This window comes from Pagrus pagrus (genome assembly GCF_965226575.1).
Source record: "Pagrus pagrus genome assembly, chromosome: 11".
NCBI lineage: Eukaryota > Metazoa > Chordata > Actinopteri > Spariformes > Sparidae > Pagrus > Pagrus pagrus.
This window is the reverse complement of record NC_140195.1, coordinates 16,379,023-16,505,309: the sequence shown is the minus strand read 5'-3', so window position 1 is coordinate 16,505,309 and position 126,287 is coordinate 16,379,023. Positions and strand designations below refer to the sequence as shown.

General features: G+C 41.7%; 6 protein-coding genes across 17 annotated transcripts; 3 read left to right on the top strand and 3 right to left on the bottom strand.

The window, feature by feature from the left end:
• The first annotated feature begins 2,228 nt into the window (after positions 1-2,228).
• tac3a (tachykinin precursor 3a) lies at positions 2,229-4,025 on the top strand. 5 transcript variants are annotated; one of them, XM_084365709.1, is made up of 7 exons: positions 2,229-2,359; positions 2,760-2,875; positions 2,976-3,072; positions 3,323-3,352; positions 3,456-3,509; positions 3,642-3,708; positions 3,943-4,025. In XM_084365709.1, exons 2-7 carry the CDS (start codon positions 2,774-2,776, stop codon positions 3,959-3,961), a joined length of 369 nt encoding a protein of 122 aa, XP_084221835.1. In that variant the 5' UTR covers positions 2,229-2,359; positions 2,760-2,773; the 3' UTR covers positions 3,962-4,025. The 5 variants fall into 5 exon arrangements, with proteins under 5 accessions (XP_084221835.1, XP_084221833.1, XP_084221836.1 ...); XM_084365708.1 differs by having other exon boundaries at positions 2,233-2,359; positions 2,973-3,072; XM_084365707.1 differs by having other exon boundaries at positions 3,456-3,708.
• Positions 4,026-4,622: 597 nt separating this feature from the next.
• c1galt1la (core 1 synthase, glycoprotein-N-acetylgalactosamine 3-beta-galactosyltransferase 1, like a) lies at positions 4,623-14,347 on the bottom strand. 6 transcript variants are annotated; one of them, XM_084365700.1, is made up of 6 exons: positions 14,193-14,255; positions 12,522-12,570; positions 10,095-10,385; positions 8,819-9,067; positions 7,337-8,001; positions 4,623-5,378 (listed from the first exon to the last, which is right to left on the bottom strand). In XM_084365700.1, exons 4-6 carry the CDS (start codon positions 9,027-9,029, stop codon positions 5,043-5,045), a joined length of 1,212 nt encoding a protein of 403 aa, XP_084221826.1. In that variant the 5' UTR covers positions 9,030-9,067; positions 10,095-10,385; positions 12,522-12,570; positions 14,193-14,255; the 3' UTR covers positions 4,623-5,042. The 6 variants fall into 6 exon arrangements, with proteins under 6 accessions (XP_084221826.1, XP_084221828.1, XP_084221827.1 ...); XM_084365702.1 differs by lacking the exon at positions 10,095-10,385 and having other exon boundaries at positions 12,518-12,570; XM_084365701.1 differs by lacking the exon at positions 10,095-10,385.
• On the top strand, positions 14,332-32,698 carry b4galnt1a (beta-1,4-N-acetyl-galactosaminyl transferase 1a). 2 transcript variants are annotated; one of them, XM_084365699.1, is made up of 11 exons: positions 14,332-14,488; positions 23,095-23,312; positions 23,394-23,576; positions 25,110-25,216; positions 25,352-25,389; positions 25,502-25,682; positions 26,765-26,857; positions 26,953-27,140; positions 27,235-27,375; positions 28,586-28,823; positions 28,914-32,698. In XM_084365699.1, exons 1-11 carry the CDS (start codon positions 14,405-14,407, stop codon positions 29,123-29,125), a joined length of 1,683 nt encoding a protein of 560 aa, XP_084221825.1. In that variant the 5' UTR covers positions 14,332-14,404; the 3' UTR covers positions 29,126-32,698. The 2 variants fall into 2 exon arrangements, with proteins under 2 accessions (XP_084221825.1, XP_084221824.1); XM_084365698.1 differs by lacking the exon at positions 14,332-14,488 and adding an exon at positions 18,305-18,564.
• Positions 32,699-36,518: 3,820 nt separating this feature from the next.
• Positions 36,519-43,131, bottom strand: slc26a10 (solute carrier family 26 member 10). The gene is made up of 18 exons (XM_084365620.1): positions 42,821-43,131; positions 41,702-41,812; positions 41,430-41,587; positions 41,013-41,177; positions 40,775-40,927; positions 40,601-40,683; positions 40,363-40,510; positions 40,046-40,159; positions 39,374-39,451; positions 39,182-39,277; positions 38,980-39,086; positions 38,677-38,746; positions 38,345-38,527; positions 38,203-38,257; positions 37,605-37,693; positions 37,458-37,512; positions 37,227-37,333; positions 36,519-37,123 (listed from the first exon to the last, which is right to left on the bottom strand). Exons 1-18 carry the CDS (start codon positions 43,083-43,085, stop codon positions 37,085-37,087), a joined length of 2,076 nt encoding a protein of 691 aa, XP_084221746.1. The 5' UTR covers positions 43,086-43,131; the 3' UTR covers positions 36,519-37,084.
• Positions 43,132-66,158: 23,027 nt separating this feature from the next.
• On the top strand, positions 66,159-68,708 carry sp5l (Sp5 transcription factor-like). 2 transcript variants are annotated; one of them, XM_084366473.1, is made up of 2 exons: positions 66,159-66,347; positions 66,889-68,708. In XM_084366473.1, the coding sequence occupies exon 2, from the start codon at positions 66,982-66,984 to the stop codon at positions 67,924-67,926; it is 945 nt and encodes a 314-aa protein (XP_084222599.1). In that variant the 5' UTR covers positions 66,159-66,347; positions 66,889-66,981; the 3' UTR covers positions 67,927-68,708. The 2 variants fall into 2 exon arrangements, with proteins under 2 accessions (XP_084222599.1, XP_084222598.1); XM_084366472.1 differs by having other exon boundaries at positions 66,159-66,501.
• Positions 68,709-69,659: 951 nt separating this feature from the next.
• arhgef25a (Rho guanine nucleotide exchange factor (GEF) 25a) lies at positions 69,660-126,021 on the bottom strand (the record flags this gene model as incomplete). The annotated part of the gene is given in 20 exon segments (XM_084366642.1): positions 69,660-71,527; positions 73,622-73,756; positions 73,947-74,176; positions 75,180-75,360; positions 75,569-75,760; positions 75,885-75,962; positions 76,073-76,123; positions 76,572-76,664; positions 78,278-78,367; positions 79,819-79,888; positions 80,117-80,220; positions 80,591-80,657; positions 82,433-82,557; positions 86,162-86,272; positions 86,744-87,051; positions 123,137-123,275; positions 125,720-125,818; positions 125,820-125,906; positions 125,909-125,997; positions 126,000-126,021. Coding segments are annotated over 20 exon segments (2,397 nt in total). The 3' UTR covers positions 69,660-71,401.
• Positions 126,022-126,287: the final 266 nt, after the last annotated feature.

Here is a 126,287-nt window from a genome sequence, read left to right as displayed (position 1 = left end):
CCCCACAACTTCACGGTGCCCCTTTAACATGACGCTGATCTGTGTCTTATTACGTGTGTCCTCTCTCATTCTAGTCCACTTATTGCCACCATGTGCTCCCTGCTGTTAGTGAGCCAACCGTGAACATCCCGCTGACCTGTCAGGACGAGAGACCGTCCAATCACCTTCACAGCTGTCTGCAGGTCTGAGAAGAGCTCATACATCACGAGAGCGCAACAGTTTTCATTGAGTCAGGTGCCGGGAATAATTGACATCCGAATGCAATAGAGCAGAGGCTGCATGTGGCCACCTTCATGTGGTCGTCCATCCAGCCCTGCAGCACATGGGAACCTAATAACCATTAGCCTTTCAGTTGGATGAGAAACTTCTCCTGCCTTTGCATGTTGTGGGTAAACAGCCCCTGGCACTCTTTCTCTGTGCTCTCTGTTATTCAACAAACCGGGTCGCTTTGATTACCAAGGGGGATAAAAGAAACCCTCATCAATAATGTAAAAATTCAATTAATGACTTCCCCCACTTCTGTCAGATCTCCCATCCCGGACCCCTGCACTGCTGCGATCCCCTCTCCTCACCCCCGCGCTACTACATAAAGTAACAGGACAAATATGGAAATGGGAAATCATTACTAAAACACAGCAGTGTTAACCTTTTGTGAAATGCACTACTTGCCTGGTGCTTTGTTGTTAGTGTCGCCTATATGAGGCCTCAGTCCCAGAGGACCACAGCCACTGATCTCTGCAGCAGTTACCCCTGCATGCCTCTTTTCCCGGCTATGATCTCAAACCTTGCTTTGCTGAAATATTCATGCTTGTTTGCATTCCGAATGTGCGCACAAACGCCAACACAAGTGTAATTGCTTGTGTAATTGCAAGGAAATGATAGGTTTGGTATATGCACTAATTTTGAGTAATTTTCAGCCGCTTATGGTTTAGGGAAAAGACTTTTTCATGAAGATCTCTCATTAATACTTTGGTATAACGACATTAATTTGGAGCTGAATCTATAGGAAATGTTAAAGTTTACTTCACTACAATAACAGAGCAACTAAATCATGTAGCGCTGCTTAGAGGTGTCACACAATCTGTGCTTATACAAGTTACAAGACAGACATTTCATCTCAGCACCTGTCAGAGCCGTTTAAGAGAGAATACAGCAGCCGTGGAAAGTGACCGTCTGAATCACGTGTTGCTCGTTGTGTCACGACTGGTGTGAGGATGTGTCTGTCCAAACAACACATGTGTGGATTTGAGTCAGTTCAGTGGCTGCACTGATAATATTCAATTCGCATTTAACTGTGTGTGCAACAAAAGCACCAGGTATTAAAGCTGCACTATGTAGTTCTGCAGATGAATTTTTATCAGAAGAGAAAGATCTAAACAAACTAGACTCTCTTCTTTTTTCGCGACTGCATAAACTGAATAAACAAACTGACCTTAAAGGACCCTGCCACCCTTCCAGCTTCAAACAGTGTTCTGGGGACCTTATTTTCCTCTGAGAACAGCTTGTTTATTCAGTTTTGAGTTTGTATTATTAACTCATTCATATTGTAAATATTAATAGTTTGAATTTCTTCTCTAAAGCTACATAATGCCCCTTTAAACTGTGCTCTTGAATATTGTCAAAAATGTAATGTGATTTTAATTTAAATTCATAAAGCATGGTGGGAATTAACACCACCCTCCATTAACTGACAAAAAACCTGCCCAGAGGTAGATTTGTTTTCATGCCACATTGTCTGTATAAATGTGCAGCCTGTTGGGCAGTCAATTAAAAACACACAGCTGTTTAGCCTATCTAGTCACATAAATCACAGTCTTCTAGAGTGACATGCAGAGGCAGCTGTTATCTTTATAATTACTTCCTAAAAAGATTAGTATGTTGACAGTGATCATGTCGAGCAGTCAATGGAGTGGAAAGGCACCTAGAGGAACATGTGAGCAGAGTGATGGATAAATGGCTCTGCCGCAAATAAATAAATAAAAATAAAATAGAAATATTTCCCCAAACTCCCAAATATGTTCAGGGATGGGCTTGAGTACACGAACCTATGTCCTCGTGACGTCTTTTTTTGATGATGAGTGTGCGTGCGTGTTTGGTGGAGGGGCAACAGCTCATCACCATCAATGAGCAGGCTACGCAGCATTCAGCGCAACGTGATATAAGACCCGATACCCCACCTACGCCTCGGTTGCTGATTGGCGTTACGCAGGTATCCAGCGATTATTTATTACCCCAAAGCGTGGACGGATCATTTATCCTGACTGGATCTCGCTGCAGGATCTATCCGCTCCCACTTTACTCTGCACCAGGGCGCGCGCTGCTGACTCTTTGACCACATTATCTGCTCGACAGAAAACAGGTAAAGGAAAAAAAAAACTGTAAATGCTTAAGTGAAATGTTAAATCTGTATTCTGTTTTCAGCAGTTATTTTTTCCTGTTAGGAGGAAGGGAATATATGGTTTACCATGACTTTTTGGAGAGGAAACATGAGGGGACTGAAATAATTTTCGTTTTTTTTTAAAATATACATCTTTCTTTACTTGATGCGTGCATGAGAATCAAAACAGTAATTACATAATTACATTAAAAATAACTCTTACAAAGTGTATCTTTGTAAACCTTACACCGCGCGCTTTTACGCGCCAATTACGCAGCGGCTTTTGCGCATTAAGCACAATTGATTCCTCGATAAAAAGGCAATATTCAGCGATGTTTTGCCAACCCTAATAAAACAGGATGCCTGTCACTATCTCCCACAGGTGGTGCTGAAAAAATGAGGAGACATTTGCTGCTGGTGACTCTGTTCCTCATCATGAAACTTCGATACAGCGAGTCCAGATGCGAGGAGCCCGGATCGCGCAGATCAACTTCAGAAGTAGGTTTCCTGGCGCGTGATGAGCAAGCTGATATTCCGACCTGCCTACTTTTAACAGAAACTGATTTTTTTTTTTTCTTGCTTCTCATAATTGCAGCAGAGCACAGGTTTGGACACCCTCAAGCGGACCATTCTGAAGAGGTATAGCGATTTGGATTATGACAGCTTTGTGGGTCTGATGGGCAGAAGAAATGCGGGTGAGTCTTCTTCCGAATGATGAACGTTGTCCACTGGACACATTCATGAGTTAATTGTAATAATAACAATATAAGTATTAATGTTAATGATAATAAAGTGAAGAAACACAAAATGGCAATATACAGTGTGGTGTTAATTCTGGCTCTTTATTATATTTAATCATCTGGATTCTTATTTTCTCAAATGCTCCTTTAACTTCTGTTTCACAAAGCTGTTTCTCCCCCTTTGATTTCATTTCATGTCCATCAGATGCAGATCCTGTACAGTCACCGCAAAAAAGTAAGACCTCTGTGATTTAGTAATGATGTGAAGTGGCTGCTTTCTTTTTTATTTGAAATCATTATAAAACACACAATTTAAAGGTTTCCATTCTTGTCATCAGGGGAAATGCATGACATTTTTGTTGGTCTCATGGGGAGGAGAAACTCAGAGCCCGGTGAGTGTTCGACTGACAAAAGTCAAATATTCTCAACAGCCCTGCTGGCATTCAGACTGAAGCTTTTCTCTGGTGCTCATCACACAGACAATATATCTTTATGGGAATATCTTGTGATGTGTGCTCTCACAGATAATGGTCCCTGGAGGAGAGAGTACCCAGAGAGGAGAGGCATTTTTTTCAACAAGTGCAGGCTGAGGTGAGTGCCTCTTCTTTTTCACTCAGTTCAATGAAACATGACAGTCTTTTGAAAAAATAAAGTTAACACTTTACCTTTCAAATAAAGGATAAAACCATATCAGACAGAAGAGCTTCAAGTTGTGAAGCACTGCTGACTTTGACGATTTTTTTTGGTGTGTTAAAGACTTGATTTCACACATTGAAATTGAGTGTAGGTTTGACTTCAATCCATGTCTGATGTGTTTTGTTGCAGGTTTCTTCAGGGGCTGTAGACGTAAATACTGAAGCAACTCTTACATCTCGCATCAATGACAGAAGATCACAGCGAACACAAACAATGAACCAAACGTCTGATGGAGACGACTTAATGATTCACAATGTAAACCTGCCAGCTGGCTCATGAAAGTGACCATAAAACTACACAGATTGTATTTGTTTTATCTGAAGACAAAGCATAATTAGAAGTGACAGCTTAATATATTCTATTTCTTTATCATGTTGTTCTTTTTCCTCAACGTTCAAAATAAACATAATTTTTTATACATAATTTACTCATTTTTCAAACGTCGGTGCATTTTCCTCAAGTTGTTTGCGAGGGATTCTTCAAGATCAGAGAGTGATGATCAGTCACCTGCTGCAATGTTTATTGTTGAGTTACATAAAATGACTAGACAAGAGGGATTCAGCGCAGTGTTTGTATAATGCTGTTCATCAGAGGCTACAGTGTTCTCAGACAGAAGCGCAGGGGGGGTTCAGGCAAGCGCTTCCACATCAGAGCATCTCATATCACTCCAAGTCAAAAAAGAAAAGAGATTTTCACAGAACAGTTGTTGCTTTTCTTAATGGAACAAACATCGTATCACTGCTGGCTGTGGATTGAGAGTACGAGGAGAGGATTCAAAAGGAAAAATGCAAACAAAGACACAAAAAACATTTCAAGTCATTTTGTTGTTCATTTCAGCCAAAAATGTTTCAAAATGATTAAAATACAGAAAAGGAACACCAGAAAAATCTGATTTAACAAAGGAAATGTATGACACGCTGCCATCTTTTGCCGGTTCATTTAAAAAATTAAAAAATAATTAACTAAAATCATTAAAAAACACATTTCCATACATCTTCTGCTGTATCACTGACTCAGATCAGGTACTTGTGCAGTACTTTAAAATGATATTCCATCTTCTTTTCTTCCTGAATCATGCCAAGCAAATGATATTAACATTTAGCCACCTACACTGAACTCTTACAGTGTCATGCTGGTTGGGATGTACTGTGATTGAATCAAGAAAGCCCCGTCATAAACTCTCTGGCACATTGAACCCCAGCTGAGACACAGAGTCAGCGGTGCCTGTTTTATGTGACTGCAGTCCTGTTCTCAGTGACGCCAGAGTTCACACCGTCTTCCCCTCCTCTCTCTGAGACCGTCTTTACTTTAGTTTGGTTTCCACCGACAACGAAGGCTGAAGTTGTGTGACTTCTTCCATCCGTCACCTCCTGAACCCTTTTAATTCCCGGCGTCACGGCGGTGTGTGTGAGAGGGCGGAGGCTCAGAGCCCGACTTAAGGGGGGTCGGTAGCGTGGCCTGTAGCCGTACGCTCTCAGGTGGTAGGTGAAGTACTCCAGAGTGTACATCAGCTCTGCTTCGACATAATGGAAAGACACTGCCAGGTCAGAGCAGCACTGCGAACCCTGAGGAAGAATAGCACACACACACCACACGTGCAAACACACACATACACGTTAGAAAAAAGATTTAAAGAAACATGTATTACAACGACATAATAACGCGCTAAAATGGTGTTAGATGTAGCATTTTAGCATTAGTAAGTATGAGCCATCGAAAGAAAAAAACTAATTGTGAAAAACAGTGACAGCCTCTATCATCCACCACCACACTATTTAGCTTTTAAGAGCTCACTTTATCTATTTGTTAAAGAAAAAAACACTAATGTGCTGCATGGGATTAATTCAAGTAGGAACATTTTGTGTGTGTAAAGGATTATGAGCCATGATGAGGAGCCGAATAATTACTAGTATCAAGTCACTGTAAAGAAAAACCTGAAACTGTTCCAGTCTCGTGTAAAAATGCTACATGTAGCATCTCTCATGTGTTTGTGTTTGCTGTTAGCATTTGTAGAAAGGATAAGGCTGGCATTATTCTAGAAATCCAATCAAAAACTGAATCCAACAATATGTTATTCTATTCTTAGGTAGATTAATAGTTAGTCCTACGGTTCACAAATATAAAGTTTAATTCAAAGACAAAAAGAGGACGGCAAGTTATTTCCAAAAACAGCTCAGAACTGAGGTTTTTTAGCAAACACCATCAGTGACTTAAGAGATAACAGGTGTCATCTCAGAGACCGCCTCTGCAAGCGCTGGTTCAAGTGCGCCAATGTTAGCTTCCAACTAGCTTGTCAGCTAAGATCCTCCGGCTCATTCACTTTTGGGTTCATCACGTGTTGTAAACTTACAAGAGTTTGCAGAATGTTGGTTATAATGTCGAAAATGTCTTGGCACCAGCTCAGCTAAACCTGATCTCTCTTCAAACCGCCATCATAAAAACCTGTCCATGCTCATCTTTATGAAAGCTGCTCCCTGGTGCAACAGTCTGTCTCATTTGTGTCTTTAAGATTTATGGACAAGGGGTCCATGGCACGGAGCTTTAACCTATCATGATTTATTTTTTTTAAAAAGTGGGAACAAATCATTGTTGGTTTTGGTGTTTTTGTTTCTGATCACAATAGTAAGAATATAGAATATCACCAGCCTTATACAAATTTCCATTTTAACAGTCTCATAAAAACAACCTAATTACTTTGATATTAAAAGTACATTTGTTTGTTTTCCTCTCAAAGACGGAGGACAAAGCAGCTCCATACACTGGCAGTCAGTGTGTGACACGATCAGTAATGGACGCTTCTCATTTTAATTGCAAAGTACAATGAAGTAGTTGCATCACCAGCGACAAATTGACCAATTTTCCTTTTGTTGACCGGACATTGTGTCTGCTGCAATCATCTACTTTAAAATGAACTCGTTTCATCGTTTTATGCAGGGGTCAGGTACGCAATTTGAAAGTGCCAGATAATCACATATTGATTTAATAATAATATAATAATAATACTGTTTTATTTATTTATGTTGTTCGTTATTATCCCCATGATGAGTCATTTATAACAACATATACATTTTGTTTTATTCCCCAAAAGCTTATTTTGCTTTTACTACTAATTTACTGTACACTACGCACCGTCAGATAGAAAATAGGTCATTATTGTACATTTCAAAATAAAAGAATAATTCTCTCGGTTGAAGTGCAGATGTACGCTAATGTTATTAAAGGATCTCCAACTAACAGGTTCACCCCCTCTGTAGTATGTCTTCCTAACCTGACTTGCCCCTTTCTAATAAGGCTAATCCAGTCTTAGTAAGTCAGTCTTACCAAGGAGCCATTAACCACATTGTGATAATAAATACAGAGTCTTTGGGTTCTGGACTGTTGGTTGGACAAAAGAAGCCATCTGAAGACATCGCTGTGGGATCTGGGAAATTGCGATGATCATTTTTCACAATTTATTTTTTACTTTTGATAGACTATTAGTATTTACTTGAGTAATCATGAAAACAGAAGTGAAGACACTTGCCTCAACAATAGGGTAGTAACAATAGCTCCAGTACCAGAAGCTCTTAGGGAACTTGAAAGTTAGATGGTGCTCTGGCACAAACGGGTTAAAAGTTTCTCGATGCAGAGTGTCTCTGGAGTCCCCCGCCAGAACGCCCATCTTCTCCAAACACTGTCCCATCGCTAGGTCCTCGACGGAGGTGGTATGAGTGCAGACTTTGGTTCGAAAACCTTCCACAAATCTCTTGAGAGCCTCTTTGCTGAGCACATAGCCCGCCCCTCCGCTCATGTAGCCTTGCTTGGTGTAAGGCTTGAAGCGTCTGCCGAAGTAGACGGGCTCTTCAGGGGTGTGGTTGGACAGAATCCAGCGCAGGTTGTCCACCACCACGAAAGTGTCGTCGTCTGCTTTTAGGAACCAATCTGCTTCGTTCACATGGTGCTCGTAGACGTAATGGAAGGCTCGAATGGTCTTCCAGTAGAGCTGATCACGGCCTTCCTTCGTGCCCAGGCCCACAGTGGGGAAGTCTGGGTCCTCCTCAGAGCTCATGAACACCACCACGTTGCAGTGGCGACTCCAGGTGGCCCTGACATGGCGAGCTCTGCTCTGCAGGTTGTACGGCCCAGTCATCACCCAACAGAGAACACGTACTTTCTGGTATAACTGGTCTGCCACCCGGCTGTCTTCATCTAGGAGGAGGGCAGCAAACAGTGCAATACATACCAATGTCAACTGGTGTGAAGTGAAGCTATCGTATGTGAAGTTATACCAGGGATGTCACACATGAGAACGACTTCTTATCCAATCAGTTTACTCGACATTCTTCCTGTGTTTTATGCCTTTCACTACATTTTGCTACATGAATAACAAATAATAATACAATAAATAAGTTATGTTTCAGTCAATGCTGGGATTTATAAAGTGACAGTTCACCCCAAAATAAAAATATATACTTTCTGTCTTACCTGTAGTGTTGTGTGGCCAGCTAAATTGTTTTGGTGTGAGTTGCTGAGTTTAAGATATCGGCTGAAGAGATGTCTTCTTCTCTTGAATATAATGCAACTAGATGGCATACGGCTTGAGGTGCTCAAAGGGCCAAAAAAATACACCTGATATATTCTTCCCAGTTTCATGCAGGGACTATTTCTTTCTACCTAACAACGTCGTGAATGTACTCATGGACGATCCTCCTGTACAATGATACGTTTAACACATATAGTTTAGGTAGAAAGAATATAGTGCCTATATAACACTGCTCACAACAAGGTCTGTGGATTATTCTGCGCAAACAGGTCATGATTTCTGGAGAGAGACCACCACAAGCTTAGTGCCATCTAGTTCCATTACATTTGAAAGCAGGCAGAAAACCTCCAAAACTCAGCAACTCACACAAAAACAAACCGGATGGATATATAGCACTGCAGGCAAGTGGGAAAAAAATGTGTCACCCCATACATACTAAATGATTTGATCTGTATAGGACCAGAGTGAAAGAGTGTAAATCACCTGCATGTTGAGGGTGGAGTTGGTTGATGAGAGCAGCTCCCTCCTTCTTCCAGCTGGTCGGGCTCTCCCCAACCACTGTGGCTTTTTCCTGAGCCTCCGACAGAACCGGGTAGCTCCTCTCAAACCACACCTGGCGCAGGAAGAAGTAGATGCTGCAGGCCCCCACCAGGAAGCCCAGTGAGAAGGCCCATCTGGAGCTGGAGCTCTTCATGGTGACACTGTCTACATCACTGGGATATCACAGCGCATCTACAGGGGGAAACAACACACCAGGGTGGATTAGATGGGTTGAAATGTGCCTGTAAATTTCTCTCTTCTGTTGGTGATCGTTGCATTAAATGGGTTATTCTGAGCAGATCGTATGTAGCAGCACACTGAATTGTGTCATGTTACAATGAAAAGCTTTTAAAAGATGAGTGTTGTTCGAACTCCAAGTACCTTCAATATTACTTTTCACAAATCATCGTGTCAGAAAAGGCAATGAACTCCAACAGTGTTTGCAAGGCAGGACATGTTTATGGCCCGTGCATTAAAAATGAAAAGATGCTTTAAATCATGTTGGATTACACACTGGAAGCATCTCCACGGAGTCTAATGACCTCCTCTCAAAGTCTCTGGCACATTCAGCCTCAAATAAAAACTTTAACGGTTGTTATTGCTACACAGTTAGAGAGGAAAATCTGAAAGCACAGCCAAAAGCTGGAAATCAACTGAGAAGCTTTGTTCCCAACATGACGAGAACTTGAATGTGACTGACTTCCTCTAAATCTTGTTTGCGGCTTTTTTTGAAGAAGCTCCAGATTTGTCATGCATCATCATGCATGTCTCCTTATCTTGTTCAGCTGGTTTTAAATACACCAACTGAAGTGAACTGTGATTGTGGTTGTTTTCAGTGGACGTGGACTTCACACTTGACTCAGTGTCACTGTGCGTCACTGACCAAAACGGTTTCACTCGAGTCTGTTGCCTCACAGATGAGGTGAAAGACCCCAAACCTGAGACTTGTGTTAACGATTAACATGTCGAGAGTCGCTTGTCGGGGGGAAAAACAAACACACGTACTCTCCCTTCCTTATCCTGACGATAAATAAAAACGGGCATCAATCCATTTACCCTAATCGAGGCGTTTAATCCGTTTTGCCACAAACACATGACTCACATTGAAATGAGGCCGTGAGCTTTACGCGTGCTGTCATCACACAAAGAAGCAGTGACACAACGTGTTTTATCTCACATCTACACCCGTGTGTGACTGTGTGTGTGTGTGAGTCTTTACCTTCGCCGTGGGACCAGTCGGTCATTTGGGGGCGTGATGTGCTTGCAGCGAAACACTTCCTGGACCTGAAGAACCGCACGGGCCGGATACACCTGTCAGTCATGTCGTCACGGCATTTATTTACTGTTTGTTTGTTTTTTCTTGTCCCTGAATGAGATGGTCGGTCGAGCGGAGAGAGACGGAGCCGCTGCACGGATCTACATTCTTCAGCATCACGAGCTAAGCTGAGCAAATGCGACCTGTCATTGGCTGGCAGCCGGTGACGTGTTGAGGAAGCACGCTTCACACGTCCTGAAATGCATTAAGGGTAATTAACAGTCGCGGTTTGTTTGTTTGTTTGTTTGTTTGTTTGTTTGTTTGTTTGTTTTGTTTTGAAATTGTATGGTATTTATTATTGTTGGATTATTATTTTTTTTTATTTAAAGATGCTGAGAGGAAGCGACATAAAGTGAAGTGGAGCTGCTGCTCTACCATTCCTGGCCACTGGGTGTCGCCCTAACAAAGCCTACAAAGTGAACAAGCTTTCCTCACAGCTTTATTCATATGCAGTGGTGGAAAGTAACTAAGTACATTTACTCGAGTACTACACTTTTTGACGTACTTCAGTCTATGCTACTTTATACTTCTACCACATTTTAGAGGTAAATATTGTACTTTTAACCCAACTACATGTATTGTATGACAACTGCTTACTTTGCAGATTTAGCATAATAATTAGGGATGCACGATATATATCAAACAGATAAATTATCGGCCCAATAATGGAAAATTAACATGATCAGTTATCAGCAAATAAAGAAATTAAAGCCGACTAATCTAGCTGATAATACAAAGTGCAGCATCAACACACAGTAGGTGGTGGAATGCACCTTTAAAGTTGTTTTGAGAGCAGCCGATAACAGCAGAGGAGAAGAATAACAAACATGCTGTTGTTGCGCTCATATGGCCGAACTGCCGCACCTGTGTATAGCCACGCAATGTAGACAAGAGCCAGACATGTCGTCACTTGTGTGGACGCTTTTTTACAAGAACACAACACATAGCTGCCAAAGCGTGAGAGTCGGCAGCTATGCAACACGAGGAGAAAAGTCTTACCACAGCTATAAATAAACCACCTTTGCTCACTACATCTTAGCCTGTCTCACACTCAGGCGTGCATATACTACAGGTAGCAATCAATTTTTAAAAATGTTTGTAATAATGTTAGTTTCTATTATCTTTTTTTTTTCTTTTTCTTTTTTCAATCGGTAGAGTCAGCTGAAAAAAAATCCATATTGTGCATCCGTAATAATGAAATAATAATAATTCACACACATTTATATAGCACCATTAAAAACAGAGTTTACATAGTACTTTGACAAGCAAGCAAAAGCAGGAAACCCCCCAAAGACAATATTACGGAATAAACTATCAACAGTCAAGCCAAACACCATGAGGCCTCGATGAGTTAAACGGAACAGAAAATGTAAACACAAAAAATCTATGAGTCATTGCAAGTAAAAGGAATAAAAGTAATAAAACAGGCAAACTCACAGAAAGAGAAAAAGGAAAAAAAGTAACGCATAAAAGAAGAGAGTCAATAAAGGACGATAAGGAGGCAACATCACGGCGAAGAACAGAGAAAACCATTAAGGGCAGTAAAAACAATAAAATGACAGTAAACAGGTTTTAACATTATGCTCAGGTTGGAGTTGTACAAAGCTGTATTGGATTTTACATGAGGCTGCATGACGTGTACAAAGAAGTGGAAAGTAACTAAGTACTTTGACTTAAGTATTGTAAGCTATTTAAAGGGGCAATATGTAGTGAGAGAAGAAATTTGACTCGCCTAACTGAAAAAACAAGCTGTTCTCAGAGGAAAACATGCCCAGAACAGTGTGTTTATTTAGTTTATTCAGCCATGTGTCAGGGTGTGTGCTATGGCAGTGTTTTCTGTTCTTGTTTTTCTAGTTATTTTCTCTCTACCTGTTTCCCCCTCCTTTTTCCTCACTTGCTACTTCCCTGTGTGTGTGTGTCTGTGTTCGTGGGTGTGGCCTACTGGTTCCTGCTGCAGCAGAGAGACACACCTGTTCAGCATCAGTCTCATCACCTGCCGCTACGTGACCCTGGTCTCTTCACTACTCCAGCACCAGATTATTTCGTCTCCCTCATGTGGTACTCAGCTAGCGCTACCTCCTGTGAGTCTCGTTTTTTTTGTGTCATTGTGTATGCAACCTTGTTTCTCCTCGACCTCTCCAGTAATCAAGTCCCAGCTCCATTGCCACCAGCACCTCTGCTACCTGCCAACACTCAACTATCTCCAGAGCCTCCACCAAAGCCTCAGCCTACGGCACTGTGAGTCTCCGCCACTACACCAGCTGAACCACCTGCCAGAGCCATGTTCACTGCCTTCTACCAGAGCATCTATAATAAAATCCTTTTACCTACTTCCTGTCTTGGTGTCCGCTTTTGGGTCCTACTGCCAACCTAAAACAAACTGTAACATCAAGAAAAAGAGTTTGTTTATTTAGTTTTTTAAGGACATAAAAAAGTAAATGAAGATCTTTCTCTTCCAATTAAAATTTCCTCCCCAAAACGACATGGTGCGCCTTTAAAGCTGCACCACGCAACTCATGCAGCATGCGTTTGTGATGTACTTTAACACCATTATATTCCTAAACAGAGCAAAACAGGCTTGTATTTTTGAATTATGGTGGGGTGAGAACAAAAAGAGCACATTGCCCATCAAGTAATTCAGTTTTAATAATATTTGACTATATAACAAAATTGTTAGTAAGTTACATAGTGCATTACAATTCAGAGGCAAGTATTGTACTTTTTAAATCCACTACTTTGCAGATTTAGCATAATACAATAAAATGTCAACAAATAATGATGCAATATTGTAGATTAAGATGAAACTTTATTGACCCAGGAAAACATGCACAAGTTACCCAACAGCTAAACTACATAAAAGTAGTTGAATCACCTTTTTACCAACCTAAATATTAAAGCATTGAGCACATTAATGCATCAAAAGTTATAATCCAATAACATAACATTACATATATTCTAAAATGTGCCATTATTCACAATGAATACTTTAACTTTTGATACTAAATATATTTTGATGCAAGTAATTTGACTTAAGATGTTGAAGTTGAAAAACTGCCTCATGAGGGAACAAAGATAGCTTCATTTAATTTGAAACACCTGTTGGTTTCGTCGATCATACTTATATTTTACCAGAGAATATAACTCATTTCATTTAAGCAGGAATTCAGACCCACTAATGCTCATTTGGGTTCAAGATGTTTGCCTGAACTGTTTCTTCCTTGTCTTAAAGGGTAATTTCACATTTGGCTCCAAAGGCAGCAGCATGTAGTCTGATAAATTGCCTCCCATGATGTCACTCATTTGCTAAGTAGCATTGTGGGTAGTGTAGGCGCCAGTTTTGAAAAGCAGTCCACTGGTCTCGCAAGTACTGTTGGACTCATTATGAAGAGTTTAAAAACAAAATTATCAAAATCGGTTCAGTAGAACCAGAGATAGAACCGACAGAACATGGTGCCTACATTACCCACAATGCAACTTAACCACTGAGTGACATCACTGGAGGCAATTTATTAGATAACATGCAGTCACAGTTCCCTTTAATTTAAAGTTGCTGTGCCTATAATTATCATCTTTCAAATTAATCTAAAGATGCCCTCCTCCAGACACATTTCTAAGACAAACAAAATTACTTAAATTGGAGTTTTGACCAATTAGATTTTCCCACAGAAAGATTTGCTCATTTCTAACGTAGAAACTGCTTCACAAGATGCCTCCTACTTCACTGAAACGTCCATTGTTTCCACATCAGTTGTGTGGGTTGCATATTGGACCACATCCATCTTTCAAACAAGTGGTGATGTCACAAAATCATGCCTTTAGGTACACACTTGATCAAACATCTAACAAGCAAAACACGTTTTAGGGCATTTGGGAGGACTGTAAACCTGCCCAGTTAAAAGTCTCACAATCACACAAACGCGGATGGAGATGTTGAGGTCTAAAAAAAATTCCCATATTAGGAGATTGCAGCATACCGACCTGGTGTCATGTGATGATACGTACCTGACTTGTACGTGTACAACTGCATGTGACAAATAAATATTTGAATCTTGAATCTGATCAAACACGCACCACGTTAGAGGCTACTGATGAGGTCATCAACCCTCTACGGGAATGCAAACACAACTCGAAAGAGCACAATTGCGCTCCTGTGCCACCCATGGAAGTAGGCTGCTTTGACCAATAACGCGCGTTTGGCGAGGAGTGTCTCTCACATGCGCACACAAACGCCTCCTCAGAATCAGACTCAGCTGTCACACGAAGTTGTTGGAAATATTTATCCCAAGAAAACAGCAACAGTAAGAATTTTTCTGTCTTTTTTTCTGTCTTTACTCGTCCTTTTAGCGCATGGAAAACACTGCTTGCACCACGTTTTTCCTTCATGATCTTGACACATGTATCAAAAAGGCAGACGTGTGCGCGCGTCACTGCGTAATCTCCATATGTGCTTTTGGAAGAAAGTGATTCTTCAAAGTGTCTAACTTACTTAACTTCCACTATTTTAAAAACACTCCATGTTTTCAGAAGTCTTTAATTTAAAAAGGGTTAAAGTTTGCATAAATGTTTGGAAAATCACCTGACCGGAACTAATACGAATAGCCATGTACTCAGTGATGTAACGCCCGTATTTTAAAAGAATACCCTGGAGAAGAAAGCAATATAGAAGTCACTCTGTGTGACCATCCGGGAGAAAAACGTACCTGTTGCTCTTGAGATGTTTGATGCAGTAACAGAAGAATAAACATGAAGAGTTGAAGTTGTAAGTAGACCCACAACCAGAGCAAATATACCAAACAAACAACAGTTGAGTACTCAGTCAGACCTCCTGCTTCTAGTTAGATATACCCATAATTTGTCATGGTCATGTCATTTTTGTCTGATTGTGTGTGTTTTATATTTTTGTATGTGTTTCCTGGTCTTGTGTTGTCTTTTTCCCTTTTTTCCCAGTGTTCTGCTTTCCCTCCACAGCTGCTCTGCATCTTCCTCTTTAGCCTTTCCCTCCTTCCAGTGTTTTTCTGTCCACCTTCGCCTAACCCTCATCCCCCATTGGTGTTGTTTGTATTGAAGCCTGCGTGCTCCATTTTGTCTTTGTCAGTTTGTCTGTTTCTTCTCCTGTGAGTCACCTAAGCCTGCTCTATTGTTTATGTTCATGTTCTGGCTAAGGCCACTTTGTCAAAATGAGTGTAGCCTATTGCTGTTCAGTGCTGCTGAGGTCTCCTGGAGCAGACGCCCCTGGTTTCCTTTCTGCATACTGTCGCCCCCAGACATTTTTTGAAGGGGCGACCAGAAGGGACAACTGAAAACCTTGGGGTGGCTATGCAGTGTTGTTTTTTTATCATTAATTAATTGTAAATGAGAAATAGCCCTCTATGTACTAAAAGTATCAGAAATAAATAAATAAATATCAGATAGACGCATATGCAACTTGCAGGGGAGAGGCTGTGGACAAATAAAAGGTCGAGTAACAAAAGATTGTCTTTTCGTATTATTTAATAGAATGGTTAAACAGAAAAATAGAGAATATCAGAGTCAGCACTGTGCACACCAGAGTGTACTTGGCAAGTCTGACAAAGAGGTCAAGAAAAAGTCACACTTTGTAGAATAAAGTGATGAATCAGACCAAAGGGAGAGCTAGGGAGGAATATGAGAGGGCCTTGACAATACCACACGACCTACAGTGAACTGATAAGTGTCCTGAGAACGGAATATTAACCGTTAACGAATGAACCACGGTCACCAGCTCACCCCAGGTCAGATCGTAACTTACACAAGGACATGTTCAGGTGATGGCTAGGAAGGTTAGGGTTAAAGGAGTAATGATATGTAAGGTGTAACGATATTACAAATCTTGTCCGCATCACTTTTGAAAAGCATAATTAGTTCAAAATGTTATTTAGAAAATAGCACGCACCACGAAATATTAACAAACACATTTAGATTAAATTAATGTTGTTTTCCTGCTATAAGTATCTGCTCTGAGCTCATACAGTGGCTTCAGTACTTTGCCAAAAATTGCAGATGTTGAAGACCATTTAAAAAATTATGTCCCCACCACTTTTCAACACAAAGTGATGGCCTTGAGTACAGTGCTGGATTAGACTTTAGGAACATCTATATGGATAACTGGCCCTTCCTTTTGAATAATTTGCCCTTGAAAATTGCTTGAAAAGTCCTTGAATTGTATCATTCAAAAGTGTACCAGCCTTGCTTGTGACAACATTTCTGTACCTACTATAAGTTGTCTTAACATTATCTTATCCACTATGTTCCCCATCACTTTCCAGCTTCTACAGTTGTGTGTTTACACTGCATTTGATCTCTTTATGATTTGTGTAACAACATTCTACATCTTATGATGAAATTAAATCAGCAGAGTGAAGTGCTGGATGTCAGAGCGTCATTATGGCAACAGTCACCTTTGGCTCACGCCATCAAATCACAAAATACTTTTTCTCAAAACCCTGTATCAAGCAAGGTCACAGGAAAGCGCTGACGCCAGACTACTATTTAAAGAAGCCGTGTTGCATTTGCAAGGGAAAGCGTCTATCTTGGCTCAATGATGCAAATCTTAACAGCGCTGCAGAGTAACCACTCAGTAAGTGTCACCTGCGACAAACTCAAACTCTGCGGGACATTTAAAATGTTGAGGCTACCTTTCGCCACAACAGAACATTCGGGACATATGTGAAGACGGCTCAGAGCAATTGTCTTGCTTGGCAACATTGCAAGGGAAAGCTTTAGAAAGGCAAGGAAAGTGGCAATGAGATAGAGCTCAGCCTATCTATCACTGGCTCACTGGCACAGAGTGGATACATTTTCAAATGCTGGCTTGGTTGTTTTTTGTGTGTATGGGGAAAACTGAAGATGTTACCCAGTATATTGCTTTGGTCATAACACATTATGACCATAGAACAAATGCATTAATTTAAGTTGCATTTAAAATACCCTCTCTGTCGTATCTGAAGTACTCTCTGAGTATAACTTCAATATCATACTAACTTGTTCCCTGGTCACTCGATATTTAACTTGTTAGTGGTGTGAAGATTGATGAAATGTCAAGCCAGACTACTGAGGAGCTTGGTGAAAACTGTAGGTGGGTGGTGTAGAGGTTGGTTGCATTCTGGCACTGAAATGCCAGCTGACAGCAGAAAAGGCTCTACTTCTTATGGAAACTTAACATGGACAATTTCTGGAGCCCAATTTTTGTAAACTTTTACAGAGAAGTAATCGAAAGCATTCAGAAAGGCTCTACAGCGGGCGATTAAAACCGCCAAGAACATTATTGGCACCCATCTATAGAGCATCAGTGATATTGGTGAGGTGGGGTGTCTGTACAGAGCCCAAAGGATTGTAAAGGAAAACACCCACCGCAGCCACAGTCTCTTCACCCTGCTGCCATCTGGCAAAAGATACAGAGGTAACCGCTGCCGTACCACCAGGCTGCAGAGCGGCTTCTTCCCTTACCCCTAGAATCCAATGGGACTGTCATGGCCGTGATACGGTCACCAGAGTTGATCGCAGATGTTTTAGACAATGCTCGTGTTTCCACCGGCTGCGCCACAACACGTTTCAGTAGCTGAGCTGAGTCATTATTTGATGGAAGCAGACCACAGCCACATCAATATGCACAGAGTGGATTGAGCCAGGCAGAAAGGGTGTTGAACAGCATAGTGCATCCTGTCACAATTGAATGACAACATCTGAACCATCTGAACATTCACAACAGTTATATTTGAACAACAACTGTTGTTTCAAGTCACTCTTTCCAGCATGTTTCAAATAATTTTCAAATAACAGCACATCAGGCTATAAACACATCTGAAGCATAAATTATGAATAACCATAGTATTGTTCAGTAATGTGAGTGCGGCTGTAACATGCGTACAGTGGTGGACAGTAACGAAGTAAATTTACTTGAGTACTGTACTTAAGTACAGTTTTTGAGTATCTGTACTTTACTTGAGTATTATTTTTGGGGGATACTTTTACTTTCACTCCACTACATTTTAAAGACAAATATTGTACTTTTTACTCCACTACATTTCTATTGATGCTCTCGTTACTCGCTACTTTTGAGCTTACGTCAGCTGATGATTTTTTATTTTTTTGCAAAATTCAGAGAAAATAAACTGTTTCTGCTGATTTGCGTATGGTTTGTCTTAGTCGTATTGCCGTACCTGTACTGCGTCATGCCATACGAAGAAATGGAGGAAGAAACTGGAGAAACACGGGGGAAACTCCCACCGAGCACCCGTGGCCTTATCTCAAACCCATGTTTGATTCGTTTCAGTTTAAATGTTTGTTGTGCTTATCGCGAACAAATTATATCACGGCCGACAAATACTCGTCCTCCAACCTGAAAAAGCACGTCGCGGTATGTAAAGTTGTTACTAACGTTAGCTAGCTTAATGTTGGTTAAATTGCAGATGCACATTTTAAACGTAATTGTATGTGCTTGTAGTATCATAGTTGCCATTTTAAACGGTTTAAAAATATGGCAACTGTTGCAGTGCAGTTGACTGATTGAGTTGACTTTCTGTTCATGTTTTTTATACAATTCATATCAAAGAGTCCAAGTTAGGGGTTAGGTGTGTGTGTGTGTGTGTGTGTGTGTGTGTGTGAGAGAGATAGAGATAGAGTGGGTGTGTGTGAGAGAGAGAGAGATAGAGTGGGTGTGTGTGAGAGAGATAAAGTGTGTGTGTGTGTGAGAGAGATAAAGTGTGTGTGTGTGTGTGTGTGTGTGTGTGTGTGTGAGAGAGAGAGTGTGTGTGTGTGTGTGTGTGTGTGTGTGTGAGAGAGAGTGTGTGTGTGTGTGTGTGTGTGTGTGTGTGTGTGTGTGTTAGAGAGAGATAGAGTGTGTGTGTGTGTGTGTGTGTGTGTGTGTGTGAGAGAGAGAGATAAAGTGGGTATGGCGGTAGAATCGTGTCATAATGCGTGCGCACCTATCAACTGAACAAGCAGCGCCTGACGTGTAATGTAGTTTCCTCATTGACTTATAATGGTCCCCCGTTCACACGCACGTTCACGCGTATGACTGCTGCACGCCGGTAATCACACGACGCGTAGTGACTACGCGTAACATTCATGCGTTTTTATGCGAACGCACGCACGCACGCACGCATGAAGATAATTGAACATTTTTGTCACACGCTCACATGTAGGCGGAAATGACGTGCGCAAACTATGTCACGCGTAACAAGATGCTGCGTGCGTATGAAGCAGCATGCGCACGTCTGTCTGTCACTGTTTGACAAATGTTGTCACGCGTTCACACACGCGTGCGGTCGCAGTTTCTGATGTGCGACCGGAAGTTGATCTGCACCGTGCGCAACACACCGCGTACTTTGACGCCTCGCGTAGTTGGCCTTTTCATTTTATTGAAGTGTCGTCAACCAGGGGAGGCAGCAGTGAGCCAGACACTGCTGCCAGCATCTCAAAAGAAGAATGAGAAGGAGAAGTGTTTTTTTTGTTATATATATATATATATATATATATATATATATATGTATGTATAAAAAACGCTGCTGCTCGAGTCCTCGGTGGGACCAGGACGGTGGATCATTGATAAAAGTGCGTGCTTCCCCCGCCCCTCCCAACAAAAGTCCTGGGAGTGTGTTGCAGCTGTTCAGGTGCACAAACCTAACGCACCTCTCCAGCGGTCCCAGCAGTTCTCAATGAACTGATCACCTGCGGGGGGCGTGGTTAACTTACAAATGTTTGTCATTGATTTTGTGTCTTATGTGAGAAACAAAGTAAAAGAAACAGCAACAGAACTCTTTCTCTGTCTTCATGGAACAAATGAATCATGTCATGTAAAAGTCTGTATGTCTGTATCTCGTATTGGATCGACGGCTCCATCTACTGGATGAACATGGAACACAGAACAACTACGCGAGGCGTCCAAGTACGCGGTGTGTTGCGCACGGTGCAGATCAACTATGAAGGTATATCAATGTCAAAACAACCAGAGAGATGCGCAGCAACGGGTGTGTGCACGCATGAGAATTTTGTTATGCGTGCGTGCGTTGTTACGTGCAGACTGTATTTCACGCGTAACAAGAAGCTGCGTGCGTACGAAGCAGCGTGCGCACGTCTGTCTGTCACTGTTTGACAAATGTTGTCACGCGTTCACACACGCGTGCGGTCGCAGTTTCTGATGTGCGACCGGAAGTTGATCTATGGCGGTAGAATCGTGTCATAATGCGTGCGCACCTATCAACTGAACGTGTCACACGCGCGTGCTTTGACGCCTGCGCAGCAAGCAGCGCCTGACGTGTAATGTAGTTTCCTCATTGACTTATAATGGTCCCCCGTTCACACGCACGTTCACGCGTATGACTGCTGCACGCCGGTAATCACACTACGCGTAGTGACTACGCGTAACATTCATGCGTTTTTATGCGAACGCACGCACGCATGAAGATAATTGAACATTTTTGTCACACGCTCACATGTAGGCGGAAATGACGTGCGCAAACTATGTCACGCGTAATAAGATGCTGCGTGCGTATGAAGCAGCGTGCGCACGTCTGTCTGTCACTGTTTGACAAATGTTGTCACGCGTTCACACACGCGTGCGGTCGCAGTTTCTGATGTGCGACCGGAAGTTGATCTGCACCGTGCGCAACACACCGCGTACGTGAACGCCTCGCGTAGTTGGCCTTTTCATTTTATTGAAGTGTCGTCAACCAGGGGAGGCAGCAGTGAGCCAGACACTGCTGCCAGCATCTCAAAAGAAGAATGAGAAGGAGGAGAAGTGTTTTTTTTGTTTTATATATATATATATATATATATATATATATATATATATATATATATATATGTATGTATAAAAAACGCTGCTGCTCGAGTCCTCAGTGGGACCAGGACGGTGGATCATTGATAAAAGTGCGTGCTTCCCCCGCCCCTCCCAACAAAAGTCCTGGGAGTGTGTTGCAGCTGTTCAGGTGCACAAACCTAACGCACCTCTCCAGCGGTCCCAGCAGTTCTCAATGAACTGATCACCTGCGGGGGGCGTGGTTAACTTACAAATGTTTGTCATTGATTTTGTGTCTTATGTGAGAAACAAAGTAAAGAAACAGCAACAGAACTCTTTCTCTGTCTTCATGGAACAAATGAATCATGTCATGTAAAAGTCTGTATGTCTGTATCTCGTATTGGATCGATTGCTCCATCTACTGGATGAACATGGAACACAGAACAACCACGCGAGGCGTCCAAGTACGCGTTGTGTTGCGCACGGTGCAGATCAACTTCCGGTCGCACATCAGAAACTGCGACCGCACGCGTGTGTGAACGCGTGACAACATTTGTCAAACAGTGACAGACAGACGTGCGCACGCTGCTTCGTACGCACGCAGCTTCTTGTTACGCGTGAAATACAGTCTGCACGTAACAACGCACGCACGCACGCACGCATAACAAAATTCTCATGCGTGCACACACCCGTTGCTGCGCATCTCTCTGGTTGTTTTGACATTGATATACCTTCATAGTGTGTGTGTGTGAGAGAGAGATAGAGTGTGTGTGAGAGAGAGAGTGTGTGTGTGTGTGTGTGTGTGTGTGTGTGTGTGTTAGAGAGAGATAGAGTGTGTGTGTGTGTGTGTGTGTGTGTGTGTGTGTGTGTGTGAGAGAGAGAGAGAGAGTGTGTGTGTGTGTGTGAGAGAGAGAGAGTGTGTGTGTGTGTGAGAGAGAGAGAGAGAGAGAGAGAGAGTGTGTGTGTGTGAGAGAGAGAGAGTGGGTGTGTGTGTGTGAGTGTGTGTGTGTGTGTGTGTGTGTCTGAGAGAGAGAGTGTGTGTGTGTGTGTGTGTGTGTGTGTATGTGCGTGTGTGTGTGTGTGTGTGTGTGTGTGTGTGTGTGAAAGGGAGAGAGTGTGTGTGTGTGTGAGAGAGAGAGAGTAGCATAGAGTGAGTATAGTATATATTTCATGTGTTGGTGAATGCAGCTGAGTCTGTGTTTTGAGGCTTCTTGTCTTTATTTGTTTATTTTTGAGCTATAAACTGTCTGTAGCAGAATCGCATCAGTGTATTGTATAATGACATTAAGCTACTTTCCTTTCCTGTATTTCCTGAGATATTTTTTTAATACTTTTACTTAAGTAATTTTTTAAGCAAATACTTTAGTACTTTTACTTAAGTAATATTTTGACTAAGCTACTTTTACTTGTATTGGAGTAATATTTGACAAGGAGTATCTGTACTTTTACTCAAGTAGTGAAGTTGTGTACTCTGTCCACCTCTGCATGCGTAACACATAACACACCTGCTTCAAGCTTACTTTCAGAGGTGGGTGGTGTGGTTGATGACGTGGTAGCGCTGCTGCTGCATTATGCCTGACTTGACAGCAACAACAACATAGCAGTGCATAAGAGACCACAAACAATTAGTAACAGTTAACAGTTTTAAAATATGACGACAGCAAAATGATTGGCTCACTGAGGTCGTGGCAAAATCTTGGTTTGACTGAAAGAGTGATCACACACAGTCGTCTGTTTTGAGTCGGAGGGCAGAAAAGGAAGAGAGACCGAGAATGTAGTTAAGTGATAAGTGAGTAATTAAGAGATAATCTTTATGCCTCAACTTTCACTAAACTTCATTTATTCCCATTTGAACCCTGAACCTGTAACTTCCCCATGCCTCTTTAGCCCTTTTCACACATGGATTAATCCAGAGTTTGTACAGAGGAGCTGTAAGTGTGAACACAAATGTCTGACTTTACCCTGCAAGCTCCCTAGTCTGAAGCCTGGTATGCCACATGTGTGAATAAAGCAAATAATTGACTATATTCACACTGGCCAACTGACATGGCGTGCTGCCTGTGTGAGCTAGCAAATGTGTAAACAAAACCTCATCCTGTGTGGTCAACATGAACACCATTCTGACATTTCCTTTCATCTTCATTCCAGATGCGTTTCATCTATAGGAAGTGTCTTGGACCTTTGTTGGTCATTGGACTAACGCTGCTCGCCCTCTTTTATGCGTGGAGCCCTGGGACCAGCTCAGTAGTTGACGTGCGGCCAAGACAACGAAGTCCATTACAGAAACTCCTCGACAAGACGATTCTAGGCATTGTCAGTGGCTATCACAATGACATTGCCTACCACATAAAAGAGGATGTGGCATGGTGTGTTATTAGTGAACATGTCTGTCAATTTATCTCATTTTTATCTTGATCAGCTGAATACAATTTCTTTTCCCACCACAGTCGTTTGGCTCTGAATACATGTGTGTGTCTGGCTGACAAGGAGACCCTTCACCTGCCATTCTCCAATCTGCTGTTTCCACGCGCATGGGCCCACAACGTTTCTCAGGCGTTCTTAGAGTCCCATCCTGACCCTGAGGGTGCAAAGCATCACAGAGTTCAGGAGTACAACAGCTTTCAGAGGAGGTATTGTTCAAGATACAGGTTTAAGGATTCAACATGCCCGCGTGTTTCTGTCTGCATGCCAGTAAATTTTCAACAAAAGGACAACCTTTTTTTCGCAGAGAAAAAAGTCTCACAGTCGTATAAAGAGGTCACCATCTTTGTAATCTGCTGATTACATGATTTGTGAACAAACCCTTGTAACAAGGGTGTGACAAGGGTGTGTTCACAAGCCAAACGACTGTGGTAGGAAGAGAAATTGTCTTAAGTTGATCAAGATAAAAACAAGACAAATTGACAGACATGTTAATTACATGATTTGTGAACACATCCTTGTAACAAGGGTGTGTTCACAAATCATGTAATCAGCAGATTACTCTTTATACGACTGTGAGACTTTTTTCTCTGGGAAAAAAAAGTTGTCCTTTGGTTGAAAATTTACTGGCATGCAGACAGAAACACGTGGGCATGTTTCTTTAGTTTCTTATCAGACATTTTTCTGTTTTAGCCTGCCATTGTTCCTGGACTCACTGTGGCCAAACAGCATCTTTCCTTGTCTGATACTATGCAGTTATATAAACAAGGATATTAAATATAAAGAAGAAGATAGTTATTGTGGAAACTAACAAACTGTCTATGAATATTCTCAGTATTAGTGGAGCTAATAGACCCAGTCACAAAGTTTGTTTTCAATAACTTCACAGGAGAAAAAACCCTAAAAATAAAAACCTAAATCTAATTAATCTAAAATGCATGTTTGATGCTTTTATATATCATTATTAACAAGACTTTCACTAACATTACGTTGGAGACGTAATTTACCTGTTGGGCCACAGACTTAACAAAATGACAGCTTATGTTTTCCCAAAACTAGCAGTGAAAATGAAAACAGAAATAAACAAGTTTCCCGATTACACATATTACCACAATGCAAATCAACGGTCAGTTCTCTACCCGGAAGTTTCCACAACTTCATGGTGAGTCGGTCTATAATTACAGTGAATAGAGAGAATATAGTAAGAGCCAACAACTTTAAATTGCTTGTTTTGTCTGACCAGATTCAAAAACCATAAGATATTATATATAAATGTAATTCAGAAAAGTGCAAAATCTTCATATTTGAGACTATGTTGACCTCATCTATTGTTCGGCAAAACTAGTCAAGTAATTTTGGTTCCTTCGACTAATCGACCGATAAGAACTGAGAATAAGTTATGAACTTATTCTCAGTCCGATTAAAGAAAGTTTCCCAGTACTAAAGGCAACTGGATTTATGTTTGTTTGGGTTTTTTTACATATGAATGAAATTCACTAATCCACATAAGAAATTTATTTTCCCATGTAAATTACATATATTCACATGAGATGGCTTTTTTCACATGTGGATACCACGTGTTTCCTTCTCTGTGAGCATTACGTGGTCAAACTATCAAAGTGAGCGATTCCTGATATACATTTAGTTACAAAAAATAAATAAATAACTAGGGCTGTCGTGGATATTACCCAGTAATGACGAACTGCAGGTGTGTTCCTCTCTAATATGTTCTGTATGTATAGGTCCTACAGTCCTGCAGATGAGCTTATCATAGCTGAAGCCGGCAGTCCTCTTCAGTATCCCACCCAGGGCGTGAAGGTGCGACCCCTCAAAACCATCATCATTCCAGGTAACAGCAAATCTAATACAAGACACAATATTAAAGAATCAGATAAATTAAACATTATGTCTTCAACTACAGTACATTCATCATCACCATCATCCCATGTTGATATCCCCATTAATATTTGCACTCTCTCCATAGGTTTGGGTCTTAAAGAAGAAACGAGATCAAACCATGTGGTAATTTCTTCATTTTAAGGTTTTCATTGTGCTTCACGTTTCCATTTTCCTGTCTTAATGTTTAAGACGTTTTTGTTGTTTTTCCCCCAAAACCATTCAAACGGTGTAACAGGTATATTTGACAGCAACACTGGGGACTTTCGATGTTGCTGCTACAGTGGACAGGGTCGATGTTAAAGGGGAGGGAGAGAAGCACATGACCCTGTCGAGTCCTCTTCTGTCCGCTCTGAACAGGCAGCTGCAGTTCGTCACCTATACAAACACTGTGTTTCATCCCAAGACAGCAGACACAGGTAGAGTTTGCATGTGGATACCAGAGTTTCATCCTAATGCTCATTGGCCATACATATCATTCTGTTTGGTCAGTAACTAATGCATTAATAGACATTTTGTCAAATGGGTTTGTTATATATGACAGGGATGTTTTCATCTGTAAAATGTATTAAGTTTATTTGTCATATTCAGTCATATAAGGTACAATCACTATGAATTAGTTTATTAGTATTAAAAACATCTAATAATTGTTATTAGATAGTTAATAAATACCAAGAAATAACTATCTCTGGGCTCAATTAACATACTCAGCTGGAAAGAAACAGAGGTGAAGCATGGTTAGACGGCTCTCATGATGTAAAACATCTCTCTGAAGAGGAAGGGATGCCAAAGATTTGCATAAAGCATGCTGACACAGATGGTCCTTCACTCACTCACTCACAGTTATTTGCATCAACATTTTTAACATTTTGGCAAGCACATTTTTTTATTTAATAAAATCTCAGGTGAGCAAAGTCTGCAGGAATCCTTAAATCAAAATGTATCACGTCAGGTGGGAAGTGTAACGGAAAAGCTTGGTGTTTGTTCAAATGAATCATTGACTAATGATGTTTTCTGTTTTCTGGACTAAACATCCTTTTAGACAAGTCTTGCTACATTGGCAACGCCTAGTGTTAGGGTTAAGCCATCAGCTTATCCTACCTAGGCACAGGAACAAATGAGAGTTTAATGTCTAATGTTTTAATCCCTCACTTTTCTTGGTGATCCTGTGTTTAAGCGTAATATTCTCATCTTATGAGCCTATTAGAAGTCCGTCTGCGGCCGCTCCAAATCGGTTGAAACTAGGGCTGGGCAATATATGCAATGTATACCATTACTACAATATTCATCCCACCAATATTGTTGCAATATGGATATCAAAGTAGGGCCTATTTCGTCAAAAAACGTTGTGATATTTGATTTTGTCACCCCAAAGGCATAGGGGGACATAGGGGATCACAGCTTTGCATGATCTTTGCCCAGTCTGAGGAAATGATAGAATGATTTCCTCCCCGTTGAACTTGAAACCAGGATTTACCACAGCTCTCGTTTTGTTCTGCAGTTCGGTTTGCAACTGAGGCTCACCAGTCATTTTTCAGCATTAAAATTGGACATGCAACCGTCCCAAAACTTTACAACTCCGGATCCCAAAAAGGTTTGTCAGCAGTTTTTTTAATTATCAGTTTTATTTTGACGAAAAGTGTTGAATGTCACAGAAGGTCACTGCATTTGTTTTTTGTATCTACATAGAGTACAATATCAGTGCTCTTGTTACCATCGCCACCAAGACCTTCCTACGCTATGATAAGCTCAAAGATCTCATTGACAGCATACGTCAGTATTATCCCACTGTCACCATAGTGATAGCAGACGATAATAAACACCCTCAGCCAGTGACCGGGCCTCACATTGAACATTACATTATGCCATTTGGAAAGGTAAATAAGTTTATATCTTTCTGAAATATCAATATGCATTGTAATTTGCAAAGTACACAGTTAATGGGTGTTGAACCTCCTTTTGTTTGTAAAGGGTTGGTTTGCAGGAAGAAACTTGGCAGTGTCTCAAGTGACTACCAAGTATGTGCTCTGGGCGGATGACGACTTCATCTTCACTGCAAACACCAAGTTGGAGAGGATGGTGGATATCTTAGAGAGGACCACTCTGGATCTGGTGAGATGCATTCCCAGAAGCAGTGCAATGTGTGTGGCAGTGTGTGTTGATGCCTACTGAATATTAATGTATTCATAAACACTCCAAATTTTAAGTACACAGCAAAGATCCTTCCTCTCGGCTTCCTCCCACCTGACATCCCCAAGTAAGGGCGATGTATATGTAGTCTTGAATAGGCAGGTAGCTATGGTCTCATGACCATCCGTTATTATGCTGTGACATGTGGTGCTACATATTTAGATTTACTTTAGCCTAGAGAACTCCTTCTTAACTACCTGAGATTAACAGCCTATAGATATCCACAAACCTCCCTGGTCACACTCTGCCAGGCCTATGCTGCAGCCATATTTAATTTTTGCTTGTTGCCACAGCTTTTTTGCCTTTAGTCTCAGACATTTGCAACACGTGCTTCAAACGATCAAGGTCAGGTATCAAGAACATTTTGTCTGCATATGTAAACTATTCATCCAACACGACATCCAATGCACTAAACACAAAGTTGGCACTTAAACCTCTTACTCACTGTTTCATTTGCAACACATCCTCATACCTAAATGCCTGAAGCATACAAGCTGAAAGTTAGTTGGTAATTTTAAAATAATCAGTTTCCTCAATTTTTTTGGTCACAGTTTTACAGTGTAGAGGCAAAAGATGTGAGCGAATCTTGCCTGTTACAGACTGTAATCTCTTGTGACAAATAAAGTAAATTAAACCTAATAGAATGCACAATTTTGATTGTTTTTTAATGGTGAGCTTCCTGTTTTTACAAGAGGATTTATATTTTCATAAACTGTAAAATATGACAAAGGGATCTTACTTAAAAGAATCGAGGAAACCAATTACCGATATTAAGTTGTTAAAATTTTCCAGCTCGTGCAACTTAAATTTAATAGTCTACTCTACTTGGTAAGTGTGAGGTTATAGGTTTCTTGACAATTTAAAGTCAAGCCAACTTTTTTAATTTACATTGTACCGAAACGAAGGAGTAGGTCGACTGTCGGTGTCTCCCAAAACAAGATCGTCGTTGCAGCAACACACGTACTGGACCACCTCCCAACAAACATTAATACTGGTCATAATGATTGACATAATGAGGACAGGCTCCATATTTTTTTGGTTGTTGGGGTTGGGGTGGCTGTGTGCTACATGTGCACCAGTTATTATGTTTCTGTTAGTCGTCTTACCATTCTAACTGTCTTCATGACTTCAGGTTGGTGGTGCGGTGAGAGAGGTGACTGGTTACTCTGCAACATACCGTCACACCATATCAGTGGAGGAAGGGGGAGAGGAGGGCAACTGCTTGCATATCAGAAATGGCTACCACCACGTCATCGAGGGGTTTCCCAACTGTGTGGTAGCTGATGCCGTCATAAACTTCTTCATGGGGAGGACAGACAAGGTGCTGCAGGTGGGCTTTGACCCTCGCCTGTCACGAAGGGGACATCTGGGTGAGTATCTGTAATATCTTCTATAAAATATATTAACATAGCAGTTTATATGAGGTATTTTGAGTGTTTTGGTTTTTTTTGACACTGCAGAGTTCTTCGTCGACGCTCTGGGCTCCCTCCACATTGGCTCCTGCAGTGACATCATTGTAAGCCACGCATCAAAGATCAAACTACCCTGGACTAAAACAGAGTCACAAAAGGCCTACGATAAATTCCGTTATACACTTTCTAGTGCAGATACTAACATTAGCAATGAAATCTTCTATTTCAAGGACAGGTTCAAGTGCCTGACCAGTCACTGAGAGCTCGGCTCCTACAATACATGTCTGTTTGCTGCTTCATTGTGAGGGAAAAAGGGCAATTATTGTGGTAAAATGAAGATTTTGTTTTGTGAGCAAACCCAAGGATCCTCTCCTTGTTCTTCAGGCAGGCGTAAACCTCCAGATTTCTATATGTACTGTGACTCTAAAAAGGTAAAAAAACAAGTTTCATTTGATTGCGTATACAGTAAAATGCTGTAGAGATAAGGCCAGAGTTTACTAATCCAGCCTAGAGTATAATGTTATCTAGATCAATGGTTTCAAATCATTTGTTTCAGACACACCCACAGCCCTGTCAGGTGAGCTGACGTGTGATGTGTTGAATGCCAAATGTATCCTGTGTAAAACAGGAAATTCAACCCTACCAACGGCATAAAATAGAGCAACATATATAAGAGTCTGAAGTCTGCTCACAGCTACATCTGTCTTCTTCTGTGGTGCTATTTATTTAGCTAAACCACATTCAAACATTAATTGCTTCAGTCATCTGCATCTTCCCATCTGGAAATTGTAACAACATTATTGGTCCCTTTTAAAGAATTGAGCAGCCTCGTCTGAAAATAAGCTCACAGATGGATTAAATTTAAAAGCACTTGTTATTTATCATGACTTGGTACTCAGGGAACATTTATGTTCATAAAATGTTTTTGAATGTGTTGACTGATACGTTTGTGCACTTGGCTTCAAAGTGGTGTGAGCATTTCTTGCTGTGCAAGTAAACTAAGGTTGTCAACTGACTCCTTGGTTGCCTGTGGTGCAATTTATTCAAATTAATCATTTGTTTATTTGACTGGGACAGAGCACAGCGTACAAGCTGTTCCAGAGTTAGCCATGAGCTAATTTACATCTGTAGTGCATGAGGAGGAGTATAAAGGGATGAGTTATTTAATAGGTACCTTTATAATAGAAAGATATCGTGTATGGCTGTCTGCTATTTATCTTTTATGCACCTCAGTTTTATCTGTGTCTTGTCATGTTCGTTTGCTTGCAGTTTCTTATCATTTTCAAGCACTTTTTCCGTTTGATTGGTATTCTGTCATATTGCCTCTTTTCTGTTATCATTTTTATTTACCCATTCTGTTTTCTTCGCTCTGTGATTATGTTCGTTGTTTCTGTTTGTTATCACACTTTTGCACCTATTCTGTTTTTTATTTGTGATCTCGACATCATTGGAAATGAGGGCTTGCCCTCAATGGTTTTTTAGAGATTTAAATAGGGTTAGAATGAGTTTGAATGAATGAATTTAAGCAACCCAAAACATGACTATGTCTCCTTTAAATTTCCAGAAAGTTTGCTATTTTAGTGCACTGATCCCATTTTAGACAATAAAGTTTATTGTTAAGCTGTGAAATATCTTACCTCCATTAAACATTGGTATTGGCATCAGACCAAAAAATCCCTAAATAATAATGATAATTTGCGTCTCATAAGGACTAATAATGTGCTTATTAGCTGTGGATTAGACAAGGATCACAATATAAAGCGTTGCCGCCTGTAGTGACACATATAAACAAACCTTGTTGTCATTGCTTACAATAATGAGCTATTAAAATCATTATTGACAGATACATATATTTATGTTTTATGTAATGTAGAAGGGACAGTAAATCTTTGAGCTTACCTGAAACTGTGGAGGGCACAAACTCTACCCTAGCGAAATGTCTGACCCCAGTGAGTGGCACACAGATTATCTATCGCAGAGCATATGGAGGTTGTCAGGCAGATGGCCCTACCGTTCTTCACCTTTATTTGCTTTTCAGGTAGGTGAGGAAGGTAACGCCACTTTTGCCTTGTCTCCTTACCGCTTTACTGTCAATTGCGAGAAGTCTTCTGGCAAGAGATCCAGGGCTGGATGAGTGGTCTTGTTTTGTGTCTTTGAATGAAAACTGTATTTCATGTCTTGTCCTTGTGCCAGAAGTCAACCTCAGGGAAATATTTCCCATACTCCCCTTACTTCCCTTAGCTTAACCCTTACTCAAGGAATGGCAAGGGCTTGAATGTAACAGAAGTTCATGTATAGGTAAAGGCCCTGCACTACTTGTTTAAATCCTCTGAGCAATCTGAGGAGCAGCTTTACAAGAGGTTTTGGAAGGTAGCGCAACAACTTTAGCTGATTGATGAGTTTCTGATGAGTATATCACTTTTTTATTCCAAGTGATGCTGCATCTACGGTGGCTTAATAGATGAGAAGGTAAATCTAGACCTGAGATTATTCTCTAAGTATTTTCGGGTCTTCTTTCACTTGCACATTTGTAGCATTGCTAATGTTCGACGAGTAAGCATCACTCTCTATACTTTCTCTGTTGGTTTCGGACCAATAACCACCATAAGTTACAATACAGTCCATTGGTGGCTCGTGAGAATGTCCGCTTGGGATAATAATGCAGCTAACTGGCCAACAGGCTTTGTTTCAATGATAGGCAGTTAGTTAACCAGTTTGCATAGTGATTCAGTGTAACATTAAGTTAGCTGGCTCACATGATTGCATCAAAAAAGACTAGCATCAATGTTCTGTCAATGTTTTTTTATTAATTTATCTTTGGTAATAACATGTTGTATTCATATTAATGTGTATTTTAGCCATATTTCACTCTTTCAAAATGTTATCATACAATATTTTGGTGCAGCCCCTGCAGTAACTCTGAGCCCCCCTGGGGCATGCAGACCAGGATACTGTACATTCATACTCCCATGTAACTTACTGTGTGAAAGCTTGGGGAAATCCAATCTTCATCCCTCAAAAACAGCCATAAGAAGCACAAGTGAAGATTATTGCTAAATGCCATTGTTACTGTCAAAGGATTTACTGTATGGAACAAATGTAATGAGGAATTGAAAACACGTACAACATGAAATAAGTTTAAATAATGGTTTAAGTGACATGTTTAGGATGTGTGGACAGGATGTGTGTGTTGTTTTTTTTTTAATTTGTGTTATTTTGTTTTTTTCTATTATAATGTTTCTGGTATTTTATGAATGTTTTATTTTTGTTTATTTTGAATGGTTTGCATTGTGTAGGTAAAGTCTGGGGCGGAAATCTGGAATATTCATGTTTTACACAGAGTTTATTGATAAGATATATTAGGGGTAGACTGATTATCGGCCCTGGACCATTATTGGGGCCAATATTCAGCTTTTTCCGATGTTCTTATTGATGATTTTTATGTGAGATTTAAATACTCTAGTAAAGTACTGCAAAATTGTACTTAAGAACAGTACTTGAGTAAATTGTACTTAGGTTTTTTTCATCACTGGTTACATTTTTACTGCAAATGAATATTGGTCCCAAATATCGGTTTTCAGATTTCTAATAATTGGTATCGGTTCCGAAAAAGCCATGTTGGTCGACCCCTAAAATATATATATAAAGGAAGGGGGTTAAGACTTGGTCAGTATTCACTTCAACCTAATCCTTTTCAGAAATAAATGATCTACAGTATTTACATTGTTCATCGTGAGTTTGCCATGTTTGTTGTTCATTTTATTAATTATTCTTGCGTTTGTTTTTCTTGTTTCCTGTTTTTTATATTTGAAATTAAATAAATCTAATCTAAACTACAAGTTGTTTTCACTTCCTTTTTGACAGATGTATTCTGGGCAAAGGTTTAGCAGAACTTCAGTATAACTTTTAAGTGTTCCTTTAAAAGATGTGATCACATTTTAAAGGCAGCATTTAAGGACCTGAATCAAGTGTGAACTTTGTTACCACTGTGAGAGTCTGGAGGGATTGTCAGAGAGTCACTCAAGTAAAATACATGTAGCATCAAATAAAAGAACATCATGCAGTTTTAAAACATGGGCTTTTAGATTCAGTGCAGAATGTAATCATGCAAGATTGAGGTTTATGATCTTGATATATTTTTTCTTTACCTCCTTTTCAAAAATTAATTTCCCTCAGATATTTTTTACAGTACTTTGTTGGTGCACAAGCAACCAGGTTAACTTGGCTAAACATCTTCCCACTCATCATGAGAAAAAGCTAAGCCTTAATCAGCCTCTTAAAGTGACTTCAGATGGTCCATGCCCTCTGCTGGGGCAAACAGAAACTTGTAAAACCTGAGTAGCTCAGAATCGTCCCCCTCTTCCTCATAATTTTCCAACTTGAATGTATTTTAGAAGAAGAAAAGAGGCCCATTGTCTGAAACGCACCTTTTAGATAAATGTTACGAAGAGGAAATCCAGATGAACAGGGAAGTATATTCAAACTTCTCTTTGTGTGAGTGTGTGCATGTGTGTATGGCTTGCATGTCGGCTATGTGTGGAAGTCTGTCGTGGTAATATGCTGACAGACATGTTAACTCAATGCTTTGACAATGTGAAAGCCATTATCTTTGTTAAGAATGCCAGCTTGTGTTTATGTTTTTGCTTGCCTGGGGACTGTCCACAGATGGGTGATGGAAAAAAATAAAAACATAAATACATTTATGGAAGTTGTAGAAAGTACATTTACTCAAGTACAGCACTTGAATAAAAATATGATGCACTTGGACTTTACTTGAGTAAATCATTTTAAGTAACTTTACACTTCTACTCTACTACATTTCACAGGGAAATATTGTATTTTTCCTTCACATTTCACAACAGATAAAGCCTAGTTCATGTACATGCTTATAAGATGTAACACAGTGTTATAGATTGAACCAGTGGTTTTGAACCCTCACAAAATTTGCTCCATGAAAAGACAAACAATCTAAATGAGCTTCCACTAGTCTTCTTTAGAAGGTCAACTCCTCTTCAAGACCATTTGGATAAATCCTGCGTAAAACCTGCCCATTCAAATTTTCTTACTGCTCTGAAATGTGGCTGCAAATGTGTCTCTTTTTGGCGTCATTGCCGTGTTTAGAGTTATTTCTGGTGCATTCACATCATGTTTGTACAAGGAGGTCTTTTTGTGGACACACCTTAACTATAGAGAGTTTGCCATGATTCACGTTTGATGACTTACAGACTGAGCTAATAAAGCGCAAACAAATTCTGTGACACATCAGGTTCTGTGACCCAAATGTCTATAATAATAAGGTCAGTCTAAACACACATCAACACATTAATGCATCAGTAATTATAATCCAGCAATATCATACACATTATTCTGAAATGGGCCATTCTGCTTTATGAGAACTTACATTTTTGGTACTTCATGTATATTTTGATTATAATACTGAGACATTGAGATTAATTAAATACATTAAAAAAACATAAAAAGTACAAAAACACGCAGAGAATCAGTAGCAAAGGGTGTGTGAGTTTTGGGAGGTGAATGACAGTTCAAGGAACAGGAAGCTACAACCTAACTGAACAGGTCCCTGCAGGCAAGAGAATGCTGTTCCCTGTTGGCTGATGATGCCCTGCCCCCACCAGGTACCAGGTTTCTGGAAAAACAGGTAGACAAAAGTCACCATCAAAGTACAATTTGTGATTTATATTGTAAACTTTTTGAGAGGGTCAGACCCTTATGTTGGAAAACATTGGACAAACTACCAAACTGTATATATACAGTCAAAACTAGCTGCACCGAAAGCTGCAACAATGAAGTGCTGTTTACACATTGTTGCATCAGTATTGACAATCTAATAATGTCATACATTATGAACGTGTCAGTCAGAGGGAACAAGCATTTCTACCTTTGACACTTTAAGTATATTTTGCTGATACTATTTTGAATGCAGGGCTTTAACTGAGTACTAGACTATTTTTACATTGTTGCTGAAGTAGAGGATCTGAGTGCTGCATCAAACCTGAGTTGCAGACATTAAAATGTCTGTCTGATGGTGTGACGTATGCATGTGTTTGATTCCAACAAGGATAAATAAAGGGGTCAATAAACGTCTTTGTTACTACAGTGACATCTGACCGTCACTAGCGAATCACGTGACATTTCTTCCAGCATAAAGAGCCTGCTGAGAGACTGTCATTCCAACGTTTCACCACAAGATGGAAACAAAAGATCAGAAGAAAATGCCACACAAGTTGAATGATCCTCTGCTTTGTCATGAGGAACATTATCATTTATAATATTATTAGTAGTAGCATGGGTAGAGGCAGCGGTAGTGTCGTTTCATACTCATGAACGCTCTTGGTTGGATTAGTGCTTGCTGTTTCTGTACAAATTTCATCAATTAGTAATATTAAATATTACTATGATTTTGTAAATGTTATTCCCCTGTAATCCACAGTTGGGTTTTTTGTATTTATTTAATGAAATTTCTTTGTATTCTGTTTATTTTTGCTAAATCATGTGTGGGTCAACAAACATAACTGTAAGTACATGCTGTGCATATGACCTGAAATCCCTTTTTCTAAGGCAAATCAAACATTTTGTCATTTAATCACTGACCTTCCTGGTGGAGTTTGCAGCATTACTCTTTGAATATGTGCCTGTGTGTGTGTGTGTGTGTGTGTGTGTGTGTGTGTGTGTGTGTGTGTGTGTGTGTGTGTGTTCATGTTAGTAGGTCTGCTGGTAGAATCTGGCTTAGTAAACATTTGGCCAGAGCCTTGTGTACCATGTTCTAATTGAAGTGGACTACTTCTTGCCAATTAGTGAAACACTCCTTTAGCTTTAAAGGGAAAACCCAAAGGGTACAGTGTCTAGAGGCCTCTTTGAAATATGCACTGGAAAAAATTAATAACTTGGCTATCCAACATCAAGCAAGGAAATAATTAGGTTTTTTGTCCTGGTTTTGAACTCACACTAGGTATAGTTTTATCAGGTCAAGGTAGCAGGAGGAGCCGTGGGAGGAAGATGTGTGAGGGTCGGACAGCAGAGGGCAGCGTGTTGGGGAGGTAAGACACCACTTTGAATTAATGTAATGGCATTTACAGCACCTGGTAAAACAAACCTGAAACATCTTAAAACAGATTTTGTCAGACTTGTTATATAAGGTTCAAACTCTTTTTTTCTCTGTAGAAAGCGGCATCAAAAAGTTTCATCTAATATAATAGCAAGTATGTTTTAGGAAAACAAACATCAGCTGATGCCAGTAAAGAGTGAGTGTTACATATTGAATGAGCCAGAATTCAGCAGGACTGACGACCTGTGCTCTTACTTTTCCAATTTTACTCCTTCCTTTGCCTCTCATTTGAATCCTTTCTTCATTTTTAATCATATCTCAGTGCAGACACACAGCTCTTCAGTTCCTCACCAAACACAAAGACTGCTCTTCTCCTCTCATCAAAGTCTGACAGAGTGGCGTGCTTCACATTCCATACTGTGTTTCTCCCTCAAATGTATTCATATTCATACTTAATAACCATGGCAACCCGGGGTAGGTATTGATGCAGACACCTCTGACCCAATTTGCTCTGACATTTTGTTAAATTTAGTTTTGATTCAAGTTCACGACTCAAGTTCTGTTTTTGGAGATGCATTTATTGTCAAAACAGCCACTGGATGGCACAGCTGCCGACACACACAACAGTCATTCACAAAACATTATGTGCAGTCTCTCTGGAGCTAAAGGACAAAACATTTTAAAGGCAGGTGGGCATTTACTGTACACAGTTGCATATTCAAACACATATTTCAAAAGATATAAATATACAAAGTATTTTCAGTGCACTTTATATTTACCTGTATTGCAGACAACAAACAAAAACTAAATAAATATTACTATGGTAATATTCCAGCATATATGACAACTATTAAACAAAATAATATCTGTCACATACAGTTTTATAGTCAAAAGTAATGAAAACACATATTTTTTACACTATATATATATATATGATGAGCTTGTCTGTTGTGGGGAGACAATCTTGTGAGAAAACTGATAACACTGTAATGTATTAACTATTATAATTCATGTCATGGTGCTACAACAGGCTACTGCTTCACGGAGTCTGGACCAACTGCTGGAGCGCTGCTGAACACCTGACACTCAGGTCTAATGTCCTAGTGCCACACACTTGGCTGATGGGAGCTTGACTCATCGCTGTCCTCCTGCCTCATACCCAAACAGTCGTGGTGTTCTCCGGAGGTTTTTCCTACGGCAGACGATGTCAGGATCATCATTTGTTTACAATAATCTCTAGAAATTACAACTTTTTATATATTATTATATAATATTTTTGAACATCTCTATTTTACCTTCTGCTGTTGAATGTACGTCACGGCATCATGCACAGTGACGAAAATATGTTGAGGGTTCATGTAGTTCATCAGACCGCTTGATGTGAGGATCTTCAGGACGCTCTCTGCAGGGATAGAAATCAATGATCAGAATTCCCTGAATTCCCTGACAAATTACAGATTTTTCTGTGAGAAAATAATAGCAGATGAGACATTAGGAGAAGAATCATTCGGATACACAAGCCTTACCATTGCAGTTTGCCAAATACACGTGAACTCCAGCTTTCTGGCATTCAGTACACATCTGCAAAATAACAAACAAACCAAGCAGGATGAAACTAACAGAACCGTATACAATGATAATTGAAGCATAATGTCTTGCTTTAGCAGACTGACCTGTGTAAAGAGTCTTGCTCCAGCAACGTCAACAAATATCACGCTGCTGCAGTCGATTAACACGGCCTGAACTTCACTCTCAGATGTTTCTAGAGAAGAGAAGTAAGGAAATTAAAGGAAAGATTTCCTTAAAATTATCTGCAGCACAAACATGTAAACAGACACAGAGTGTTTAAGATTTGATATGTGTGAGGATTGCAAGGGAACCCCTGATGTAAATCTCGCTATAGGACAATGGTATTGGTTAATTATCCCTGGGAATGAGAATTTAATCTTTTTACTTTACATTCTGAACTCCAATGCCATTATTTCAATTCTAAATAAAAAAATGTAGTATATTAGAATGAAATTGGGCATGTAAACTTTGTAGAGTTTGCTGCATTAACTCCTTTCTTGTTGCTTTATCTTTATTCTATTCTATTTATTTACCTACTTATCTTGTTCTATATGTGTTTTTGTGTGTTTAACACTTAATAACAATAAATAAGGTCTAAAAAAATATGTAAACACCGATGTGTAGATGTCCTTATTATGTTTTGGAAGCATATGCATATTTAATATCATCCACACTGAACCTCCAAAACATTTCATTACTTACCAGATTTAAAGAACTCATTTTCGGAAGAAAACGATGTGTTTGCAATGCCTCTCTCCTAAAGAACGACAGAGGCAGAAGAAAGTTAGATTGGATTTTGCAGAGTGAACTGTATGCTCTAACTCAGGGATAGTATTAGACGTACCACAGTGTTGACGGTGGCCTCTCTCTCCCGTTTCTCCAGGGCTTTCCTGGCCTTCTCCCGGCTGCGGATCTTCTCTGGCGTCAGGCCCAACAGCCTGCTCATCTCTTCCCTGAAGAAGTTGCGGTTGCCATAATAAATAGGCCCATTGTAAGTCAGGATCTTCACTCCAGGCACCTCATAGCACTGAAAGGAAAACAGGATTGTCTCAGCTTCATTTCAGGATTGGCTGCATCGTCTCTGAGATTCAGAAACTTTTTATGTCCCTCAAGTTTAAGGTCAAAACCCAGTGTGCAATGCAATGCAAATATTAAGCAGTAAGAGCGTCCTCTCACCTTGCTGTGGTTCTCCAGAGGTCTGTAAATTTCTGTGTTGCTGGCCCGACCGAGCACTGAACAACCAGCCCTGTTGAACAATGGGACACCAGTTTTAATTAAACACATTATATAGCCTGAAGTGATTCTCTCTTTCTCTAGTACAGATATAAAACTCTCAATGTTCTTTCATCTTGCTTCAGATATTGTAAGTATGATTCTCTCAGTTCATGTTTAAACTCTCACATTGTCATGGTCTTTCTCACAATAGAGAATTTGGCATGAATGCACACTAATATTTGTGCGGGGGAATCAAAAATGTACCTTTGTGTGCGACAGATGACGGTCATCATGGAGAACACCACCCCGATGGCGAGGCCAAGGTCCACGTTAAGAACCACTACAGACAGCCAGGTTACCACCCAAACCATCTACAGAAAAACACAGCACAGCAACACACTGTCATGACAGGATGACACATCTGCTACCTTCACTTCAATCCTGCCATACCAATAAATGGCCTTACAAAGTCAATCCTGCTGATTCTCCACAGCTCAGGTAAGTCCTGGAACTGCAAGAACATCTGCCTGAGGCTGGTAACATTGATGCATGCCAGCACTGCCTGGGTAGAGAGATAAAGGATGAGATGAGTGCACTTTTCTTCTCTCTTACTCTCTGCTGGGTTTTATAGAGATACACACATATACTGTTCAGGCACCTTTGGTAGGAAGTAGAACAGTGGTCCAATCAGCAGCAGGACGATCAGGACAACGAGACTAGTGAACAGGCCGGAGAGCTGCAGGAACACAAACAACACTCGTGGATTAGAGATTATGTATGTAAACACATATATAATTAAAAAAATAGTTATAGATGGGCTGCACAATGTGGTTAAAAAAGTCAGAATGCTCATTTTTGCATCACAATCTACATTTTGACTAAAACGTACAAGTAAAATCTTGATGTTGTGACTTGTGTGTGTGATTTGTTGGGATCTGTACCAAATAAATTTTAATTCTAAATCTAAAGAAGAAGGTTTGAAGGCCATCTCTGCAGCACAAGAGCAATTATATTGCTGTTTTGTCAGACAATTCACCTTTATCAAAAAATGAGCTTCTGCAATTTGGCTATATTGCGATTTTACTAATATTTTGATTAATTATTCAGCACTAATGGAAAATCAGCATTTTGTATTTCTTTGTCGATCATACTTGAATAAATAGGCCTGTTTTGATAGTTGTTGGAGTTTGCCCTTACATTCAAGGACCTGTCATCAATTTGTGAGCGACCTTTCTGCTTACATTTAAACAAATACAACGAGCATAGTAGTGGTTTGTGAGTATGATGCCACAGAGGATGCACAGAAGTTACTGTATATCATGGACACTACCTGCGTGTGTCCTCCAGCACTCTCCAGTATGTTAGTGGTGGCTAGAGTGGCTGAGCTGGGGAAGCAGGTGAAGAAAGAGGACACTGTGTTGGAGACACCATGAGCCAGCAGCTCCTGAAATCAAACACAGGTTCGATACAGATAGTTCATCAGAGTCACAATCGGGTTTGTTGCCAAGAAGGTTTTTATTGCCGCAAATTTCACAAAAAACACTGTAAGTCAAGAAGCATTCATGAAAATAAAAGAACAGATCGGTGAGAATCTAACTTTTCAAGAAGCAGCTGTGCATTCAGTCAGTCAACAGTCTCACATTTTACCTGGTTGGGATGTATTGAATATCCATGTTTATCAGCATAGATCATCGCCAGTGAGACCGACACAGCGTAACCAACAAATGTGATGGCCACTGTGTCTCCAGCGATTTCAGGGAACGTGTGCAAGGCAGGCATCTTTGGCCTCGGGAATCTGGGGATAGGAGAATTAAAAATCAAACTACGGGAAGCTCCAGAACTCATCAGTGTTTTGAGGGTTTTTATTCATATCTACAACAATTACCCAGCTGGGATGTGGCCAACTATCTCAATGTTGTAAGTAGAATCCAGCGAGGAGGCGTATGCCACCCCTGTAGCAATGATCACCTGAAGAACGAAGTATAAAACCATAAGTTATAACCCGTTCATTATATTTTAAATGTATCAAATATAACATTCATGAATCCAGGTGACCGACCGTGAGGATCTCCACAGGGATAGGTGTCCGCAGGCGCTGCCGGTAACGCATGTTGATTTCTTTCACTGGCACCAGGACGACCAAACACACCATGGAGATCAGCAGCTCCGCCATGTTGGTGTGAGGCAGGTTCTCCATCACTGACGCTAGAGTCTGAACGCACAAGTCAGTCATCAAATGCTCAAGTAATAGCATGTCGTATTAGGCCATCAAGATATCATTATGAAACGCTGCTTACCTTGAAGAGGGAGAAGGTCCCAGTTTGGCGAGGAAGCCGCAGCCCCAGCATGCTTTGCAGCTGTGAGACGGTAACATGGAAGGCAGCAGCACTGGTGAAAGCCTTCACGATTGGCTCTGACAGATAGGTGGAGAGGAAGCCCAGCTGAAGACCGAACATGCAGAGCTGGTGGATAAGAGATTAACATAAAATGATGAGCTGTGTTTGTGAATTAAGTCTGTGGGTCTTGAGTGCATTATCACAACACCACTGGCATCAAATTCAAAATGAGCATACGTTTCCAAAATCCATAGTTAATGAGGTAAAACTCTAAATATATCGTCTTTGCATTGTTTTCAATTGAGTGTATGTCAAAAAGAATTGAAAACAGGACTATGTTTCATGTTTTACACAGCGTCCCAACTTCTTCTGTCTTACCATAATAATTCCTGAGAGGAGTGCTACAGCTGAGGCCACTCCAATCCTCTGGGCCTCAAACTCGGCTGCATCAGACGAACTGGAGTTCATCTCCAGAGGAGTGGGAACCAGCTGCTCCACCACAGAGCCCGTCATCAGACTCACCACAGCAAAGGTACCTGAGAGCAGAAGCGTCATCTGAGTACAAAACATGATAACTGACACTTGGCATTGAGCTAAAGATGTGTGCATGAGATGATGTCCTTATGACAATAGATGTTGTGTGGACTTACCTGTGGACACGTGTCGACCTGTGCCAAAAAACATATAGAGGACCACAGGGAAGAAGGACGTGTAAAGGCCAAATATCGGTGCCACGGATGTGAGTAAAGCAAAGGCCATGCCTGTTTAGGGAAGGACATTGAAAAAGAAAAAAGGTTTTATTACCAACATGTTATTCCTGATCTAGGTTCAGAATGTAAAATGTGTCCTTTTGTAGAGTCATAAGGCTGAGGCATGCAAAGTTAACAGTGATAACTGAAATGTAAAATGTGACAGTTTAGACTTACAGCTGGTGCCATTTTTTTGGTTTTATGATCAAATTAAAAACACGTATCCTAACCTTGCAATACTAGCTCAAATTCTTGGCATAATTATCAACATGAATTATTATAATATTATCAATAATTGTCAGTGATGGAATGTAACTAAGTACATTTACTCAAGTGCTGTACTTAAGCATACTTTTAAGGTATTTGTATTTGTATTTGTAGGTATTTCCATTTTCTGCTTCTTTATACTTCCACTCCACTTCATTGTGGTGGCAAATGTACTTTTTACTCACCAGTTTTAATCGAAGTTACAATTTACTCTGCAGATTACATGCTGCATCAGAGCCAAAGTAAGGCATTGTTTTATACATTTGTTTATTTAATCGGCAAGATGATTAAAAATAAGAAACACTGATTAAGATCAGGAGAAAAAACTGGTTCCTGTAAGATAACTGGTCAACTCATGGTGTACAGTATAAATGTGCATGTGTAATTAAATGTACAATTTATTTATTTTTTCTTGCAATTCTGATACTCAAGTTAAATTATTGCAAGAAAATTACTTTTGATACTGAACTATGTTTAATATCAGTTACTTTAAGACTTTTACTCGAGTACTATTTGTATGTCTGACTCTCACCTTTACCAAAGTAACATTTTAACACAAATCCTTCACTTTTACTCAAGTAACACTTTTTACAGCACTGATAATTATTATTGTATAACACATATGTCATTGCAGTTGTTAAAATCAAAATGAAATAGTTGAATAAATACAATCAACGTTAGATAAAACGAGCTTTTGTGTGACTGACAGCCTGAGATCAGTTATACTTTGAGCCAGATGGTTTGTTTACTCACCCTGCGGGATGTGAAGAATACCAACTGTCAGTCCCGCGATAGTATCTCCTAAAATCCATTTCTTTGGTCTGTATCTGGGCAGCCAGCTGAAGATGGGCACCCTCTGCCTCAACAGGTGAAGGCAAGCTCGCCTCGAACACCTGCACCTCCCGGCGAGCTTCTCCCGGAGCGGTGAACTCCCGCTGCTGTCTTGATCGGAGCCGTAGGCCTGCTTGAAGCGGTCCTCGGTGTAAATGTTCCTGTACACGGCCACAGAAGCGCTCATGATGTCTCTGATGAGAGCTCACCGTGCACCCGCTGCTCTCGAGTCAGTAAAGGTGTTGTCTGTTGCAATACATTTATAGCAGACTCTGCCCTGACCTCTTGAGCCATTGCATTTTCCTGTCAGATGCCCCTCAGCCAATGACATGGCTCAACCTTTTTTGTTGCAGTGTTGAACAACTTTTTTCACATCTTTGTCCTGCCTCAGTCAACGTAAAGGTGTGCTGTTTCATTGTTTGGCCCCCAGAAATCCTCAGGGTCCTACTGCTAAAAGGGTTTTTCAGTCACACACAACCCCTCCCTCCAAACACACACACACACACACACACCACCCTTTGCACTGCACAGCCCTGTGCTCCCTCATGTCCTCCAGAGAGCCATGCAGGAGGTACAAGCTCAGAGGAGGCGCAATTAAGTCATACAATGTATACCACTGTGAAACGCCCACACAGATCAAAGTCGCATTGTTGGCGGAGCTGAGGTGTAACCTCAAACCATGTCTGTTAGCGAGGAGTTCATTTCCGAGAAGGATGGATGTCTGTAATGGGTGGGTGTTTAAACTGTGTAGCCATAAGGAAAAGAGTCTGGCACCCATGAGACCCCTGTGAAACTCAATCACACATGGCAGCCTGGTTCATGGATCAAACCACACCTTGACTCTGATCAGATGAGGGAGATGTTGTTCTCTTTCGGACAGGAGTGAATACAAGGGAGCTTTGGATAAATACAAGATAAGACAGGATATGTGTGTCTACTGGCTGTAACATATTATTTGCCTAATGTAGCTTGGAAGCTTAAACGTGATTAAGAAACCGTCTTTGAGTGTGGGTGACTAAGAGGCAGAAGGAAATGACGATCTCAAGAGAGGTTCTGAGTCTGGTGAATATAAAAACAAAGGAAACGGAGAATTTATCCTTAGCACTGGGTGCTGTGAATAAACCTCTCCCATCTCATGAATGACGACTCCCATCCCATAAGGCTACGTGAGGAAGTGCAGGCAATGCCAGTTTTCTATTGTTGCACAGGACAACACCCTGGGACTTTTGCTTGAATGGGCTAAGACCTTGGCAAGAAAGTTTAAAAATGCACAGTACTGCACGTTCAAATCGGCAGCGAAGATCAAGCATCTATCGTTGCATTTGTGAAGATGTTTTACCTTGTTGCTTTACGAGGTGAAAATGTCATCGACCATCCAGCCGTAACGTGAACGAAGAGCTGATGAATACAACTGGAATATATTATATAACATCTGATGCCTTTTAAAGGTCGAATCAGCAAAAACTTTTTATTTCAAACCTTTATGTTTAAGCTGTAATGCCACTTATGATTTCTACAGGATGCACATTGGCGAATATGTCTGGGATCACTTGGATACGTTGGCGTGGATGTTTCTTGTATACACTTCCATGCAGAGATGTTGACTGGAGACTAAGACTAAGACTCAACTTGGACTTGGTAAACGTTCTTATTTGTTTTTATTTTTGGCACATCAACAACAAGAAAATAAAGTAATTCCCTCCCTTATCAATCACACAAAACCTTACGCATCTGGCTACAGATGACTGTGCTCCAGCAACAACAACATTGCGAGCAAATCTTTGGCTATAATAACTTTACACAAGACCCAGACAACAACAAAAATCTGAAGATGCAACGTCTATGGAATCAAAATGATGCTGGATTGCATCAAACGTTGTTAATCTCCTAAATATGGAACCACATAGGTTAGTCACCATAAAAATGGTCGGGTAACTTGGCTAATGTAACACCGGGAGACATACCAGGCTAATACAAACGTCAGCTACAGACAAGTTACAGGTTTATTATTATTGACTATGTAACTCACATGTTGATAAGTTTACAATTACACTGGGTTTGAGAGGCTACGGCTGCCCTAAGTGGGGCCCGCGGTCCAAATTCAGCCTACCAACAGGTTTGATCTGAACAGATGTTACCGTCCTGTAGCTCTGTTTTTGGTCTCTACCTGCTCCAGAAATGTACATCTGTCTCTAACTTGCAAGACATTTGACTTTTACCCATTTAATTGCTGCCTGTTCAAGGCAGGAATATTGCTGTCTGTATAGCACTGCCCTATAATATTGTCTATATTCTGTAAAAAAAAAAAACTAAGAAAAAAAACGTACAAAACACTAAATAGCGTACAGTCAGTTTATCTGTTTTCTCTCTTTATTTTTTTTTTGTACTTATTTGCTCTAGAGCAGCAGAGTTGAATCATAACTGAGTTCATCACTGCCAGAGATCTCTGACATATTACACATAGTTATTTGATTCATTGTTAGTGTAAAAATCTTTATTAGTGCAGCTTTAATGTTATGGATATGAAATCATTTGTGTTTTTATACGGCGTGTCACCGCATCAGCCCAGAGGAAGTTTTAATTAGCAGCGAGTGTTTGTAATCCCACATACAGCGACAATGCTGGAGTCGGGTCAAATGATTTCACCCTGATAAATGTCTCCATTTCTTCCTCATTAATGAAGTAATTATTGATTCTAAATTTAAAAAAGGAAAACAAGGGCTAATGTTGAGTGAAATTGTGCCCATGCTTTTGTTATTCTATGAAAGAGAAAACATTGCTAAATATGTAACTGGAGTCAAACAGGGTGTAGGTGAGAGGTCCAGTGATGCGATACAAAGGTAAAGCACTGGATGGACACCCCCTACAGTGTGATGTGTCTCTTTGTCACTAGTGTTTCAAGCTAAATGAAATAAACACACGTGTCAAGAGTTGTTTTTGTTCCAGTGTCATATTCCTAGAATTGCTGTGTCTCTGGTGGAGAGGAGACACAGTGATATAAGGGACTTTAAATGCCAGGAATGTGGGCCATTGTGTTGATCAGCTCCAGAGGATTTATGAACATACCGACGGCGTTGTGTGTCTGCAGGCTGTTTAAACAAGATATTAATCTGTGGTAAAAGGAACAATGAATGGAAAAGGATATGGAGTGTTAACCCCAAACTAGACAAAACCCGTCTGCTCCATCATAACACAGACAGCTCCTTATAAGTATAAACAATGAAAATGCGAATACCTGAGTGGCACAACAAGTGTGTATCATTGAAACAAATCAATGTGCATTCAGTGACCTTAACAACCACAACAAACAGGGTATCAACACCGTATGTGGACGGAAAAATTGCCTAATGATATGACTATTTTTCTTCCAAAGGTGCATTTGTAACCCCTTGATTCCACTGGGCACGTCTGTTACCTGGCATATGTGACGCCGTGTTGTTCTGTACTCCACGCGGCTACATATCCCACAGGGAGAGTTTCAGAAGCGGAGCGTCATGCCTGCCCGATATTATTGACTTGCTCAGATTGTATGTTTTGTTATTATTCCATTATTTTTGTGCTTCTACTGAGGCTACATAGTTAAATCGTTTCGGTTTTTTGTCTGTTTTAAGTGTGTTTATTTTTAATATTTCCGACTTTGTTGTGCTGTAGATCCCGAGTCGCCACAGGGTGTTTAATTTAGAAAAAGTACCAGATGCACTATGCTGTTCCACTGTCTGACTTCCTGTCTGGCTGGATCTGCTCTGTCCTTGACTGTACCTTTAATGCAGCAGAGAACCCCCATTGAATCTGGGGGTAAGAAATAGCCAGAATTCAAAGGTGGCTCCAAAACTATAGGGGGCAGCTGAACAGCTTACTGCTGCTTACCGTACTGGACCTGATACTCTTTGCTACAGCCTTCTTTGACTGTAGCTACTAGCTGCCATGCTTTTATTATTCCTAGCCACCATGATACGTTCGCGACTTCTGGCACGTCCTGTCACTTAACCAGAACTGACATTTGCCATGGCAACAGGGCGCTAATCCTCTTGCTGAGAGCGATTGGTACGACTTGTCATTCATTCATGACACTCTAGGTGAGTGACATTATCGAGTGAAAACTACTAATACAATTATTATTGCTTGGCCTTCTTAGCTAATACTTCTAAAGCCTTGAGAGTGCCACTAGTTCGTACGTCATGATCCTTTGGTAGTTACGCTCGTTTCACGCAGCACTTGAAGTATCACCCACAACCGTTTCCCCAGTGACCTCCAGAGGAAATTCGTGGATAAGATCCCGTCAAAATATGTGGCAGTAGACGAATATGAATATTTTTACTCTATCGTATGTCGTTTCCATTTTCAGCGTTGTTGATGTTTCTGAAGTGCAGCAGTTTCCTACAAGACAAGAAATTATCTAGACTCATTAAAAGCACTTATGCAGTGTTATGTAAGAACACACTTTTGATGGCCGTATAGTTATGTCAGCATGCCTCATGATTCCACTCCGCCTTGTTGCATTAGCATTAATCACATTACAAAAATATCTCATCCACACTGTCTCCTTCATGCTGAGTGTGTGTCCTGATCTTAGAGGGTCTTTCTATTATTCTCGTTCAGGGAGAGGCTCCAGTCATTTTGTGGCCTATAGTTCCTGCTATTGTTCTTTATCTGCTTTATGGGATGCTTGTCTCGACCCCCCATGGCATGTTACTTTGGAAATGACCTTGTCTATGAGGCTGACTGCTGGCAGCCGAACCTCTCCCCGTGTCTCTGTCTCCTTACCTCTCCCATCCCTTTCCGTTCGCTGCTCCTCTCCATCCATTAGTGCCTCTCCTCGTGCTGTTGAGGTATTTACATTGTCTGACCTCTTGAATCATGTCTCTCTGAAGAATTCTTCCTGTCGGCCCATGAATTTGTTGCAATTTGTCACTCACGCCATACAAAGTTCCTGCAGGGGTTAAGAGCCGAACACAACCCAGGAATTTGTCATGCAGCCCTTTGATGTGCATTGAGAAGTGAATATTTTATGGTAGCTTGTTGGGAGCAATACAATAATCAAACAAATGTTGCATTGTATAGCCAATGTCAAACAATTCTTATCTCTAATAGATCTTCTGTTCTTGACTGTACTTGTAATTAGCCATGCCTTGATTTCCCAGGGCGGCATACTAAAAAATCTATGGAGACTTTCCCTCCCATGTTCATATTCATACAGCTTATACTTCAGAGGCCATGATTGTAAAGCTTGAAGGTTTTCAGTGTTTCAGTTTCGCGTGACTCCAGTAGCATTCGGAGTGAGTTGCTGATTTCCTGTTCACTCTTGATGAACGTCTCCTGACCTCCACCACACCTACACGAGCCATGTCCATTCATCAAGCATCTGGGTCGTCCATCTCCTGGGCGGGTAAGGCAGCAGCCGCCTACATCCACTGACTCCCTAAGGAACCTGAGCGCGCGCTCTCAAAGCATCCTCCGCAATTAAGTTTAATGTTCTCATTAAGGTAACAACAAACATGACGTTTAAGGACGTAGTGTGATTTAACCTGCGTCACGTGGTCATTCTGCCATTTCCACGTGTTCAAGCAGAAGGGGAGGTATGTACAGTTTTTGTTTGGTGTGCTGCTGGTTAAGGAAGTGTCTCTTCTGCTCTTGTTGGCAACCAACCATACCAAAGCAGACAATACAAAGGTCAACACCTTGCCTAAGCAGCTTGTCTATCATTTGAAGAGAACAAAAGGTGAGACCGGGATTCCCATCTGACCTTCCTTTCCTTGCAGATAGTCACTGTCCTGTTGTCCCATGTCAGGATATGGCAGCACAAATGAAAAAACAAAACACTTTTATTTCTGTCTGAGGCCTTGTTCAGACCTGGTATTAACATCCAGCTTGGGTGATTCAATCACAAGTGGAAAGCTCTAAGTCCGTCAGTTCACAACTGGCATTAATATGCGTCTCGAGTCATTGCTTTTGATCAGATCCCACTTCCCTGCTCTATATGCAGATAAAGATGTATATCGCTGGGACAAACGGACACAGTGCTTTTTACACATGGAAAGAAATTTCTTAATGTATAACATTTGCCGAATTTACAAGAAGGTCCAAATAATTAAGAATTTGTCATAGAAAGAGTTTCACAATGTTTATACGGTTTCAACTCAACAACTCACTAAATAGAGCATTTTTTATAGGAGGTCTGGGGACATTACTTATATTGTTACTGTTAACTCCACTTTATGTTAAAATATAGCATGTTTAGCATCAATACAATGTCTTATTTCATAAATTTAGTTTAAATGGTGAATTCAGTTAAAAACAGTATGTTCAAACAGCTGCTACATGCAAACACAATTCAGCCATGGATGCTGACAGGCTAGTAGAGCGACGCTGCATCAAAACAAGACTTTATACAAGAAAAGAAACAACTTAATGTATTGTATTTGATGCAGAACGCAACCACTCTCAAGTCAGTCTGAGGATATTGTTACTACTTTAATGGTTGGATAGGTTGAAAGAAAGTGTGTTCACAAACATTTGCTGCTAACATTAGCAAGTTAAGAGAGCCCAAACGTGTAATTTACAATACAGTGAACCACATAAAACAGAGGATGTCAGTTTTGTAGGCAGTCCTTCAGTGTGGCCCCGCACACTGCTAGAGGAATGTGGTCACCTGCGTTGTAGACCACCTCCGAATGGGTTCTGAGTGATCAGGTCTCAAATGTGTTTTGGAGGTGTTCACACCTGTGCTTAAAGCTGTCCACTTGTGATCGGATCACTCGGGATGGATGTTAATACCAGGTCTGAACGTAGCCTGACAGTCACCGCTGCCCCTCTCGCTAACACACAATCTCTCCCTCAAGAAAGTGATGAGACATATGGTGTTATTCTTTGTATAAAAGCTGCCATCACGCTAAAGCAGTTATTCTCCACAGTTTTTTATCACTTCCAGAGTAACAATTAGATTTACTGACCCATGTAGGGGAGCTGTTTTGACCCACCGAGGGAGAGTCTGGTTAAGGGATGTGTCACTTCCTAGCCCATGCCAAAGCATTGTGCAGCTCAAGTACACAACGGCGACACAGCCTTGAACCACATTGAAAGAGCCGCTGCTGCATTGTCTGCTTCATCTCAACACTTCTGTCAACACTAGATTCACTTTCAGTTGTAGAGTACTTACAGAGCATGAAACATTTCCCTGTGTTGTGTTGTGCTGTCATTCGAAGGCCTAAGGCAACACCCTACTGTAAATTTAAAAGAATTATTAGTCCCAGATGTAATACACAAAAAAATGGGGTGAAAAAAACAGAGGAAAGATCTAAAAGTGTGGTGATATATGTTTTCTGGATGTTTACTAAAATTATCTGCATAAAACCAAATATCCAGACTGTGAAATTTGGTTGGAGCTTGAGGGCATTGGGATTTTGCGTTGATCCAGTATAGTGGATCCAGTACCATCCACTCCAGTATTTTTTCTTGTGCGTGGGACTCCGATGAAGTGCGTCCTTGAGAATCACCAGTGCAGCCAGGTTCAACTCACAAGAGTTCAGGGCAGGTGTGTTGTGTTCGTAGGCCAAAAGTGTTGACTTAGCAAGTTTTTTGTGTGCCCAACACAGTGATCCTCAAGGTCTGTGCCTATTACAGAACCAAAATCCAAAATTGAACATATTTCCTGTTTTACCTCTAATGATATCTAGCAATGCAAGTAGTTTCAGTTTAATTTATCCAGTTTTTGAAGTATTGATCGCTCAGATTTCTGCATTTGTTCTTCCTCAGTACAGGGGAATGGAATTTATGTTGCTCACAACACTGAAAACACTGTACACTGTACTTAAATTCATTCATTTCATTCAGTTATTTCCTGTAGCCACTAGGTGGCACTGTGAATTTAACAGAATATTGGCATGTTGATGTCTTCAGGCCGGTACTCTTATCAAAAGACCGAAGTTTGGGGCAGATTTGACAATGTACAGTTGAGTAACATCGACTATCTGTTTATTGGCGAAACCTCGAAATTTGCTTTGCAGTGTTCTTTTGCATGTAAATTTAAAAAGGTCAAAGTTCACACCAACAGAAGCTCCTCTCTCCCATAGATAACACTGCTCCTGAAACACCTCATCAGTAGTCCCGCCTTTAATTCCGTGACTTTGTGACATCACACTCACAATGTCACACATTTGCTTAGTTTTTGCCTAGCAGCTAGTTTGGCAGGTAGGAATTAATTTAGCACAGCAGCTCGTTTGTTGCTGGGTCAGGCGTGTGTGACCTGACCTATCAGAGCAGACTGGCTGTGCAGGAGGGGGGGTCCTTAAAGAGACAGGAGCTAAAACAGAGCGTTTCAGACAGAGGTGGAATACAGTGCTGCAGCACCGGACAGTATAAGAAAACTGATGTGTTTGTTAAGCATTAAAGCTTGTAAACCTATTCTAGTAGTAACGCAAAATAAAATTAGGAACCTGAAAATGAGCATGAGCTTTAAGGTGTTTACAGTACACTGACCCAATGACTCAGCTGTACATTGTCGACTCTGTTCCAACACTGAGTTTTCCAGACGTCAGCCTGAGAGCTGAAGGGAGGTTCACAGGACTGCTGCATCACCAGAACACCCTCGACAGCACGTACCAGTCTGAAAGCAGCCGGGTGGAGGGCGGGGAGACGTGGGCTCAGAACTGTACTGGTGGTCAGTGCCAGACCACCTTCCTGCCACGCCATGCCATCACTCATGCACATACATATGAGGCCAGACGACAAAAGTGAAACAAGAAAGAAGGTCATGTCATTGTGTAAATAGTAAGTAGGAAAAGGAACTGATGCTTTGTTAGGCAGTAGTTCTTTTTTTGCCTTCTCTCAGAAAGGAGGAAAATGTCTGTTATTTGTTTTCTTTGAGCTCCTGTGAGGTGCACGCCTGAGCAGGGTTCGGTGTGTTCCTGCACATTTTAACCCTGCGAGATCAACTTAAATATTTTATGATGGCAATCCTGGAGGTATTTGATACTTATTTTTTTGTTATACTTCACTCTCCCCCTCTCCTCATTTATCACATCCTTTTACTTTTGCCACCACCTCACCTCTCCTCTCCTCTCCTCTCCTCTTACCTCACTATCACCTTTCCCTTGCTCCCATCCATACTTATTCAGCATCAAAGGGCACCCTTGGCTCCAGCTGGATGGCCACTAGCTTCTCATTTCCTCTCATGCTCTCCAGCCATTCAGCGGTGGCGTGCTCCGTCAGGGCTGAGCAGACCCCAGGGAGTCCACCAGAAGCCTCCGCTAGGCGCTCACCGCCGCTTCCTGCTCATTTTAGAGAGCCCTCAGAATGGAGCGCCATTGTCCTGGCTGTTATCTGATGGCCCCACTCAGCAGGCAGACAAAGCCAAGAGCCTGGGGGCTCCCCCCCTCCCCACATCTCACTGGCTATGTTGAGACTCTCCTGATTTTTTTCTCCCTTTTTTGTTAAACATGTCAATAGCTCTCTGCAAACACTGATAGATGCATGAAAGCGCTACACATTTTCTGTGCATTAGCCTACAAGACCACACAGATATGTTAAGAATAGTTAGAAGTGATCTGGAGGAACCTGAGCTCTGCAAGTCAAGGTATTATTAAGTGCATTATACTGACATGGCCTGTAGACTAAGTGTGGCTGATGGCACAACAATACAATAGTATAATATACACGTTTGGTGGAGTTAGAAAACAAGACAAAATGTACAATGCCAAGATTTTATTCTGGCAACTGGGCTGATTTGATTGCAGCCAGGTGTAACACATGCATGCACCATGAGAGACCATAACAATGACGTGCTCAAATCTCAAGGGCAAACAGAAAAACATGGATCACATCAATTAAAAAAGGGCTCCAGTTGGATGTCTAACACTCATACATAATGTACAATATCTGTCAAGTATGTAATTACAGGCCAGATTTAAGATCCCAGAAACTTTGCTTGACTTTGTTGTGTGTTTTTAGATATAGACTTTACATTAGCTTGAAAGCACCTTGTTGTCAAGCGCTGTATTCAGATACATATTATTTACACAGGAATCATTTTTTTAGTCCCCACATAGCTAACAGATAGAGGTTGTGTTTTAAGACATCAGCCTACGATTAGATGTAGTTTGCCTCCAGAGGCGTTGCCAAACTTCTTGTTCTCACATTTACTTTGACAGATGTTTTGTGTAAATAATATATGAGAGGGAACACAGAACACGAGAGAGCTTAAAGGTCACTTTCCTCCCATCTGCCAAATCTACAAAAAAATCTTACATCACAACGTTGTTGTTAAAATCTGCCGTTTCTTTTCAGGCAAACATTTTTGAATAGTGTTAAACCAGACCCAGTGTCTTGTTCAGTTATATGGTTTGTTCTTTGTAAAACATCTATAGAATCTTCACATAACAGAAAAACATTTGCAGACTTATAAGTGCATTGATCTGTATCATGTATGTTATTTGTCCCAATTTCAATTTCAACTGTGTCCTTGAAATTGACCCTGTTCTGTCAAAGTTTTATACAAAATTGTCATTTAGACTGAGTAAAGATAAACTAAAGACACAGACACAGCCAACCAGTTTAATTAACGGACTACAACATGTCTACATTTTGCTACAGTTCACTAGGACTAGAGTAAGAGGCCTGGAGAAGATACAGTATGAGAGCAGTGTCCTCTTGTGGAGAAATACGATAAAGCAAATGCACCGATGTTTTTTCCCTCTTCATCCAGGACCACCTTTGTCTCATGTAACAGTGCTGTGCCCTTTTCTTTTGACGTTGAGACTCTGCCACACACACACACACACACACACACACACACACACTCACAGAGAGAGAGAGAGAGAGAGAGAGAGAAATAAGGGGGTTTCCTATAGACACACCATTGTGTGTGCTGTATCAAAGGGAGATTTGTTAAAAGAGGAGCTTTGGTGTGCTGTGATATCACCCACATCAGTCAGGACTGCCCGTGCAGATGCCTGTGACCGGGGGAGGAGGTTGGGGGGGGCTGAGCTGACTACCTGCTCCAATTTCAGAGACTTCTGACCTGACAGGAAAGACTGTAGCAGCAGAGGGAAGGTATCAAAACCTGCAAGCGTCATGTTTAAGTGGATAGGCAAATAGTAGATCGGTCTACTTTTTTTAAATCTACAGTTCAGTTCATGTGGATGTAAATATTTGCCCTCTGCGCAGATGTGATCATGTAACGGCCTGTAACAGAAAGTCTTCAGTATGTACTAGTTACCTTTGTTTCATCGCTCTAGCCCTCTCTAGTGGGGCGGCCATGAACTGTATGTTACCTCCAAAGGAGGAATAGTTGGATCAGTAATGATGAACAGACTGGACCGAATCCATCTGAATCTGTTGATGTTATTGATTGAATGCAACGCAATTTAACTGCTTTTCCAAATTACACTGCAAAAACTCAAAATCTTACCACGTATGTTTTAACTCATCTCTAGTGAATATATCTCATTACATTTAATATAAGACACAATGGCCTAGACAGTAACATGTCAGTGAGATGTACTTGTTACAAGCAAGAAACTCCTTTCATATTCATTGTTTTTGTTTCTTACTGGTGTGGTATTTTTTCCAGCGTACATAAGTGCACATTGAAGCAATAACGTTCTCAGTGAGTTGTGTGTAAATGTTACTACTGTAATATTAAAGGGGCACAATGCAGTTTTGGAAAATTCAGAAATGTTTGTATATTTGTTAATGTATTTGTTGTTATTGTTAATATTTAATATACCAATGCAGTTATAATACAGGCTCAGAAATATTCATTTTTTTACTTAACTGAATAAACAAGCTCAGAGGGAAATAAGGTCCACAAAACACTGTTTGTTTATACTTGGCGGACCCTGCCAGCTTTCTGGCTACAAAATAAAGCAGTATGAACTCGTGTTGTCCTTTAAGGTCAGTTTGTTTATTCAGTTTATGTGGTAATGAAAACGATGAGAGATTGTTTAGGAATGAAAGTCAATCAATGAGGATCTTTTTGTTCTGATTTGTATTTCCTCTCCAAAACTACACATTGCACCTTTAACAGTGAAAATGTACGAAACTCATCATCAACATGCCGAGTGAATACTGGTCTGAATAAATAAATACCTGCTCTACATAAGGGCAAAAATAATGATGTACCAAGTTATTCAAGTCATTCATAACCCTTAGTTGTATTTTTTGTGTTTGTGTTATATGTTTCAAGTATTAAAACAAGTACCAATCTTTTTTATTTGATTAATTCAGTCTTTATGAGTATTTTTTCAGAGAAATACCCGTGGCAGGAGAACTTAAAGACGTAAAAAAGATGAAGTAGTAAAAATAATGAAGAGAGTTTTTAAAGCATGCTTTGGCATTTTTATTCCAAGCAACTCGTGAGCATTTCCCTGTTTTGCCTTCACAATGAAACAACCCAGAGATGAGACATTAAGTCCTGATGTACAAATAAACACACCAGATGAGAAAACGAAAGCTCATAAAACAACCGAAGAACATTCTAACTCAAACTGATTCATCCATCTAGATCTCCCCTACTTTTTCCTCTCTTCTTTTTTGAAGATCAAGCAATGGCAAAAAGTTGAATAATTCTGCCTCTTTGATCTGCACACACAAGTGAGAGTTCATTTCCATTTTTGATTTTTTTTTTTCCCCCTTCCTTTCTGTAAGAGTGCCAGCATCAAGATTTACCTTGGTGTGCAAATGTGCTGGAATAGGTTAAAAGGAAATCTCGCTGCTCTCTCAAAGCACAAGTGCAGATGTTGTGAAGTTAATTAAAAATTTAGCAATTCGTTTCTCCCGTCCCAATTTAGGCTGCATCAAATAGAAGAAAACAGACGGAAAAATGACTTATGAGAGAAGTCCGCGCAGTCTGTCTTTCTACATGTATGGCAACGTCAACAAGGAGGAACACTTCTGTGGTGTAAAATTCAGGATGATACACCAATCCTTCGCAGTACTTCACACTCGGTGTATCATTAATAAACATATTAAATCCTCTACATATCTGTCTATTTTAAATACAGGTTATTATCCATCATTCCCTCTTATTTAATTCTCCTATTTCTATACTGTCTGGCCTGTGATCACACTGAAAAATCAGAGATTAGTCCAGTCAGTTATCATCTGTTTACCCAAACACACTTCACACAGCCTGCCTCGTTCAGGAGACAACAGTGATAAACACATTTTAAAGCCTCCCCCCATCCACCAATCTTCCCAACAAGTAACCCGGCTTTATCCGTGTTTACTAAAATTGCATCAGTATGTTGACATAGGCCTCGCATCTTCTACCAACTCTTCGATCTCCTCCCAAATAATTGTGCCATCCACAGAAAGGATGTCAAGTCTCAAGGTGCTGCCCACCCCTCTCCACTCCCCCCTGTGTGGATGATGCTCCAGGAGGGTAGCAGAGGGAGGAGGGGGATGGGGGGGGTGTAGTCTCTGCGCAGGTGTTGCAGCTGCATTCGTACATAATTCCTTTCTGTGCGAGCAGTGCTCGGTGTTAGCCTCTGTGTGCTGCTTCCCCCCAGTGGGACCCCTCCTCCACTGAGTGATATTACAAGCGGCAGCCGTGCGCCTCTGATCTACATGCGCTGGGCTCCCTCCTGGTCCTGGGTGAATAGCGCTTGACTTGTTCAATTTGTTTAGAAGCCGCGTTCGACGCTTTGAAGCCACACATTTTAGCATAAATCATAACCTGTCTCCTTGCTCACAACTGCTTTGAAATGCAACATCTGCTTTTGAATCCCCTGCTTTACAATTAGTTAAGCAACATCAATAGATTGACTCCCTATAATTTTTCTTGATAATGAACTGCTTTGTACACGTGCAAGGGCATTAGTGCTGGGCCCATTTGATTTTTCAAGGCCAAGGTCCTGAGACGGATCAATCTTCATCAGCCTCACTCCGCCGCCGCGATGTGAACTTCCTGAAGTTCTCAGCATGTTCTGACTACAATCAGACACACGTGTTAAATTGGGTTACCCTCCATGGTAACCTACTTAGGAAGTGTCATGGTTGTGGGGCATGTTACGGGGCCATGTTGTTTACTCTTTCATCACACTCTTCAGGTTCCCTGTTTGTTGGTTTGTTTTGCAAAGCACAGCCTTCTGTTCAGCTGTGGGAAAAGTGCGGAATCAAAGTCCCGGAGAGCAGCCTGACGTTGACACTGATAAGCTTGGCCTGTCACTATCCATTTGTCTGAATGACATTGACGCTCAGGTTGGTTCTCTGGAGGAAGAAGCGCACACAGAGCCCAGGTGCACATGCTACTGCTGCTGCGTGCCGTGGAAATAAAAGTCTGCTCCATCCAAGTTTGCTCAATGAAGTTTGTTCCAATCTAAACTTACTGTGTTGAATAAAATGAATTCCTCACCATATTGGCAGCAGCTGTATGTACTGTATCAAAGTTCAAACTCTCAAAAAACTGATCCATCAGTTAGAAACCTCTCATCAGGTGCATTAAGAATTCTTTTTGCAGGTTGAAGGGGAAAATAACAATCCCAAAGATTTTTATTTTCAAAGGCAAGCATTTGATCAGTAGTCATCAATTAAACTTACTGAGGTGCAAATTACACCACAAGGATTAGATGAAAGAGCCTCTGTGTCATTTTCTCCCCTCCTCCTCCTCAAAGCTTGGCTTGGTTCGCAGCACACACAAACAGCAGGCTGATCCCTGGCATGGTGGTGACAGGGTGACACTTCCCCTCACATTACGCAGGCTGTGCTGACTGAGGGGCTTAACAGATAGTGGCATCACAGGCGTTCGTTTACAAATAAATCTACTGCTCTGGCTGTGCGGCACTCCTCTGCACATGTAGCCCTTGTATCTGTGCTCCTGCTTTGCATTTCTGATTTCAGCTGGAGCCTTGCCATAAGATGCGGTTACCATGCCGGTGTGAGTCCCTCATCCCAGATGGCATGTTGGGGCTTCCTGGGTAATATTTATGAAATGCGATCCACGACATTTTAGGTTTAGTTTCTCTTCTTTATGCTACTTTAGGCCTTTTGCACACACAACAATAATATGCTACACAGTAATTTTCTCCTGTGAGGGTAAATAGGGTTAAACTTGGTCATGAAACAGCGTGACAGTGAGAATCCACTTTTTAATTTCCTCCTGGAGTCAGTCCCAGCTGAGTACAGTAGTTTAGATCATACGCCAATATTACTGTGACAGGTGCTCACATCTCCCACAGCCACTGAACACAGCTATAAGATCAATTGGCTTGGTCCCTGCATGCTACAATACCCACATTACATTGATGGCTGTAAATGATATTGTCAAGTGTTACAGCTAATTATTTACCTTTGTTCATCTTTGTCGAAATGCGTTTGGAGACGCTTCATGATTGATAATCCCATTGTTTCTTTTTTTCTTTTGTCTCTGCGTTTTCTTTTGTATTATTCATTTTTATGTGGCATCGTACAGACAGGCAATTGTAGGGAATTCATCTTTTTAGGGAATTTACACAGCAAACCCTATGAATAAACAATCCATTTCTTTTCCGGGTAAATTAGTTATCATTAATTTTAAATGCTGTGTTGGGGATATGAATTAACATGAACGTGTCACGCTCAGAAAGGGTGCGACAGTGGATACTTTGAGCACCAACAGGAAATTCACTGTCACACTGTCAGTGTCTTTTATCAAACGGTAATCAGAACATCAACTTTATTGGCCAAGTGTGTTGACAAATCTGATACAAATATAGACGTACAACTAAACAAAATATAGCCTTTAGCTATTATTTAAAGGTAAATTAAAACAAATGTATTATTAATACATACATAAACATCAACTAGACAAAGCTATCACATCTATATGGGGTTAATTATATTGCTGAAAAATGTATAAACATGGGTTATTGTTTAGTTTGTAGGATACAGTGTAATCTTACATATGTGCAGTTAATTATAGACGCACATACAGTAAAGTAATAAACTCAGAAGGTCCATTTTAAGAGTTAAAAGCACAGTTCAATATTAACAGAAATATGCCTATTTGTGTGTTGACATCTTGATGAAAAGATCGAAACCACTCTCATGTCTGCAGGCTACACTCACTATGAAGCTGGTTAGCTTAGCTTAGCATAAAGACTGGAAACCGGGCAAACAGCTAGCCAGGTTCTGTCCGAAGGTAACAAAGTCCACCTCTACCATAATTTGTGCTGCTCAGTAATCACACTCTACTGTGAGGGTTAGGAAGTAACTGCTCCTAGTTAAGAAACAATCACAAACAAAAGCCAAAACCACAATTTGTCATTTTCACCCTTCAGTTGTTAGTCAGTAAACTTTATGCTGCGTTTCATTTACCTTAGAAGTCAGCGGTGGGAATGACGTCACACCCGAGTGGACCATGTTCCAGTAAAACAACTTGGAAAACCAGGATGGACGCCTCCAGGACAACCTTTGTCGTGTTTGCTAGCCAGGTTAGCCATTGTTAGCAATAGCTGGTGATGATAATGCAACACTTAGTATTTTGTTAATACAAACACTGTAGCCACATGTCCGCAGATAGAAGTTGGAGAGAAGTGTGTGTCCGACAGATTTCATGAGACACACTTGCTGCTGTCGCTCTGCCGAACAGCCATCTTGGATTTTGAGGTCAGTGAGGTTCTTCCAAGCCGCTGGAAGTACCAAGCTTTGAGACCAGTTTTCGTAGTGGCCAACCGAGTTGTTGAGGTTCTTCCTACTTTCCGAGTTGGAAATCTGACTTCGGGGGGTGTTCCCGTGGAAATTTTCTTCTGTGCGCCATGTTAGAGAGCTAAGCGGCTGCCACTACTTTATATCTAGACATGAGAGAGATATCAAACTTCTCATCTAACTCTTGACAAGAAAGAGAATGAGTGTATTCCCAAAAACTATTCCTTTAACTGACTGTAAATGACACTGTCAGTTTATTTCTCTTTGTGCTGTATACCAGACTTCAGGCTCTACTAGCAGCAGTGTCACTTATTACCTCTGACTGACTCGCCGTCTTTCCATGCAACTTTGCCCACAAGTATCTTTTTCAGATCAAACGCCATATTTTATAGGCCGAAACCTTCAAAGCTTGTCATATCCTGTCGAGATGATGAAATGATTATGAAGCACCATGAAAGTGACATTTGGCAGATGGACTGTATTCATCTTTATCACTGCAGAGTTCCTGTACTACTTTCCTTTGATAAAACATGAAACACATCCTCTGCTCACATTCTCAGTCTGTGACAAGTGTTTTAGCTTCAGTGCCGATAGATAAGTGAGGTTTTTTGTGAATATGGAGTCTATTAAACAAAAAGTTAATGTCAGTTTTGTGGTTTAAGTCCATTGTTGTTTGTAGACTAAACATCTGTTGCGTGATGAAAACAGACTTGAGCAGCCATGCTTAATGTAAAGGGCATCTCAGTTCATTATACACTGCTACAAAGGTGAAGAAGGCAGCGATTTCTTTAATCCATTTCTTTTATATGTACTTCCCAAACCCCCTCCATCTTCACTGGCTCTCTCTCTCTCTCTCTCTCTCTCTCTCTCTCTCTCTCTCTCTCTCCCTCGCTCTCCCCCCTTCCCTTTCGTCTTTCGTCTCTGGGAGTATGGGTGCATGTCAAGTGATTGTTGAATTGAAATATTGATGTGGAGTATCAAAGCATGGCGTAGCACTCCTGTGTTTCCAGAACTAACCACGAAGCGCTTTGATCAGATACTCCTGTGATCTGACTTCTGAAGTTGTTAAGAGTGCTAGAAAACAAAATGCAAACAAACTTCAAGTGCTCTTGGTATTGATAAAAGTTTTCTTTGACAAGTGGAGATGCGTGCTGTCTGCCTGCGTCTGCCCAAGACTGGAGATTTTGGGGTTTTCGTACATGCTAATGGACAAGAGATGAGGGAATTATGATGGGTTTCGACTTCTCACACACCTAGCGATGTAAAAGATGTAGTACAGAAATCCTGTTGTAATATCAAGGAGTGATACAAAACTAATGCAATTCTGTGATTTATGCTTTAATTTTGTTAAAGTCTCATTAGGGTATATCACTTTATTTAATTTGCCATCTAAGTAGCTAAACTAAAACCTTAAGTGGAATCCCTTTAAGTTATTAAAAAGCTACGATTCTCAGAAGCAAAAATGAAGCTTTTAATTACTTACTGATTTTTAAGGTTTTTTTGGAGATTTAAGTGCTCTTCTGAGAAAGAAAATGTATTAAATGTCTGAATGATTTAAATGATGTATGTCTGCATTATCCCTGTGTAATTAAAAGCAGAAGGATAAAAACAACTGTTTTTATCAGTTTTTCTATCATGCTCATCTTCTAAACTGACATTATGATGAGTAAATATGAAGTGTAGGAAGAGGAGAGGAGGGCATTTTGAGCTTAGATGAGAAAATTCATAATTTGGGCAAGTGTGCTTTTCTGTTTTCCGTATCCACATGTATTCGCTCAGAAGAAGGGCCGTGACTTTCAAAACAGACATCAGGCCGTGACTGAAGTGAAACGTTTCTACAATCGTGTCATTATCGATATGCAAATTCTCCAGTGTGCGACTGAATAAGGTGCATTAAGCCACAGGGGTAAACCTTCTCAATCAGTCAGTATCTTAACATGCAAACTAATATTCCACTATTATTCCAAAAACAACTATATTCAGGATTTTAATTATTCTGTGTGGATAGTCATAGTTGGGCCTTTTTCCCAACGTAGGATTTTCCAGTTAAGGCATGTGGGATATGTCTAAATTATTATTTACCAAATCACCAGGGTAAAAGTCAGAATTGAATGTTTGTGCAAACTATGCATATGTTGCAACTCTACTTTTATTTACGTTCAGTTTCTAATTTTTTTCATGTGACAATGTTGTGTTCACAAAAACAACTTGGTAAGGTTTAGGAAAAGATCAGGTTCTGGCTTAAAATATCTGTTCTGGTCGACCACAAACATGCGTGGAGATGTCGGATCTTCCCCTCAAAAATATGGACAAGTTATATAGTCCAAAGGTCTCCTTAAAAATATTCTGTGGTGTCGGACTTACGAATGATGAAACGCAGTCTCAAAGTGCGCCCACTGGCTTGGCAGCCGTCTGCTTTTAAACGTGTAATGTGACCGTGACATAACTTGTTTTGTAGGAATGTCAATATATTAAAGAGCCTATGACAAATACAAACGTGCAGGGCCACTGATAGTTATGCTCATGTCTAGGACAAAATAATCCCCAAAGGCCCCCCCAGCATATTATTTCAAGGGTGAGAGGGGGCGCCCTCATGGCCTGGTGTTCCACCCTTGTCAGCGGCCCTGCGACTGTATCAGTGTGATATGCAGAAAACATTAACTTCCAACATTTTGCAATATATGGCCTCTTGCCTGTTTATGGTCAGATCTCGTGTTGCCTCGCCAACAGTTTCCAAGGCTGGAGCAGAGAAGCATGCCCAAAAAAAAAAGAAAAAAAGCTCACATTCCTGCTCGTAAGAAAACAGACTTTATTTTAAACATTATGAAAGACTTAGATATATACAGGCTTTTTGTTATGCACAAATATTGCAACACCTGAGTATGCATGGCTGCATGTCAACGGGAATATTAGTGAAATATTAATTTTCATTAGCCATGTAAACAGCTTCGTAGGAAGATGGTCTTTTTTGGAATAAGGGCAGAAAACTGAATGTTTTATGCATGTAAACATAGTCAATCTCTCTTCAATCTCTCTGTGCACCCCCTTCTCAAACACACACACACTTCTAACTCAATAGGAAACAGGAAAGAGACTCCTGAATGAGGTATCAAATTGTTCCCACTGTAAAGTCCAGCTGTTGGTATTGCTCCTCATCCCAATGAAACCGAGTGTCATGGTAATTACGGCCCATCTTGTCCTGTCCTGGATTGCTGAATGGTTAAAGAGTGAGGCCCTACAGTTAGCAGCAGGCTTTTACATGCTGTCTGTCTCATCCATTAGGCCACATTTGTCACATGAGGGCCATTGAGTCAGCACAGTGCTGTAAAATTGGCTTTTTGACATGGCCACCAGTACAAAGGCTGCTCTCCTCCGCGGCTGCCCTTTTTCGAGTGCAGATGGTCAAGACAGCTGGGACAATTTAGTGATCTGAGGCTTTTAAACTGCCCCCCAGGCATGATAAAAACAGCTTGAGAAGCCACTTGCATATTCTACGTTCTGAGCTCAAGATTATGTCTGCAACACAAACGACACCATTTGTTTTCTAGAGCGAGCAAAAGGACAAAAAAACTTCCCAGGATTGTGAGATTTCAGAACGTTAAACTCTCACAAAAAGCCCTGTTGAGTTTTGATGTCTGTTATGTTTTTCTTGGATGTGTTTCCTGTGTTTTTCTGTTCAGAAATAGGTGCACTACAGCGTCTCGCCTTGTTGGGATTTACTCCGTGTCAGTTTTGAAGTTGAAATCGCTGCTAGCCACCCAGTCAGAGCAGCCGGCAATCTATGACGGAGCGGGGCCTGATTACCAGCAATCTCACCAGCTGTTTAATGAACACAGGGACCTCTTTCTCTGGAAATGAGTTTTCCCTTGAAAACTGTGGAAGCCGTATCCAGGTCTATTTAAATGAGGTAACATGGGGAAGGTAAGCACCACCACATGAGCATTGTTTTCACAGTTCAAAGTGAGGAGAGAGTACTTTGCACTTCAAAGCCACTCATCTGGGAGGCAGTACAGTGGGGGTGGGGTGGCGTGGGGGAGAGGGGACAGGAAATAAGAATCAGGGTAATTAACAACTTCTGCTCCGTAATAAACCAGAGACACAGCATACCTCAGCCTCCAAGATACACTCCTGTTTTCATGTCCTCCGCGCTCTTTTTCCTTTACTACTGTTTTCTTTCATCCTAAATGTTCACTTTAATTTGGAATTGGACGATTTTCCTCAATGCTCGGGGTTACATCACATTTTTTAATGTTTGCATGGGGGATTCGTGTCGCACACAACCTATGCTTCTTATGCATGTCTCATTTTAACTGCACCACCGACGTGCAGACGTTTACCCTCTCTGAAATGATTTTGTTAAATTTGTATTTCCAGGTAGATGACTGGAAACATTTGGATAATTATTCAAAGAGCTCATTAAAATGCATCTTTATTGGATTTGCTGCTTTTGCTGAATCTAATAATTAATGCAGTCTAACATCTTGTAAATGTTTTTTTTAAATAAAGAAATATCATCATTATCATTTTTTAAATTCTGAAACACAGATTTTCTGTGTTGCTCAGTCTTGTTCTCACCTATTTAAGAACTGTGTGATTCATTGGCAGGCAGCAGCTGAAGTCTGCACTTCATTGTGAGTCTTAAGAAATCTTTCGTCTCAAGCTGAGGTGTCTCTCTGTCAAGGACACAATGCTGCACTTTGTCTGCTCTGCTGTCGCACCAGCAACTTCAAAAATGCCTCAACCAAATGGGACGGCTCGGCGGTGTCTTTGTTGCCTTTTATTTATTTTCAAAGCTGTTAATTCCATCAATTACATCTTCGCTGATAAAGTTTATACATTTCTAATTTGAACTGGCCCCTCCTTATGTTTATTTAAGGATCACAGTCTGTGAAACAGGGAGAAGAATTAGATAAGTGAGAAAAGTAGGAATTTACATGAGAAACAGGTTCCCAGCCTGGATTTAAACTCTTAACATTGTAATGGTGAACAGACTTACAGAATGAGATTAAGCCTCAATCTGCATTTAATGGAGCAGATCTGAAGCGGCCTCTACTTGAACTCTGAAATGTGAGAATGTCTCACAGGGCAGCCTATTTGACATGTCACCCACTGGTGAGAACTCTGAGGCTTTGATTGAGTTTTATCAATTAGCTTTGTCAGGGAAAATACTGTGACTGTCTTCAGTAGTGTGTGTGTGTGTGTGTGTGTGTGTGTGTGTGTGTGAGCCTCACGCCTGGCAGGCCGAGGATCTGCACTGCTGCAGCGTGAAGGAAAAAAAGTATATATTATGAGTCATCTGATAGCTGGTAATGTGTGTTTCTAATTTTCATTCTCATATTCTTGTGTATTGGGATCAATAATCTATCTATCTGTCATACTGGGTGATTCATTTTCTGCAGATTTATATCCCTTAAAGGTGCAAAATGTAGTTTTGGGGAAGAAATGTTAATCCGAAGAGAAAGATCTTCATTCACTGATTTATTTTGTTGTTGTGCCTAAACAAACTAAATAAACAAACTCACTCTGTTTCATGACTGATTATACCGAATAAACAAACTGACCTTAAAGGACAACACAATTTCATACTGTTTTACTTTGTCTATATTTGGCGGACCCTGCCACCTTTCTAGCTTCAAACAATGTTGTCGGACCTTATTTACCTCTGAGAACAGCTTGTTTATTCAGTTATGGAAAAAATTAGTATTTCTGAGTTTGAATTTCTTCTCCAAAACTTCACAGGGCCCCTTTAAGCAGAATAATGCACATTGATTCCAGCGTTAGATTATAAAATTCAGTTTGACTAAACCAAAAGTGCATGTGTTTATTAACTGTTACCAAACATTTCATAAACAAAATCTAAACTACATTTACTCACTTTTTTGTCCTGACATCATTTTCTCTGATATAAAGTTTTGGCGGTGCAAAATGTACAACGATGACTAAGAAAATTGTACTTTTATGCTTTCCTGTAAGTATAAATACATTTTCCTTTAAAATAATTGTTTCTTTGTGTTTGTATTTGTTGACTGGAGATCAGTCAGGAGCTTGCCGACCTTTTCATTTTCATCACCGATCGTTGCCAGAAATAAAATAAAAAATCCATGTATTTATACTATCTTTACTTGAATTCCCACAGAGGAGTTGAAGCAGTATGCAAATACTCCCAGAGTGAGCAAGAAAATATCTTGACTAAGCTGGCTATTTTAATCTCAGCTCTTTTAACAGACTAAGCATTTTGTTCTCGTGCTCCTAAATGTGGATATTGAAAGTTGCTGAAACACTAAATGTTAACACTTTGAAATGCTTTTTTTTTTTGTGAGGGCTGATTTGAAATGGAAAGGAGTGGATCGTGGGATGTCCAGAGAATTTCAATCAGATGTGATGTTGTGAGGAGAAGATGTTACAAAATCTTTTTTTTTTTACATTTTTTATAGAACAATTGGAGGAGGAGTCAGCTCTTGGGGTCAGCATTTGCTTGAAATTGAGTGAAATTATGAGTAGCCCACCCCTTCACCTAACAACCCCCCCTCCTCCCTCCCTCCCTCCCATCTCCTCTCTATTGACTGGCTCTCCTGCATCATACTGGAGACCCCGTTGAGAGGATCTTTTCTCTCTATAAAGAGAAGATGCAGCTCAGGCGCCTTTGAGATGATCGCAAGGATTTACTGCGCGCCTCTCTGCCTCCAGCTCCGCACGGGCATCCTCGGCCGCCTCGACGCCGAATCATCTGGACTGCTGGCGTGCTAAAAATACTTGAATGGGACATTTGAATGACGCGGGATTTCCGAGTCTATCCTGCCAGAGTGTCTGAGTCATCCAAGACCTGAATGTGAGCATCTTTTCTCCCCTGCGCTCCGCCGAGTACTTCAGACTTTGTGCGTCGTCGTCAGTTTGTGTTGCAGGTGCGCGGGGAAGCAGCGTGAGGACAGATGGCTGCGCTGGCGATACAAAGAACTGACAACTTTTTGCACACCTTTTTACAGGTTTGTGGTGTAGTCAGCTGTTCTGAAGCAATGCGCGCAGATTTATTGCCTGTTTGTGTGTGTGCTGGTGCAAGCTTGTGCGTAATGGATGAATATGCTTCACGTGTTTGGTCCGTGTGATAATAATTAACATTGTTATGTTGGTAAAATAATCTGCAAACAAACAGTAAAAGAGACGAGTAGGATTTTTTATTTCTTTTAAAATACATCAGGAAAAAGGTCATTTCATGTTTAAAAATAGCCAGTTCATTTAAACTCCTGTGCCAAATTCTCAACTTTTAATCATGAAATTTAAAAGAAAATATTAATAATAACAACAAATCAAGGAAATTAAAATTGTCTTTAAAGTTGCCCATCTAATCTGATGTGTGTTTGTTTGCCACACAGGACCGGACGCCCAGCTCCTCTCCAGAGGGAGCCCCTAACACCCTCTCCTTCCTGGCCACCACCTGTAGCCAGGCCTGGCAGGTGGGAAGTTCCATGGGCTCAGAAGGCTCCCAATTCCCCTACGAAGGCACCGTCAGCTCCACATCAGGAATGTTTCAGCTGTGGAGCAACGACATGGCCCCCAGCACGGCCCTCAGCACACACCAGATGACCTTCACCGTGCCCAAGGTGCAGTTCCCCGGTCACATGCAGTCGGGCCTGGGCCACCATCATCATCACGCCCATCACCACCACCACCATGAGCTGCCTCTCACCCCTCCGGCTGAACCCCCCTCTTCCTACTCCTTCGAACTCTCCCCTGTGAAGGTGCTGTCCTCGCAGCCGCAGGCCAACGGCCCGTATTACCCTCAGCACAACAGTGTGGGACAAAACTTCCCCAGCTTCCTCCAGAACTCCTCAGCCAGGCATCACCTGCCTGGAGGCCACATGGAGGAAGGGCAGCAGTGGTGGAGCCTACCCCAAACTAACGCCACCCCTTCCAACCATCCCTTCTCTCTGGGCAGACAGCTGGTTTTGGGCCACCAGCCCCAGATAGCTGCTCTTCTCCAGGGCACCTCCAAGGGCCTGCTGAGCTCCACACGCCGCTGCCGCCGCTGCAAGTGCCCCAACTGCCAGGCAAACGGCGGAGGCTTGGAGTTTGGAAAGAAGAGACTGCACATCTGCCACATCCCGGAGTGTGGCAAGGTGTACAAGAAGACCTCTCACCTCAAGGCACATCTACGCTGGCACGCAGGAGAGAGGCCCTTCATCTGTAACTGGCTCTTCTGTGGTAAAAGCTTCACCCGTTCAGACGAGCTACAGCGGCACCTCCGCACACACACCGGAGAGAAGCGCTTTGGGTGCCAGCAGTGTGGCAAGAGGTTCATGAGGAGTGACCATCTCTCCAAACACGTCAAGACCCACCAGACCAGGAAGAGCCGGTCTGGGCAGCCTTCACAGAGCACGGATCCTCTGCTCACCAATATCAAGAGAGAGTGATCTCTGCGGCCCGTCATTCAGAAATAATAATCAATCAATGAACAGACTGTGTGACTCACACTTACTGCCATAGATTTGCACTAGAGGGTAAGCATCAAGCTCCCTGAACATCTTCGGTCATCAAAGCCCTACTTTTGACATCAAGTAGTAGCGTAAAAATATATTTAGAGACCATTTTTAATCAGAGTAATTGTGTGCTTTTTGGGGCAAGGCGCCTTTAAAGAATACTTGAAGCCTTTTTTCGGTGATATTGTGAGAGTTTTGCTGAACTCACCTGAAAAAAAAAAACTGATGAACAATTTACGATTTGTTTAAATTTCAACCAATGTGACAATCTGATTTTTTTTTCTTTCTTTCAGAGTTCATTGTGTAAATATTTTATTCATGTGAAGGACAGACACGAGCAAAATCCCACAAAGTTTACCTGAAAATGTCCATATTATCATGTTCAAGATAAATGTATGCCTTAGTACAGCTAAAATGAAAAATGTCTGCTCTTGGATGCAGGTTCAGGACGGGGGAAATGTTTCTGTTGCTGTTGATAATTAGATTTTTATTCCAAAACGAATCCTAATTTGTCCGCTTCAAGGTAGGGATCTTTTTTGAAATGTGAGTCTTTGATCTACAGATTTCTCTCGGCTGTGTGAAGCACCATTTCTCCTGATCAGCAAGCATTTTTAATTTTTAACTTCTTTGTAAATTATGTATAAATATCATGAACAATTTTATCGGGGGTTATGGCCGCATGTACATTTTAATAAACATTGTCCTTGCTGAAACAATTTCACTGTTTCTAATTATGTCTTTTTTTTTTAAAATCTTGATGACTGACTGTGAAGTAAATGTGTGTGACTGACTCAATGGTTTTAACCTTCTTAGCCCATTCAATAAAACGTGTGAATTTCTGCCGCCCCACGGCTCCTAAAGATCTAACATTTTATTTAAATTGTAATTCGATTGCATTCAGAACACAAAAGCTGCTCATTGTTCTGTCGGCGTGAAGGAAGAAGCCCCTAAAGAAGCCCTAACATGGTGGGCTGTTCAAAGATTTTCACACCTCAAAGTAAATACCCAATCCATTGATGGGGCTGTTTGTCTCGCCTGCTGCAATCAAGTTCACAGTCATGTGGCTTTTAATGAGTGTTTTCTTTCTCTCAATGGAGAAGATTGAGTCAACAGATGCAACAGAGGGCATTGGAGAGGAATTCCCTGTGAATGGGACCCCTGTTGTCGAGACCCCCTCAGTGGTGACAGGAACTCCCTTTGATTTTGCACCCTTGTGAAAGTTAATACCCCTCTCCCCCTCCTCGTCCCCAGCCTCCATATATCACAGCCGTGTTACGATCGGCCCTGCTTTACTGCCCAGAATGGGGCTTTATTCAGAGGCCAGCCAACCAGATGTCTGCTCATCCAGGGGTTTCTTCTCTTTTTTTTTAATCCTGTTTGAACTTTCTCCAAAGGGGGATGCCGAAGCAAGCAAAACGCTTTGCCTTTGTCTTTAACAGGCGATCAAAAAAGTGGGGTGTATAGCAAAAATTACAGGCTACTTTAGTCTTGCCTCTAGTTAGATCAATAAGGAATGATCATGTTGTGAGAATGCATAAAGATGTAAGTGGTTACAAAGCACTTTTTCACAGAACAGAAGCGATAACTGTCTGTCGACATCAAAAGAATCCACAGTTCTTTTAATCAAGTCAATCCAGAGAGATTATAGAGAAGCACAAACGCCGCACTCAGCTTCAAAAAGACACTTTTTTATTTGATATGATACAACAGTTTCTACTCAGTCAAACATGGCATCAACCAACCAACCCTCTCTTGGTTTTAAGTCCTTGCTTTTGGTTCTCTGTAGTGGTATTAGTTGAGTTAAATCAGTAATCCCCATGAAAACAGTTCACATTAATTGATTCTGTGAGATGGTTCCGCTCACCTAATGTCTAAATTTATAATTGTTTCTCTTGGACAGGTTATTGAGCAGCTTTTTCTTCAATGTGAGCGCTGAAATATGAGGCCTATTCATCTTTGGTGCAGCTGTATGATCCAACTAAACTGGAAGTGAAAGCCTTGTGGGGACCTCTACTGGCCACAAAGAAGAACTGACCTGATATTGACAGGATAGCCCCCTTCATCCACTTCGCTCTCCTCTTTCTGTCTTTCCTAAGCGTTGCAATCCTGATAGCTACACAGATATCTACGACTGATAAGAGTAATGGCAAACTCAACTACAGGAGTATTTGAGTGGTGAGCTGCTGTTTTTTGGCACTGTTGTCTGAGGAAGAGGGAGCATGCAGATTCATCAGCGTCCTGCGACATATCATCCTTCATTTTCCAAGCGGAGCGTTCCTTGGCTTTCTCGGGTCTTCCTTCATCTTACAAGTGGAAATATATGATTGCATTTATGGTATGCACTGTACAGTATTTAGTCCAAGAGGGAAAAAGCTAACAGAGATTATAGAAATGGTGCACAGCCTTGACATGACAACAGTGGACTAATAAAACAATTCATAAACCACAAGCCACCTCCGTGTAAAGTAGAGTCATGAGAGTCAATAACCGAGAAGATGTTGCATGCAACACTTTGGGTCAGCACAGCAGTCCCTTTGAATGCACCCACTGGGCGAAGCAGCTCCTCTTGAGTTGCCCAAAGAGCAAAAATGTATTCCGACGTGACGTCATACCCACAGAGAACCTCCAGGGGGCTCCATCACACCTTTTTTGTCCAGATCAAACGAGGGCTGGTCAAACAGAATAAGAGAGCACGCAGGAGCCCTCAACACTGTGGCGAGAAAGAAAAGTTCTTCACTGTCAGTTTGAGTGAGTTAAGTCTCTGTGGCGTGTTCACATCAAGTGCTTTTTCCCATTCTTATCGACACAAACAGCAACTCAGTTGTCAGCAGGGGAATGACAAAATGCACTAATGTAGCTGTACTTGTCTCTTCACAACGGGGCATCAGAATTACCAGAGTACAAAAGGAGCTGCTGCCACTCCTCGCACACTCTCATGCACACACACACACACACACACACACACACATCCGCACATTAACACACATCCAGGCACACACGTAACTCCAGTGACCGCCCCAATTAGGAATGGATATTTCTTCATTAAACAAATTCCCCCTTGCCCTTTAAAAGAGAGAAGAGTATACAAACTCTCAAAAAAGGTAAAAAGCAGAAATTGTCATAACAGAAATTGTCGAGTGTTTTCTCTCTGAGCCCAGCAACATCCTACTGGGTGCTGTTCGTGTACACTCAAGGTGGCTGAGGCTAGTCACCTTCCATTGAATGGCTCTCTAAAAACAGGAGCAAAGTCATTTCATAGCTGCAGCCCATAATTCCTTCATGTGTTCCTTCATTATCCTCCAGATATCATAACTGAACCAGCCTGGCATAAACAGACAGTAGACAAGTCCTCCTCCTCCTGAGGCGTTTAGCTGCTGTCCTCCTGACCCAGGAGACACAGTGTCAGAGTTCATAGGTCATCCTCGGCTAACTGAGCCAGGTTGCTGGGCCGTCGTCCAGCTGAGGGGCCCGACAGTGGAAGCTGGCTCCCAGCGTCAGTAGCTTGACCCCTTCGGCAGCCCTCTCCTGCTCTCTGCTGGGGAGAGAGGGAACATTCGTTGTTATAAAGCGCTTCCACGTACTCAACTCACACATCTGCAACCCTGAATCCAAAATAGTCAAGACACTGTGTAAACATGAAAAAAAAAAAAATGTGCTGATTTGCTTTTCCTTGTTGACGTAAACTCAATTGAATACAATGCAAAGACATAATATTTAATGTTTTACCTCATCTGCTTTGTTGATATTTGTAAATATGTGCTTATCCTGAATTTGACTGACTTACAAAAGACTGTTAAAGTTGTGGAACGCTAAAAAACACCTGGAACATTTCACAGGTAAACAGGTTGATTGGCTATGAAAGGTTCAGTCGCTCACAAGCAAGGATGGGGCGAGGCTCACCACTGTGTGAAACACATGATAACATGGGCTCGGGAACACTTCATAAAACCGTTGCTGGTAAACACTGTAAAATTGCAAATAGCTGAATTCTGTGTTTATTTACATTTTACACGGCACTCCAACTTTGTTGGCATCGAAGTTGTACTATTTGAACTTTATTTTCATTTTTATACTAAACATAAAATATATTATACTTTAAATACAGTATTCTTTACTCCATATCAAATATATTCACATTTGAAAGAGGAACTGTATTGTCTACAGGTTAAATATACATATAAAAAAAATATATACCAACATTATATTCTTACTAATTTACACAATAACACTTTTAACTCCCTTTAAAATAATGGTGCTGTAGTGTATTCTAGATTTATATTACAGGAAATATACTTAAAAAATATAAGTTAAAGTTAGTCCACTTACTTACTTTGTTTTACTTTTTGTTTTCCAACAAAGTTCCCTGGAGTTTTCATGTATTTCAAGTTACATTTGAGTGTAATCTTTAAGTGCATGAATATAAAAAAAAAAAATCTACATTGCAAGTACTTATGGTAGTAATTCAGTGTACTTATAGAATGCTGCTTCATAGAACAAATGCATGCACATGCACACAAACACAGACACATAACCACAGAATACGAATTTCAGTTGATAGCAAAACAGAACTGGCTTGTTTTGAATTATGGGTCACTCAAAATTAAAAAGTTAAAACAGTGACTGGGCATGGAGGAAGAGAGGGGCGGGTGCAGTGGACAAGACCCAAACAGAGAGAGACCATGGAGAAACAGGGCGGACACACAGGCAGATGTTGAACTGGGTAAGAATTAAGTAAATATAATTTATTTGGATTGCACAGAAAGGTGTCTTTTACTGAAGGTGAGTCAGTAAGTATCGAGGTAAGCTGCAGTAAGTATAAATAACTTGCTAATCATTTAATGGAAAATGAGGTTATTGGGATTTTTTCTTTTACAGCCCCCAGTTTAAAAGTGCATTAGCCCAAGCTCCATCTATTCACCCCAGACTACGAATAGGAAACGATTATCTGCCTTTGATAGGCATCTCGCTCTGATTTCCTCGTCTAGCTCAGCCAGCTTCCTGTTTGTTCTGTACCAAGCCTGTTCAGCCTGAGTAAACAGAGAGAGGTGGGGAACAACAACCGCTGGCTTGTCCACACACACAGCCCACTGATGACAGAGGGAGACTTGCTAATGGTAATGTAAAGCCCAACAACAGGATGCTGCCATTGTTGACTGGCCAGATGTGGAGAAAAAGTCAAAGTGGAGACAGACAGGCCTGAAATTTGGCAAAATGTTATATTTTGTGTAAATGTTTGTGGAATTTCCCTTCTTTGTATTCAACACTGTAATCAATTTCCCTAAAAAATATACTTATTTTTATTGATTCCTTTTTCATCCAATAGGGGGAGCAACAACTCTTCTTATGACTCAACAACTCTGCACCGGATGTGTGTCGAAATAAATGGTTACAATTTACTAAAGTCTTTCATCTTTTAATTAACATTAATGAGCGCATTGGAATTATTGTTAGACGTTAGACAATGGCCCATTATTTCCCCAGTGGTTAGCTTCCTGTGGCTTGTTTTGTCATTAATTTTCCCAATGCTGGTGTTGAATAATGACTGCCAGACAACCCAGGAGCAACGTGCAAAAAAATGAAATCTTATATGCAACAGCTTTGTCTGTAAATGCATGCATATATACACTACCTGTGCACTTTGTGTGGTGGGTGTGTACAGCCCATTTGACACAGCTTGACAGTTTGGCTGATCAGTGAAGCCCAGTTGGACATGTGACGGAGAAACAGTGTGGGAGTCAGCAGGGCATGGCTGGACCACAGCAGGCTGCAGATGCAAACAACAGGCAGGTCGATCACTAACACAGCATGCACACAACACCATTTGCTGTTTTTATGATTCCATTTGTGTGATCGTCCAGTCCCACAGCCAAAAAAGCTTAAGAGGAAAGCAGACCTGGCAGTGTCTCAGGTGTCTCATGAATAGCAATATGGAGAGGCAGCTTAGGAAAACTTACGTCCCGCTGTGAGTAAGTCTCGCTGGGTCCTTGGCCCTGGCCTTGGCTGGGCAGGTAGAGCGCGGGCAGGGAGGTGTTGTAAGAGTGAAGGGAGGGCAGCTTGTGACGGTCAATTGAGGCGGAGGAGTGGGGCCGAAGGGCGCTGGCAGCAGACAGAGGGGGCCTCATGCACCGGCCCAGGCTGTTAGACTTGCTCTCTCGCCTTTGATACTCAATAGGTGACTGTAAGGCTGAAAGACACAGAAACAGAGACAGCTGTTACAAAGCTCTACGCTCATCAGAACTACATAAAGACTGAGTAAAAGCTTTATCACAACTATAATGTGATGTTAAACTTCTCGGAAGACATATTTTATATGATTATTGTGTTATTTATGTGTTTTTATACCAGCCTCCATTTATGGAGGTAGTTGCCAAAAAATGCATTAACATTTATATATGCTAACAGCTACATTATAGCGCAGGCCTATTCAACTGGCCACCCATGGGCCAAATGCAGCCCTTCAACAACCTCATTCCAGCCCTATGATTATCTGGTTGGCAGGCATATTAGCCCATTCATTTGTTAAGTCTGGTGCTAAGCACATTAATACTCTCATTTCAATCAAATGTTTTAAGCTAGGCTGTTTAAGCGGAGGGTATCTACGAGAATCCGACTGACCAGCTACTTCTAAGATTAAAACGGTGCATTGTTTTTTTCTGTATACTCTTGTATACATATAACTTTCCTTTTTCAATTCATGGGTGTATGTTACCTGTCTGAAGCCTACTGAAAGTGATCTAAGAGAATGGAAGTCCATTTTCACCAGGAAATAAAGGAATGACCTGAATAAAACTACAGATGATAAGTAAAACTGTATATACCTTGTCATAATGTAGATACATTTTTGAGATTATGAGATCCACAAACTAAAATTTTCAACCTACAATCGCATCTAGAAAAAAAAAGTTGTGACACTGTGTAAAACCCTAATAAAAACAAAACTCAATCATATCTAAATGAACTGTGTTTACCAACAACAGTTTTACGAAGTGTGTCTGAGCCCATGTAGTAATATCCTTTATACACAGGAAAAAGACTACACAGTTAAAAAACCCACAAAACTAATCACACCTCACACTGATTCGACTGCTTACAATGCTTGTGCTCTGACAATAAGTAGAAAATAAGATGGAGCATGATTTATGGATTAGGGGATGTGGTGTCGTATTCGGAGCTCAGCTGGGACTTACCATTGAGGAAGTTGCGCTGGGATTCCAAGATCTGAACAACATCATTGACCCAGGCCCGGCAGATGTCGGGGGAGGAGGCCTGCAGCTGGAAGCGCACCACACTCCCGTCAGGGTTGCGTGATGTCAGCACAAAGGGGGCATCATCGCCGTCAACGCTGGGCTCCACCCCCAGGCAGCTCACCTGGAACATATCACATCTGATTAGCATCTGTGAGGAGTCCGGCCTGCTGAGCTGCTTGTTAAATACTTCCACTAACACATGCAAGCCTCTAAAAAATCCCTGCCGTGGGATTATGTAACGTGTGCTGATTTGGGCAAGAATTAGTGGGGATCTGTTGTGTAACTCGTAACCTGGGAGTAAAATGTACTTCATCAAATGAGACACAAACCTTGATGCTGTTCTTGAAGATGTATCCAGGGATGGAGAAACCTTTCTTCCTGTCGATTGGCTCGCTGAAGATGACCATCTGCTCAAAAAGGAAGACCCGTCTCTCCTTGGCTCGGGACAGGAAGCTACTGTCCTGCTCGGTGACGGTGAAGGTGTCTTGCTGGAGCAGCTTGCCCTGGGCTGTGATCTTCCCCTGGTACCACGGCGAAAGACAAACACAACAAACGGAGGAAGTGGTGTTGTTTTCACGGGCTGAATAGTTGGCATGAGAAATGTTTTGAAGACTGTGAGAGATGGTCCAAATTCCTGAGACGTACCTCAAAGCCTTGTAGTCTGCCCACGTTCATCATATCGTTGCAACGTTTTGGCACAAAGCACATCACCTCAACCGCTTTCTGTTTAAAAAGACAAAAGCCAGGTTGTTATCAAGAACACTCATAAAAGGTTTTGCACACGTAAAAAAAACCAAAACCTTTAAACTTTATATTTATGAATCAGGACCAACCTCCAACTCCTCCGTGTCCATCCCAGCTTTGGTGTAATACTTGAGGAAGTCCTGCTCAAATAAACACAGCATGGTCACAGAGCATTCCAGGTTTACTGCTCAGAGTAAGGTGAGGACATCTGGAGGAGTATTTATGGGGGCTGAACCCACCTTTCATTTAAATGCCAGAGGGCCCAGTTTTATACCAGGGATGTCATTTTATGATCATCTTCAAAGACTCTTACATATGATTGTTTAAATCCTCCGGTAAGAATGGAGTCTCGTTATGTAATTTGCCTCTTCCTCTTCCCTGGCTGAACAGATAATACGCCCAAGAGTGTCGTCAGTGTTTCTTGACGGAGGGGTGTACGCGTGTGTGTGAATGTGTGCTTGTATGTTTACAACCCTGTGACTGACCCTGCTGTGTGTCAGACAGCTGCACAGTAAACACCAGTACGTATGCGTGTGTGCATAGGAGTTGGTGTGTGATCAACAGCACAGCAGTGCGTCTGCTTTTCACCTTGAGCAGCAGCTGGTACTTCATGATCCTCTGGACAGGTTTGATGAGCAGGTCGTTCAGCTGCAGCCTGTGGCCCAGCTGCTGCCGCAACTCCTGACAGCGGAGACGGACACAAACAACACGACATTGGTCAGCGTGACAGCCGCGGCACAAAAAAACAGCAGCTAATGGCCAATTTAATCCCTCTCAGACAATATATCGAAGGGATTATACTGTTTGTTTGTTTCGTGTCAATGTAAAGGAACTAATAACAATCTGAATAATAAATGGCAGAGGAAAAGACACCCACATGGCCATGTATAATATATAGTATGGGAACTGTTAGACATCCATGCATACTGAATAGCTTAGTAGCTACAGGCCTGAGTGGCAGGTGGCCAGTGCATCATGGGTATACAAGTGTTTGTCCTGAATTAATTAGTGAATATGATCAAAAACAACTTTTAGAGCTTAGGTCATGTATTAAAGTCCCTCTACAATTAAAATGTGTTTTTCTTCTTGTTCCTACAGTTGAATGCTCGAGTTTCACTGTGTAGAATGATGCATGTGCAGAGTTTGACACCAGAAGGCTGTTTTCACATTTATCAATGAAGGTGACAATTTTCTCCGTGCTCAGTGAAAATTGGACTGTAAGAGGCGGGCCTACGAGCAGGATTTGTGACATCACAACTAGTTTGTAAGCCAATCCTGGATGAGTATTCAGCATAAACGAGTGTGATGCGGAAACTTCAGTGCACACACACTGAGAATGGACTTAACAGTGGCGTAGGAGACATCTTATGTCCAGCAGTTAAACTTGTGAATTAAAAAGCGTTTGTATATTCATATATTGTCATTTTTAATGAGGGAAAAGGAGTAGCTGCCATTCTAGTACAGCGTTCGATCTGCATGCGACACGAGCAAGTGTCACGTTTTGAGCCTGTCATCCTGTTTCTATTTTCATTCCTGTCGCTTGCGTAGAAAGCGTGACATGGAAGATTGATTGATGAAGCTGAAATAGGGACTATCTTTAGACCACCATCTCCTTTTACTACAAAAACCTAAATAAGGTGCCAGTTGGCTGGGGGGGACAAGCGCCAGGGGACTGATACTGTCTGGTAAGAAAACGCATCCTCTCTACCTACTGTTGGCTATATTGTACGTCATTTCCAGTAGAGAAACATCTAAATATCACTGTGAAAATGTGTCTTTTCTGTTTAAAAAGTGCTGCTATCTCAGCAAACTCACCCATCTTTTACTGGAGTGGTTAAGGCCCTCTACACATACACAGGTCTTTCTTAAAACAAAGGTTTTGCTGACATGGCGTTGCTTTAGACCAGGGCTGCCAAAAGTGAGGCCCGTAGGCCAAGGTTGGCCCGTCATAGGGTTTGATTTGGCCCACCGTAAAAAAAATTAATGAACAGAAATGTAAGGATCCCAAAATTGTTAATTGTTTTCATAATCTGAGCACAGCAGCCAGAGTGACGCTTGTCTGCAGTGAGGACATGTTGTAAGGATTCTCTGCAAAAACCATGTCAGACACACATTTTCTATGCACGTCTTAATACATGTGTGGAGGGGATGTTTAGTTAATTCCAAGCATTTGCTGTCTAAAGCTCCACATATGTGTGAATTTGTTGGTTTTCATCTTTGAGACTAAACGTCAACAAAGTATTGATCAGTCAATTGAAAAATGGTAGAGGGTAATAAAAAGTTATGTCACTCACCTCAAAGAATGTCTCGATATACTCTGAGACGATATGTTCCGACTTGGGCTTGTTCTGACAGTATACAACGTACATGTGCAGGCGCCTCTCCTGCGTCACAAAACAAAACAAACATCATTACAAAATCATTCAGTTGAACGTGTGATACAAATTAGCCACAAGGTTAAAAAAAATACTTTAATTTGAGCCACACTGTCAGAAAAATCCTTCTTTAATTGCATTACAGATAAATGAAAATGCCCCTGAATGTGAGCGAGAATAAATGTGCAGTGACTCTTCTGGCTGCTTTTGGGAGCAGAGCAATAATGATTTGTCGGGTCCTTTGAAGTCGACTCTGTCTGGTTAGCGCCTACTCTTCTGTGACTAAATGGCTTGGGGAGTGCAGATGTGGCAGTCCTGAGAGCTCTAATGGAGTTACATGTAGATGAGCATCAGGTTATGTATAATTCACCCAGGTTACCCTCAGTGTAACCAGAGCCTGCTGATACGAGACTGTACCTAGCAACAGGCTGTATGGCTCTGTAACCTGGAGACCAGCAAGCTGCTCCACCTGAATATGGACATCATGTAACACTGCAGAGGACAGCTGCGTGCATCTGCCCACCTGCATTGCGGCTGCATGTTTACATGTGTTTATATGAGCACACATGTTACACGTCGGCGACACACCCCTTGTTTTAAAGCTGCTTTTCATTAGGACCGTGTTCCCCGTCTGCTTGTTTTCACAGTTTGACACCATGCTTAGATTCGGTTACAAGTTTCTTTCTTCCACCGCAGGCTTTTTAAGTTGATTATCCAGTGGGCTGAGCCTTATTGAATTGTTAAAGAGCTGCAGACAGAAAGAGTGAATATCGCAAAGAGTAAAGAGAGACATTAAATTTAATCATCTTCAGGCAAGAAGCAAAGCCGAGTTGGTCAAATTACCAATCGTGTCTGCACAGTCTGCATGTGCCACCACATAACCAATATGCATTAATCTAATTTTGCGTGCTGCATAAACTCTGTGACCCTCCACCGGCTCAGGCTCGATTCTATTTTACTATTTTACTATTTTACTCTGTCTTGCATGCATCACCAAAATATGTAGGAAGAAGTCGACCACAGTTTTGGGTGGAATAAAGCCTTCGTATCAAAGAGCCTGCGCTGAGGGTTTGTTATTCCTCGTCCTTTTCTGGCTGTTTTTCCCTGGTGTTTCCTGACCGGTTCAGCCCAGACTGGAAATCTGCCAGTGTGTCGTTCGTGTGTGTGTGTGTGTGTGTGTGTGAGTGTTTGCCATGTGCGCTGTTGTGAAAACACAGGCCGGACTGAGACGTATCAGTAACAGAGAAGTGGAAGGAGAGATGCTGGCAGCTGAGAGAGAAGGAGAGAGAGAGGTACAGTATGGGATAAACAGGAGCTCCACATGTTTTCTTAGCTCTGTTTACCCTCACGCCAAACAGCACAAGGAAGCAGACCCAGACACACTTCCACTGACGGCTGTGTGAGTGTGTGCATGTGTGTGCATGTGTGCGTGAGTGTGCCAGCATGGCAGTCATACTCACATGTTTAATGAAGAGCTGAGCCAGCCTCTCTGGCTCTGCCAAACACTTCTCCAGCTCTCCCAGGAAGTAGCTACAGAGAGAAAACACACACACACACACACAAAACACACACACACACACACGCAATCATCCCCAAAACGGAAGGTCAGATTTGTCTCCTGACCTATTGTTCCTTTGTCCTCCGCTCAGCCACGAACACAATACTCTGCAAATCACTGTTTGTCTTTCGCTTTGAATGCAACTTGAGCAAACATGCATTTTTCCACACATTGAGATCACATGCATAAATAAAACTTACTCTTTATGCCAGTCAAATATTTGGTGAATGTTCCCAAAAACAATCTTGTCTTTTCCCTTCATGTCCTCCGGGACATTTTTGGAGTTCATTGTGCCCATGTAGCCCTGCAAGGAAAAGACGGAGCTGCTGACGTCTGTTCACACCTCGAAACATTTATAACACACTGCGACAATCACACACCAGCTATTATTGAGCTTTTATTAACTTTCAGATGGCAAGAATTCTTCTCTGAACCAAAATATCTCCAGTTATTTAAGGCACCGGGAGATGGATCGCCTCGCAACATAATACTCTTCAAGCTAATAATTCACAAAATCTGCTTAAGACTGCAGACGGTGGGATGGAGGCAAGTGTGGAGGAATTGTGATGATAAGGCTTTAGAGCTCTCTCTGACAGACTGGGTGGATGACTAAGTTCCCTCTTCTGAGTCAGTGCAGAGTGTGTGTTCTGAGCCGGCAGACTTGTGAGGTTTACCTCCACTATGAGCCCCAGGTCTGCCACATAGTGCTTCTCTGTCTCAATAAGCTCCTTCAGTACATACCTGTGAAGATACAAATGAGGATTAGTGTTAGAGTTATGCTACCAAATTTATTTTGCACACTGCAAAAATATTGTTAGCACTTTATTTTACGAGTCCCAGTTTCCTTATTATTTTTCCAGAAAGGGATCCAGAATGATACTAAATTGGAATTTTGTAGAAAGTTTCCTGGAAAGGATTATTTGATTTTCTTACTAGTTAAAAGGAAAATGGAGAGAGCGTCCAACACTCTTTCTATTAAATCAAACTTATTAGAGTAACATACGTAGTCAGCATGAAGCAGATCAGCTGAGCATTAAAAGTGTGAAATATCAAGCTCACCCTGGAAATAAAAGTTTCTAGCTCTTTCCTTGGTTTTTAACTGCATCTCGCAGGCAGTGGAGAACTGGCTCATCACATGACCTGAGTATGGATCGTTGGTCAAAAAGTGGTTGACAGCTCTGGAGAGAGCAGCACTAGTACGTGGACTTTTATAGAGCCAAAATGAAATAAAAATATAAATAATTGAATACTTAAATGCTCGAATAAATGAATAAATAAACAGTTACATAACACAATGCTTAACTTAGAAATGAATAAATAATTATATGACTTAATGCTTAATAAATATATCATAATATAATAAAACGCTTCAATAAATGAACAAAGGAATAAATATCTTTACGACTTTGAGTTAAGATGATTTTGAAACGGAAAATGTTTCTTTGCACATGAGTATTAAAAGGAGTCGAGCATAATGTTTAACAAATAAGGAGAAGAAGGACTCCAACAAATACATTCATAGTTTCTTGAGTTAAATGGGTCTCTGACTTTTAACTTAATGTTCCCACTATGTAACTACTATAACTACTTTGATTGATATCCTGGTTCTTTCTTACAATAAATAGCCAGATACCTGCTACAAATGTGGCCTACAGACTCAGAACGTTCTCGGTTTCCCCTGTATGTACCATCAAATCCAATAGTAACTTGAAATATCCAATGAAATTTCTTGGATAAATTCTGGGAGAAGGGAAAACATTTAATTTTCTCAATTTTAGTGCAGCGACCTGCCCTGTAAGCATTTTCCGCAGCAGACATTTACCTTGTCATAGAAGTAAAAGCACCAGTGATCACATTAACAAAAGCTACTTTCTGTTAAAAGCTAACAGTGTGACATTTAACCAGCATGCACGAGACCCTAAAACTGAGGCAGCAAAATGACATTCAGGCATTATTCATTTTATTGTTCACATCTGTGCTTTGTCCTACTGTGACATGTCATGATGTCTTTCTGTTAAAGAAAGACAGCAAAAATTCTGATTTGATTTGTAATGAGACTGAAATATTCGTATTACGCTCATAAACTTCCTAAAATAGTTTTGAAAAGATTTGCTGCTCTGAGAAGTGCAAGGTCAGTCTGGTCCACGACTTTAGTCTAGACTGAATTATTGGACGGCTTCATTCTTGGTTCCCAAATGATGCATCCTAACGACTTTGGTGATCCTTTGACTTTTTTATCGAGCGCCACAAAAGTTGAGGTCAAAATTTTGGTTTGTCAAACACTTTGGTTTAAGACCAACAGTCTGCTGCGTGACATTCCCAGCAGCCTCAGCTGCACTTTGTGTTTAGTGCTAATTAGCAAATATGTTAAAATTGTCATCATGAGCATGATAAGATGAAGATTTTTCCCAGGCATATGGTGAAATCTAACACATTCCTAGATGGCAGCTGCACTCTTGAATTATAATGTTATTTATCAACAGAATATGTGGCAGCATCATTGCCAAAACACGTACATGCTTTTCTCTAAGGCACTCCTCCTCTCCTCCTCAGTGTCAGCCGCAGCTGACCATTGGCTGGATGTGTCGTCCATCAAGACAGAGCCGCTGTCATCCGGCAGAACACTGATGGACTGAGTGTCCTGAGGAGGCAGAGACAGACAGACAGACAGACAGACTATTTAACAAAGGTCCGGTGCCAGTATTGTGCATCATGCCAGGAACAAAGTAAGCAAGGGGGAGATAAAGAGCGGGAGGGAGACGATAATGATGCAGGTTGCCAAGGTGACCAGGGAGAGCAGCGAGACACGAGGAACAGAGATTGAATGATAAGAAGATCAGATTCAGATAGTCACCGTTAATGATCCGTGCTGTGCACATCAGCCACAGAGAGATGGAGAGAAAGAGATTAACAGATAAAGAGTTAGAGGGAGCGACAGGCTCCACAGATGAAGGAGATGACGAATAAAGCTGTGAAGCTTCTCGATGGAGTTTTGGCTTGAGAGGAAGAGGAATACAATTACTGTTCACCTGCTGACAATGGCATTACATTCATGATTTATGTGTGGATTAATAAATGATCTTGTTTTGCCATCTGAGGATTCAAACACATACGTAAATACATCATACGGTATCTTGTTTTTACAGCAACAAATATGTCAGTACTGCCATTTTGGCTGTGAATAGAAATGCAGGATAAACCCAAGGTTACTCTGATCTAATCGATTGTGTTCATGTGTTACATACATGACCTCCTTTTCATGCTTTTTCCTGCAATTGATATCATTTCCTGTAGGAGTCCTATAGCAAATATAGACTCATTGTGCACACCACAACAAAGCCCGCAAAGAATTAAATCATCACCAACTCAATGGACACATGCTTCACATCTGCAAACAACCCTCATGTGTGGGTAACCTATTTCTCGCTCATAATACTCACTCCTTTGTGTGGTTGTAAAATGACTCAGTTTTTGTCTTCTTACAGAGTTCTTCCCTCTATTTTTAGACGTGTTTTTCAGCCGTTTCTTTGAGGTCATTCACTCTTTCCTGGCTGTGTAAACATATAGGGGCAGCCGTCTGTCTTCACCTAAATCCCTGTGTTCCACTGCCCTAGTCAAGCAGAACCTTCCCACCTTAAACACATACACAAACCTGCACACACACACCACAGACCTACGCCTGATCCCTGCCTAACTCCCCTGGCAGGTGGCTGCCCTGATGGAGAAATAAATAGATAGACATATAAGCAAATAGAGAAAGGAACAGAACTTTTTCTTCTCTGGCCTAGTTCAACTTGTTCACCTGCCATCTTCATGATTAACTTGTTGGCGTCTACAAGTTGTGAGCTTTCACTTCTGTCACCGTGATGTATGAGAGAGAGAGAAAAAGAATGAAAGTGATAGGGCCAAGTAAAGAGAAGAGGGGTTCAGGGAGAGACAGAGAGGCTCCATGAAGACCTTCGCTCCCCCAACTCGTCTTGCCCCGCTAGGAGTGCTCCAGCCTGGCTGACAGGTCTCCCTGGCTCCCAGATCACTTCCAGATGTGCTGTGGCAAAGCCCACAGGAAAAATTCCCCTCGTCTCCCTCTGTTGCAAGTTTTGTTTTTCTACTCAGAAGCCGACGATTAAAAAAAAAACTGACAACAGTTTTAGTAAAAGCTGAGGTCATTCTCTTGTGTAGGATCTTTAAAAAAATCGATCCTAACAGTTCCATCAATCAAGAACGAGGGTGGACGGGACAAAAAATCTTTAGCATCAAGTTTCAAGTAAAAATAATCAGTGAAGAGTTTTCCTCTTTAAAAAATCTTGAGTTAGTCTTAGTTTTCTGCTGCAAAATTAATAGCTGCTCTAGCTATTATAGTTTTGATCTTAGATCGATTTAGGATCATGTCAACAACAATCTTCCACTTCGGGCCAATCCTCTGGTGCCACCACGCATTGTTAAGACTTATTTGCAACACACGTCACATGAAATGATGACATCATCACGAGTCATGTTGCGTCACCTAATGCCACCCCTGGTCTATTTTCAACGGGTTAAAGGTTTCATAGGGTTATTATTTTATATTTATAACTATGGCTCAAGTTCTGCACCGCTCCTTTGAGAATGAACACACCACACAAAATGCTGCAAATCAGCAGTATTTAAGTGATATAAACAGGGTTTAATAAAGGAATACTAATCTTTACGGCTTTAAATGTGATGTTTTTAACACCAATTGTACCTGGGAACATTTGCTGATGCTTGTTTTCCAGCAACGGCATCAGCAAGTTCTTACTTTGTAATGGGATGGAGCAGCCCATTCAAAGGGCCCATCAAGCTTTAGACATGCAAGAACAAATCAAAGGTACGGTACCGTGCTGAGGAGGAACACAGTTGGTCCCAAGTGCTGATAACTGTGATTTAACTGCTTTGGTAACAGTGCCACAAAGCGAGGGATGGCTTGAAAGAGATCTCACAATAGCAGCAGTCTTAATGAGAAACATTTTCTAAGTTATTTGTTTTTTGGGTCAGTTTGACAGATTGTGTACTCTACCTCGGGAAAATAAAAGTTAATGAATATTCTGGCTGTGCTTTTTACACCACATCTCTGACATACATAACAAGAACTTTCCGCTAGCCAAAAAACAATAAACATTTCTCCAAAAACTGCGGTCGTGATATTACAGACAACAGTGTGAAGAAAAGGGGAAGAACAACAATGCATATAACACTGGACGTGTAGCTCGGAGATGACGGACCTACATAATTCAATCTCTCTACTTCTACCTCTATACCTCTTTCTCTCTCTACAAAGATTGGCAGTGAAAACACCTAAGCGCTGACCTCATCCCTCTGATGTAATCGTGTTAATGGCTTTTGATGTGCTGTTGAGACTGAAATTAGGATTTAAGTGGTCCGGTGTCGATTCACAAACAGGAGACTCTCCACACAATGCTCAGATATTGTTTTACTGTATATTGATAGGGCTCAGGCACTGATGATTCATACTCAAGTGAAATCCATTCTCTGCCATGCTTCCATTTCACACTGAGAGGGGACCCCCTGAGCACCAGACGCTCCTTTGCCACGAGCAACTAACTGAGTGTTTGATTGAGAAATTAAAGTGTATGCGCACACATAGAGTTCTCTGTCACTTCGCAGCAACGGAGTCATCTTTCATCACATCTGCCGTCTCACATTATTTCCTATTTTTCTCCAGGCATGTCCTTTTGTAACATGTTGAGTGTGAGTCATGCATCACACAGGTCGCTGTCAAACCCTGGCCTCTGGTCCTCTGGTGCATCGACCTGCTCTGAGAGAGGCTTGTGTTCATTTAGACTCCCTTTCATATATGTGTGCTATGTATGGGGCTATAAATCTTTGGTTGTGTGGTTGCAGAATGCAGAGCTCTTTGTGCATCTGTGTGTTTGTTTAGCTTGATAGCTGAGCTCTGCCAGCAGCAGCAGCAGCAGCAGCGTTAGTCATTTCCAGATCTGGCTGGAGGGCCATGGAGACAAACAGTACTGATGTCACCTCCCCACCAGGCTGGGTGCTCTCTCAGAGTATCACTGCTACTCCTCTCTACAGTCTACAGTAAAATGTCAGCTAAAAACCATGAATCATGGTCATCAATGACCATCCGGTCATTTATGCTACAAAGATAGCTTTTTCTTGATGTTATTTCTACATGACTAAAGTGATGTGTGATGACAGATATCAGAGGTTATATTGTATTAGATTTGCAGCACATCGTGCAGACAGACCTGGGTGTTTGGCAGTGAAGTGCAGCCAATCAGCGAGTCAGTTATGTAGCTGGGGGACTGTAGTGTAGCCGGTGACAGGTCCTCAGGGCTTGCAAGGCGATCTTTCCACTCCTGCAACACACACACACACACACACACACGCACGCACACACACACACACAACGTCAAAAAACACAATAGAAACGAAATGTCTGCAGCACACTGAGGCAGCTGCGTGGACAGCACGAGTCACAGAACATGGCAGCGTGAGTTCCTGCAGGCTGAACCTGCAGTGCTGCTGTTATATAACAACATCACCACCTGCCATGATACTTAGTCCTCACTGGATCAACTCCACATCAAACCTGTCTCTGCTCATATTCCTGAACTATATAAACAAGCCACAGTCAGGGTGTTGGCTTTAGTTTGGATTTATGTGAGTCTCAAGCTTTGTGTGTTTACATCAGAACCAGTTCATACGAAGGATCAATGTTTAATAATTCCTAATGAGTTTACTTACAAGGTGGTTCATCCGCAAGCACAAAGTCAGCACGCAAAGCCTTGTTTGATTAGTTTGTGTGACCAAGAAAAAACACTTCTTACCAGTTCTCTGTGTGTGACAGGCAGGATGGTGAGAGTATCATCAGGCCTCATGGGGCTGCCCAGCTCCTGGCTGTGACTGTGGGACGGAAGAGGTAGAGGCTTTCCCTCAAGTTTGCGGACCTGACGCTCCCCTTTGGCAGTGGCCCCGGCGCTGAGCTTGCGCACAGGGTTCGTGAGCCACTTCTTCAGGGTACTCACAGAGCGCCTGGAGCCCGGAGAGCTGGGGGCCGAGCTGCCTGATGCCTGCGGGGGCAGGGACGCCACAGAGGTGGAGATGCTGCCTTCGCTGCCTGCTGCCGAGTATGAGTCTGGTGAAAGGAGACATGGAGAGAAAACACTGAGTGGCTGAGGGTAATGTATAATGTATAACGTATAAAAACACTGTGGAGGAAGGCCCAATCCCGATGTCCCCCTAGGTGTTTCTGATATTGCTGTGTTGGTGTTGTTCCAGGAACATTATTGCAACGGACCAATCAGGTTGTTGTGATGTCACAGCTTTGCGACTTCCTGGAACAACTCAGGTGTTTCTTGGTAAGTGATTGAATATGAGATGTCACAAGGGCCCAAAATGCTATCAATAAGAATGGGAAAGCACTTTGAGACATTTAACCTTATGGGTTTAAGACTTTTTATTCCATTTCCATTTAGAATATTAAAAATTATTTTAAAAAATGTAATAAAAAAACATGAATATACAAATATAAACACATTCACTGAGAGGTTTCAGGGAAAAACACTTCGTGTAATAGTTCAAAACCTATTACATTTTTTTTTTTTTTTTTTTTCTTTAATAGATTGATTTTAGTAGTTCCCTCAGGCAAAGTCACAAATGTAACAAAAAGCGGGCTTAAATTGCTCAAAATGTCTGCGAGAGTCCTCATCCATCTGACAATTTGACAGCGGACAGCCCAACACCAACTTATTGGGAACGCACTTCAAAGTCCATAAGTGTGGACATCGGGATTGGGCCGCAGACAACTGATATAAGGTCAAAGGGCAAAGTACAGCGGGACGCTCCACAATCAGATCTCAACAGTCAATAAATCAATTAATCTATGGACTAAAACAACAGAACAAAAAGAGCACTTTCTTTGAGGCAGTGATTTGTAACTGCGGGGTTGCAAGAAGGCTAAAAGAATGAGGCATTGCTCAGCTCCGCTAACAAAGCAGGGACAAGTTTGTGACTCCTAGACAAACATAAAAGCTGATGAATCTACACCAAACGAATAAAATATAATGAGGCATATCTCGCCACCACATCTGCTTCAACAGTGCAATGGTGGGTGAAGAAGTAAGAGGAGAGAGAATTTTGAGAAAATCTGTCTTGTAATGTAAACTTGTAATGCCTCTACTATAGAGGCGACATAGTAGGGGCTTGAAAATGTCGTTATCTACAAAAAAAGGGGGGATCCTGCTGAAAAAGTTTGGAGACACTGCTTCAAGGCAACAGAGCTCCTGTTTGACGATTTGAAGGAGGCAATAGTGCTGGATCAGTGAGAGGTGATGGAGGACTGGAGGTCAGAAGATGTGTCAACATCAGGAGAGAAGAGGTAAAGAGAGAAATAAAACAAAGAGTGTAGATATAAATAGCCTTCCTGTTCAAACACAGCTGTGCAGCTGTGAGCCGCATCATAAAAGACGCACTGTTCTGTTTATGTCGAGCAGACCATGGTTTTCAAATTGGAGCTGCGCATCCAATCACACGACCGGCGTATGGCCGACCTTTAATGTGAAAGACACTGCAGGCCGTCTGCTGTACAGCGATGTCAGGAGGACATGGGAAGTGGGCTCAAAGGGGGGTGAGCTGAGACCGGACATCCACTATAATCCTCTGTAGAGGGACTTACTTGGGACTGTTTGTTTTTCTGTCTTGTCCTCCATTCCCATCCTGCCTCAACCACCCAACCCTTCCTGAGTCCTGAGATAGCTCTTCCTCTGACTTGTGTGACTGGAGTGTTTTATCTGTTGTGTGCACTTCAGTCGTGCCCCCCCATCCATCCTCTTGCCCCAGACCCAGCCTCTGACCTTTGACCACCACTCTGCTGCAGATGGAGAAACACTCTCTCCTGCTAACACTCCGCAGCTTCTTATCGCCTGAGTACAGCGGCTATTTCACACCAATCGTCAACTGAGTGTGTCTTTAGTTTCCAGGAAAAGCGAGTTTGTGAATTCGTTGTGCATTTGTTTACAAGGGGACAACGCTGACCTCATTTCGGCGTTCCTGATGTGAGCCACGGAGGAAGATCTTATCACAGCTCTCAGCAGTAAGAGCCCAGACTGCAGGAGCCTCACTGACACAGCGTGGCCCATTTTGTGAGTGTGCTGTCTTCAAAGGCAAAGCTGGAATAAATTCACAATCCCCTCCAGTGTTCATGCTTAAAGCGATTGAGCTTTTCCACACTTGATTCATTCAATTATTTCCCCTCAGAAATACAATAGCAGCCACTGTACCGATCAATGAAAATGAGCTATGTAAAAATGTCCCCTTCTCTTCAGTGCACAAACCTCAGTCACAGTGTTTGTGAAATGGCTAACCCCAAAGCAAAACAACTCATGTTCGTGACATCGCACCGCTGCCTGTGCATACAAACTTGGGTAAAATAAATGGTTTGTGGATCCTGGCTGCTAACAAAAAAAACCTCTAACTCTCTCTGTTTGTGTGTTTTCACCACCAAGACAACATTTCCTCTGTAATCTGTCTCGCTATACATTTTACAGGCCTTGTGCATGTGTGCGTGTGTATGTGATCCCAGGGTGGCCAATTTCCCCATCCTCTCTTCTGTCACTCCCACCCCCATCCACATGAAAGACTGGAGAGTGTAAGGAGATCTGAGCCTGGCAGGACGGCGGGGCGGGGGGTTGAACAGAGGGATGAGGAGACGAGGAGCAGAGAGGGGTACAAAGAAGGGAGACGGCTAAACGCTGCAGGGGATAGACGGAAACTTTGAACAAACACTGGGTGGGTCTTTCGACAGTAAGGACAACTTAAAGGAGACATATTACATTTTTTCGCTTTTTTCCTTTCCTTCAGTGTGTTATATAGGTTCTTGTGCATGTAAAAGATATTGAAAGTTAAAAAGGTCAAAGTCCAAAACAACCGAAGCTCCTCTCTCCCACAAAACACACGCTACTGAAACGCCTCCTCAGTAGTTGCACCTTTTGCATAATTTTCCATTTGCATAATTTGTCCCAATCGGCTAGTTTGGGACAAATAAATCCTGCACAGTTGATCTGTTTTTGTTGGCTCAGGCGTGTGTGAGCTGACCAATGAGAGCAGACTGGGTATTCAGGAGGGGGGGCTTAAAGAGACAGGAGCTGAAACAGTGATTCAGACAAAAGGGGAATACAGCTGCAGCAGTGGACAGTATGAGAAAACTGATGTGTTTTTTGAGCATTTTCAAAATGAGCATAATATGTCTCATTGAAAACAGTCTGAGTTCAAGCCTCTGCCCTTTGTGAAATGCCTTAGCTGAAGATGACTACAGGATATCAAGAAGGACCTTAACGCTTTTGTATTTATGGCTGTTACTTTCAAAAAGCCTGAAGCAATGCATACACTTTCTCTAAGAGAAAAGAGTGAGGATGTGAAAATGATGCTGAGCACATGTGATAACCCCCACCTCAGCCTCTCTGACCTCTGAAGAGGGCCAGGCCTGGAGGTTTGTGTTTCCCCAGCGTTCCCTCCTCAGGTTCAGTCAGGCCAGGGTTTAGGGGTCACAGTGCAGAGACACAGCGAGTAACACTGCTCCTAACCAGCTCCAGACATCAGCGGAGATAGCTTATCAAAAAAAAAAAAGATGAGGGGAAGAGAGGCTGACACACTCTGCGCCTGGAAGCAATTAGAATTGAGTAGAGACAGCAGCGTGGCTTCATGGTTTGAAACGCCAGAATGACACAGTGGCTATGTCAAATGTATAGATTTACAACGTGCAGCGTGTACAAAATTGACTGGTTTCATCAAGAAGATTGTTTCATCTACACCCCACTGATTGTTATGTATAGTCCCTGTTGACCCAGGAAAGCTTAATCTCAGCGTTGTTATGAAACCAAAACCAGCCATTACTGGAACATCTATAACAGCCTTTTCAAACTAACAGAAAGGAAACTGTAAAACACAAAGGGAGATGATGAGCTTCCCCTCAGAGCGGCATGCCTCCGCTCTCCCCACACATTGCAAGATGAGAGGAATTGATACCATTACACACCTACACAGAGGAAATCAGGCGGAAAAAAAGACAAATCCTTCCCACTCTCCCTCTGTCTTGCAGCGTGCTAATAGCACCCGGTGACATTCATCTCCATAATGGCGCTGCTAAGAAAAGATTACCCAGGCTGATTTTGTTAATGCAACTTGACTATTGTTTATGCGCTTGCGATAATTAACAGTTGAAGGCACAGGGCAAAGGGATTGCATCAAGCTGGCCCGACCTGTGGTGATCAGTTAATGCTGGGCTTTCACCAGTCGCCCACTCACTGTCTGAGAGGCTGAGAGGCAGCGGGCAGGCACGAGGCTCACCCAAAAAGTTTGCTCTGTGTAACTCTAGAGCCACGCAGGTCTCTTGTGCAAAGTAGTTCCAGACTTTGTCTTGATGTTGTTCACCCACAACAGTGAAGTTTGAATGTACTCGTTGCCTAATACAGTCTAATTTAGGCAGTCCATGGCTCATTTGGTCAAGTGATCTATCATCTTGTTATTTTAGTGCTGATAAGCAGCAACTTTTTCTTGCACCTATTAATGCTTTTCCCTCCATGTTTGGACTACTCATTTTAAGGCTGCAACTATCCCAACATTTTCTTGTTTTCATGATTGATTAAAGGGGCTCTGTGGAACTTCTGTGTTGTGCTGGAGCGTGGTCGATAGTGAGGCACTGAGATGATTCACCCAAGAACGTGCGTAAAGTCACATACTTTGGACTGTCGTGGAAAATCTGACTCCGACCAACAAAACAAATCATCAGCTTGCACAGACAACCCAGAGAGACTGGGGAATACCATTATTCATGTCAAGTTACAATAAGCTCACAAATGACAAATAAAAAAGTAGATGTAAATTGCTATAAATTGTTACATTGAGTCCTTTAAAAGGAGCAATGTATAAAAAATATTCACTTAAACATCCAAAAATCAACTAAAATAATCAACAGAATATATAAAATATGTCTACATATGTCTGTGTTGACGAGATATCTATACCAACAAGCTCCCAGCCCAGTCAGAGTCAGCTAATAGGACCACCATCTGCATGGCTGACTGAGCTAACCTGCTAACGGCAGGTACAATTAGCAGCAGTTATTGGTTTGATATGCTGCCCCCCTTATTGTTTGGTGTTTGACTCAGGCAGGAATGTTCACGGGTGAGGTAATGTTTTAAAGTTTTATTCACGTTATGTTTAGTCATGCTCTAAGACTTCTGGTCTCTGACCTCTGACTCTCTCCCAGAAGTTATAGCAGCAGGCATCCAAATGAAATGCAATGTAAAAATTACATTACAAAATTACATTACATTACATTACAAACATTATTGGAAATCTTTGGCATAATGTAAGTGCACAACTCAACAAAATGTCCATTATAGAGCTCGTCTAGTCACTTTCTAGACATTTTAATGAAGAAATACTACACATCCATGTCAGAGATCAATTGATTCTCAGCAGTCTGAGAATGGCCACCAGTCTAAAACACATTCACTTACCTCTAATGTAAGACAGAAAAAGCAGAAAATTGTCGAAGTGGGAACCAACAAGCATCTGGCATTTTGGCTTGAAATTGATTTGATGTTCTTCAGTCTTTTTCATGTGATTTAAAGTGAACCATGTCTGCTCAACAAAGTTTCAAATTCAATCACGGCTGAATTGATTTATCCAGTTCCAGTCATGTGGAAAAGGGAAAACATCCGATGCAACATTCTCGTGGGGGTTATGGATATGAGGTTGGATGTGATTGAATAAGCGGTATTTGGAACTGAAAACCAACGAGAAAATACGAGCACATCACACAGGCAGAGCAGCCTCAAGTGTGTGGGTGGATGTGCAGTTAGTGTTGGTCCCCATGAAGAAGTTTAGTCCAACTTCCTGCTATTGATCAGTTGTTAAGTGAGTGCTGCTGAGCCAACAAATCAGACTAAAAGCGTTGGCTGTAATGGAGCAAACTTGTTCACAGCCACTCCACTCTGGAGCTCTCTGTCAATCAAAATGCCTCTTGGGACCATACAAGCATTTTAGGCATCACTGAGCTCCTACAATACACACATGCAGACAGACATGCAGGTGCCCAGAACGGATTAACAAATGGCACATGCACATTTTTTCCAGGGTAGCAGTCCAGACGGGTGGCTGCAGGCTGTTCCACTTCTTTGGAACATCATCTATTGTCAGCACAAACAGGCGACCTGCTGATCACCAAACTGTCAAACATGTCAAATGTCCAGCTGAGTCTAAAAGACACGTAGAGCTGCCAATCAATGCCAGCACCTCACACATAACAGCCCCGGGGGTCTGACAGTGTGGCGGTCAAGACACAGACGGCAGCTTGCGTCATAGCTAACAACACAAAAACACAAAACAACACGTACCTTCTCTGTTCCCCCTCTCTTTTCATTGCCCTCCCCACCTTATGGTCTTCAGCCCTTCAGTCCTCTACTTGTATATTACATTTCACCTACTCAGAGGAAATGGACACTCTTCCCATCAACTAGCAGGACCTGGGCTGCACTCAGGCATTCAGATGTACAGACTGAAAGACCTGTGAGACCATGAGGCACTTAGTATCTGAAGCATATGACCGGAAACCCTCTAACTGTCCTCTGATGAACTTGTAGAGAAACTCACTACACTTATAAAATCTTACTTACTGTACTTCTTCAGCTGTGATTCACAATAAAAAGATGACTTTAGAACGTTTTTGTCTCCTTTTTCCTCATTATAGTCCATCCTGTCGGCCCCGGGCTGTTTTATGTGTATTCTGTTTGTGCCGCTGCTGATTAATAAATCCTGGCACTCGGCTGTTCTCTCTTTCTCCCGTCCTCCCTCTTGCCCTCCTCTCCATCTTGACTCTTACCCTACAACATGTACCCCTCCCTTTTACTCTGCTACCCTCTTTCTGCACTCTAACCCTCTCTTCCTCTATCTGCACTGCAGTGTTTTGAAGACTCTGTCGGTCCTGCCCTGGGATCAGGACACAAAGCAGCTCCGTCCTCTGATGCAATGCCCCGGCTCTGCCCCAAAGCTGCTGAGACCAGCACAAGCCCGACATGCAAAACCAACCAGCAGAGAACACAGTAACACAGGAGCAGAGGGAAAAGTACTTGGAATATCTCTCTTCCTTTCTCTTCCACTTCCTTCTCCAGTGGTGATTTTGACTGTACGACTGACACAACTGAACACACATCCTCTGAAATGATCAAGCTCTCTCTCCACTGAATATGAATGTATATTTTAATGAGAGGGAAAGGCTAAGAGATGGGCTGATGGGGAGAGCAGGGATTATTCGTGATTTAGTTTAGCAGTAAATGAAGGTTAAGGCAGACAGATGGAAGCTAAAACCTCGAGTGAGAGTGAGAGACGCTGAAGAAGAAGAAGAAGGGGAAGAAGGCGATTAGGGCACATGCTGCAAGGATCATTGCACGCCTCAATGGCTGAAAGGCTCGAAACAAGTGTTTGAAAAGATGAACGAATGATACGAATCCACCGAACCACTGACCAAGTCAAGAACTGCTGGAGAAGTTTGAAGGCAGCCTACTAACGTTACAAGGCTAAAAGTTAAAATGGCGAAAGACCAGGCAGACTTATGGATCATCTAATGGGAGAGCGACGATTGGCGAACATGACTCGTCTGAGGCTCCTGTTTCTGCTCAAGAGGACAGCAGCACTACTGGTAAATTCAATCTTGATGGCTAACGCTAACGTCACAACATTAGCTAATGTTAGATCAAAAATCATGAATGTGAAAAGTGTACTGACAGGCTGAATATCCTCTTAATCTTCTTCTGTTATATTTCTGGCAGATTAGATGCTTCACAGCAGGCAGAAAATGAATAATAGTAATATTCTGATTAAATGCTTGGGCATGTAAACACCCATCTTTATTGGATCGCTTTATTTAGCGTCCATGTAAATAGTTAAGTTGGAATAAACTGTCCATGTAAACGCAGCTACTGTGTGTGTCATATGTGTGTATCTGTGTGCAGCCACTTCTGGAGGGACACTTTGCAGTCAGACAGACAAGTGAACAGAGATTTCCTGTCCTCCTACTGACCTAGTTTATGCAGACACACATGCAACACACACACTGCTGTGCTCCAGGAGCACAGAAGGAAATACGTGGTAGACACAGAAGCGACACACACAAACAAGCCATCAGGGTCGGTCTCCTGCCATCAGCTCTCTCAGCCCGGCTCTGTGCACGGCGTGTTTTTCATCAGGGTAAAGCATCAAAGCAATGCCAGTCACAGGAAAACAGGCCTGAATAGATGATGCTGGCATTAATCCTATTGTCTGTGGAACAATGAAGAGTGATTCAGACACTTCACCTGATGAGGGCTTATGAAACAACCCTCAGTGATAGATAGATAGATAGATAGATAGATAGATAGATAGATAGATAGATAGATAGATAGATTACAGTTGCTGCTCCCTGTTGATAATGCACTCACCATCTTTACCGAGTTTTCTATCACCTCTGTCAAAAAAGGCTGAATCAGCATAAGTAGGGCAGTGGCGATCTCGCCGCAGACACTGTTTTGTCCTCAGCGGCTGCTATAGGCTCCTGGCAGTTTGAGACTGCGACCGTGTTTGTGGTTAGTGGGCCTGAAAACTCCAGACATTCCTCCAGAACCATTCAGAGAGAGACTTGCCAAGTTCCTGGCACCATCTGCCTGTATTTGCCTCAATGTAAGCTATGGGGAACCAAACGCACACGCACACTCAGAAATGCAAGGGATTTGAGGCTCCAGTGAGGTCGATTTCACACTGATATTAACCAACCGGGCTCCACGGGATCAAACGGAGATACTAATCGTGAGTCACTTTTTTTCATTTAATTAAAGGGGCGTTCCAGCACTTTCATTTTGGGCTGACATTTACCAAGAATGGTCAAAATCAAAGCAGCAGAGAGTGAAATATCTTAACACCTAGTCTCTAAGATCTTTGGATTTCAAACTCTGAACATCTGATCCTACATTACCCATGATGCAACTCAATGTGTCCATCATTAGTATGTCCTCCTGTGTGGTAATTTCACAAAACACCAAGTCCAAAGTTTGCAACACAAGTTAGAGTCACAGAGGACATTATTAGGCTGTTTTTAAGCTCATCTTCATGTATAAAATCAGTGGCATGTCCCTTTAATCCCCTTCCTCTTCACACAGACCACCACTCGTCTGCGTGTGCCTTAATGATCTCTCTACCCATTGACGTCAGCAATCGGAGCACCTCATGTTTCCCATGCTGCTCTTGGGGTAAATATTATTGATCACAACTGAGCCATCAGAGACACAAGATCTTTGCCTGTCTGCATGGACATAAGTGAGTCTGCACCTTGTTGTTTGTGCCTCACACAGCCGCACGTCAAGGTTTTTGTGTCCATAACACAAACATAAAATAGTTTGACGTCTGAAACTTGGGTTGGAGAAAACAGAAAGTAGATTACCTCAGAGTTACCGAGCAGACTATTAAATTTAAGTTGTACGAGCTGCTCGGATTCCTTGATTTTTTTAAAAAGTAAAATCACTTTTCAGATCAGATTTTACAGTGTATACAGATGTTAGAGTCATAACAGAGTTTTGGTGATCAGGAACAAAGAGGAGTCATTTAAAGGTCAGTATGAATCTGGATATATGTTACGCTGCCAAAGTACACAGTGGTTAGAAAATCACACAGACCTGATTTTACGGCTTGAGGCTTTAATCAAGGTTATTTCACATGATCTCACAAACTTATCTTGCTAGGCTTCAGGTTATGTGCTAGTGGGCTGAACCACAGTGGTTCCAACCAATCAGTACGCTAGGAGGAAGGACTGTTTGCTTGAAAACAACAATGGCGGCTCCTCAAGATGTTAGCATTGCTACTGCTATAGCATCAGTTATATCAGAACTGGACCATTTATTTAATAAGAAAATAAAGAATGGCACTGAAGGTTTTTCTCGATGGAAAAGATGTTTTCACTTTTCTCTCGACTGGCTTCTGTAAGAGTTTGATTTGGCAACTATCTCACTGGTGGTGACGCTCTTCTGCTGTTGATCTGAACGGTTGAAAGTTCTTGTGATAGACAGATGGTTCATCCAATCACATGCCAATTATTTTAGTGCCTGCCCTTTTCCAAACATTTTCCGAGGATGACTTCCCAGAAGGTTCTGTGGAACAAACCATCTGGTGTGTCAGGTTACCATCAGGGTGGCAGTATTGTCAGTAAACTAGTGCTGTCAAAAATATTGAAATATATCGATGCATATCAATTCTGAATATTTGAAACTGTTTTAATACTTGTTTTTTTAAGTATTTAATAAGCCGCTATAAGCTCTGCTTTCTCTCTGTCTTCTCTCAACATTGGCACACACACAAATTATTTTTAAAGGTTTGATCTAAAGAGAAAAAAACTAAAAAGTGTGATATTCAGTGTGAACTACAGTCATTCTGTTGCTCTCTGCTACTAAAAAAGTGGCCAACCTTGGTTCTATTTATCTTTGAATAAAAATAAAAAATTGTATCCCCTCAATGTTGTGTAAGTATTATCAGATATTGGTATGTTTTAGGGTATTGTATTGAAGTTAGAAATTCTTGTATCATGACAACACTATACTTCACTTTATATCAATTCACTGATCGGCAGTGGTGGAAACTACACTATACAGTTCTGGGTAAACAAGTCTTATCTTAATTTATAATAATACATCATATACTTGTTGATTTACTGTGTATTACCCATATGAAAGGGTTTCAAACTGTATGTCCCCACTGAGCATGACAGCATTTGGTCGAGAAAATGTGGGATGTCAAAGCACTTACATGACCTTGCAGTGTGTGTTTGTTTGTGTGTTTGTGTGTGTGCGCCCTGATAATCATAGCGATGATCAACACTACCCTTTCAGCCTCTTTAACAGCAGGCAGCCAACATGCACACACTCACACACACTGTGAGTACTGTTGATCATGACTATGGTTATCTGGGCGCGCACACAAACACACACACACACACACACACACACACTTAAAGAGAGCACAGTGCAAATTAAAAGCGATTGTGATTCCATATGGCAGCTGTGGCAGTGCCAGTCAGGAGGCCTGTGAGAAGAGCTGTGGAGCCTGCTGGGCCGTGGGGATGTGGAGCCTCTCCTCCTGGCCCCAGTCTGCCTGACAGCTCTGGCGCTCTCAGCTCTGGGCTCTTGCTGTTTTTCACGCTGGCTGTATACAAGGTCACATCTCTGAACTGTAAGTAACCGAGGCTACTGTAAATGAGTCGGAGGTGAATCGTGGGCAGGATTTGCCAGGACTGCCTGAACTGAATTCCTCCAACGACGAAGCATTAAACCACAAAACAAAGCAAAGAGCGAAGTGTGGCTCTTCATGCTGATCTGGCACACTGCGTTGACCTGATGTAAAGACGTGTTGCTACTGTTATCCTCAGTCAGACTTGATGGGCTTTCCAGACACATACTCTCGTTCCTTTCCATGGCTCTCCACCTCACTCTCCCCCACTCTGATCACCATGGCAACTAAACCCAGAAGGGGAGAGAGTGTGTTTGTGCCCACATGTGTAGGTTGATTTCTTGTCTTGCTGATGGCTAATCTTTTGCGCGGTTGTCCCCTCATGTTGCTCATATACACACACACACACATGCAAAAATAATTAGCGCAGATTCACATAAATATTTATACAGTAATACAGTTTTTTATGCTTATTTGTAAAACAATGCAGTACGCACAAAAGGATGCTATTGAAAAGCTAATTCCAAAATCAAGAAAAGCATCTGCACCTGTCGGCTTTTGTCCGTTTCAGATTGAGTCCTGCATTCGGAGCAAAGAGCTCTTCATATGGCCATTAAGAGGCTGTCTTATGAATACGCAAAATCCATTCAAGTGTTACAGGAAGAACGGCGCTCAGGTCCACCTGTAAATCCATGGTCTACGTCTATGGATTGAACAGTGTAGACTAATTTATGGAGTTTGAATCCTGGATAGATTTAGACGATCAATAGAAAGGGTATAAATATTGGCAGGTGGTTGCTGCAGTCTCTAAAAAATGCAACCTCATTGCTCACTGATCTGCTTTATTTTTTCCTCTTTGTCAGCAGGTGTCATTTTCAACCCAGTCGCCGGAATAGAATTTTGGCAATGTACATTTCTGCAAACCATGGATATATTTTAAACTTTGCATGTCTTTACATTGCAACTTTACTTTTCTTTACGTTTAGGCACAAAAAACACTTGATTAGGGGTCGGAAAAGATCATGTTTTGGCTTAAAATAGCAGTTTTGGTCGCCACAAACAGGAGATGTCATGAGATCTCTTTAAAAACACCCAGTTATGTTGCCGCAAACACAGCTGGAGATTTTCCAACTTGTCGTCAAAAATATCTGTTTTTTTGTTGCCACAAACACAGCTCAGAATTGTACCGAGGTCTCCTCAAAATTTTCCACTGGTGTCACACTTATTAATGCTGAAACACAGTCTCGAAATGCAGTCACTGGCTGCAATGAGAACGTGAAATGACAGGTATTGTTGAAATGCCAATATGGCGCATAGCTTATGACACAAATGTGAACGTAGCAGTGGTTTGCAGAAACATTAACCCATTTACAGATCTAGATCTCTAAACAAAGCCAAGAAAATCCTATTAGTGCTTTTGAGCTGTTACCTTTTGGTCGTAGGTTTCGGTACTCAGCTTCAAAAAACAAGAGAAAACAGTCATTCATACCACAAGTGAATAAATCGTTCAGCAGGTCTGGTTCGTGACAAATTATTAATTTCAGTTTTGTGACGTACTGAGGTTGGTTTTAGCCTACAACTTGAGGGATTTGTGCATGATATAACTGATATAACTCTTGTTTATGATTGCTGAACTTCATGTTTCATACTCTGTTTTTTGAGGGATCTGTGCAATACTCACACTGTGATACATATGGTGTCAATTTGTGATTTGTTGAAGTGTCAGTCTTTTTATCCTGCTTTGTATTGTCACGCCAAATGGAGTTATTATAACTAAGGTTCAGGAACCAGACCACGCCGCTCCTACTCGCCAATCTGACACCCAGGCCCAGCCAATCCAACCACCTGCATCTCATCAACCTAACCACCTGAGTCTCGTCAACCTAACCACCTGTGTCTCATTAACTCAACCACCTACGTCAACCTGATTCAATCACCTGTGAAACTTATATAGGCAGGCCTAACCATTGTTCTCCCATTCGTCTCAAGTTCTGACAACCCTCCCCCCCAGACCCTCTCCTTTTCACTATCATCTCTCACAGGATCGCTGGCAGCCCAACCTTCGATATCGCCATCCCATGGCAAGAAGATCATCCAAACCAGACACCCAGGCCATCCCAGGACAGGAACCACGGGGGGATGATGAAGCCATGCTGACTAAGACGTGCGCCCATCGAGACGTACCCCCATTCTGAGTCTCAACCTCCCTGGATCCCAGATGGTCCAGCCAATTGGCAACCCTACTCAAACCCCCTCTTCATCTACCTAACTCAACAACCCGCCCCCCTCTTCTTCATCCACCAACCTCGACCCCTTTCCCTCATCCAACTACCCCTAACCCCTTCCTATCCTTTCTAATTCAAATAAACTACCTTAACGTTAAACTGTGGCGTGGTCTTGTTAGTGAAATGAATGAATTTCACTGAAAAGAGTTTCCCTACAGGGATAATAAAGTAACCTAGCCCCAACATTTTTATCCTGCCAGCTGGGCTGTGATTTGAGTTTTACCGCTGAAAACATAATTCTTATATTGCCTGCAGGTAAAGCTGCTAACTTAACTATGATCGTCTTAGTTTTGCTGCTGCATTGCTGCAGCACAGAGCATCTGTCGTCCTAACCACAAGGCAACCATGACTGATTTAACCCCTTAAGTATTGGCAGTCACAGACTAGCTGCAGGCTATCTCTGAATGAAGAGCTGGGTAACAATCGATGGTGCCTGCTGACAAGTGACAGTCAATGTGGTCTGTGACCAAAAAGAGGAAAACAGCTCAATCTTGGTTTGCTCACAGTGTTGTGGAGCAGGCAAAGGCAAGAGGTAGAAGTTTACTCTGGAGTGTAGGAACCTCTTGGAAATGTTTTGTTTAGTCATTCGGTTTCCACTGAATTTCCCAGAAAAAAACATCTTGAACTTTTCACATTCTTCTACAGTTTTTTACTGGAGTGAACAGAGCCCTGAAGCTAGGTCAGCATTGTATATTAGTTTGGAAAGAGTCATAATTTACCCAGAATCGATTTCAATCAGTAAGTAATACTTAAAATGGCCAGTAATTTAGGCAAGCCTGTAGTCAGAGAGAGTCCAAGAAGAGGGAGAATTCAGGTCAGTAGTCAACACAAGAGCAATACTCTATAGTCTGAGAGCTGTAACACGTGCCACTAACAAACTGGTTGGAAGAACAAGTTAACCCTTCCCAGACACAACAGGCAGTCATTCTCCTGGTCGGTAAGCAGCGAGCGAGCACACTCAGCTCATCTGCAGTCAAAGCTCGAGCTAACTTTTTCAACACAACACCGCATCTCTTTCAATATTGTCGCTTTCCATTGTTTGCTTTGCTTTGTGCACTGTTTTGGAAAGTTTCTCAGCGAAGCCTCTATCAAGTATCCTCCGGGGAGAACAGCAGAGAAAAGGAGCCACAATCAGAGTACCTCTCTACTCTGTCAGCCTGAGGGGACACTGAAGTAATCGCTGTACTCAACCTGTTGCTAAGAGTTACAGTAAGCATGCTCCAACCCTGCTGGGTGAAAGTGAACAAGTTTTGTTTTTTTTTTTAGATCAGGATAAGACGAGTAATAACCGTGTTTGAGTATGGTAAGAACAAATGTCATGGACGCCCCTAAAGACTCCAGACATAAAAAGACCCATATGGGCTGAAAAGTGGGGGTAGAAACGCAGGGGGAAGTGGCTCCTCTCCCCCTCTGCGCTGTAGGAGAATTCTTTCTAAACAAGGTATGGAATGCACTCCTGTGTTTCATAATTTGTTCCCTCATTCTTCTGCTCCGCACGTTTACAAACAGAGCCCAGAGGAAGATGAAAAAGAGAGGGAAAGAGAGTCGGAGTTAGAGGAGGAGGAGGAGAAGAAGTGCACGGGAGCACTGGAAATATGTCAGGGCAAGGCCGTTTAGCAGAGCAAAAAGGAGAGGCGAATGAACTGTGAAAAAGGAAGATGGTGAAAATAGTGAAAAGGGGAGAAGACATCATTAATAACCGTCTGACTGGCTGTATGCCGACCAGTGTGAGTGAGAGAGAGAGAGCAGGGAGAAAGGAAGAGGAGGAGGAGGAAGAGAGAGAAAATAAGAATGCCCCAGGAATGATCTTAATGCTCCACTTGGTGTTCACATTCCAAGCTGGCAAATCATGCAACATTCAGACCAAATATCAGACGATTTCCTCGTCCAGCTGGGGAAACTGGGAGCACTGGGTTGCTACAAATCTCCTTGTACTTCCTCTCACTCCATTTCTCTCTCTCCGCCTGTCTGTCTGTTTTTCTGCTGCATGTGCGAGAGAAACAATATGGAGATCAGCTGCACAGCAGAGAAGAGACAGGGGGTTGGGTGGGAGGGCAAGAGGAGATGACGAGGTGGAGGGTGGGCTGGGGTGCAAAGTTTAAAAATATCTCAGACTGCCGGACAAAAAGGCTGGGCCACAGCAGTCCAGCAGGAGCATACCTTCAATTTCAGCTATTTTTGTTGCTTTTTCCATAATGTCTGAAGTCTGCCTTATAAGCTGATGACAAAGACGCTCCTCCAGCTGAGACATAAAAAGACACGCCGTTTCTGTCACGGCAATTTTCCCTCACGTTTGCCAACGCGGCTGCTTTACGTCAAAAGCACGCTGATATCAAAGTTATTCATGGGCCTTTGGGTCACAGGTTAGCGAAGGGAAATCTGGGGATCAAGGTCCTGTGTCTGAAAGCAAACACGCTGCTGAAGTGCCCCTGAGCAAGACACTGAACCCTACTACCACCTCCATACACTCTAGCAGGACTAGTCTGAGAAGGAGGACAGGAATCATTTTCAGACTGTGATCAAGTGTTTTAGTTTAAAATTGCCTGGAAACTGCAGCAAATGAGCCGTTTGATGTTAATGAATAAATTCACAAAGCAGTGCAAATTAAGTAGAGCTTAAACTATTTAACTGATCAGCTGATTGACAGAAATTATTGCATTCAATTAATCTGTTTTAAAGGGGCACTACGTAGTTTTGGAAAAGGAACTCAAACTAAGAAAGGTAAAATTTACAATTTTATTATAATAATATAAACAATTTTTATTTGGTGCACAGTGTTTCCATAACTGAATAACAAGCTGTCCTCACAGGAGAATAAGGTCCCCAGAATGCTGTTTGAAGCTACAAAAAGGAGCTACTCAGAAGGGTCCTGCAAAAAAAGTATGCTGTCCTGTGATGTTTCCTCAGTTTCATGAAAATCAATCAATGAATGAAATTTTCCTTACTGATTAAAATGTCTCTCCCACTTCTCGCACTCTGATGCACCAATTTGTGCTTTTTCTGTATCAATTTATATTGGAAAAGACTTAATTTATGTAAAAACAGAAAATTCAGGTGTCAGATGACAATTCGAAATATAATGGAACATAATGCAGTCAGCCTCTCAGGAAAGCATTTCGTCAAAATAAAAGTCCTCTGATCCTTTCATGCATTAATCGGGGAGGGCAGGTGGACTAATCCATGATTTCTAAATATCCAAATATCGAGAGGAACCTGTTCCCCCAATCCCCTCTGAAATCTAGGTCTCTAGTTAAAACAGTGGCATGTGTGTTTACATGTGTGTGTCTATGCATTGAACACACACGGATAAGCAATTTCCGTATGTGAGGCATATACTGTATAGTTCATTTAAATGTTTGTTTTTCTCTCTGTGCTCTTGGTCTTTGACATTCAACCATGAAAGTATTTGTGTGTTTGTGTGTGTGTGTGTGTGTGTGTGTGTGTGTGTGTCATTGCTTGGGGGGATCCTTGTCCTAACTCAGTGCATGCATGAGTCAACGCTCGCGAATAAACACGCTCACAGATGCACAGGGAACACGTATAGATGCACAATGCATGCACGAGGCAGCACGTAGCCCATTTCCTTTCTCAGAAGAACATAAAGGAAGAGACGGATAAAATGAGAGAGAGAGTGATAGGAGTAGAGAGACAGGAGGAAGCGGTGGATATTTTGGGTGCACGGATGGAGAAGTTGTTGTAGTTGCTGGTGCGGCTGCAGCCAAGTCATCTTTAACCTAAACTCAACTGAGGCAACAGAGCAGGTCAGGGACATGTTGAGAAAAACACAGGCACAGGTGTGTGTGTGTGTGTGTGTGTGTGTGTGTGTGTGTGTAAGAAAAGAGAGAAAAAGAGTGAAAGAAATTAAAGCTCAGATAAACCTGTTACTGTTAATCAGTTCAGCTCAGCCTTCCTGTCAAACTAAAACATAAAAATCTCTGAAGTTTCTTTTTTTTTAAATTTTCCTCAATTATTCTTCCCCCGGAAACCCTCGCATGTGGAGAGAAATATAGTTGGCATGCAGTACATTAACTGTTCAGTTTGTATTTACCAATAAGTACAAAATGTACATAAATGTATGTTTTTTGAATGTGTACCCATTTCCAATCTCCTTCAAGAGCTCTGTTCATGCATTTCTTCTCTAAACGTCTTAATGTCTTTCTTGAAAAACTGTTGCAAACGCATGCCAAACCAATTTTAAATGCATGTCAGAAGCGCATTGTCTGATTCGCTTCCATAATTTGCCTAAAGCCACTAAAAAATATATTTTAGATATATTTTCTATGACACATTCAGGTTATGTGGTTTTTTTGGGCCACATTTAGTCACACAAACACTGTGCATATTTTAACATGGCCTAAAATGCATTCTTGGATGATTTTGTCGATGATAATTTGAGCAAAGCATGTTTTAAAAAAAAGCTGTATAATCAAAATATATTCATTTCCATATGGGCTGACAATCTGCCTTGTATAAGTGTGTCCTTTCTTTGTACTGTTTCCTCCGTCTCTCAGGCAGCGTGTATGTGTGTCAGATTTACCTCAGGGTGCATCCCAAATACCACTGGGTGTGTGGGAGGCTGTGCTGCAGTAAAGACGCCATGTAGAAATGATTGTGTTGGCTCAGAATGCAGTGGCATATATCATGTTTAACATTACCATGTATGTATAAGGAAAACACTGTCAGTGTCATCATTAAGAGTCCGTACAGGAGCTCTGTGTGAAATTCTTTGTCTGAAAGTCGCTATTTGATCCTCAAAAAAAGGCAAAGCGCACGTTTATTCAGTTGTATTAAGTTGGTATTAAGAGCAACACCACTTCTCCCTCACGCATTAAAGGGATAGTTCACCCCAGGATAAAAATACATATCTTTCTTCTTATCTGTAGTGCTATTTATCCATCTAGATTGTTTTGGTGTGAGTTGCTGCTTTCTCTTGAATATAATGGAACTAGATGGCACTCAGCTAGTGGTGCAGAAAAAAATACACTTTCTCTATTCAGAAATCATGCCCTGTATAATCCAGTAAACCTTTTTGTGAGCAGTCTGATGCAGGAACTACTTCCTTTCTACCGAACTACACCAACCAACCATATCACCGCACAGAGGGAATGATGCATCTACACATGGACAAGAGTCTCCTGCCAGGATTTAAACATTAATGGTGTCCTGCTCAGCTGCGCTGTAATGTCCACGAGTAGATGCATGCTTCCTTCTGCACGCTGATACAGTTGGCGGGTGTAGTTTGGTAGAAATAAAATTACATGAAACTGCTCACAACAAGGTCTTTGGATTATCTTGAGTGACTGGGCCATAGTGTTGCCAAATGGGACGTGTTAAACTATCATACCAGAGGCTTAAAATGATCGTATTGTTGGCAAAGTTATCATGCACAGGTCGTAATCACAAGAATAAATGGGTGTATATGTGTAATATTACCTGCCTGCAAATCTACCCACATCTTTTTTGTTTTTTGTTTGTTGATTATGCCGTCTAGTTATATTCAAAAGAAGGCTGATAACTCCAAAACTCTGCAACTCACACCACAACAATCCACACAATAAATAAGTAACAAAGTAAGAAAAAAAATATCTACATTTGACTCTCGCTTTACAAATAATTTTCAGTTCACAACCCAACAGGTTGTATTTCCTCCCCCTGGCCCTACGGAGACAGTTCACTAAGGAAAATATGAAACAATGACACACCATCTACTTCAAAATGGTTTGTCAACAGTATTTGCTGGGAAGCAGCCCTCACTAATGGCCTTCCGGCAGCCAATCTGCTAATGTGCCGTGCAGAGCGACACTGACATCGGAGCAAAAATGATCCATGCTTTTCTCGTTTCATTATATCCATCTCTCCACCTTCTCTATCACATCAATAATCCCACCTCTCCCCTCCCCCTGCGCTCTCATTTATATATTGTCATTTACTTCCTTTAACTCGATTTTTCATGCTTTCTGGCGCTGAACCTGCAACACACACCTTGCACCAACACCTATACGCACATTCACACATTACTTTGCTTAGCTAAGGACTCCACTGCTTCATTATGCATTGATTAAAGTGGAAAAAAAAATGTGTGGCAGGATAGTCTGCACGTATAAACGACAGAATCCATTGATTCGCCTGTTTTTCTGACGCACTGCAGTCCCCTTTCTGCATAAAAGTGAATTGGCTAGATGCAGGAGTGATGGCCATCTTTATTCTTTAATAGGATCCCCTTTAGCTTCCACAGAGTAGTTGTTTATCTTCCTGGGGTCCTCTTAAACACCAAAACTACAAGAAATACAAACTAAAACCACACAGTACAACATGACGATTAGGAAACACCAACCAAAATAAACCATCCTCAAGCATTCGGGCATTTCATCTGAGTGACAGCATCTGAAATTACTTGAAGTTTAATCATTTATTCGCTGATTGCTTCATGTGTTGGTCTGAGTGCGAGCGTGTGAATGAAGGCGTACGCCGGGCACACATATGGTGTGACATAATGGCATACTGCACTGCGTGTCATCCTGCAGCGCACAAGTAAGTGTTATTGTGCCTAAGTAGGGAATGAATCATGCAGTACGCTATAATTTCCTCTTGTGTCAGTGGAGTGGCTTTTACAGAATCAATGGGTTGTAGACGCAGACGGCCTGTCAGTGAGACAAAAATGACTTTGAAGAGGAAATTCTTTGTTCGCCGCTGAGATCAGAGTCATATTAGATAGAAGCCATTATTTTGTATTTTAACACTAATTATCACAGCCTCAGCAAGCCATACGTGAAAAAAAAAATTCTTTAGCAAAACTTTGATTATCTAATGCCGAGACACGATTGACCTGCTAGAGTATTGTCTTGAGGACCTTGGCTAGTGACCTGCATTGTTCAGTGTTTTTCCTGTAAACACCACAACAGAAACTACAGGGCTCTGGGTGTCAGTTCAGCTCATGCTCCTACTGGAGGCAGCCAGATGCAGTAAAAGAGTTTGAGAAGTCAGAGCTATAAGAAAGAGGAAGTCCACCACAGCTGATGGTTTTTCCCCTGACATCATGTTAGAGTGTGTTGTTTTGGGGAAGAAATGTTAAAAAGAAGAGAAGGATCTTTATTGACTGATCTTTTTCATGTCTAAACGAACTAAACAAACACTCTCGACTGCCACCTTTCTAGTCCCAAACAGTGTTCTGGGGACCTTATTTTCCTCTGAGAACAGCTTGTTTTTTCAGTTATGGAAAAGATAAACATTTCTGATTTTGTGTTACTACCTCATTAATATTGTAAATATTAAAATTCTGATGTCCTCTCCAAAACAACATAGTGCCCCTTTAATTATGGAAACTGATGATTGGAGAGGACTGTATGTAGAAATATGGAACATAGAAATGTACTTTGCATGCGCTATGAGGAGGTTTTATGGAGCACACAGCTTCGCATGAATAGTTAAGTTCCTCGCAGAGACTACTGTAGCTTTATAATGTGGCTTCCCTGGAGGGGGTAGAGCGCTTTTATTTGTCCTGCTCGGATTGTAAAACGAGATCAAGGTTTCTGCCTCTTACTGTAAAACATAAAACATCTCATCTTGGACCTGATTTCTTACAGGTTGTTTAAAACTTCTGGATTGCTTGGTGTTTATTGAGATTTCTTTTAATAGCCTCAAATGTTTCATTCTTCCAATCCCCCGCATGTTTATACATTATGGTCTTAAAGCGCGCGTGTATTTGCTATGATAACACGGCAGAGGTGCAGAGGGGAGCTGCAGGCGATAGAAAAGGAGAATATCCATTACATAAGAGATTAAACTGGAGGAATCTGAGGTATGTATCCAACAACGTCGGCCAGTAATATGAAAGTTGACTTCATGAACCTCCCCTCATGTACAGAGCCTCAGCGGGTAGGCCCACTGTTTATCCCTTTGATGTCGGCTTGTAAAAGAGGAACAAACACACAGCTTGTGTCATTTAGTCTGCAGTCGTTGTTTTAACTTTGCCTCCGAGCTGCAGCGATGGAGGTCATGTGTGTGCACAGGACAGGAAGACAGGAAGACATATTTGATTTCTGTCTTTTAAAGCTTGTGGGTAGATGTTGCGCTTCTACCTGCATGCTTTGAAAGTTCTGTTTAAGCTCTTGTTGCGACGACTGCTTGCACGCTCACCACCAGCCGTGTTGTTATTACATATCGTGCCACCCGCTGCTTTTACTCAACCACACTAAGCTAATGGGCCACTGCTATTCCTGCTGCACTTCATTACAACAAACAGGAGAGTTGGAGGGAGAAAGACACACACAGACACACACACACACACACACACACACACACACACAGAGGGAGAGTGAGGGAGAGTGGGGGAGAGAGAGGGGAGATTACTGATGTTTTGTTCAGCTTCACTGTTTGGGGTAGAGGAATGTTTCAGAGTGGTTCAGTCCCCCTGTGTGTTTCATCCATCCACGTGCTGCACATACCCAACTGACACACACTCATCATGATGAGAACACACACACACACACACACACACACACACACACACACAGATAACACACACTCCCTCTCTCTCTTTCCTTCTCTATCTCTAATGGAAGAATGTTTGATGCTCGCTCGTCCTCCTCCCCTGTTCCTCACAGTGTAGTCTGTGGGAAGGACTTTTTATTTTTCTCGCCCGCTCTGATGTGTATGTGACACACATCTGTTGCTTTAGCTGGAGGCAGAGGGAGAGAGCAGGCGAGAGGATTGGAGGCTTACACTCAAAGCATTAGCATACGCTCGCTGGGAATGGAAGGGGAGATAAGGGAGAGGTGGGTGGACATGTGAGAAAATGTGGAGGAGAAGACGAGCCAGCGAACGCGGAGGTATTATTATTATTATGATTAGTTATTGCTTCCTGTTCAGTGTGATCAGCCAACACACACACACAGAAAGCATTTCTTAAAGTACAGCACCAACCTCAGGGCAAAGAACTTAGACTGATGATGACAAACTCAATGAACATCAACATTTTCTGTGAGTGTGTGGGTGTGACACTGACCTCTGACTCGGGCATAGCAGCAGCCACACTTGACCAGGACTTTACGGAACAAGTGTTGGCAGCCACAGCCTCGGTGGTGGCGATGGTGATGGTGGCCCCCTTTCATGCTGTTGAACCATGAGCAGAGGTGGGCATGGCCCGGCACTCTCTCCCTCTCCCTCCCCCTCTTCTAATTTCCTCTCTGTCTCTCCAAAGTCCCCCTCTCTCTCTCACATACACAAGTAGAGGTTCACTCCTCAAAGTGTAAATCCCCAAAAAGGTGTCAGTTGATCCTTCCTCCTCAGTTGACCGAAGACAGACTTAAAGCCCCACACATCCAGACCGAGAGGAGGGTAAAAAGAGTCCACAAAAAGCAGCAGCAGTCAAGAGGAAATCCACACTCACGGGGGTTTCTTTTCAGCCAGAGAAACATTCCAGCAAGCTTATTTTGAACGTGCTCCCTTTGCTCTGTCTCTCTGCTTTTCCCCGTTTTCTTTTTGGTGCTGAGCTCTCTGCCTCTGTGAACTGCCTGGTCAAATGACACACTAGGAGACTGCTTCGGAGAGAGAGGGGGAGAGATAGCGAGGGAGAAAGGGAGAGAGAGAGTAAGGGGAGGGGTGAGAAGGGTGGAGTCTGCAGCTCCAGTTGCTGGCTATTCCAGGATAACGTTCCCACTCTCTTAATTTTTCTCTCTTCCTGTCCTCTGTTTCTCTCCTCTCAGCTGGTTTTTCCTCTGTTTCCTCGCCCAGCTGTCTGTCTGCCAATCCAACTATACAACTCAGAGAGCAGATGCAATGCCACGCTGAGTGAGGGCTGACCCTGGAAATAGTAACACCCAGGTCTGTTATGATACATAAAGCTATTTACAGAGGGGAGGCCATGTTGGGTTGTGGGTATCATGTGTTTTCCAGTAACAGTGTCATCATCGGTGTGTTTCTGGCAGTTAAAGAGTGTGCGATCACTTCATGGATCAGACGGGGTTTTCCTGACTGGGACAGCTCCAGTTTATGATCATGAGGCCAGTGGCAGAGTGACCTTTTTTCTTTTTTTTTCTTTTTGTTTCCATGGAGCGAGCAGGCGGTCTCGAATTTCACAATGATGGCATGTTGGCATTCTTGGTGTGTGTGTGTGTGTGTGTGTGTGTGCGTCGGTGTGTGTGTGTGTGTGTGTGCATGTGGTCATTTAGCCTGACAATTCATTGCAGCACACAGTGGGGCAGTCAAACAGCTCTGTGAGTCTGTAAGATAAGCTTGACTAAACTGTACTGCAGATATGAAACTGGTCTTGATCCTCTGTATGAGAGATGGATAGCGAAGGAGAGGATGGTACAACAGATAAACTCTTCAATCAAAGTATGTACTAAAACCTTTTATATAACCTGATATGTCTTCCCCCCCGACCACCGGGACGGTTCAAAACCGACATTCTTTCCACCGGATCAATAAGTCTCAAAACTTGCCTACTTATCAATACAACTTGGTGTTTTTCTCTGTCTCTACATATCACTGAGATCAGGGTTTCTAGGTCAGTATGGATTCTTACAGTTGTTTTTTTTTCCCTTGTACAGTAGTCAGGTCACACGCGGTAGCCATGTTGCTAATGCTGTTTTTGTGAGAGTGGCACCAACAGTAGTACACAGGGTTAGGAGGGTTACATGTAAATGTATTCCGATAATTACCTAAATTAAAACGTAATCCAAGTAACACAATATTAAAGTAAAGTAACTTGATTACTTTCCGTTGCATTTTGATGACTTCAATACCAAACATATGAAAATAGAGTAAAGAGAAGAGAAATATTCATAAGATGACTTGTATATAGTAGTATATTTGTATAGTACTCTTGGCAGACGTGATTGCTCTTACACTTTCGCTGAAGTCATCTTAAGAAAGGGTACCTGTTTGTGTATCATAACTGTTTCGTTTTTGTTTGTCCTCATCTTAGCTATATATTGTGCTCATTCATTCGTCGTGTGTGGCAGATTTGTCTGTTTGTACTGTTTGCGTTGTAACAATGTTTATGCTGTCTTCTTGGCCTAGTCGCTCCTGAAAAAACTGTTGTTTTTTTATCTCACTGAGACTATTACCTGGGTAAATACAGGATATACTGTATATGGACAGCTTAACAAACATATTTCACTCATCAATGCCTTTATCTGGGACTTTTCATACAGGAAATAATGTGTTTGTGGATCTGTGTTCAGATTATCAGACAATGCATACATGAGCATTTGTGTCTACACCAGACATGAGTGTGCATATCTTATGGAGGGCTTGTGTGTTGCAAGGGTGAACACTGTATCCATGCCCGCACACACACACACACACACACACACACAGTCTACCAGTCTTCATGAAGCTTGAAGTCATCATGGTCATGATTATGTATGTTTCTTTTCTCCTCTAAGTCAGTTTGATGAACCAGGAAGCTGTAATCACTAACACAGCAATACACACAAAGCGTATGCACCATATTTAGATGTGCACTTTATATCAGGGCTGATTAAACTCAATTAACACTTGGTTATGATTCATCCGTCTTCCTTATAGATGAAATCAGAGTCTGTTGGCATTTCAGTGAGCACAGCAGGTTCATCCAAGGAAACAACTCAAAGGGTTACCATCAGGAGCAGGAAAAGGTTGGTGGTGATGACATTATTATGAAATACTGCATGCGTGTTCCGAGACCCAACCAATTATTTTCTGACCAACAAACAGCATTTCTTAGGCCTGAAGCTGCTGAGCTCATGGCTCAGTGTGTGATCTCATCTCACTTTTGCAGCACTCTGCACGCCATGCTCCATTCAAGCTAGATACAATCCGACTGTGTAGAAATCAACACCTGATTATTGCAACAAATACGAGCTGCATGACAGCACCCACTCTGGTTCCTCTTTGGAGGCATCGGCAGAAAAGAAAGAAGGCTGAGTATCTGCTGGCGCTGAACCAACATGAACGCATACTCACAGGCACGCACACCCCTGAGGTGCATTGTCAGGTGCTTTAATGGTTGACAGGGCTGTCTCTCCAGCATCCACCTCTCCAAAGTGACAGGGTGGTGGCAGACTGCTGTCAGGATGTTTCTGCTGTCTACAGGAGACAGAAGCTTGGCAGCGTCGCCAGTAGGTGACAAGATGCACTAGACTTTACTCTCTTATCATCTCTCTGTTTCTTACAAACCTACGGGACGAACCAAAGCAGCTTCAACATCGAAGAGATGATAGCTTTTCACCAGAAAGAGGGTTGGGAATCTCTAGGCACATCATGATTCGCGTCTTACTCAAAGGGCATAAATGCAATTGTGAAATGATTAGTGATGTAAATTGATGCAACACATTTTTGATCTCTACACCTGAGTTATTTTTTCAACACTGTGTCATCTTGTTGCTTTTAAAACCATACGTGGAGGACAGAAGGGGGCAACCCCCTTACATCCTGGGAAAAATATGATTTCTTCCCCCAATATACTGTATCACTGACCTACTGTATGTAACTTCACTATGTGTGTGGTTGAGTCTGTCGTTGTTGCTGACCTACAGTAAGTCTACCACCAATGCAATCAAATACATTTATAATCTTCTTTTTCGTTTCATTAAATTACAGGTCACTTTTTATGGTAGATGGCAGGTAGCTGAGGTTTGCCAAAGCTGCGGTAACGTCAACCACTGTTTGCAAGCTGTTTGAATTTGAGTCAATGAGAGAAGCTAGCAGTGCAATGTAGTGTTAATCAGCGAGTGAGTTGTGTTTGTAGTTAGCACCTAAAAGAGTTACAGACCTGGGATTTGTATTTACAACAGTGGTGTTGCACTCAGAAACAGTGAGAGGAATTCCACAAAATGCCAATTTCTACATAATATTGCTTTAAACAGATGAATTTACGTCCATTGTCTTTGCTCATGCTCAGCCAATCCTCACCAAAACTGGGAGAATGACCCAAGATGGCTCCCTGTTGTGATGTCTTTGAAAAATAAGTCTGAAGTAGATGGGGACTTGTAGCTGGGTGGTGAGTGGACAATGACTGAATTTTCACTTTGAGGTGAACTTAGCCTTTAAGAAATTCAACTCCAAGCTATGGATTTATAATCACTATGATCTTTAATGGAGACTTTTATGCATATGTCAGAAAACCTGCTTACACCGAGGCCAACAAAGTAGTCTACTTCAGAACAGAGACACAACGCGCATCTTTATGTCCTTCACATTTCACGATCCCACTGGTTGAGCTGTATTGATAGTACAGCCTTACAGCCTTGGTTTTACTTGACTTTTCTACATTAAAAAATAATCTCTCAAGAGAAAATATCGACGTATCTATCATAGGGACAGATATATTATCTATTCTCAGGTTCAGACAGCACACTGGTTTGCCACATGCAACACCCCCCTCCGCTTCCCAGCCTCCCTCCATCCCCTCCTTCTCTCTGCTTGTAACGGATGCTCTAAACGACTGTGATTGAAGGGGCGATTCACCAGAGGAATATTGAACATCGCTGCAGAATGTCTCCACTTGTCTGACGCTGATATGGCTGCCAAACACCGAGGAAGCATAGGAACACAATCCGAAGCGGCTTGAGAAACAATGCATCTGACAGCAGAACAGAGGGCTTAAAAGAAACGAGATAAAAGGAAGACAGCGAGACAAGAATCCGAGGGCAAAGCATTACAAATTGAGCAAACGCTGCCTGCACTATCTCTCTACACAAACACAGACTGCACAAAGGGTAGATAATGAAGAATGCATTGCTCTTGAGATGCATTCAACATTTATGAAGTGAGTTCAGGGGAATCTTTTCATGTGCTTTTAAGTTGGAGGATGCCAGAGTGTGTTTCTACCAGGAACCCAGTAGGGGGCATTTGTACTTGTTGCATAAGGTTGATTCTCTCACTTGATAGTGCTGGTGTTTTGTTTTTCCTTCATTGGTCAATATTTTCTGCAGAAACAGATGCATTTTAATATACACAATGGCCAGGTCTGACATGTGGTGAGTGTTCTGAATGCTGATTTCTTTCCATTTCTGTGTATCAGCCCCAACGTTCAACACCCCGACTTTCTCTCTCTTTCTTTCTCACAGAATGGAATGAAACCTCTAAATAAATTAACTCTAAAATTGGCCCTGGAAACGTGTACACAGCCCTGAATGTTAACAGAAATGTGGAAAAAATGTTCCTGCCCTGGCTGGAAGGGGGGAGCTGGGGGACGTGAGGTGAGGTGAGGCATGCATTAACACCCATTCATCTCCCTCCTTTTATCTCTCTCCTCTGCTGCCTCACTCCTTCCCTCTCTCTCCATCTTCCACATGACACACACACACACACTAAAGATGATTCATCCCCACGCGTGTGCTTGGAGGATGAGTAAAATCTATACATGTACGTTCACACCAGACTGGATTTAAAGGCTTGTCTGGAGATTAGTACGCCAGTAGATGGATGTGAGTGTTTTTGTCTGAACAGGGAGAACGCATCGTCTTTCCACTCTGTGTAGGAGACAGTCAGCCACATTTAGGAGGCGTGTTCAGAGAAAGTGATTTATGAATGTAAAATCAGCTCATGCAGACACACAATTTCCTAATGTCCCGTTGTTGTAACATTCTTGGAAAACAGAGATTGCATCCACAATACACCCTGCAGGAGTGAACTTGTTCATGTACATGCAGGCAAACGCATGACATAACTGTGCATACTAATGGCTACAGCAAGTCTCATTTCAGGAGATGTGCGGCTGCTTATTCGCACTGTGTTCCCCAACCCCCCACTGACATTAGCCTCTCCTCACCCCATCAGCCGGCTGAAATCCTGCCAAAATATGCTCACTTAGATTTCATTTTCCTTCCCTCCTCACTCTCCCTCTCCCCTTTTTTCTCCCTTAGTTCATCTCTTTCTTTATTTCTTCCTCCCTTCTTCTCTCAGCTGAGCGCCAATTAAGGCAAACTGGCATTCTGGACAAGCCGGTGTGAGGGGGAGGTTTTTGGTCTTGGCTCAGGTCCCACCGTGGAGCAGAAGTCGCAGAGTTAACTGTCTTGTTCTCCTCGCTTCTGTCCTGCCGGTCTGCAGAGAGCCGCTGCTTTTGTCCAATTAGACTAAACTGCACTGCTGGCATACACCAGGGAGGCAGACAGGTGTGTTGCTCTGAGCGTGTGTGTGTGTGTTTGTGTGCTTGTGTGGGTGGGTGGGTGTGCATGTGTTCACTTCAAGCCTAGTACCACGCTGTACCTCCCACTGCTATACCTCATCATACAGTGCAGCTCTCAGGCAGCAGGCGCTCTGCATGACCCAGAAGGGAGGCGCACAGCCCGTGGAGACTTGCTTCTATGAACATCTACAATACTGCATGTACTGTGCCACCTACAACTACAGGCACACAGACACACATTCACCCAGCTCTTACTACCAACCTTTTCCCATCAAGCTACTGTTTTTCCAACAAACCACAAGTGACAGTACTTCTTGACAAGCTTTTCCTCCTCTACCTGACCCACAGCTTCCCTCCCTCCCTCTCTTTATCTCTCTGGAACTGGTCTGTGAACCTTGCTCTAGAAGCAGCACGCCAGCACTGAGACTTTGGGACTGCCGCTGACTGTGTTCAAGGTTTAAGCCTGAGCTAAAACGCCACCCAAAGGAGGAAATGTTAATTAAACAAACGCAAACCCGGGGACCACACATGGAGAGACACCGCTGCTTTATCTTTGACTCATAATTACTGAGAGCTGTCAAGGGAAAGAGATTTTCCATCTTAAAAAGAGATTTAGAGATGGTGGTTTTGCTACATTGCAATACAGTCTGAATCATGCTGCAGAGTCACTTCTATATCAACCAATAAAAAATGCAAATCAGCATTCCTGTTCTTTGTTGTTACATTAATGTGGCTGGATCTACGTCTGCATGCACATATGTGTGTTCATGTGTCTCCATCTGCCTCCTTCCTTCCTTCCAGGTCAGTCTGGTCTACATAAATGCCAGCTGTGCTGTAGAGCAGCGGCATGCAAGGTGTCTGACCTGCCTGACCAAAGCCTTCCAGCTCTTCCTGCCTGACCCACTTCACTGAAACACAACATGAGCTTCTGTAATTCAACTCTACAAAAACACACACATTAAATAGTTTTTGACCATTATTATTCATGTAAGAGGACATGACTCACATGTTTTAGGGCTTTTGGGGGACATAAAGGTGGCACTCTTTCACCAGACAATCATACTACCAGTAAAGCCCACATACGTTTTTGCTTATGTTCCTCAGTGCTTTAAAGCAGCTATAATCAGTAATTTTATAATGACAGTGTGACATCATGAGAGGGGTCGCTTGAAGTCATGAACCTGCAGGGAATCATCAGCTGAATCCTCAGCTTGAAGGGGCTTTGAAGTGAGTTTCAGCTCATTGTTTGGCTTTCAGACCAGTAACTTTACTGTTTTGGTTCACTCTCGCTGCTCTCATGGCACTGTCTTTGGCCACAGCAGCTGCTGCTTGCGGTTTGTAGAAGCTTTACAAATCCACTGTATGCTAGCAGCCCAGTACCAAGCAGCAGAAATAAACAGCACAACTACAAACTGGTGAACAGAGCATTTAGCAGATGAAGAGCCAAATGTAAGGAGCTGGTAGAGACCAAAACCAGAGCTAAAAGGAGAGTGGATATTGGATAGCCTGCACTGCCAGGTATGTCCCCTTTTCCCCTTCTTGGGATCAAAAAGTACTCTTTGTATTTATTCCTAACTACAGACCATGGTGCTGACCTTTTCGTTACATTAGCTAGCCAGAGACTCTACATTGTAAACATAGGGGTCTTTGGTGTTGGTAACCCTAACCCTAATCCACTCTTTACAATGGAAAATAAAATAAACACAACGCCCTCCACGCCACGTGTCGAGTCTCGCTTTTACATGTCCCCCAGCAACATCTTAACTTGTTTTTCTTTTCAATATAGACAAACTTAGCACATAGTCCATATAAGTTTAACAGGAAAGTTGACCGAGGTACATCGAGGTAACAAGCTTGCTGAACTGTTATTGGACCACAGAGTGAAAAAAGGCATAGGAAGGGTCAATTGTTACTGTTCACCGCTATCAATTTAGAGAATGGCTGGTGGGTATGTCAAGAGAATTTCAAGAAATATAACAAAAATGCTTTTAAATTACATTACCTACTCTAGCTTTAACGTTGTGTGCACATCTTGTTTCTGCTGCTGCCAAATGGCCAAAAATCAGTTATTGCTGGCTCAAGATCAAGCCTGGGAACTAAGAATTCAAGGCAAATTAAATCCATGTGGTAGGAGGTCTGCACATACCTGAAGTTTAGGGCCATTATTTCTCAAGGAGAAGAGTCTGATCTTAAGGTCAAAGGTGCAGATAACAGAATCAGAAGCTGTTCTTTGTCCATTGTTTACAACAACATCAGCAGCACATTTCAAAACAGATTATAAATCAAACCATCTTGCCATCACATGGGAACACTGACAGTACTGGAAGAGCTTTTTAAATATTTATGACAACTGTATGACCACATGGTTATGTCTAGAAATGTATTTACCTTTACAGACATAGGAAACATTTGATATTTATGTAGGTAATTATAGTAATTAAGTTTTCAGATTCAAACTGTATGAAGTCATCTGAAACAGTACAGATCTTCTGCATTACATAGAGGGTATGAGAGATATTATAATCATGTAAACATTAGGGTTGATCTGTGCCCATTTAAGGTCACACACACACACACACAGTTCAGTCCCAGGGTCCTTTGGGATCAGCACTTCTCCTTGGATGGCCTCTTCTCCAAACCCCTCTCAAATATGGACGAGGACGTACATTTTCCACATAGTTTACCTCACATTGAGTCAAGAATATGGTGAATTATGTCCTTTATTTGTACTCCAATGAGGCGCAGAGGTCCAAACTGCATACATGTACATAGGCCTTTCAAACATTACTGATTTCAAGCCTTTTTCTTGGCTTTTTTAATTATTTCAAGTTCTACAGGTTCTCAAGGTTTTTGTTTTGATCACTCGTATTTCGAATTGAGAATGCTTTTATTATTTGCAAGTTGGTGCAATTTGGAGATGCGACATGTTCAGTATTAATACACTATTTAAAAAAAAAAACAGCACTCAGTACTCTGGAATCATATGTGATACCTCTCACTTGTTCTCATGGGGAAGTACACGCAAACAAAATGGAGAATAGCGTGGTATAACAACTTGCCATAGTAATGCGTTAAGTCTGTTGCTCTGTATGTAATTCACATATCTCGACAACTGTTCATCTGATCTACTTCATACTTGGCAGGTTTATTGCTGAGGACCCAAGGAGGTGCAGTGTCAAATTTGGTGCTGAAACTGGGCTCATACGTGATACCACTCACATGATCTCATGGGGAAGCAGACATAAACCAAATGGAGATTGACTTGGTTCAACAACTTGCTGTAGTAGTAGTAGTAACCTACGGCACTGCAGTAAGAAAAATACAAAAGCTGGAGGCAAAGGTTAAGTCTGGACGAGAGGGGCGATGCAGTCGACTTGGCTTTTCCATTCTTCAAGAAGTGGCGGTGAGATTTTACGTTTCTGTCAACAGTTGTATGCAAGCTAACATTAGCCTTAAAGGCTAGAATGTTTACCATTGCTTGGCAGCACTGTCAGCTGCTCAGGGTTGTCTCTCTCATTGGTTGTTGTGGTCATCCAGATTTTAAATTGTAAATATCAAACATTTTTCATACTATCAGGGTGGCCCTGATGAGTCTGCCAGTACTGTAGTTCAGGAGGCTTAAGACTGGATGTGTAAACCCCTCACATTATCAGATCGTCTACACCAAACATGTTTTGAATGTGACTTGCACTAGTTAAAGAAAGAAAAAAGACACACAAAACAAGAAGAATTTGTGGGACAGAGAGACATAATACTCTCTGTCCCACAAATCCTTCTTGTTTTGTGTGTCTTTTTCCTTTCTTTTTATAACGAAAGGAAAATGCATGAAGCGTTTTTTATATTATGTTCCCATAAATGTTCATTAGTCATTGTTACGTCTGTATCATGTTTCCTAAAAATAAAACAATTCATTGGCATAAGTTTCTGAACACTAATAACAAGCATGTGTCTTAAGTTGCAAATGAGCACATTCAAAGTTAAATCGAGACATGCATTGTGTGTGTGTGTGCAGTTGTGGGTCAAATACAACACTGTTGTTTTTACTGGTTCAGTGCAGTTTCCTGTTGATGTGGCTTGTGTGGACACACATGGCCATCCATCACAGATCAGTGTTACAAAACAGACACTGTAGACTCATATTGTGTGGGGAGAGTGAGAGTATGAAGTATATGGGTGGGAGTCTCAAGAGTCAAGAGACAGAGAAAGAAACTGATGAGATTTGAGAGAAATATGATCAGCAGCTCTGTGTGCTCGGTGGAAGCCAGGTTTAAAATACCACTGCTGAAGACATTGCGCTGAGGAAAAATAAAAAAAGAGATATGAAGAGACTGGAAAGGAACATGAGGAAGAAGAGTTGGAAAATAATGAGATGATCAAAAGAACTGTAGTAAGACTCACTACCAAGATAAGAGGAAAGAGCAGACTCAGCTGGAATTGAGAAATTGTTGGACGGGGGGGGCAGACTGAATTCATGGTGGTTGGCTCTGTCCTGCGATTCCTGGGAAGCCACTAGCAGGCATCTTGTTTCTAACATATAACAGATGGCCCTTATGGCCCCGTGAACCACGTCTTTAAAGAGAGCAGGGGCCTCTCCTCTTTTCCCTTCGCTTCCACTGACACAGCAAGAGATGGAAACACTATGACCTCTGCCAGTCAAACCATGGCAAAATGTAATCACATGTCTCCTGTTCTGCATGTTTGAAGACTGATGTCTGAAGTGTTACGCTACAACCAAATTCATTACAGACAAAAACTCATTTAAAGCATGAAACATTGTGATACAAATGCAATATAAATGTCTTTTTCTGGAATAATTTGAGTTGTCATTTAACTTTTCTTTCAATGATTACTTAAATATGTGCACCTCATTAACCTTTTAGTGCTTGAGCTCTGAGTTGCCAAGACTCTCAATTGGCACATTAACATGATGATTGTAAGATCGGGAATGTAAGTGTATGGTGAAGAAATGTGAATCTGTGTCATCACAAAGCATAGAAATTCAAGGTTTTGTCAGAGGTGGCAAATGTACACACATTCACAGACAAGGAGGAAGTGCTGATTCAACTTCTTTACTCAAGTAAAAGTAAGAAAGCACAGGTTGTGAAATGTACTCAAAGTCATTTCAGTGCAAAATTAACTGAACCTAACATCATATTAATAAAATTCAAATTGCTAATCCTCACTATTAAACTAGACAAGACTAGATAGAGTCAGTTGGTTTGTCTGAGCTGTTCATAAATGCTCTGCAAAGATAGTTGATTATTGAGTCTCAGGATATCAAATACCAACATTTTGGGATGGTAAACCTTCCGTAGCACAGCAACAAACTGAGAAAATAAGAAATTCCAGACAGAGGGCTGCAGGGTCTCTGCAGATACGAGACACTCGCACGCCTTTCTTCCACATTCATGTCTCCCTCTCTGTCTGTTTCTGTCTTGTTACGTCTTTTACATCTTTTTGTCTTGCAACGTCTGCCCTGTGTGATATGCACTGATAGGTTGAAATCAGTCCTGTGATGTTGAGAAGGCGGCAAGCAATGATGCAAAATAAAAATAATCGATATTTCCCCTCAAATGCATTCAAAATAAAGTAACAAGGCTGTTAAAAAAAGGATAAAACAAATAAAAATACTCAAGTAAAGTACAGATACCTGAAAAATCAGTAATTTTATATTATATATATCCTAATATATTATACACCTCTGGGTTTTTTGAGGACTGTTTTATGTCTGCACTGCATTCTCTGTGCTGGAGGCAGATGATATTGACAAAACATTGAAATAACTATCAATGATTGATATTGATAAATTATCTTTACTAAAAATGGTTGCAATGAATTGCATATGAGGTCATGGTTCTTCTCAAGTATTTAAGATCATATGATGTGTCAGATTCTGATAAAACTACATTTATTCATTCAGACAATATAAAATCATGAACCATGTTGTTATGGGAATGTTGTCATGGTTGGATTATATGGAGACTGGATAAATGAAAATAGTTCTGGTCCAGCCCTACTCTGGGCTATGACATCGTCTGTCTCTTGTTGTTGTGGTTCAGATGTTTTTCTGTCTTGTGTTTCATTGATTTTCCATCCAATTTCCCATCCGGAGGAAATTGGGCTATGCAAAAACAATTGAGCGAAGGAGCTTGTCTGGAGCTGAAATAAACAATCTCCCTTTTTGGTCATCATCCTTCCACATGGCCCTGAATAATGCTTTTCTTTACCTTTCTTTCTTGGTTTTTTGAGCCATGAACTGTCTGCTTAAACAATATTTGGCAGCATTAACCTCAACAGCACACGCCACCCGAGTATTACGGATAAGCATCGCCGGCAGCTTCCTCTGGCCTCACTCACACCTCTTATGTACGCCATGTACCGTCCTGCACAACAGTTAGTGGTCCCGCCACATGGTGCACACCACCAAACTCCCCCATGTATACACACACACTCACTCTAACCCAAACCCAGATCCAGCTACAAAGCTCCTTTTGTTTCATTCCACTCAAGGAAAATGGCAACGCACGCAACCCTTTCACAGACTAAGTGCAACCAACAGTGTTGGGGCAGAAGGGGAAGGCAGGCAGCTGAACATGTTTTTTTGTCCCATCTGGAAAGTGTTGCATGTGTATACACACAAAGACTCTCTCTCTCACGTACTTATGTATGGTACATTACAGTGAAGCAATTTTCTGCTATCAGTGCTAATAGAGGATGCAGAGGGTGGGGTTTAATAAGAGTGAAAGACCAGCACTCAGGTGACTCCAATCTGATACTTTTCCTAGCGTTATTACTGCCTAATGACCACCATCAGATATGACAGATGGGACTCAGGCCTGTTTTTATCCTGAATTCACAAATGGCTGACAAGCAAGAACAGGCTTAGCTGAAGCTAAAGGCCTGGGCTGACGCTCACGTGGCACACACACACACACACACTTATAGATTATTTACGTCATCAATCGAGAAATCATCTCTGTATTCATGTCAATAGCCACGCAGATTGTAGCAGGTAGTTTTCATGAAGCTGAGCACAGCCCAGTCACCACAATATAATCCTAGCAGTTAACGTTTCTGCAAACCACAGATACGTCCGAGGTTGACATTTCTTCCAAACGCGGCATATGATGTTCATATGTTGTTTTATGAGGCGACCAAAATCAGTTATTTTTCGTGGGAAATTGGACCACCTCAAGCCGTGTAATTGGTGACCATGACCAGCTATTTTTCACCGGATGTCGGTTCATCTCCAGGCAATTTTGTGCCTAAACCTAAACCAAGCATAAGCACCGTGTTGTAGCACGTTTATTTTGAACTTATCAATGGTTTTGCAGAAATGTACTGAGCTAACATTTATTCTTGCGACTGGGTTGCAGAGCAGGCTGTTTTAGATGTCACTGCTCAGAAATCTGAGACGTTCCACACAAAGAATCAGGGCCCACTCTGGAAGTTTGTGTTTCGGTGAGTCTCTAAGCTCTGACTGGTTTGGTGAGAGCCAATGTTTGGACTAGCTTTGTTAGTCTGTGGGTCACAAGATGGTCTGTCACACTCAGCGCAGCCCTTTCAGGTCTTACCTGTTCTTTCTCTCCGCTCGGGGTTTTCTGTGGAAGTGGCCTGCTGCTCCCACTCCAGCCCCTCTGGCTGCCACTGGCCCTGCGCAGGCCCCTTTTCCTCCTCGCATGATGGGAGGTCCGTCTCACCCCCCTCTGAGAGCTACACACAGAGATGCCTTTGTCAGTGGTGGAGCCCTGCTCTCGAGGAGGAAGTGATGGTAAGATTGTACTGAGTGCTGATGGTCGCATAACCACAAAACATTATACCAGTGGCGTTTTTTCCCCACTGTTCCCTGCATCTTTTTCATCTTTCTCTCCATTACACACTGAACAGGAATGCAATAGAAGTTGTTGAGGTCCAATTTTTGCCACAGAGCTTGGATAAGAACTGCCTCTCCGACAGCAGATTTTAATCTTTATTTAAAACCCAGCAGCACCAGAGTAGAGGCTAACAGAGGCAAGTGCAGTTATCAGGCCTCTGCAGGGAAGAAACAAGATTACAATCACTGTTGTGTTTTCAACCACTCTCTGCAAGAGAGGAAATGACTTATGATGATAAACATTTTTTTTTAAAGAAAGCAGAGTTTAAAGGAGAAATGCATTTGGATCTTTTGGTACCTCTGTAGGTAACACTTTGCAATAAGGTACACAAAAATGTGAGTAGTTACTGAGGAGTGAGTAAGCAATGAATCAGGAACTACTTGATGACAAATGATCGTTAACGAATCATTCCTGAATAGCTGTGATTTCAGGTAGATAATGATGAGTACTGAGAACAGTCTGGGAGATACATTAAGGAATGATTAGGTAATGATTAGTTCATAAATATCTATGAATCAACATACTGACCACTTTCTTCATGGGTTGTTCCTAATTCGCTAAAAACCAGCTGTTGAGTGGAATAATTAATTACTGATTACTGAATCATTAGTTACTGTTTTTGTATACCCTCAAGTAAAATGAAACATAATAGTAGTAGTTAGTAGTTATCCAATAGACCCATTAAATACTAATTACCTAATCACTTTTTTATGTGTGCCTTTGAGTCAGGTTATTATTCGGGAACTACTCTGCTCACTATGTCAATTCACAGGTATTTATGAACTAAGCATTACCTAATGATTCAAGAAAAAATGTATCTCCCCCACTGTTCTCCAGTAACTCATCATTATCTACTATATAGTAATTGAATTTCAGGTATTCGGGTATTACTCACTAACAATTAATTGACTTTCAAGTCGTTTCTGATTCATTCCTTACTTGCTCCTCGGCAACTACTCACACTTTTGTGTACCTTATTGTAAAGTGTTACCCATCTGTGCATTTGTGGTTCCAGATGTTGTGTCAAAACTTACACGCTGTAGCTCAATCAAGTTCATCAAATTTGTGTCTGAACTTTCATATTCAATATTGAATTGTTTTTTATTATGATATAATTTATATACACATTTAAGAACCAACCACACAGCAACATATACATTACCATATATATTACCTGTTTATTCTGGGGTTTATGCTCTTAATTTTCACGATTTTGCTCATGATAATGCTGTTCTTATGTTTGACTGCTATCGTTGAGGAAATGCACTGTTGAAAGCAGTGTTTTTATGCTGTTGGTTGTCCTGTTGAACTTTGATAAATGGAACTTGAAACTTAAAGGGCACTATGTAGTTTTGGAAAAGAAATTTAAAGTCAGAATTTCAATATTTACAATGTTAATGAGTTGATAACACAAACTCAGAAAAATATTTTTTACATAACTGAATAAACAAGCTGTTCTCAGAGGAAAACAAGGTCACCAGAACACTGTTTGAAGCTAAAACGGTGGCAGGGTCCGCCAAATATAAACTAGTATGAAATTGTGTTTTTCTTTAAGGTCAGTTTGTTTATTCAGTTTGTTCAGTCATGAAAACCAAGAGAGTTTGTTTCCCTCTTTTGTTTAGGCATAAAAAAACAGTCAATTTAGATCTTTCTTTTCTGTTTAAAATGTCCTCCCCAAAACTACATAGTGCACCTTTAAGAATAAACATTAATGTGGCTGCCATACAACCAACAAGAAACATATTACTTAAGAAAACCAGACCACCTGTAGTAACTTTCTGCGAGTTTTTCATGCAGACACCTCAACATGTAAAAAAGACTGAGAAGAGAGGGAACAGACGAAGATAAAGAGATGGGATGGGAAGAGGGATGAAGGAGTAACATAGCCTGGTTGCAGTGAGGCGTTAGACCTGCATGAGCTTGTTTATGGTCAGATGGTTTAATCACCACTACTCTGCTTCCTGTTCCTCTCAAACATCCAAGATTCCTCCCAAGCACTGAACAGAGACTAGCAATCCTTCCATTCCCCCTCTCTCTCTCTCTCTCTCTCTCTCTCTCTCTCTCCTCTTTCTCTGCTTGTCTGGCTTTACCATTTTAGGTTTATGACAAAGTTATAGAGGTGACCTAAAATAAACTTGGTATGTAACAATGTGGGCCAGAGATAAGATGGACGTTGAGCCCTGGAAAATACCTCCATACGTGTCTCTTGCTCTCTTTTTGAATTTGTGGCATTATGCTTGCATATAAAAGGAGAGTAAATACACAAACAGATCCACAACTCACCCACTGTTGATTGGGCATGGCCACAGAAGTAAGCATGTCAGCCATAGCTCCCAACATCTGGTCAGTGCGCCCCTGATTCTTCTGTAGAGCCTTCATTTGTTCCTCGAATTATTCTCCTCTGCTGTCGTGACCTTTGAACTCCAACTCTTACACAATCTTCCCGTCTCCTCGTGTGTCCTCTATCCCTCCTGTCTGTCCGTTTTCTGCCTCTTCAGCTCTTGTCTCACGCCGCACTGTGCCACAGTTTGGAGCTGAGCCACCACAGCCCGTCTCGTTCTACCCTGACACACAGGAAACCTCATTCATATGAATAATTGATCCTGAGAGAGGGAGGAATGTTTCTGCCTGCGTTGGGACAGGAGCCTCTTCACTCCTTGTCCCTCTTTCACCTCCTCCAATCCAGAGACAGGTGAGCTTGGCTGGAGGTGCGAAAATATCCACTGTGTGCTCTTCTGGAAACTCAGATAGAAGATCTTCTTGGGCCTTCTTAAGCAGAGTCAACTGTCCTCTTCTGTGTCATCCTTTCTCAACAAGGAGTGTGGAAGTATTTCTTTCTGAAGTTTGTCCT

Bases quoted from the DNA above. Each gene is read 5' to 3' on its own strand.
- tac3a (XM_084365706.1), top strand. From the start codon at position 2,774: ATGAGGAGACATTTGCTGCTGGTGACTCTGTTCCTCATCATGAAACTT. The intron at 2,876-2,972 runs GTAGGTTTCCTG...TCATAATTGCAG, and splicing joins CGCGCAGATCAACTTCAGAA to CAGAGCACAGGTTTGGACAC. The intron at 3,353-3,455 runs GTAAGACCTCTG...TCTTGTCATCAG, and splicing joins TGTACAGTCACCGCAAAAAA to GGGAAATGCATGACATTTTT.
- c1galt1la (XM_084365704.1), bottom strand. From the start codon at position 9,029: ATGAAGAGCTCCAGCTCCAGATGGGCCTTCTCACTGGGCTTCCTGGTG. The intron at 8,002-8,818 runs GTGATTTACACT...CCCTCCTCCTAG, and splicing joins ACTCCACCCTCAACATGCAG to ATGAAGACAGCCGGGTGGCA. The intron at 5,379-7,336 runs GCAAGTGTCTTC...ATTCTTCCTCAG, and splicing joins GTTACTACCCTATTGTTGAG to GGTTCGCAGTGCTGCTCTGA.
- b4galnt1a (XM_084365698.1), top strand. From the start codon at position 18,340: ATGGTTTGTCTTAGTCGTATTGCCGTACCTGTACTGCGTCATGCCATA. The intron at 27,376-28,585 runs GTGAGATGCATT...TCATGACTTCAG, and splicing joins AGAGGACCACTCTGGATCTG to GTTGGTGGTGCGGTGAGAGA. The intron at 28,824-28,913 runs GTGAGTATCTGT...TTGACACTGCAG, and splicing joins GTCACGAAGGGGACATCTGG to AGTTCTTCGTCGACGCTCTG.
- slc26a10 (XM_084365620.1), bottom strand. From the start codon at position 43,085: ATGAGCGCTTCTGTGGCCGTGTACAGGAACATTTACACCGAGGACCGC. The intron at 40,684-40,774 runs GTCGGTCACCTG...TTCGTTCTTCAG, and splicing joins TCCCTGTGGAGATCCTCACG to GTGATCATTGCTACAGGGGT. The intron at 40,511-40,600 runs GTAATTGTTGTA...TCCTATCCCCAG, and splicing joins GTTGGCCACATCCCAGCTGG to ATTCCCGAGGCCAAAGATGC.
- sp5l (XM_084366472.1), top strand. From the start codon at position 66,448: ATGGCTGCGCTGGCGATACAAAGAACTGACAACTTTTTGCACACCTTT. The intron at 66,502-66,888 runs GTTTGTGGTGTA...TTTGCCACACAG, and splicing joins TTTTGCACACCTTTTTACAG to GACCGGACGCCCAGCTCCTC.